The sequence below is a fragment of the Pygocentrus nattereri genome, chromosome 3 (assembly GCF_015220715.1).
Source record: "Pygocentrus nattereri isolate fPygNat1 chromosome 3, fPygNat1.pri, whole genome shotgun sequence".
NCBI classification, from domain to species: Eukaryota; Metazoa; Chordata; class Actinopteri; order Characiformes; family Serrasalmidae; genus Pygocentrus; species Pygocentrus nattereri.
Window position 1 is genome coordinate 22,955,484 of NC_051213.1, and position 144,179 is coordinate 23,099,662.

Below are 144,179 nucleotides of genomic sequence, written 5' to 3' on the forward strand. Positions count from 1 at the left end.
ATCTGTCTGTCTGTCAGTCTAATCACTTTAATCCCTGCCTCACCGCACACCTGTGGAATTGATGTGGAAGTTCTAATTACAGAATCTAATGACACATAGAGTGTCAAAACACTTCCCCTGACACTGATGGTGTAACAAATTTTACTGTGGAAAAGTCAAATACTACCTTTCATTTATTTAACTTCCAGGCAAAACAGTCATTAAGTTATTCTTTTATCAACCTCCATAAAAAGGCAAAAAAACATATTGATGTGATTCCGTGCAACGCCCCATGCAACTAGGGGCCGAAAGCAGCACTTTTTATGGGTATAAAGCAACGATGACAAGGAGTTGTTGTATAGTAAACTGCGCCAACCACAGAGAAGATGGTTGGAGAATGTTTAACATCCTGAAGGGATCACGTCTCTTTGCCCAACACCACAGAAGATTACGGATCCAGGCCCTCAAAAGGGTGGATTGGGGTCGTGATGGTCCCAAAAGGCAGCAAAAGTCTGTTTAGCCCCTACTCTGTAATCGAAAGTGTGTGTTTTTTTTTGATGGGGTGACCAACAAGCAATGCCTCTGAACTGTAGTTTTAATACTGGTAACATTTTCTGAAACAGTGATTTAGTCCAGGGCTGAAGTCAGCTTCCTATTCACCAGTTTCTTGTTCAAATTTTCCCTTTCGGTGGTGCCTAAGAGGACAGAGACCTGAGGTGCCAGAATGTAACTGCTGCACCATTTAAGGTGGAACAGCAAAGTTCTAAGAAGAAGCTGGAGAATAAGCAGCTGACTTTAGTTTTGAACGATTTAGGCCATCAAAATATTCTGCCTACAGTTTTATGTAGGGCTCTACCTATACATGCACTGTGGTGAGACATTTGAACAAGGTCACACAAAAGTTGTAGTGAACACCGGTACATTTCCTTTCACTAACACTAGCTAATTAGGTACCGAGCAAGTTAACACTGTGTGAGTCATATCAATGATGGCTACACTACATTCTATTGGTTTTGTTCAGTAGCTTGTAGCCTAACTAACTGGTCAACTAAACTGTCTGCTTAGCAACACCAACAGTACCACCATTCCTCTGATATTGTCAAAAAGAAGATGCACAGGCTCAAACAACTAAACCAAGTAAGCAGGGCAAGATTCATAGGACATGTCAGCAAGCCATAAAATGTGTGTGATTTGGATAGCTCCTGTCAGCTAAACATTTAGTGAATGGTAAATTTAGAGGACCTGATGACTAACAGATACTGATAGTCAACTATTATCAGTCGATGTCAAAAATCCATTTTATCCAAAATTTTTACAAATGCATATATAGCGTTTTGGAGCTAAACTGTTCATATACTTAACAGAAAATTACCCAGATGTCTCAACAACTAATTAAACATTTTCAGAATTCAGCTTCTCAACAGCCACATACTTTCAGACTCATAGCATCGAGTTGTCTTCTCACAGTGAAAGACAAACAACTGTGTTTTTTCTTCCAGATCGGCAGCAAAAGTGAAGTGTCTCTGTCTCTGATGAAAGCTTCAAGTACCGTTTGTCTGTTGGTGACAGTTTTGGCGGTCTGCCTGCTCTTGCATGTTGTTGTTAGGAGTCTTATTTTTTTCCACATATTTTAATCATTTTTAACTCAGATTTTGCATATTCATGTTTTTTTCATTTTTTTTGTACTTCCCCTTCCATATCTACGTGTACTGTCCTACATCTACTCTCCTACATCTTGAACTTAATTTCCAGTCAAAACAGCCGTTAAGTGAATGATAAAGTAACGAAAGGTCTCGGACTTCAGCACAGCACCGTGCTATCCATTTGGTATTTTTCTGTTCTAAAGCATATGACAATATTAAAACTAAAAGGTGCCTGGGTTTAAAATGTATGGTTCTTTGAGAAACTTTGTGTATAGAACATTTACACTAACACAGCTTTGTTATACAGGTCTTCAGTGTACATTGTATCTCTGATTCTGTGCTCACATCTCTCAAGATCCTTTTAATATGTATAACTAATAATAAGTAATAAGTAATACCTTTTTGATCCCACAACCAGGGAAATTCCACCTCCACATTTAACCCATCCGTGAAGTGAAACACCACATACACACTAGTGAACACACACACTAGGGGCAGTGAGCACACACTTGCCCGGAGCGGTGGGCAGCCCTATCCACGGCACCCAGGGAGCAGTTGGGGGTTAGGTGTCTTGCTCAAGGACACCTCAGTCATGGACTGTTGGCCCTGGGGATCGAACCGGCAACCTTCCGGTCACAGGGCCAGATCCCTAACCTCCAGCCCACGACTGCCCCAAACTAAACTGTAAATTAAAAAGTGATTATGCACATAATTTCAAAAACAACATGGTAAAAGAAATTGTGATTTCATGTCAGTTCAGCACATTGATCCCACATTGATTTGGAGGGTGGGTAAATTCTTGGCAGGATCACAGTGCAAGCTTAATGACATGGCTCAGTTTATTTTAATGTACATATCTGCCCTCAATCGGTGCTAAAGACCCTTTACACCAATCAATGAACAAACAGAATCCATACCTAAAATTATTTAGTATAGCCTCTCTTGAACCCCAAAATAATAATGGGTAACATCCAAAGCATATCTGCAGTGTTTTAAGGCTTTTCCAGAAATATCCACCCCGTGTTCACAGGATATTTATAAGGTGATGAAACTGTAACGTTATAATTGGGTTGGAACATTACAACATGCAAGCAGTGTTCTTAAGTGTGACCCCGAGGCATCTGAGCAGATGCTTCATTAGTCCTCTTGTGCTTTGCCAAGACTCAAACAACAGAGTGGAGAAATAAACAGAAAAAAAGGAACATCACATCAGTGTTTGTCTGTCTGTGTCATGCTGCATTTGTAATAAAACATACTTTGAAGATTTGAAGCATGACTTTTTCATTCCAGCAGTCAAAATATAAATTCCAATATGAATATTTACTTGAAAATTGTCAAACGAGCATTGAGATAAAGAGATCAAAAGCATAGACAGTGTTGATTGTTGTGGCTTGTTTGTGTATAGTCATGTCTTGGACAGAATGACATTTTTAAACTGGCAATTACAAATTATAAATAATTTCTCTGTAAATCTAGCAAATAAATGAACATATTTTCAACATCCATCTTCCATCCACACAAACTTGGAAGATTATCTAGCATAGGTTGTGAAAGATTTCAGAAGTTCTTATACGAAGGCCATAGCAAGAATAGCAAATGTTATGAGCATAGAGCTTCACCAGACATCTGAACATGGCTTCATAATGAAAAAGCCCATTATCAGAACTCAAATCTGAGCCAATAACATGCAATATGATGAACTACCTGTTGTGACGAGCTTAAAATATATCGGTACTTAAACTACAGTTGACAAAAGTCCCATAAAGCACAGAGCTAAGCTCGCTAGCTTGACACTAACATAGCTACTATGGTGACAATACAAGGAACATTAGCAAAACGCTGGTTTGAAAAATGGATATCTATATTAGACACTGCTGTGTAAACACTGCTTAATGTTCCTCCGACTGTAACTGACTCAGTGTAAACACAATCAAGTTTAAATGAATAAGTTTCATTGAAAAAACTTTAGCATGAATATTTGGTGTAGGCCATAAATAGGACCCTCTGACTAAAGTGTTTCTCTCCCACAGGTTCAGGTTTTTCTTGACCTATGAATTAAGCTACAATCATTGATACACAATTAATTGAGCATCCCAATAAGAAAGATTATTGATATTTTTATTTAGTCACATTCCTAACATGTTATGATGTTACACGCATTTAACCCACTGTCTGTTCATGTTTTGCCAGAAGTTCTGTCCATATTCTGTCAAAATAAAGGCATGAAGATGCAGAAACTTACTGCAGTTGAGTACAATTGTGTATTATAATTTTGTTGAGGGGGTTGTGGGAGAGTCCTAAGCAATTAAATAAATAATCAAACAAACAAAATCAGTATCTACAACTTGCCACCACCAACCCCAGCACAAATAATTGACTATGGTTGGACCGAGTGGTGACATACCCTACTATACACTTGAGAAGTAGGTTGGTTCTCTGTGTTAGAGCAATCATTAATTTTACAATAAAAAAAAATAAATAAACAAACTATTGTATATATAGTCTGGAATTCTTGTGGTGAAGTTATACCATGTTTAGATATTAGTTATATTTTGGCATATTTCTAAAAGCTGTTTAAAAGTGTTTGCCATTTATTTCTGAAGGCTGCATATCTCCAGCCTACCAATAAAGATCCCTCAACCCAAAGTTACAACTTTGCACACATTCAAAAACTATAGCTTCTTATTTGTCATTCTTCTGTAATGCTACATTGCATATTTATGTGCTGGCATTAAATACATGGTCTTTATTTGTTGTTCTATGAAGAGAGGATTTTTCCTCCCTGCATCATTGCAGGGTTTGCTCTCTGAACTTCATGTCCACATGGAGCTCAGAAAATTCAGGATGATGCAGAGGGCATTCAGTCAAAGCAGTACAGATCACTAAATCCCCTGGCACAGCAGCAAGCTTCAGAGAGCACAGTTTTATTTTTGAGAAGACTATGATGAATGAGACAGGCTGTGAACAGGTTCAGGGGGGAATGTTATTAATGGGAGTTTAGACAACACCGGGAGGTGCAGGTACAGACTCAGCGGAATGTTTTGATGGTGAATATAGTTCTCTTGTTCCTTCTCTCTTTCTTTCAAAGGCACAGCGTCAGCGGACTTCCAGGTTTATTTTGTTATGATTATGGTTTTCACAGACAGGCCACTGGTCAGTAGAAAATCAAGCTCAACACTGATCCCTGCCTTTCACTGCTATGTGGATAGATCAGTCATCACTAAGCACATCAATGTAATCTGTACTGGTTACCAGTTTTATATAGACCGAGTTGTATGTAATAACTTAAATGCACTTCTACAACAGTTTTGGAGTGAGGTTTAATTACAGGCGAGCATTTTGCTTATCAGCTGATAACCATGGCTGGTCAGCAACCCTTAAAACTCAATATAACAGAACTGTAAAGCAGTGTGGACCTTAGCTTGAGGTCATTTTGAACATTTGACTGATTAAAAGGAATGTGGCCTTGCTGCTCTTTTGGTGAAGATGGACCTCTCTTAGCTTGAACTGAAACACAGAAAACAGAGGAAGAAACCGGAAGCAGACGTACGCGGGTCTGGCTATTGACTCCTGATTATTATTTAAGATGCCCACAGGAACAAATTGATAGCCTTGAAAACATAATAAGCAGTCAACGTGAAAATAGGGTTCGGGGAAGAAATGATCGTCGCTGGGCAGGTCCAGTTTTCAACAGCAGTGTGCAAATTCAATTATTTATTTGTGCATGTTTGCAGCCTGTGGGCTGGTTGCCCAATCTAAATGGTAATAGCAGTGCTTTTTCTAACAGAGGTTTAGCAGCAGTGTTTCCCTGCCTGCGTGTACGCAGCTCCTCCACTGCTACAACTTCATTATCAAGCAGCCGGAACGATTAGTTTAATGATCATATTTAATCCTCCGCAGACCTAGTACACATCAAGTATGCAGTGTACTAAGCAGTTTAATAGGAGCCATAACAGCTTAAACTTAACAGCTTTCACAACCAGGAGGAGGTCCGTTCTACATGGCTGCGTCCGAAATGACACACAAAGAGCATTACAAAGTTTATTACAGGGAGTGGAAATATCAAAAAGGTATTTATACAGCTATCTACCCTGTTATTTTGACCAATTTTACTTGGTGAGGTGTAACTGTGTAGTGAAGTCTTTAAGCTGCTTTAATTACAAGGGCAAGGAGTTCTATAGCTCAAAACGAAGAACAAGGCTTGCCCATCTATTTTAGGAATTTATTTAAATGCCATGTGACATGTTTTTAAACCAATGTTTGGCTCTCCAAAGAAGGGGAGAAAAAAAAAAAAAAAAAAAAACCCAGACCAAACCATTACATCCAGTACTAGGAAAAAACCTGAGGTTAGCCTGCAATCTTCCCTACGCCGGAGTAAATTGCTTTCATCTTGGCTTGGCTCCCCTTTGTTGCAATGTGACAAGGCCACTGATTAAACCAGAGGGAGATCAATAACATGCCAGGCCCAGCTCAAAACCAGCGAGAGCAAATCAACACTGAGACTTCACTGAGCTGTGCAGCGAGAGACAGGAGGCGCAGAGCTGTCCCTCGGCCCACGTTCTCAGAGGTGTGGGGGTGGATCTGTTGATTTGGCACCTTCTGATGACCAGTCAGTTAACCGTAGCTAATGAGGTCTGACAAACAGAGAATGATTCTCATTGACAGGAGAAGTGCTAGGGGAGGGTGCCTGTATATATGAGTACCAGTTAACACGAGTAGAATTGGGTCAGTGGAAAGGGAAAACATGTGCTACACAAACCAACTTCATGAAAAATATGACAACTTCCAGCTTGACTGGCCAAGTGCTTAAGAAGCTGGCAGTGCATTTTCAACCTGTTTTTCTTAAATCCGTGCTCTTGCTGTGACAACACAGTGAGTAGAATTAGCTGTTCATCATTCTAAAGTTTACTCTTCCTAATTTTAAAAGGCCCATATTGTTTTTTAATAAAAGGGTTTGATATTGTATATAAACAATGCTAAAGTTTCAAAACATAACATTCATTCCCCAGTCCATTAAATTCATAGAAACTGAGCTGCATAAATAGCCCTTTTTAAATTTTGTTTGTCATGTCTCCAAAAAAATAAATAAATAAAAAATAAAAACACCACCACCAACACCAGAGTGTTACAGCCTGGGCTAGTTTTTAAATGAGGCACAAAGCAAGGCAGCAAAATTAGAATAGAAGTTATTTACATGTATCAAAGTTGGACAATGGATACCAAAAAAACATTGACATTATTGGTACATAAATTCACACAAATATCATAAGTGGAAATAAAATGACAGCCCCTACAAAATATGTGGTGGAATTTGTGTCTCTAACTTGAATGTGCTTTACACAATGGACAGCTCCTGTGAATAAGGTAAGAGCTGACTTGTCTTGTTTTATAATGTGCCAAGATCCCCGTGCAAGTCTATCATTTAACATGACAACCCCTGAGTGCAGGACAATTGCCTCTGGGAATGCATGATTTGTTGTTGTGGTTGTCATTTCCATCATCATGAGTCAGTTTCTCCAAAGTGATGTTTCTCTTTTCAGAAAAGGGAGCTCTGAATAAAAGTACTCACCCAAATTAATTTATTTTTTACAATTTAAAGTTTAATCAGACAAACCAGACAAGCAAGACTATATTTGTGAGAGCAATGAAAAAGATTTCATGATGAACTTAAGGTCATGGTTGGCTAATACTTCTTTTGCAAGAGGCAGAGTTTAGGGTTGCTAAGAAAAGACTTCTGGTAATACCACATGAATAGCTAGGCTGACATTTTCACCCAAGAAAAAAAACCCTTCTTTTGGTGTGAGATTCAGGCATTGGAGTAGAGCAGACAAAATGATAAATAGCTTCCCCTAATCGCACAATGACACAGTACACCAACACTGCAGGAAGTGCTTTGCCAAGCTGAAGCAGCAGCTTTGTGCATGTTTACTACTAACACCATGTTCATCATCATTGGGAAAGACAGCATGTAACGTCTGGCTGACTAGCACACCCTGGAGTGATGGAATGAGGTGGAGATCTCTGCTGACAGCAACTGTTGGGCTCAGTAAAGGCTTTGCCCAAGCAACTACTGTGGTACTGACCCTTTCAGAAAAATGGCTGTCTTCCAGATAACCCAAAAACTAGCCACTCTTGCACACTGCTCACTCTTTCTAACTTGTTTGTTTACTCTTGAGCTCCAGATGCTTAGCACACTGAGTGTGAAAGTCACAAACAAACTTTAAAACAGAGTTGCAGGGAGCAGCTTGCTGCTTGTCATGTCTCCAGCTTATCCGAGGTGATTTAAGTGTATTTGGCATGGAAGTTATTTTGGAATTGGCCCTGACACTGGAGAGTAAAGCAGACAGAGATGTGTTCTGATAAAAGCACTGAATCTTGCCCTCATCTACTTTTGGCCCATTTAGCAATTACTTACATCTGATGAAAAAGCTCTAAGGCCACATCGCAGAGTGAGAGGAAGGAAAAGAAAGGCAGACACCGAAGCAGAGGGTAAAATACATATAAGTTGTTTTCTGCAACTGAAGCAGCCTCAGCAAAATGCCTTACACAAAAGAATCTCATCTTCCCCACACACAAACACACTAATTTAACTGCACCCCTCAACTGTGCATCTGTATCTCCATGAGGTCTAGGCTCTAAATGGGTCTGCAGTATACTGATGAAGGTTGACCCTAAAGCTGATGAGTTTTATGTCAACTGTCCCATTGACAGCACTACAACCATCATAACATGCTTAATTATTAACATTACATTCTCTCACTGTGTAATGATGTGATAATGGCTGACTAAGGTGGTTTTACTAGATGAAATGTCGCCTCTGTAAATATATTTTAAATTGCTTATCCTATTTTTAGCTGTAACTGGACTGAAAGTGTTCCACATATATGGTATAGCCCAGTAACCAACACAAATTGTCTTTGGCATGGCATTTGTTTTTGGTCTGCTAATGTAAAGAACACAAGTAAATAGACAATGAATGACTTGACAGTCTTGGTAGACTAAAACAAACATAATATTACATTTGGTTTTAAACAAACTGCTGCTGATAACTTCTTGGGCTGCTTTTTGGGACACCCATGTACAATTACTGCATTTTAAGGTTCTCCCCCGGTGGGCTCTCCAGTTTTACCTTATATTTGTACTAGTCTTGTACATGTTTTTGCACTTTACTCAATATATTGCACTGTGCTGTGTTTACAAGGATGGTCTGTGTAAACAAAACACTCTTGTAAATGAGGTTTTGACCTCAGGAGGTGTCCATCTGCCCTGTTCATATCTATTCACCAGACTGCATTTGTTTATGCTCATTATAAACACTAAACTGATCATATAAAGTCTGTATCCACCTTTAAACAGGCTATACTCTGTGCGCCTACTCCACCAGTGCGACAGACAACAGCCCGGGACCAGTGACCGTGAATTCATCATGAATCTTTTATGCTACATGTTTGAACCTGATGTCAATGCATCAAAACATTTCAAGAAGACAGAGCTTCCCACGTTCAAGATCCATTTTCATTCTTATACTCCCCTCTCTGCACTACTGCCTGCTTGTTGACAACCAAAGTAACATCCGTAGTCTCGACAAGGTAAGACAAGGAACTCATTAGCTAAAATGTGGATCACGTAAGTGTGCATGAAGCATAATGCTGTGGGTGTCGAGTGTCGCAGGGTGCCAACCATATTGGTACAGCAAAGGATACACTAATGATGTCTGCTTTTAGAATAATGTGACCTTCAAATGACTCATATTTCCTGACGTGTTTCAGAGCATGTTTCTCCAACATGACAGTTCTCACGAATGAGTGGCGGTACACAGTGGCAATTTCAGGATTTACAATACATGGCAAGCTTGTTTTCTTCAAAGGGTTTTCATCAAAATCTTGAGTGTTGGTGCCTTCTTGTATTATTCTTAGTCTCCGTAAATGTAGATGATCTGCAGTCCTGATTCTGATGCCCTCCATGTACAGCCTTTGTTCAGGTCTTCCATACAACCTCAAAAGTAAACTTTCACCCAGTTCAAGACAAGATGATGAGCAGTGATAACAGAACCTGAGCAGGATTGGAGTGAAATGAGGCATTCAGGTGTGCCGCACAATCTCGCCGTCGCCCATCCTGACTGACAAGCAGTTTAACTCTATTGTGGCTCAAGCCCGGCAGCTCCACAGTGCCATCTACAGGTTCCGAGAGGAAGTGCACAGTCATGGCTCATCAAACCGTGGTGCGTCTCTGGGAACGGTGTGCGCGTATTCTGCAGGTGCTCTGGTGAGCAGCAGGATCAGAAAGTGCTCGGATCCTGACTGCAATGTCTCTTTGATTGCTGATTCTCTGCTCCCCCCTTTTCTTAATCTCCCACTGCTCAACACAGCGAAAATGTGATGCAATCAAGCGCATGCTGTGAGGAACTTCAGTCACCTCAGGGCCAGCCAAGCACTGGAGCAAGAGCAGCACACAAAAGAGAGAAATGTGAATTTAAGACAAATGACATTTCAGTAAGTGCTCTGCTTTTTGTTGGAACCAGCTGATCTTTTTTGTACTTCTTCTTGCTGTAAACAGCATTGAATGTTTACCACTTCAGGCCCTCTCACAGTCTAAAGTCAAAAGTCATCATTTATTGCACTGTGTTGACTTTGTGTGTGTGTGTGTGTGTGTGTGTGTGTGTGTGTGTGTGTGTGTGTGTGTGTGTGAGTGAGTGAGTGAGTGAAAGAGAGAGAGAGAGAGAGAGAGAGAGAGAGAGAGAAAGAAAGAGAGAAAGAGAGAGAGAGAGAGAGAGAGAGAGAGAGAGAGAGAGAGAGAGAGAGAGAGAGAGAGAGAGAGAGAGAGAGAGAGAGAGAGAGAGCATTTGTGTGCATGTGTGGGGGGCATATGGTGTGTAGGAGAGAACACCATGTTAAATCATTATTTACTCAATATCTATGTCTGATGATTTAAAATGTTTTGTTCTTTGCCTGAGCAAAAATCTGAAGAATTGTATCAAAATGAGGCAAAAAAACAAGGTTTTATCATTTAACACATGATATTCATGTCAGTCTTTTGGTCAAATGTGCTACAGATTTTAAACACATCAACAAAAAACCAATGTAATTCTGAATAGAAGTACAAAGATTCCAGGTATTAAAAACAGGTACTTAATATAAGTTTAAATATAAAAGGTTAGATCTTAGATGTTTTCACTGCTGTACTAAATATACAGTACTGTCAAAGACCACCTATCAGGTCATTTAATATCCTATCAAAGCAGTCATTATGTACAAGTTCATCACAAGTGAACAACGGGAGATTTAAAAATCATTAAAAGGCGGCATTGGCAGACCACCGAAAGTTACCATCAGATAAGCAGTAGGTCTTTGAGAGAGAGAAAAGAAAAAATATATATATTAGCCATCCGTCCATCCATCCCTCCACTGTTTCACAGCTATGAGTCTGAAAGGATGTATAGCTGTCAAGAAGCTGGCAAAAGGAAGCAGACCAAAAAAGAAAGCAAAGAAATCTAAATCAAAGAAGCTGCTGGTAAACTTAGAACAATGGATCGACCACCCCATAGCCTAGACCTCAATGTAATTATGCGTGCAACTGACTTCTAAGACTGAACTTTTTAACGGAGGGGGCACATTAAATGCCAAAAAAATTCTATATATTTATTTGCTTAGGCTTTTGTACTTTTCAGCTAAAACAAATGTTTTCTGCTCCACCGCCCCCAATGCTCAAATACTAAAAAGATTTTTGACTGGAAATTAAACTTTTGTACTGTAATATAGTTGTTCGACATTAATGGGTTAATATGGATTAATTGATTATGCAGAAAAAACAAATATTTGGTCATTACTGCAGGAGGAGAAGTTGTATATTATAGATGATAAACTTATTTCTTCCTGTCATTCTGTCTGCTGGTGGAGCAGGCTAGTATATTATCTAGACTCTTCACATAGCACCGTCTGCTAAATGGGTGGATAATTAAAGCTTTCACATCCTACACGTGTATCGCTTTATGTCTTTCAGAGACAATGATCAAACGTCGTGGCACAGCCTGAAGAAGTGTTCTTGTGCACTTTATCTTTATATCACTTGGCATGTACAGCGTCACTCCATGAGCACTAATGTCACAGGCATTTTCCCTCCTAACCTGACTTAATGTGTCAAGCAGGGGTGCAAAACCAGCTTGACACATTGGTTTAAACAGAGGGACTCCTGACCCTTCACTGAGAATGAGAGTGAGAGTGAGAAAGAGAGAGAGAGATGGAGAAACTAGGGCTAGCATTGGTTCCAGATTTATTTGTAATTATGGTTTGGAGTTCTGTAACACTAAAGGTTCATTCCTGCTGTGCCTGTGGCATTTGAGAGAGAGATTTGTTTCCTTTTCCATGAAATGAGTTTAGTCTCGCATGAGCAACGCTGACAAAAAATGCCAGCTAATTACTTCACCGGAGGAATCCACCTTTACAGAGTGCACAGCAAACCACTGGGCTTTCTACAAGTGAAAAATAAGTTTAACACATTCACTTGGTCAGTGTTAGAGTTTGTAATGGTATAACTTGTTGAAAAGGACACATGGAGGAGGTTTCGTGAAGATGTTATGACACTAAACTATATTTCACAGAAGGGGTGGGCGATATGACAGAAACACAATTACAAGACGCATGACGCATTTTCTCAATATACAACACAAATGATATTCCATTTATTTATTTATTTATTTATTTATTTATTTATTTATTTATTTAATGTTTGATAAGTTGGACCAGGCAAAAAAAAAGTGGAAGCCCTGGTGTCAAGTGGGGACATGGGCAGGGTTAGCCTGCTCTGAGAAGATTAAGCCCCGCCCCCTTTTGCATCAATCCTGAACATGAAGGGTTTTCCAAACCAAGTCCCACCATACTTCCAAAGATTCAGATACATGTATTTGGCATATGCTCTCATCCAGGATGACTTACACTTTTAATTGTGTTACAGAGGTGGGTAAATGTAAAGTTAGAAATCCAAGGACTCTTTTTGGTGTAGCATGGTGCAGCAGGCAAACTCTAGCCTGCTGCAAGTTACCCATTACGCTATAACAATTACAAGTCCTTGTCCTCCAATCACTGCTCAGCAACTGCTGCTACCTGATGGCTCAGTCACGTTGCTAGCTCCTCAGCAGCACACCGGTGTTTTCAATAGATATATTTTGAATTTAAAGCTCCAGAAATGGTCAAAATCTTTATGAGGGACCTGCAAAAGTTAGACCTGACAGCCTGACAGAGTAAAGAGTGTTTCCTACCCATTTCCAAAGCCAAAAACAAATAATGTGATTTGTTGTACTTTGTAAGCACCAAATTATCAGATCACTGATGACAATTATTTTTTACTAGAATAGCCTAATAGGCTCTGCCAAAAATGTCAATGCAAATTCCTATTTCTCTGCACAAAGTCATCAAAGTTAAATGGTCCATTAACATTTTTCATGCCCATCATTAGCAACATGCTTTCACCCTTATTTCCATCCAACAAATATGTCCTGACATCTGGGCAGATCGGTACTGCCACATTACAAAAATATCACAAATTGTGAGTAGATTCTGTTCTCACCCAAGAACAAATCCAAGAAAACATTGGTGAATCTCAGAATCTTTATGAAAACTACGTAAAAGGGTTTTAAGAAATTTCTGCTTAGGAACGGTTGGTGAATGAGGCCCATTGATTTTTATTTGACACTAAATCCAAATAAACCAAAATATTTATGCTTTTTTCATAACAAAACATGCAGGTCAGTTTACTTTAACAAAATGCATAATGTGCTCAGAAAAGCATAATGTGGTGTATGAGGTGTGATGTGAATGTAATTTATAAAACAAAATGTCATATTTTACAGTCTGGCTCCTTCTTGTTTCATAAAAGAAAGTGTTTATGGGCAGTCTAGTCTCTTTCAGATTAAAATGACCCTCAATTATAGAAACATTTGTCAAATCCATAACAAAATCTTGTGTCTCTGATAAGGAAAAATGTTCCTTACTTTTAATGGGATTTTATTTCAAAAGTTTGTCAAACAATGTTCACACAATGTAAAGGGTAGCTGGTGTTATCAAAGGGTATGAAAATTGATGGCAACTGGTACTACAAATTTACTTCCTTCTGAAGAGTGAGATTATACATGTTTGGGTATGCATTTTTCATTCATGTACATCCTTAAGACTAGATGACTGTCAGAATTTGAGCCATCGTTAATTTGAAGTTGTCATCACTCGCAGCGATGTTCGCATCACCGCCTTATGATAGTGAGTGTTATATGAGGCAAATCTCTGCGAACCTTCCTCCCAGTGTCAGACGATATTCTGTGTGCAAAGAACACTATGGTACTGGACAAGTGAGGTTGACTTTTCTTCTCTCTCAGCCATGTAATCTAATCACATCTCCAACCTTGTTAGAGGGCAGCAGAGAGACAGCATTAACCAGCCATCGCCCTGAATTAAGGCTGTTATTTGTCACGTGGCATAGACAGCCCCCAATCAATGACTTTGATGAGAAAACAAAAGGTGACATGCGCAATCTTGGCTCCTCCACGCTCATGGTTGTGCAAGTGGAGTCGAGGAGCTAGAGGAGAGCTGGGTCAATACCGTGCTGAGGGCTTGTTTGTGTGTTGGCATGCGGAGTGAGCCTGGATGAATAATGAATGGTGCAGAGGAATGGCTGGAGGTCATTTCTCACCTCTGGCTCCAGCAGGAGCTGCGGCTTGTGCCGAAAGCGGAGCTTCTTCAACTCCATGTGTGCTCTCTCTCCACAGGCGAAGCCTCAGTGATCAAGGAGGAGGGGCTGATAGGATTGCCGCAAAAGGTATCACTTCCATGTCAAGCTGTCAGCATTCTGGTGAGACAGCTCTGGTAGGGACTGTGTTGGTCCCTAATATCCTTATAACCTTCCTATAATCCTTTCCACAGCACATCTTATATGCAGTCATGCAAAATGTGAGGGTGTTGCTCTTGTATTTCAGTCTAGTAAATAACACAGCTTAACTTTGTGTAATCACAAGAATTTCTCAACTCCTCAGAGTAAATGTTCCATCAGTGCAGGAGGCTCAACAAAGCACAGCGCTTGAAAAGCAGTAAAAGTCCGAGACTAGAAAGAGTTGCGGGTGCGGAGAGACCTTGTACACATCGTTCTCTTGCAATGCACACCTCATAAATATAGCATCAATAGTAACCCTGGATGCAGCGCAGGTGGAGAGAATAAAGGTTTCCCCACCTCAGCGCTCTGTCAAGGCTGTCTCAGATCAATAGGATGTCATGCAGACATGCAATAGAGTGACAGGAGGCACACCGGGCCAATTCCACATAGAGCAATGCACCTCTCCACTCTGACTCCTATTTACTGATGTAAACCTCATAGCCACTCATCTCAATACACACAGTGCTTGAGATGGAAGACTCCAGTCCCATCACTTTACAGCCTTGGTCAAAGAAAACAATATTTTAAAACAATATTTAAAAATACAGCACTGCAAATTCACCCTTCACCTTATCTAATTTCCAGTCATTAAGTACAAGCAGTTTAATTCTTAAAAGATATTTCTGAGGAGATAAATGTAGGTATAAGGTAATTCATTTGCATTAGTAAGGGGAAAATCTTATGTGAATAAAACACAAGTTTCCAAAAGTGGAAACAAAAATCCAAAAGATTATTAAAAGATATAGAAAAATTAGACTACTAACAACTGTACAAGAGCTTGTACTTTTGAGAGCTTGTACTCTTCTGTCTTTGAGAGACAGAAGAAAATCTAGCTCCACTGCTTCAGATCTGAAAATACCCACAGGTGTTTCTCCATACTTCCACTGTGAGAAGACAACTCAGTGCTATGGGTCTGAACTGATAAGTAGCTGTGAAGCTGCTACTGAGAAAAAAACATTTGCGAAACAAGCGAAGTACGTATTCTCAGAACAAAGAACTGGACTCTGAGAGCAGAGACTTCAACATCATTGAAAGTGTTTGGTATTACATCGATTATGAGAAGCAGAACTTTTAACCAACCCCTAAGACTGAACTTTGGATGTACGGAAAAATGTCCCTGTGGATTTCTTGGGGGGGAAAGGAAAAAAAAATCTCACAAAGGAATGGCAGCTGTAATAAAGGCAAGAATTGGAAATACTGTATAGGGAAAACTTTGATTTTGAATTTAATTGTGGCCGGCTTCTATGTAATTTTCTGTGAAATATCTGTTTTCTGCTTTTTATTAATGACCGTTAATAAATTGAGGCTGGTCTCTGATTCCTGCACAGTATTATATGCCTCTCTTTATACTGCTCCATAACAGAGCAGAAACAATGGAGGATTCCCTCAGTTGAACCTCTCCTCACACTCACAAATTTGATATAAAATGAGAAAAAGGCTGAATATGATAGATCTGTGTGTGTTCCTGTTAAAGCTAAAAATCCTCCAAATTCCCAACTGCCCTGTGAGGTGGCTCCAATCACAAAGTGTGTGCAGGCAGCTGAAGTGTTCCTGGGAGTCGTATTATGACAATGCACAGGTGGGCCCATCAATCCTCAGCCTGTTTACACGCCTGCCAGATGTTGAAGCCCATGACCAAGAGGACTGTGCTACAAGCCTGCAGATGTTCCTTGCCAACTTCACAAACCCAAACTGTGCTCTCTGGGGCCAAATTATGCTACCTGTGCTTTTTTGTTTGCTTATTTGTTTTGCTCTTTAAGAGCCAGTGGTGGACATTAATGTTGGTAATGACCTTATTTCAGTGGAAATTTTAGAAGATAATTTGCATCAAAATGTTGCCTGCCCATTATAGTGCAATAGGTCTGAATCCTGCTGTTGCTTTTGACGTTTCAGTAGGAAAATCCTGAATGTGGAGCTGGGAAACATCAATTAATCAAAAGTGTTTCATTTCAGAATCTGCTGTTTTGTCCTCTTCAGACTTCAGTTTCATTCCTCTGTTTTATCAGTGTAATAAACCTCTCTCCTCTGACTGGTTATTAATACCTCTGCATTGGCTTATAATAGCTAATGTTTCAAAGAACAGTTTAAGCCATCACTTCTTTTAAGCTGACCTGACATGTAACCCAAGATGCTTCATCACATGAATTTCCAGAACTGAAGAACTGCACTGGGAAGTAGTGGTTTTGATGTGATTTCGCAGGGGATTGCCAAAGCAGACCTAGATACTCTGAACTGCTTGACCAGAAATGTAATTGTAAGAAAAATAAAGTTAACTTAACTTAATTCTTTTAGAGATGTTATTTAGACAAGTTGACAAAAGCCACTTTAAGTAGGACTATTTACAAATGGCAATTTCTTTTAACTGTGGAGAGGCGAGAAGGATATCAAGGCTCTGAAAGATGTGGTCTTAGAGGAACCCATTTTGAGAGTATGAAAGCAAAGACCATGTAATATGATTTTTATACAACAGTTAGCTTCACTGGTTGCTAGTAGTGGTGAGCACTTTAATTTAATTACAGAAGCCCTCAGCGTGGCCAAGCGGCGCCCACACGGTGTGGCACAGCATGCCAGCCGGGCACATCCTGTCTGAGGCGACAGGAACATCAGACACGGCAGATGGCTCATGAATCATGTAGGTGCGCACACAGTGACAATGGAGGCTCTTCCTTTTGAGAGGGAGAGGGGAATAATGCAACGTAGTAAACTGTTAGCTTCCTCTCACACAGTAATGTTATTCCAGTTTTCCATTATTCACACTGTCTATTCCGGTAGGATGTGTGACAGATAAGAGGTATACTGTGAAAGTATTAGGGTAGACTAGGCATGCTCCAAATTGATACCAGCACAGCAATGATCATGCTGTTGTAGCAAAATATGTCTTAATGTTTATGCACTGTCAACATATCATGTCTGTGAGCCAGTTTTCTTCAATAACCCTGACATTCCATTTACAGCAAGTGATCTTTCGTAGCTTTGCTATTAGAATCAGATCAAATTTTTTTTTTGTGACCACACTGATCTGTAACATCACTGATGTAAGAATGAGTGAAGTCTTTATGTCCCAATTTCTGCCACAGACACCTTGTTATAAATAACAATGACTTACATCTCAATGCCATTTTTACTTTATAAAACCATTTCCTGCTAACCAAAACTTTTCTTTGATTTCATTAAAATAATGGCTTTGCCAAATCTTCTTTGCTTACAGCTCTTACAGTTCACAGCTCATCTGCATGTCTAAATCAGACACTTGCTTCAGACACTCAAACCACAGAGTTGTTGAGCACTCTCAAATAGACTTGTGGGTTCTGCTCTTATAGAAAAAGCTCGTGAGTTTCACATGAATGGTTTTTGAACATGTGTTAGAAAGGTGTTACGTGCAAACAAAATGTGTGATCACATATTTACTTAACAGATGTTTTTTGCATACTTCATGTGCAAAACTTGTGATTTCTGTATAGGCAACACCAAAAACAAGCAAAAGCTAAAAACTGAGTGATCCATCTCAAAACCTGAATTTTGTCCATCCTTCTGTCCATCATTATAAATATAGGTCATACAGTGTCAGAAACACAACACACATTAGTAAACTCAATTTAGACTTGCTTAACAGCTCAATGTGGTTGGAGGCAAGCACTTGTGCAATGCTAAAGTGATTACTAACTAGCTACATTAGGGGGGGTTTTACATTCTTGTTAAGACTTTGTCTTTTCTGGAATTCTGTGAAGCTGCTTTGTGACAACATCAGTTGTAAAAAGCACTACAAATAAATTTGACATTTGCCTCATAGCTCCAATGCAAAATTAGATACGTAAACTTCAGACATCCAGTGCCTTGGCTGATCGACTGCATTTAAGAGAATAATTTTATAGATTTGTTTTTTGTCCACACCATTGCTGTAAGGGTCCCTTATGAATGATGGGAAAAAAAAATAAATAAAAAATAATTATGTGTGTGTGTATGTATTTATATTTATATATACATTTATTTCATATTCCTACCAGCCTGTCCTAAAACGTCTGTATTTTTTTTAACTTGTTCAGTTTCTGGGACAATGTTACAGTGCCCCCAAGCATGGCTGCTGCACATCACTGACTTTTAGAAACCACACTAATGTGACTGCTTTAATTAGGATCCATATCTGACTTGGTGTTACAAGAGTTGGTTTCCTTTAAAATTGGATTTTCCTGGCAGAATCCTTAATAAACTTTATTTTAGGCTTAGCCATAGATGGTGCAGATACCCTTCAATGGCTTCATGCTTGTGACGTTATATTAATTATAGGCATATGAGGAGCCTGAGCAGGGGCAGAGTGGGCAGGCTGGATGAGTGCACATTAAGCTGATGAGACGCAGAAAGAGAATTTAATGTGTAGTTAACTGTAATCACTTGTGTGATAGAAAGGCTTCTAGTTTGGCCACAGATAGTGTGCATTCTTCATCAACATGAGCTTGGTTGTTCTAGTGAGCGCCACATACACACAAACACACACACACACACCAAGATGTAGATGCTGGACAAGCCTTTGGATTCCAGTATTGATTCCACACCAGTCTGTGTTCATGTGCCGAACAAGCCAGCACTACAGCTCTCCAACTGGTTACTGGGCATCGAACGAGAGAAGCCCGGTCCACTCAGTAATTGAAATTCACTGCAACATATGGGGAGAGTTCCATGTGAGGGAACAAATCCAAGAAGTTATTGCCACAGATAATATAAATCTTCTGCTGGAAGGCTAAACATGGGGCTGGCTGTTACATATGAAGTGCTGGTTGAGACTGTTTGGTAAATGTTAGTCCTTCATCCAGGAGGTTTTCACACTATAACACTTGAACAGCCCTGTCCTATATGGCTACAATTCTGTACTCAGTGAAAATTACAAGAGCACTTCATGAGCACTTTGGGGAAGTGAAAGCAAAAGATGAATAATGCTGACATGGCACTTCTTAGTGTTTTAGAAAACCACGCTGTCAACAGTTTCACAAGACTTTGGCCTCTTTGTGTGGGAGGGATGCTGGGAAGATGATACTGTTCCATGTTCATCTACAGTTTTCTACATAGACAATAGAATGAATATCTATCGATTGTCCTGGTTGTTGTATTTTCTTAGAAAATAACTTACTACTGGTCTGAAGAAATTTTCTTAGAAAATAACATAGCTGTGTGTTGACTTTCATAGTTTCGTGATCATTAACAAAAACAACCATAACATTGCTCCAACACCAAGGTTAAACCAAGCTTTTAACATTGCTCCACATGAGATCACGCAGCCCAAAATAAGCACACCAACAATGTCCCCATACGGCTAATCATTCTAAATGATGAATGAGCTGGGAAATATTATGCTCCATTAGAGACAGGGGGAAATACAGCCACTATATAAATATACTGCTAAAGTAATCCCCTGGGCTTAAACCCAGGCATAGCAATTGGTTTGATATAACAAATTCATGATCATTTTGTACCCCATGATTACATACAGGCACCATCAACAACTCTAACAGTGACATTCTTCGAAATAGGCTAGTACTTCTTTTTTCAAAGGGTGTTTGAAACAGAATGTTCCGCTATATATATACACACACACACACACACACACACACACACACACACACACACACACACACACACATACATTTTCTAAGCCGCTTCTCTGTCAGGATGAGGTGCTGGAGCCTATCCCAGCTGTCATTGGGTGGAAGGCAGGGGAGGAAACCGGAGAACCTGGAGGAAACCCACGCAGACACAGGGAGAACGTGCAAACTCCACACAGATCCTACTGGTCTGAAGAAATGTTACATACTTGACAACTAATTTCTCAGTGTTGCTCAGAGACTACGAAGAAGAAGAAGAAGAAGAAGAAGAAGAAGAAGAAGAAGAAGAAGAAGAATCCAACACATGCCAGATACTGAAAAAGTGTTGCTTTGAATTTACTTACTATAAATGTGTACAATGTAAGTTCCACATGTCAAACACAATTCTTAAGTAAAGTAAAAAGAACAGTAATTGTGCTGCTGTAGTATATTTCCATGTCAAACTAATGCACACATTTGAATCAAGTAAATTCAAAGCAACTTTTTTTTCCAGCACATGCTCACCCAAAGTCTAAAGAAATTACATAAAAAATAAAGCGGACAAAAGAACCCCCAGAACATTTAAACATAAGACAAATGCTTAGTGATTGGTTACCTTTATTTGACGTAAAATGAGTCCAAAGCCTGCTTTTCATCAGTTTGATATTGTTTTAGCTGTGCCACAGCTCCACTGAAAATGGATGGCAGAATGAAAATGGATGAAGAGAAAATCACAGCATTTGTTCAGCCTGGAACACATCCCTTACAACCAGTCTTTGTGATTCCCATTTAATTGAATCAAACTACAGGTCTGAAACGAGCGCTTCCATTCGCAGTGCTGCTGCTATAAGACAAAAGAAATCAAAACTTACCCCCTCTTCAGTGTGCGGTAATTGTGGATATTTCATAATGGCGGGCTGCAATTGTCGCTCCTATGATTGAGTACTACTTAAATAACTAGTGCTAAGGTGTACTTTCCAGCAATCAAAGTCTGCTTGTGCTGTTTGGGGGCTTCATCATTTTTCCGCAAAGCTCCTGTTTTGCATTTTCATGTAATATTGGCCGTGTAATTAACACGTCTTTAGTACTGCACCATCTGTTAACTACATGCCATCTGCAGGAGAGAGTTTCCTAATATTTTTAAGACAAACATGTCAGTGGTAGCTTTTTGCCTTTTTTTTGGATAAACTGTCATTGTGAAACAATCTAAATGCAGCCTGTACGCTGTGTGTGAATAAGAATTTGTAGGGATATGATGAATGAGGAAGGTTTAATTCTAAGCATATATGCTCATGTCTCTCTTTTGTCCTGTGGTGAATTGCTTTCGTTTCTCATCACACACCTGCACTGAGGATGTAGTGTAAGTGCAGCTTTAATTTAGTGGTTCACTGAGCTCAACTGAAATAGGGTTTTGAAGTCCTGCATCCAAAATGAATGACACAGCAACCATCTTTTAATTCAGCCTCTCTCATTTCTGTCACAATTCAGGCATTAGAAACTAGGGACCCGGCAAATGTTGACTGAGGTTAAAATGGTTATATATTCACTTGCTTTTGTTACTAGGCAATTTGTTTATTTATCTTTATTTTTAAGATGCTGACAAAGTTTTTGGCCTCATTCACCATTTGATAGAGTCTAGGTTTCATTTCAAACTACTCAAATCAAGTGACATCATATGCTTATGTGTGTCAAGTATTAGGCTTAGAGATATGCAATGCTAGGAATGTGTCAGTTATTCACTATAGCTAGGAAAACTCTTACCTGGAAAACGAATTACATTAGTATAAAAATTAGTATTATAAAAAAGTAATATATCTATGGTAAATGTAATGGTATATAGCTGAACATAATACTATACAACTCTATATTTTATAACACCTTTTATAAAACACCTCTTTGCACTCACACTTTGGCTTTGATGATAAATGAAGTTCTAATGTCAGGCTTCTTTAGTTACTGTTTTACAATAGATCACTGTAGCATCCAGGAGACATATACAGGTGTCATGCATATGACACATGACTGCACAAAGGATCCAGAGGTTTTGCTCTAGGGTCAATGAAGCAGTTAGCTACACATTCTAAGTTAGACAAGAAATCTGCTAAGACCTACTAAACTAGCTAGTTAGATATCCTTTACCACTGCATCTATTAACAATTAACACAAAAACATTAATAAAGGCTAACTGTGCCTTTATGGACTTATTCAACTGCAACTGAGATAACTGTGCTCTATCCAGTTTTGTTTTCATAGCTACTGTTAGCTAGAAATGTTCAAACCATTAAAGCCATTCAATTTCAGCAAATCAGATGTCCATCGTCTAGCCCCCCAAAACTTCAGTTGCACAAACAACCAACTAGTATCCTATTTATCTACCCATGATATTTGAATACAAGTTGCATACAAATAAATGCGATCAGAAACTATTAACACACTCTTAACGCATTTTGCTTTTGACTCATTCAGGGGACTCATTTGCTTTTCTCATTCAGGGGACTTTTTTTTTGCCTTTCTGTAATGCTGGTGTAACCTCACAGCACTACATGTGAAAGAACATGGACCCTGACTTGTGGCAATAAGACAGAAACCTCTTATCCATTTGCATTACTTAGGAACCCCAGTTGCAGTTTTATTTATATAGAACACTGTACTGTAGCATGACTCAAATTCACCAGATGAATTCTTATTTTTATAACGCCAGTTTGAAACAAGTAGGCAGGTGTTACGCAAACAGGTGGAGCCAGGTGGGGAGAGAGGCAGAAGGAAATGCTGCTGCTGAAATGACTAAACTCCCTCTGCCCTCAAATTAAAGGACATATGGATCAAAGCACGGCACTTCTCACTGTTCACAGCACATCCTCCCCTGCCATATGACATCTGCCTCAGACAAACAGATACCAGCTCTGGCTCAGACCCCTGCCGGCCAGCAATTCCCACCAAGTCTGATTGACTGTCATCCTCCTCCGTTACTCTTCCCTTCACCTGCTTCACTCCTCCCAAGGACTATCACCATCACATCAGCTCCACCCTGCCGATCAGACCTGCATGGGGTGTCTTTTATTGGTCTCACTGTTTGTTTATGTTTCATCGTAACACTGTCCTGTTGCTTTTGAATAGAGTCATGTGCCAAATAAAAGACAGTGCGCATTTTATCACTGTCAGGCCATCCAGTTCATCACAGCATGGTATGGCCCAGTCAAAGCCTGTGTGTGTTGCATGTGTCTTTGTTCAGCCAATCAATAATCTCGATATGGGGCACCTGGCACCAGCTGTCCACATCTCATTAGCAGAGGAGTAAGCCCACTCTCTGCGGCACCATTAAACACACCCCTGATCAGGGAGTGACAAACGAGGGGGAGAGAGTGAAAGTCAAAGCCTCTGCATGCTATCTATGAACTCATGATCCTTCAAGGCCAGTGAGAATAAAGAGACAAGAGTAATTAAAACAACTAAACAGTTTCCATAAGAAATGGCTTTAACAGACCTAATAAGTTGAGTTAAAGGTAGCTAAATATGCCAAAATAGGTAACCAGATGCATACACTAGGAACGGGGTTGCAGTATCCCAGAGTAAAGCTTGTCTGTGCCCCAGAGGGAGAGTGTATCTGACTGTCTTTTTATTCCGTTATGATGTTTATCAAGTCTTACAACTCACCCTGCAAGATTACATTAAAGCTGTTCTAGACTACAAACAGACTTTTATAGACTCACCAAGGACTTCTATTCATACTTGGACCTGCAAAGATATTTCACATCAATGTATTAATTTTTTTTTTTTTATTGTTTATTTCCTCCACCTAGATGTGTAAACAACTAATAAAACAATACAACAAATATGAGCAAGAAGTTCATTAAAAAGAGATGTAAAAGACACTTCAATGCTAAAAAGTAATTAGTGAATCACATGAAAGAAAATTACCAATAAAAACAAAACAACTAAAACTGCTACAAACAGAGTGAATATTTGTTGAAATTAAACATTGTTATTATAGTTGACTGGCACCAAATTCCTAAAACCTTGTACTTGAAGTTGAGTACAAGCTCGAGGCACACACTTAAAATGAACAGTTTAGTTGCAACCTGTACCCAACATGTTCTTGATGTGAACCACCCTTGGCCATCATCACAGCTTCCATTCTTTGCAGGAGACTTGCTTTTATTTTTACAACAAAACCAGCAGGGATATTTTTCCCCACACATCCAACGTTCTAAAGACTAAAACGTTGGCTGCATTTTCAGCTTCTGTTCTACCCAAATAATACTAAAACACATTCAGTGATGTTGGGGTCTAGACTCTGGGATGGTGAGCCCAGTGTTCTTTTTAATCCATTTTCTATTCACAGTAACGGCCTACAGCTTTCACAGATGTTGAGTTGTACGATCACAGTGGAAAGATGGACAGAAACACTTGTGGATTTGTTCAGATCTGAAGCAACAGTGGAGCTTCATTTACTCCTCTCTCTCTCAACGATGAAAGTTCTAAGTATCCTTTATTAGATGGGGACCTTTTTTGTGGTCTACCACATCACTTTTTTGTGGTCTACTTGTGCGGTTGTTAGTTGCCCCTTCTGCTCAAAACCACTTAATCATTTTTTGATCTCCACTTTTTAAACTCCTGTTTATTCTATTTTCTGTTGCATTCCCCTTCTCTTTTATCCCCTTTCCCTAAAATATGTAATCATCTCAAACTATTTTCTAAAAATACTTATTTTCAAAAAATAACTTTTCCTTACAGGCAGTTTTGACTGAAAAATACATAAATGAAGGGTGGTTCCTGACTTTTGTACAGTACTGTATATCAAGTCAGGTCACAGTTGGAGAGGCCTAACTATATAAGATAGCACCTCTCCAGCTTCATTGGAACTACCAATACTTATTACACCATCTGTCTCACTCTTACCAACATTCTAGCTCAATTGTAACTTTCCAAGACTTTGTATGAATGTGTGAAAGTACATCACTGTAGAGAAACAGATACATGCAGACCCTGTAATTGACTGATTACTATTGCTTGGAAATGATCACCTTTTAATTCAAAAGATGGCTTTCATTCTAATAACACTCAGAAATGCCATCTGCCACAAATTCTGCCTGCTCATTGTAGTGCCTGTATGGTTACAATGGAGCTGGAGTACTAAATCTAAGAGGCCAAGTATAAAAAAGATTATACGAATAGTTTTCACTCTTTTGTTATTTTCATTTTGACATAACAGGAGGGGTAGAGGTTATGAAGTTGCATAAGGGGTGTCAGCACTGTCACTGATATACTGCGACTTGTATACTGCAGGAGAGCCCATTAATGATTTCTGGTGTGTGTCTCTCCCTGTGTTGTTGTCATGCATGTTGAAACCCTTAATGAGAGCTCATTTGGGGCTGTTGCAGCGCTACATGTCTTCAGAATCCACTTTTGAGCTCACTGCTATGACTCTGTGTCTGTTGGAAGTTATTTTCTTCCTTTGAGTTTGGAGCCCATAAAGGAGACGAGACCTGATTAATTAGTCCCCAGACACGAGCTGATGCTCGGGGGGACGCTGGTTTGGTGCCACACAGATGCACCAACTCTCCTCATTCAAATGAGTCCTCACAGGAAACTGCATCTTGAGTCTCACCAAAACAAACTGCCATTCGGGCCGTGTGGGTGTATTAATTTGGGGATATTGTGAGCAAAGTTTGACAAAAGGTTCTCTCACTAATTAGAGCTGAACTTAAAGAAGCTGTCACAATGTCACTGTTAATTATGACACTGTTCTGTCGCCACTGTGCTGCACTCTCTCTCTCCCCCTCTTTCTTTCACCTTGTCTCAATTTGCTGAGATAGTGATAGATGTGTTCCATAGTCTCCCTCAATGGCTTAGTTTAGATAGGCAGTCAAATCAATTTTTTTTTATGCATCTGACTGCTTTGTTTCTAGAAGCATAAACAGCAAACATTTGCATCTAGGTGGATCTTTAACCTTCCTATATGGATCGGATTCATGTACAACTTATGAATCTAAAAAAAAATATTGTGGCTACCAGAACAAACCTCAGTTTCTGGGTTTGTTTTTCTGCATTTTTCTTATTCATATACATTTGAATGGCCAGCTGCCCTTTATATTGTGTTAAAAGGATGAATGGACCTCCCGACTAAAAAAAAACAAGCATATATCAGCATAGCTGGTTCCTAGTGATGAAACGGTTACCAGTGTTATGGTAACCCATGGTGAAATTCCAGATTATTAGTATTACTGTGTCAATTTTAATTACCATTAAAACCTGGGTTTGATTACTGTGCTTTGAAAAAATCCACTTTAAATACCATCCAGCATCAACCAAAGTTGGCAACTTTGGCTCAAAAAGAAAAAGTTGGCCTAGATGAGGGCACGCAGGGACAACATGGGTTTGTTTTGCATCCATGTAAACATGGCCAGTGACCGTGCTCTGCAGATTTTTCAGGCAAGTGGAGTCTGAAGTGTGGTTATATTTTGGTTTTTGTAAGAGTGCAGAAAGAAGCCTGACTGATCTTGGTCACCTTGTCTACAGAACATACAGAAAGAGAAGTGCTGTGATTTTCCTTAATTTATGATAAATGTGTCACGACCTCCTTGCACTTCCTTGTTGGTGTACCAGCGTAGCGCATATTTACAGATAAATACAGATTTGATACCTTAAATCACCTCAGTCAAGAAAGCTTACCAGCATTAAAGCTGCTGTAACAGGTTCTATAAAGCCCAAGGTGCCAGAAAGTAATTGCAGCATCTTTTAAAATGTAACAGAAATTCAAACAAGAAGCTGGCAAACAGAAGCAGCTGACTTCAGCCTTGCATTAAAACGACAGAGTTTGACAACCTAAATGTCCTTACCAGAAAATAGTGTTTAAAGAATAAGTAGGATATTTTGATGGCCTAAATCAGCTTGTCAGGGTGGGGGTAGTTGAGCTGAGTCTGTACTTAATTAACATTAATATAGCAATAATATAGATAACTGATCATTTTACTCACTATAATGGATGATACTGTTTCATCTCTACTGGCTACCAGCAAAGCCAGCATGCTGTCATGTTTAGGAAAAAAAAAGCCTTGTATCTTCATTTTTATCATTTTTTCACATGCATATAAAACACCAGTTGGCCTTTAGATCATGTCAAAATCCCATAAATATATGGACCAAAGGAAATGGTCCAAAATGACCCAAGAATAAAATCTTGTTCCATTAACTTCCTTTCAAAAGATGATGTTTCTCTTTCTCCTGTAATGTTATCCTTTTGAAGGTACAAAGCTTTTTTTTCTCCTGACAGCAGCAAAACATTAGTAACATGTACAAACTCTGTGTCCATTTCCTTAAACTCACTACAGCAATAAAAGATCATTTCAGCTATCCTCTTAACCTTTAGAGAAACTGTTTAAAGCAATATTCAAGCGATTACCTTAAAATTATTTCAGTGCTATAAAGGTCATGAGCTAATTTTTGGCCTTATGTGACAATCTTACTCTTTCATTCAAAGCTCCACAGAATGTTAGCAAAAATGAGGATGGAGTCTGTTGTTATAGCTAATTGAAACTAGTATGGGACTTGATACCATGCACACATTAGCATGCTTACACAAAAAATCCTGCCACATGCCATACAAAAAAAAAAAAGTCAAAAGTTTGAATTGGATTTTTTAAACTTCTGTAAAGCTTATCCAAATACACAATAGTTGCTATAAAAAGAATGATTAGTGGGAAGACCATGGACAGGTCAGTTGCAGCCTACAGAAGGCAGAGCAAAGACACATACCATTCTACAGATGTTGACAACAGGGTTCAATATGGTGGCTGTTTATCAGGTAGCCTCTCAATGTGCCACTGGGATTCAAATTCAAGTACCAACCATGAATAATGCCATCACGGCTATCCAAGACCACAGCTTGAATGAATCATTGAGATTTAATGTTTTCAGGAGTCATTTCATATATAATGCCAGAATAAAGCAGGATGATCACTGCAGTTGAAGGATTTGCTATGACAAGCTTTATAGCTGCGAAGACATGTTCCATTAGGACACCTTACTTCAATTTAAATTTAATACTGTCTCTGTAACGAATACAAAAGAGTGTTAGCTGTTTCATGAAATGATGCGCTTACATATGGTCCAATACTGTTACATACTTTAAGATATGAGTAGCTATACATAGAAAACTGACCATCAACAGCTATGTTAATAAACAGGCTGATGGGTGATAGACCACAGGAAATATCAAAGGAAATAAAGATGTTTACTTGATTAACGCAGAGTTTGGGGGCAGAGGGGCACTTTAAAAAAAGCTGCACTCAGTAATTCAATCTGCACAGTAAACACTTGTAATTGGACTGCACACTTGTGTTTTCATGTGTTCTTTTCTCAAAGGATCCTGTACTGCGGTATTAGAACTAATTGATTATGATGGAGATTTACAGATTGAATCAAATTAGCACCAAAACAAACTGAGATGAGCAAATTAATGACTCCCTTGAAGTCAGGGATTGCTGTAATTGATAGTGTTTTCCATATAACAGTTATAAAGGTTGGCATTAGTTTCTTATGAAAGGAAACTACCACAAGGGGCAGTGATTTCTGTGTATTACATTAATCATTCTATACAGTGTGTAAAAATAGCCTATCAGCCTGTAAATTACAACTAATTCCAATAACGCTGAATAAAGTGGGCTGAACTGTAATTTTCTTAAAGGGCAGGCATGATCCTGACTGCATGACTTTGACTGAACATGAGCAGTGTAGCGTGAGAACGACAAGCACTGCAAAACCAGCGAGTAATCTGTCGAAGCACCTAATCATGCTAATATAAAGCTGTTGGATAAGAATCTCTAAGCTTCACAATTTAAAAATGAATTTATTTTAATCCTGTTCTTTAAACGGATTTTAATTGGGAGCCTCTGGGTTTTCACACAGCATTAACTGTTCATAATTTTAATCAAGCACAAGTAAATGGTCAGGGATAGTGACATGCCTTTTAAGTTTTGTTTACTGGGCTTGGGATATTTGGTTTTGCCTTGTATATTCCAATTACTACAGATTGTGTGAGTTTTAGAGAATCTCACAGATGTAATGAATACTGAGACACTTTTACAGGATGTAATTTATAAAGTAATCCAGTTACCATTTGAGAAGTAAATCATTAGTTTACAATGGACCTTTATTGAGTAACTACTCCTGACCTGATGACTTATTTGTTTCTCAAAACACACAAACAAACTTATAATATCTAGTCTGGTGTATTTTTTTCCAATCTTGTAACTACAAGCTTAAATCTAATACTAGACTAAGGGGGTAAAACTGGCTGTGTAGGAACGATTAGAGTTAAATTACATCTACAATTTTGTTGTATTTCAATAATCAGTTCTTACTCTCAGCACAGAGAACACTTATGCCCACCAGACAGGGTTCTGCTTCTATTTATTCACCTAGAACTCCTAAATCCCCTTTTTCTCTAATCTTGAACCACCAGACTGAGATTGGCGCAGATTCCTGCCTAAACATAGTGCCAACTTTTGGCTTTTCTAAACAGTGTTCCACACTAGCAGCCAGTTACAAATTAGGCCCCACAGCAGTCTCTGAAGGACTTTCTCCTTGTGTTGTAGAATCAATATGCCATGGCTGACTTCTCATGTCCACTGAATCCCATCTGAAATCTCACAGAAAACATACTCTGCTCCACCATGTATTCGCCTTAGGTGATGCTAACATGACAAATGTATAAATCTACAAATTGAAAGTGATCGTTTTACCTTCCCTTTTCAATAGAAGTTTTCTATTTTTTAGCCATAGGGTTTATTATTCTTGTCTATTCCTCCAGGCTGTTCTTATAGGCTGAGTGAAGCTGGCCCTTTATCTGGCACCTCTCTTCACTAGCAAGTCTGAGCCCATTAAAAGGTGAATGGCTCAGCTTGGCTGGCCTGCGCATCCTCAGCTTCACATCACCTTCAATTTGAATTCCATTAGTTGCCATGCCACTTTTCAAAAAATGGAAGGCCCTATTAATTACCAAACTATGGGCCCAGGGGAAAGGTGCGTGTGCAATTACAGAATTAAATCAAGTCACCGTTTAGCTTGTCAGTGCTGACAGAAATAATTTTAGTGAATTATTAAACACCTCCACAGCAATACAGTGAAATGTCCCATTGCCAGCATGAGAACCAGTCTTGTCCTCCTAATCAAATAAAACCATTAAATGCATTTCAACAGGTTTTGGACAGACTATTGGAGAGACATTCTTCCAAAGCATGTGATGTACAAACAGGATTTGTTTACGCTACTAGAAATTGGATTCTGCAGCAAGAGAACTTAATGTCATATGGCTATGTTTAATTATCCATGAATGTGATCATTCAAATCTGGATGAGGAGGTAAAGATAAACTTACAGGAGGAGAACACAAAATCTTAAGGAAACATTTCCTGATATTCCATCATAAAGCAATAAAAGACAGATAAACTCTGTGTGGTGATTAAGATCTGCTTGCTTAAGAGCAGTGGTTAATTTTGTAATACTTCCCTGAAGCATTTTAAAGCTCACCACCCAAACCACCCAAAATGTAATAACTAGGCAAGACCAAAAAAAAAAAAAACACTATATACTGAACCTGCAAGGACTTGTTTTGCACATTTATAGTTTAAAAAAAGTATTTATTCTCACAAAATACAAAACATTAATTGATTTGGACATGAATATAGAATATCTAAATGACAAATTTAAAAGCCTTTTATAATTAAATGTATCCTAATGCAACAACTTGTACTTCAGCATAAAGAGTATACAATAACCATAACAAGCACTTCACATGTCCACAGGTTGTATTGACGAGTCTTTTTTCAGCATGTTTGCAGTTCACAGCCTTACTCATTGCTATTCACTTCTTTTATAAGAAAACTTGGCTTCTCACATATTTTTCAGCTCTGAAGCACCATGATGAACCTCAACTCTATAAAAGTTATGGAGCACACACTCAGATTTGATTCTCACTTGCTCTTTTAGACTTACTAGCCAAAGGGACATGCTCAGACTATAATCAGATCATTACCACGTTAGATGGACAAAAGTTTAGAGACATTAAGAGCCTCTGGTCAAATGACATATTTTGTTCATTTTTTAAGTAAAAGTGTGTTAACACAACCTCTATCAGGAACAAACTTAAACATGGTCTTTTTATCTACACATTTTAACGCATATTTTCATTAAACTCTTGTTAAAATAAAGCTGCAGTGTGTAATTTTTGGGGTTAAAATTAAAGGAAGAAGCATTCTTCCTTCAAGAGAAAAAATAAATACTACATCTACAACGATCAGGCATTATTACCACCTCTATGTTTCTACACTCATTGTCCCTTTTATCAGCTCCACTTATGGTATAGCTGCACTTTGTAGTTCTACAGTTACAGACTGTAGTCCATCTGTTTCTCTGATACTTTGTTAGCCCCCTTTTACCCTGTTCCTTGGTGGTCAGGACCCCCATGGACCCTCACAGAGCAGGTACTATTTGGGTGGTGGATCACTCTCAGCGCTGCAGCAACACTGATATAGTGGTGCTATGTTAGTGTGTGTTGCACTGGTCTGAGTGGATCAGACACAGCAGTGCTGCTAATTTGACCGTTTAAATTTCAAATAAAGTAAAAATAAGCAGTGAGTAGGCATAGCTAATATGACTGTCAGCGCAACATATCACAGTAAATAAAAATCAAAACTTAAACTGCTGTTGTTGCTAAAGATTTTAATATTAAAAATCGACTCCTACAGTATGTATATTTCTGTCTGCTGCCAGCAGTTTTGACACTTGGATCTGTAGCACATTTCAGATCAACAGATTAACATTATTGAACAGTATCAGTTTGCATATAAGCTATTTCATCAGTACTTGAAATGTGTGGTTTTCACATAATTTTGTGTAATCCCCTGTTTTCTAGCGATTATACAAACTAGTAAGGTAAAAAAGGGTTTTTCTTTCTGCTTCAAGCAGAGAAAAAGCTAATTTGCCTATTACAGCCATCCACTGCATTGTAGTTGGCCAGTGCCTTGTCCAGTCCTGGCAATGTGCTGCCTCATTAAACACACTTGATTCAACTTATCAGCTAATTAGCAAGGCCTGCGAACTGAATTCAGAATGCTCAAAAGATATCCAAAATGATCTCATCTAGGAAGTTTTTGGCTATGTGTGGGTAGGAACAAACAGAGTGTGACATTTCCAAATCAATTCAATGCCTTGTGAAAGTGGAACTCAAAGCAGGGGGGTAATGGTGTGCTCATCAACACTGGCTATGTTTATATACAAAGATTTTCACCGATCTGATTGAATTCATTCAGATTAAAGATTAAGACTGAGGTGTTGATACATACACTCTACTCAACAATCTGATAAATCTGTTTACATGCACACTACAAGTAAACAGATCCAAAATTATATGCATGTGCAGAGTAGCAGTTAGAGTAGACGTTACCATGACAATGAGCATCCCATGAGTCCAGTCAGAGTGATATAAGCAGCAGGGTGTTTCCAGAGTTTTCAGTTTGCGCGCTTGTGTTTTTCATTGCTTTAAAAATTACAGCAGATTCAGGAAAACGAACTTTGCATTTATTAAAGAGTCAGCAAGAGGAAGATGTCATGTCCTGTGACGTTCTAATACCACCCATCCAACCTGCAATTTTCAAGTATTTTAAAGTCTGCAGCATAAACTTGGTCTCCTATGCAGTCCAGTTTCTTGCTCCTGCCATGTTAAATATTATAAACTTCCTTTATGATGCACATGCACAGAATGTACTTAAGTTTTCTGATTGATAATGCAATCAGATAAGGGGGTTTACATGGCTATTATTCTTCTGTTAAACAGATTATTTACAGGATTACCACACCCGTTTAATCAGACAGAAACTGTGTACAGAATGGCTTCAATTGGACAAGTGATGTGTATTCCTGGACATTCAATTCCAATTAATTAATGATATTAGTTGGATTATTAAAGGATTATTAGGCTGCAGGTAAACATGGCTAGAGTCAAACAGCCAGCCAACCTGACGTTAACCAGTGGATGTAATGCATGTTATCACAGCTAAAAGGCACCACCCACCCCGTGTGTTTTATTGCTACAAGATCACATCTGGCCTCACAAAACTAATCTCTGCAGTTTGACACAGTACTGAACCAGAAATATATCTACAGAAATTCTATGCATGTAAGAAACATAGAAAATTTACCATAAATATATCACACTTGGAAACGCTGCTCATAGCTCATCACTACGCTTGTCCAACATTTTGCTTCTGAATAGCAGGGAGTCTACAAGGGCATTCACAAATCATTTCTTATTATTACTGTAGACAGGTATTCTATCAGTATTCACTTCAGCAATGTTTCATCTGTCCAACTAACCCAGTGAAAAAGTGTTCCAAACTTCATGCACTAAACATCCATGGCAAATGGTATGTAGTCAGTTATCCCTGTATCTGCATAGTGTGGAGACTGTGTGGAGCACAATAGGTTTTGCTGCTGGTTTGATTAATTAAAGCAGGTCTTTTCCTCTCCTCTCTGTGTATGGACCTCACGTCACTTCTGACTTTCATCTCCACCTGAAAGGGCCTTTCAGAGCTGGAACCGGGGGATAAAAACGGTTACACTGAGCGGTTCATAAATCAATCTCGCTGAAAAGGGAGCTGACTTTAAACACCTCTCACTAGCACAAATGGAACAGTAAGTGACAGAACAAAGTGAGGCAATTAACTATGTTTTCTTAAAAGAGGGAATATGGAAAGGCACAGCCATTCATCATTTGTCGAAACGAGTGCTGTATGGCAGAGCGCTGCAGGAGGGAAGGACGAAATATCAACAAGCACACTGCAGTGGGGAACACTGGAGGGGTCACGTGGCTTTTCTAGGAGGTTACTCTATTTTACAGTTAATGGAAAAGTGAGTGTGTAGTCTTGTCTTCTCTAATAAAGTAAACAGAGCTGAACAGGTCCATTCTTTTAATGCGCAGTTTAGCCTTGTTTGCCTGTTCTTTGCCGATTGAACAATTCTTAAAGATGCCAGGTTCTTGAGTTCTTGAGAGGAAATATCAGTCAAGGATTTTTTTGTTTTGTTTTTCCAGTTTAAGATTAAATCTCATTATCTACACTATTTTAATTGATAGTTCTCATTGGATCAAACATCATTTATGGGTTATTGCTCATCTTCAAAACACAAATGTATACAGATGATAAAATTGTAATAATGAAATCAGTGAAATGGCAAAAACTATAATGTACTGTGATACCAACTGCTTACAGATTACACCTTCAATTATCAGCAATCCCTGATTTGAGCTTAAATAGGTCATTTTTTGGTTCATATTCCAAACAACTAACTAAGCATTAGCACAGAAGTGAATGTCCCTCAGTATTTGTCTTCTAAAAATACAACTTAAATTGGCATATTCTGCTGAACAACATGCTGTCATGCACCTATAATGTAACATTTAATATCATATTAAGCCCTCAAGGCCAATGTCAAAACAATGTCTATCTATACCATAATTAAACAGATTGCAGTGTAATTATATACAAATATGTCAGTTTGCAGTCACCTGCTCCTCCAATTTTGCTGCGAGGATTTGATCAAATTCAGCCACAATAGCATTAGAGAGGTCAGGTACTGATATTGGACGATTAGTTCTGGATGACAAGCACAATTTCAAATCTTCCCAAAGGTATTTGATGGAGCTTAATTACACCAGAGAATGCAGATTCACAGCTCCACAGCCCAGTGCTGGGAGGCTTTATACCCCTCCAGCTGACACTTGGCATTAGGCATTGTGACTTTAGGCTCATGAGTTCAAGAGTGCGCTGTTCTATTAAAAATGCTTTTCCCAATGTGTGTGCGTGCGACAGAACATCTGTGTCAGCAACGGCTACAACTTAAGGTAGCTGAATTCACGAATTAGACAGAGTGTCTGCACATGTCTCAATGCAGCGTTAGCAGGCAGGCCTGGATCATCAAGTTCTAGGCCCTCGTCCAAAAAAGTCTAATGAGTCTCTTAGTGTTCCAGCTAAGCTGGATAGTCTGGGGTTTGTGGTATACAAATATAAAATCTGGTTATGTAGTTAGGTTGTAGAAGGAAACTGTTGAGTACGATAGACTAAAGTTATTTGTTATTTGTTTTCCTCTACAATAAACATGAATGTTGGCCTGCCCTGACCAAATTAATACAACAGCATGTTGCCAAACAATACACTTTTCAAACGCACTATGGCCTGATATGAGCCTTTAGTAAATTGGTAACAGCAGTGCAGCCATCCCAGTCAGCACAATCCAACACACTGCAGTGGTATTAGAAAAAAAAAGCAACAAGAACATCAACAACAACAAGATTATGTACAAACTAACAATAACACAAGTTAACATTAACCCCAAAACCACTGCGACACTTATTAAAGCACTTGTCTGCTCTTGACAAGCACAACATTTATCGTAATGAAGACAACAGAGCCTAAATTAAAGTCAAACAGCTGAGAAGAGCAAAACAGCACCAGCAAACATAAAACAGACCATCTGAGGTCAGCAGGCCAAGTGAAAGTGCGCCGGCAGGAAATGTCTACAAACCACTTATTTCTTAGCTTTGAAGCGATTTCTTTAGTAGACACGGCTCGCAAGTCGTTACCGACAACAACACAGCAGTTTCTTCAACTCGGCCTGACATTTTTATTCGTTCTTGGCTTTGGACGTTAACCTAAGCGTTCATGCTCTGTCGGGTTATCAGGTCTCACTTTCACAGGCCCCCGACACATCGTCTTCATGTCTGAAGCTTCAAACTCAAAGTTTCAAAGTCCACTGAACGCGGTCTCCCTGAAAACATGAACGTTTGAGGTGGACAGCTGAGCAGTCGGTAAGCAGTGACTGGAGGAGAAATGAAGCGGACAATAAAGAAGGACGACCAGAGTCGAAGAGTCAAGGATTACGATCGGCCTTATCACAACGACGGGCTAGAAACGACTTCACTTTTCACTAGAAAGTTCCTGCCACGGCTCGAGGAAGCCATTTAAATTGTGGCTTAATTGCTAACAAGTGCCCCCTAGTGGCAGAGAACATGAAGCTCATTGGATGGTCTGGGCGTGTGAGCAGGTCTGTCATTGGCCAGAGATAACACCACACCCTCCACTAGCCACGAGAGCACCGCTTTAGAGAAGCCCTCCATTCACATTCATTCATTTCGAGCCGATGTCAGTGAAGAGATGAAGGCACTCCTGAGCTGTTTTGGTCACGTTATGGCTTCTACAGAGACTGGACGGTCTGTCATCTGATCCACAGGCTTGACCATCACTTTTAGCTTCAAAATGAATGTTCATTAATATGTAGTAGCTCCTCAATAATGCAAAGAACGGAAGGGGTCAGTGCAGAATAATAATAATAATAATAATAATAATAATAATAATAACAATAAAATAGTCCTACAATAAGCTTCATTATTTCAAATTACTATTTATTTGCTTGTTTGTTTTATAATGATCAGTTTACATGTTTACTTGAAGCTGTTTGTTGTCTTGTTGTCATGTTGTCTTTCTTTTGCTGTCATCCTTAATTTTACACACTCTCTGTAAAAAGGTAGCAAACTGTCACAGGGGTACCCCTCTTGTCACTGGGGTGGTAGCATCAAGGGTACATCTCAGTACCTTTAGTCAAGGAACATAAATCCATTGAAATTATATTTTCTAAGTTGTGTTAACATCATACGCCCCATCTCGTCTCCAGGCTCTTATTTTATTGTTCTGCATCAAAACATTAGGTTATGAGAAGCTACAAATACACATTTTCCCATTAGGAAAAACATATTTAAGGTACACATTTGGACCTTAAAACCACAGTTGGACCTTTGAGGGTATGTTTACGTTGTTTGTTCCTTGATGACCTAAAAATGTACCTGCACAGTATTTTTATTTCTAACAGTGCAGTATATTTTACACAAGCAACTAATGACTTTATTTCTTTATATACACGGTCAATGGATAATATTATCTATATTACAATGTAACCGTATGATGTTCTTAAATATGGGAATAATATTATTCTTAGTAATTCTAATGTATTTTACTATCCATTACACTGGACATTCAGAATTAACCACATGAAACATGCAAGATTTTGAACATTGAAAATATCGAAAGTTAAGGGTTTCATAACTAAATGAACTATAGCTGGTTCATTTCAGAATATACCATAAATTCCAGGCTTTCATGTCAACATGCCCAGAGCACAACAAACTGCATTGCTTTCTATCTGGCCAAAGCTAAAAAGAGCAGAGATGCCTCAGAAAAAAATCCCATGTAAGAGCACTTTACTATGAGATAAGGAAAATACTCAGTACAAAAAGTCTGTGATAAGAGGTTGGTATACCATGGATGCAAGACCTGTTTGACCTGTTTGACCTGTTTAAATCATTTAAAATTTCTGAGTGTCTTTATTCAAGAGCTCTACAGCTCTACAGTTGCCAACCACACAAACAGGTGTGACCTCTGGCTCACCAAAAATTGCCCACAGGGGGTCAGGGACCAATTTAAAATTAAACACTCTTGATAAAGTAGTGAAAATGTCTGCCCAGAATTTATCTAGTTTTTTGCATGACTAGAACATGTGCATTAAGTCAGCCAGATCTGAGTCACACTGCGGACATTCTGCATCGGTACCTGAAAAGATTTTTGCCAGTCTAGCATTAGTATAATAGCATAATATGCCCTATGGACTGACTTCAACTGCATCAGGCCAAGTCTAGCACATGATGAGGAGGAGTTGACCCTTGACAAGGCTCTGAACCACCAATCATCATCCAGCTCCTTCCCTAAATGAGTCTCCTATTTGGCCTTGAGCTTGAAATCAGCCTCAGAAGGAACAATCATAATACAGTCATATATTTTTGATATTAGGCCTTTTGCATCTGGTTTTAATTGCAAACCCCCTCCCAGGATATATCCTCAGGTTTGTAAGGGAAAGAAGAAGCAAAAAGAGTTTGTGCACAGTGGTAAACTTGTAGGTAGCGGAAAAAAAATTGTGGGGTGAAGCGTAAATTTCAAACTTAATTTCTCGAAGCTGGAAAAAATGTCTCTCTCATACAAATCACGAAAGCTAACAATTCCAAGATTGGCCCAATGTAGAAAAGTGGAGTCAGTCTTGGAGGGAGTGAATAAATGATTGTTACAGATGAGAATCAATGTTGAGGCTGCTTGGGATTGAGTCAGCCCTCTAAACTGCGCCCAAATTCTCAGGGTTGACAAGACCACAGGATTGTTCGAATATTGCTCTCGGGGCAGGGGAAGAGTTGAAAAAACTAAAGCAGGCAAGGAGGTAATATTACAGGACAGGGACTTTGCTCCACACCAATCCGTGCCTGGGAAGTGTAACCAAAAGCAAATCTTCTGCACATTAGCAGCCACATAATAATAGAAGTGCTAAACCACCATCAGCTCTAGGTTTCTGCAGAACAGATATCCTGATCTGAGGAACCGTCCCTGACCATATAAAGACCATATAAAGAAATAGTTTTGTCAACTTCTTTAAAAAAGGATTTGGGTAGAAAAACAGGAAGGCATTGAAACAAAAATAAAAATTTAGGTAAGATGTTCATTTTCACACACTGAAGTCTACTGGCCAGTGAAAGTGGAAGAATATTTCATCTTTGAAAATCAGCGTTCATTTCCGCAACCAAAGATGGGAAGTTTGCCTGCACAATGGAGGACATGTTATGGGTAATGTAAATGCCTAAATATCTTAAACCATCAAACATTAGACGAAATGGAATGGCAGCCTGAGTCAGGCAACGGGCTGCCTGATTTACCAGGAAGCATTCACTTTTCAGAAAATTGAACTTGTATCCAGAAAAAGAGCCAAATACTTTCATTGTTTCCAGAGGATCTCGAAGGTACAGCAGCAGATCATCTGCATAAAGAGAGACTTTACTCTCCAAACCTTGTCGCAAAACACCTTTTATGAGCGAAGAGGAAGGAAGGGCAATTGACAAATTTAGACAAGCTCTCCATTCACATTCATTCAAGTGCTAAGGCAAAGAGCAAAGGGGATAGAGAGCCTTGACGTGTTCCAGGAAATAAGAAAAAATATGGAGAGCAAACCAAATTAGTGTGCACACTAGCCAGTGGGGCGGTATACAACAACTTTACCCAAGAGATTAACTTGTTATCAAACCCAAATTTAGCCAAAACAAAGAACATATAATCCCATTCAATGTGATCGAAGGCTTTTTCCACATCTAAGGAGACTACCTCTGGAACATGAGAAAGATTGGGAGTAAAAATTACATTTAATAATTTTCGAATATTAAAAAACAAGTGCCGTCCTTTAATAAAACCTGTTTGTTCCTCTGAAATAATCAATGGTAGAATGTTTTCAATAGCTAAAATCTTATGCTTGCAGCATAAAAGACTTATTGGCCTGTATGAATTACAGAGAGTAGGGTCTTTTTCTTTAACGGGAGTGAAATGGTTGCTTGGGTTGTCGGTGGTAAGCTACCACACTGAAGGGATTCATTAAACATGTCTAATAAAAGGGGAGCAAGCTTATCACCAAATTTCTTGTAGAATTCAATACCAAACCCATCTGGCCCAGGTGACTTATCATTCTTCATAGATCTAATAGCATCTGATATTTCCTGTAAGGAAATTAGTTTATCAAGTTCACCAACTGTTGATGAATCTAAGGAGGAAATTTCAAGATTAATTATAAATGAATGCATTACGTCATCATTACTAGAACTCTCCAACTCATACGGTGTAAAGTAATATTTTTCAAAAACTTTATTAAAGTCCCTTGGGTTGGTGAACAGATTGCCCACGTCATCCACTATCTGGGGGATCAATAGTTGGTGCGCCAAAAGACGACTATTTTTTTCCCCATATTCATAAAAACGCCCCCTTGAACACAAGATAAGGGCTTCAGCCTTTTTAGTGGAAAGCAAATTATATTTGTCTGAAGATTAAGGCTTTTTATATATATAAGCCATTTGCCTATCCAAAACAGATATGGATGTTGACAGGTCTGTTTTAGTCTGGACTTTTTCTCGTACAATATGAAATAATTTCACCCCATAAAACTGCCTTAAGCGACTCCCACAAGATGGAATTAGATATAGAGTCAGATTTATTAGTAACCAAAAAGAAATCGATGGAATTTGAAATTTTTGTGCAAAACTCTTCACTCATCAAAAGTTGAGCATTAAGACGCCATGGATCTCTTTCCTTCTCATATGAATCAAAAGTGAGGACCAATTGTACTGGCCCATGGTCAGATATTACAATAGGTAAATAATCTATGCTTTCTATGGAATCTGAAAAATGTTGATCTATAAAAAAAAATGGTCAATGCGAGAAAAGGAGTAGTCTGGTTGCGAGAAAAAGGAAAAAGATTTGGCTGAAGGGTTCCTAAATCTCCATGGGTCAATACACCCATTCTGAGACAAAGACTGGGCCATCTTAAAGTTGGGAGTGCACCTAGCCACTGACCGATCCAGCATAGGATTCACCACACAATTGAGGTACCCTCCGAAAATAAGTTTGTGTGTGTCCAGGTCAGGAAGTTTAGAGAAAAGCCCATTCATAAAATCCATATCATCCCAGTTTGGAGCGTATATATTAACGAGTAACACGGGAGGCCTGAAACAATAACATATCTGCCGTTTTGGTCAGACACGATTTTTGAAGACTTAAATTTAACCCTTTTATGAAATAAAATAGCGAACCCCCCTGGATCTTGAATTAAAATTGGAATGGAATACTTGACTAATCCACCCCCTACGTAACTTAGTGTGTTCAACTTTGGACAGATGAGTTTCCTGTAGGAAAATAATGTCAGCGTTTAACTGTTTAAGATGGGAAAATATTTTCACAGTTTTTATGGGAGACTGCAGACCCTTTACATTACATGAAATAAACCTAACCCCGAAACCTACGTTTGGATTCATCAAAAAGAAATATCCCAAAGAAAACTGGGTATGCAGTAGATACTAAATAATATGGCTGTATCAGCAGAAGAGAGGGAACCAGAGGGAAGGAGGAAAAAAAAAACCCACACAAACAACAGACACAGAAAAATACAACTCCCCACAACCACCCCCACCCCATGTCCCAAATAACCATCCTGAAAAAACCTTCCAGCAAAAACCAATCTCTATAACTAAGGCCTAGCGTATACCAACGCCCACAACACTGCACATAAACTTGTGTAGCCCAACTGAACAGTTAAGCAATAATTTCATACCAGGCAGATGTATATTTAAGAAAATAACAGAACAAGAGCACAACCCAAAAAGAAACTAGCCCCCAGATACTTTTTTTTGTTCCTCTCTTCCCCAGCAACTCACCACCAGTCAACCTAGGTACAGTCATCACCTGTAATCATGGAAAAAAGCCTGAGCCATTTCTGGCATGTGAAAAGTTATAGGACGGCCTTCAAAGTCGACTCGCAAACGTGCAGGGAAAGTAAGCCTGAAGCGGATTCCCTTACTGTACAGAGCTGCTTTTATGTCGCGAAATGCAGCACGTCTGCGAGAGAGGTCGGCACTGTAATCTGGGAAGAACCTGATTTTGTGACCTTGAAAGGAAAGTTCTCCACGAGCGCTTCAGAGTACAAATTCCTTGTCTTGAAAATTGAGGAGCAGGATAATAAGCACTCTGGGCTTTTTATTTGAACCTTCGTTGGTCGCCATACGACCCAGCCTATGAGTTCTGTCCAGAACAGGTCAAAATTGAAACTTCTCTGCTCCGAACACCTCAAAAAGAAGATCAGTCATGAAATTCACTGGATTGACCCCCTCTAGTTTTTCAGGTATCCCTATTACACGAAGATTCACTCTCCTTGATCGATTTTCCACATCATCCAGCTTATCCAGGAGTTCAGTATTATGGGCTCGGAGAGATTCGCATTTATTCTCCAGAGCAACAACTCTATCGCTACGGTCAGATGCAGCATTCTCTAGACCTTTAATGCTACCTGTATGCGAGTCTACAATTTGTTTGATGGAGTTAAATGAGTCCTGGATTGGCTGCAGGGCCTTGCTCAATGTGCTCGCATGCTCCGATAAAAGCGAGAGCTCCATGCTTTGTAATGCTGGCAAAAACCAAGGTGGACACACAGTATCGTCGATAGCTCATTTTTCCTCTGTTGTGCTCATTGAGCGAGAACACTCCAGACTCCCCAAAGGCAAGGCACGAGGCTCTGTGACCAAGATAGCATCGCCCGATGTAGCCGCTTTAGCAGAGAACATTCGCTCAATGGCGGGAGTGCGGGTTCCAGAAGTAGCTTTCGAAGTCATTTTCTCTCTAAGGTTGTGCGACATCTTATTTTCTAGTGCACTATTGTAACTCATCCAACTTGTCCCTCATCCAATATTAAACGTAAATGAATAAAAGATGCTTATTTATGGTGAAATGTGCACAGTTTGCAGGAGCGGTGGCGTTGCACGTCTACTCTAACTCCGACATCAGCCGGAAGTCCCTTTTTTTTTTTTTTTTTTAATTAAGATTTGTCTATTGTGATAAAATTACTATCAAACTTTTTTTACTGCTGTATCTGAAAAGAATAGGCTTTGCACAATGGGCCTCATTCAGCAATGACTTCCTAAGTTTGTTCTTAAATGTGTTAGAAAAAGCCTGAATATCAGAATCTTTGTAAAAACTGTATAAGTGGGTTTTAAGGAGAAAGAACGGCTGGTGAATGAAGCCCATTGTTAGTACAGCAAAATTGTCATATTTTAGGAATTTATTTTAATTATAGTTGGAATTGCTAAAGAAAGTGGTAGTGTGTGATTTGACTGGATATTTATGAAGTTTATACTTCATTTGTATGCAAGTGACAAAAAATTGAATTGTGTTTTGGTGGACATAAGCCAGTGCAGCCAGTGCGGACTTAAACACTGATCAAAAAGAAGCACAACTGTTTGATCAGACAGATGACTAAAAACACTTCACACATTATTATTTTTAGGAGTGATTTTGAGAAGAAATATTTGACTACTTGATCGTAAATATCAGCAAGTATTCAAAGCCTGCGAAATGCTGTTCAGGCTTAACTATACAAAAAAGTATTAAAACTCTTGTGTGTCTCTGTCTGTGCAGCGAGTATAGACCTTGAAATAACAGTGCTAGAAAAGGCTTCTAACATTCTCTCTCATCTAATTCCATCCCTCTTCACAATGTGTGCACAAGAAGATCCATTTTGATATCACAGCCCTTGATGATGTGTATTTCTCAGGAACTCATACCACAGTGACGATACAGTGTGCACCCTAACATCCACCTGTTTATTTAGTTCTCTCACCACACTCTATAGCTTGTTCACTTCTGTTCCGCTCCTCCATCCTTGCAAGTTCTGGAGGACTGGCGTGGTTAATAAGACTGTAGTTTTCCCTCTGCACCCCCCACCCACCACCCCCCTATGCATGTCCTCCTTCTCACACCCAGTATCCCCCCACATACAGCCCTGCCAGTGCCACTGACCTGTGGTAAGAGGGAAATCAATAGTCAATTCCATTTTGCAGCCTGCCTGTGACAGGTACTAGATAGGAGTGGATTGGATGCTTGTAAGGAGCAGGAGCGTGAGTCTAAGCTTGTCTGCCCCCACACCACCCCCACACCCCCCAGACACACACACACTCAGTCCTGCTATACTGCACTGCTGTCTCAAAGACGACTATAAAGTGCACAGAGCGACTGTGCTATTTCCTACTATAGCTTTCACTCACAGCAGCTCTGCTGCCAATTGACCTTCCTGTGGTCCACTGGTTGGACAAGCTTTACAGAACATTGCCAAAAACCCTATTCAATCATACATTCATCAGCCATACTGTTAAAGACACGCACTCGTTTTTATACTCATTGTCCATTTTACCACATAGATGCACTTTGTAGTTCTACAATTACAGACTGTGGTTCTTCTGTTTCTCTGCATGCTTTGTTAGCCTCATTTTACCCTGTTCTCTAAAGGAAGAACTTCCACAGGACCACCACATAGCAGGTATTATTTGTGTGGTGGGTCATTCTCAGCATTACATTAACACTGATGTGGTGGTGGTGTGTTAGTGTATGTTGTGCTGGTATGAGTGGATCAGACACAGCAGTGCTACTGAAGTTTTTAAATACTGCGTCCATTCACTGTCCACTCTATAAGACATACCTAATTTGTTGGTCCACCTTGCTGATGTAAAGTCAGAGATGAGCTCATCTGTTGCTGCACAGTTTGTGTTGGTCATCCTCTAGTCCTTCATCAGTGGACCCAGGACACTGTTGGCTGGGTATTTTTGGTTGGTTAACTATTCTCAGTCCAGCAGTGACACTGAGGTATTTAAAAACTCCAGCAGCACTGATCCACTCAGACCAGCGCGACACACAGTAACATGCCACAACCATGTCAGTTCTGCAGTTCTGAGAATGATCCACCACCCAAATAATACCTGCTCTGTGGTGGTCCTGTGGGGGGTCCTGACCATTGAAGAACAGAGTAAAAAGGGGAGTAACAACAAGTACAGAAAAACAGATGGACTATAGTATAATAGTAGAATTACAAAGTGCACCTGTGTAGTAAGGTTAACTGATAAAATGTATAATGAGTGTGGAATCAAAGAGTGGTTTTAATGTTATGGCTGATCTTTGTAATTCAAAATGGAATTAGAAGCAAGAAAAACATAATCTCTGTGCTTAATCAGGACAGTGTAAATAGCCCCATGGCAGTAAGTGACAGGCTTCCTTTTCATTTCCTGAGAGAGATTGGACTCTGAATTTCAATTAATCTCAATAGTACACTCTAAACTGAGGGACAAGTTGGAGCAGTGTGTCAAATGCAAATAAAAACAGAAAGCGACGATTTGTACACTTACCTGTTTAAAAAAAAATTAGCATAAAGAGCAGATGTCTAATAATCTTATCAACTTCATTTTTTTTTGTAAGTGTACATTCATTCTTAAACTGATGCCTACAATGTATACCAAAACAAGAATGTGTTGCAGAGGCAATTTGAGGCTGGGAATGTTGTGAAATCCACATTCAAAAACATTTTAAACTGTTATGCAGTCCTGCTTGGAAACATAGGAAGCATCTTGGAAATTCTATTTTGTAGTAATGACAAAAATTATGCAAATAGTGTATGTTTTCTGAGATCTCACTGAGTAGTACAGTTCTGAGGATGATTCTTACAACTTTTTTAATTAAAATCAGCTTTTCTCTTCATTTAAAACCAAAAATCTCAGCTTCTAAAATCCCCATTTCATAAAAATGTAGTTAATTCCTGACTGTGTTCTGAATGATATTAGAGAAGGATTTTATCAATACATGATTTATGCTAGATTTTGCATTAAAAACAAACTGAAAAATGTTTTATAAAATTAGTGCACACACATTAGCAGTTATTAAGTAATAAAAGAAGGAGATTTCAAAAGACAGTAATGATCTCTCTGGAAAATGTTTACACAGTGAAATAATCAATTTACATCACATTTGCATCACATCATCTAATGTTTATCATTAAAAAGGTGTTTTTTGAAAACAATGTTTATTTGGTATACGTGTTGACATTGGTATGGGGATAAATAAAGCTATGCTCATACAGGATTGGGTAATAATTTGTCATGTTGAACAAAATACGTATATAGTGGTAACTTTGAGTAAAAACATATGTAGTACAGTGTTTATTAAAATGCATACAGGAGAAAATGTGCAAAAAAAGGTGACGCAAGTCATTACATCTTATCAAAAACACAAACAATCTCATTTTCAACTTCCACTATGTCACTCTAAAACATAAAAACCAATGCTATGCAAGTTTAATGATTTCTTTTTGTAGCTTATACAAGTTTTAGTAAATATGAAGTGTATTAAAGAACAAATTTACATTTGTTCCTATGCAAAACAATATTTTTATTGGGCAAAAAGCATGTATTTATTTTGGTTTGCTAAGACTAATTTCTGTTTGCTTCCCTTTGATACAGAAACCATGGAACAGTTCAATCAACCTTACTTTTTGTGGTTATAGGACAAGTTTCATTTATGGTCTCCTAGATACGTGCTGTTTCTCAAAACATACACTGACTCAAGCCACGCCACTCTTCTCTGTGCGAGATTAGCTGCAGAAGTTCAAAAAGCATGTAATGTCTCACACCAAGCAATCTATCCATTATTGCCGATTAGCACAGAAATGAAGGGAAATGTGTCGGCTTCACTCTAATTAGATAATGTGTTTTTTATTAGCATGGAGCATCTTTTTCCTCTCTCTTCATAGCACTGCAATTTAGTCCTATTGTCTTGTCTGCTTCCTGATTAGTTTCTGCGGTTTACTACTGAGGGAAGATAAAGCAGTTGGTAACTGAGTGGGTGAGTTTATAATAAGTAAGATAGCTTGCCACAGAATTAGTTTATAATTTGCTGAACTAATAAACCTAATTTAACAAATGGTCTGCCATGCGTAGTGAGGTGAAGGCACAGGTTACACTGATATTTAGGATTCAATTTCACACACCCAAGACTCATGTTCATCCACCCACGTCTACTTTGCTGCTGTGAGATCACCGAGCTTACAACATTTCCTGTTTTTATTGCGTAGCTGTGCTGATTTCTTCGTTTTTCTCGGAAGAAGGGGCCTGATGTTGAAGGACTTTGGTTAAAAACAAACCTACGTGCAAAGTTTGTATTGCAAAAAGAGGGAGATGATTAATGGAATAGACTCCAGTCTGCTCGAATATGTCTGGTCTATTCGTGAAGACATGGCAAACGGCAAACAGATCTGTTTTTGGCTAGTAATTCAGCTCACTACATTGAAATTAGGGGGTGGAACTAGATCATATGCATTGAGTTGCTGTTTTTTCACCTGTATGTGGTAAACTTAGTGTCCTCAATATTATTAGGTACCCCTAACATATAGTTACACAATTGCTCACTGTAGCTCATCACACTCAGCACTGCAGTGACACTATGGCTGTGGCATGTGTATGTTCTGCTAATATGAGCAGCTGGGATTTTTAACACTGTACACTTACTGGCCACTTAAATAGACATAAATATGATTATGGTGCATCTTGTAGGTGGATTTAGAGATAATAGGGCAGATTTAGTAAGAGAAGTGCTAATAACTGACAGTTTGACAGTTTGTGCCTGTGGGGGTATCTAATTTAGTAAGTTAGCTGCTAAGAACTTTCAAGCAAATAACCACAGGTGCAACTTCATAATTAACATATGACCAGCACAAATTTCCCCGTTGTGAGACTAATAAGGGTTAATTAATCTTAAAAGCAAAGGTGATGTAACACAGTGGTAAACATGTTGCAGGCATCAAATTCAAAATGAGTGAATATTTACAAAAAATAAAGTTTATCAGTTTGAACATTAAATATCTTGTCTTTGTAGTGTATTCAATTGAATATAGGTTGAAAAGATTCTGTTTTTATTTATGTTTTACACAACATCCCAACTTTGGAATTGGAAACAATGGAATTGGGGTTGTATTATCTGAATGGCTTATTTTTTCGGCATTGCGACTTAAGTCAAAATAATGACTAATAACCTGGCGGGGTGTATTAAAGGCTTTGTGGTGTAAGTCAACATTACTCAGAAAATGTCTGGAAACTGACTTAATATTTTCAAGTACAGTTCTTCATTAGTTTTAAATTGGTAAAGCTTAATAGAACCCTGCATGTTTTGACAGGAAACCTGAGTATTGCTAACCACTAAAATGTCACAGAAGAAAATTTAAGATTAAGGGACCCTTATTAGTCCCAAAACAGGGAAATTTCACCTCCGTATTTAACCCATCTGGGCAGTGAAACACCACAAACACACTAGGGGCAGTGAGCAGCCTTATCCGCAGCACCCAGGGAGCAATTGGGGGTTAGGTGTCTTGCTCAAGGACAGCTCAGTCACGTACTATTGACTGTTGCTGTCGGCTCTGGGGATCGAACCTGCAACCTTCCCGTCGCCTAACCACCAGCCCACGACTGCCCCATTATAGTTTCATGTTATGTTAAGTGGACAGTAAACAGAAAGTTATCATTCCAAATCTGTTTACATTACTTGGCAAAATAACAAACAAACAGAGAGAATAGTTTGAAGGGAAAAGACTGGAAGGTTATTTATTTGTAACATAAGACAGGTTTTCTTTGAGATTCAAGTTTGCTTTCAGGCTTGTTGGCAAACATGCTTCTCAAAATGTTGTATAAGAACTAGTGTGGAAACTACAAGTGAAAAAAACTTAAAACTTATCCTAATGGAAAAATGCATCCATTCAGTTGGAAGTATTCCATCTTACTTGGAGAACTTTCAAGGGTATTTACACTGTAGCTGTTGTTGAAGCTTCCTGGTGCAGAGAGTGTCACAGAAGTCACAGTGCCTTCAGAAATCAGTGTTAGTGTCCCAGTCATGATGCAGAATACATCCAGAGTTATCACAGTCCTAACAGCATGTAAAGAAAACAACCAGTTCTAGTTTTAGCTCATCTGAAAGCACACTCATCAAATCACTCACTTGTCAAGGCCTCTTTCACAACTCTAGTGCCACTTTAACCCGGAGTGGCTGAAACATTTCACTGCTACGATTGGTGTTAATGTGGTGTCCAAATTCCCCACTTTTTAGACTATACTTTTGTGCTGTGAAGACAGTTTATTTTTGAGCGTGCTTCCAAACATACTCCTCTCTGTGTGTTTCAACCTTTTTTGTGTGTGCTACTGATTTTTTTTTTAGCCTGCTACCCCAAGTGTCACCGGCTAAGTTAGCACACATTTATACATTATATATACATATATTTTATACAAATATATATACATATATTTTAATAAGCATCAAGCAGCAATGTATATGGAGACGATTTCTCTGTTGCTTCTTCCTGCTCATTTGTCCCTCCCACTCACTCAAAGCACATAAGTAGTCAAATAGCTCTGCCCATAGTTATTATTATTATTATTATTATTATTATTATTATTATTATTATTATTTAGACAGAACCTGCTCTTGATACACTTTGAAGAGAGTAAAATATACTCACTGAAATAGAAAATTGCAGTTTAAAGCATTGTTCAACTGGAAGCAATCAGTTTAGGTTTTTTTTATTTCTTCCATCAAATTAATAATGATATATGTTGTGCATACACAATTCTTTTAGTTGAAAATAAATTAATTTGTACTATAAACTTTTTTCTGTCTCTCAGCAACAGCAATGACAGCCATGTTAAAGGTGTATTAATAATGTACAGAGCTATAACATTCTCCTCCTACATGAATATGTATTTATAGGAAACTCCTATGAAGGCATATGCAAAGTGTAAGAGAGCAGCAACCACACCTTTGATGTTCTTATAGGCATTAAAGAGTCCTTGGCCCGTTTCACTAAATCACAATTCTCTTGTAAGCACCCTCCAGCACCTGATCAACTCAGGTGAAGTCACTGAGTGGGAGTTCTCTCGAAGTGGAAATTCTCTGTTGATACTTCACATTAGATCTCTGAGAAAGTCTCATCATATTGTAGTTCACTGGTAGCATCCGAATAAGCGCTTAGTCTGATCCATTTTTGTCTGTGGGCAAAATGAATGTTGTTTTTTTAAATCACCCCATCGTGTTTTTGTTTCCAAAGCCTACATGTTTTGTTTCACAGTAATATCATCATTTGTCACTGTGCCATTTGTTTCACGTGGTTGTCAGAATAGGAATATTTCTACATATATGCAGCATGTAAACCAATGTTAGCCACTTCTGCACATTTAATTCACATCATAAGACCAAAATACACCACACAAAACTATTTTTCTTAAGTGTGGTTGTCAAGTAACTACCACAGTCTAAATGGCTGGTAGTGTAATAGCAGTGTTGATTAGTGGTAGATTGTGGCATATTACTGGTAGTTGTAGTAGCGCATAGTTGCAGAAGCCTTATTTTCAGGTAATATAATGACATCAGTGAAATGCTAACTGAGCATTTAGTTTGCTTGTATATTACTTCACAAAATTGTTAGGCACCTGAGAAAATTATATTTCATACATTTTTGGAGCTGTATTGAAAGTAAGCATTACTTTAATACGGATAGTCTATTACATTAAATATAAATGATTTTAACCATATTAAAGAGTGTTTGATGACTGCTTTACTTCATTTAATTCTACTGCCAGAGGAGTTACAGCACTGTGTGTGTGGAATCAGACCTTTCTGTAATGCTCCTGTGTTTTCTATCACTGCATAAAAGATGCATGGTGTGAACAGAATCGCAGACGCTCGCAGGTAAAAGGGGAAAAGATTACCTAAGAATACCTGAGGTAATCAGGAGAATCCCCAGAGGGAGAAAACATATATCCAAGTCCAAGTTCAATCCAAAGTCATGACACAAAACAGTCCAGGCAGGCAGAGGTACACAAGGGCAAAACAATACACAAAACCAGGTCAGGAATAGCGAGAAGTCGATACACAGGAAATACACTATAGATAAACCGCTCAGTAATTGCATGGGAACAATACCTCACAAAGAGGCCAAGTAAAGTCCCAGCTTATAAAGAGAGAAACAGGAGTCCATCAGGTGCAAGACATTAGAATTCCGGCGACTGTGATCAGGTGTGGGGGTAGATCACATGATCCTCTCGAGCATTCTGGGAAGTGGAGTCCGACTTCCCCGCTGACTGCGTGACAATGGCACAGTGCTTTTCTTACAAATGAGCACAAAACTCATACAAAGTGTGGTTCAGATCAGTAAGAGCTTCTTCTTATTTTTATTTTTATTATTATTATTATTATTATTAATCAATATGTGTGTTACATATTGCTGTTGTCAGAACAAAATGTCATATCTCCAAAATGGTAACTTTACAGGAGAGAGAAGAAACCTACTTTACTTTTAATGAAAGTCAATGGAACCAGACATTTTTCCCAAATCATCTATCCATCTAAAAGATTAATCAGATTTCAAAGCGTTATATTTTTACAACTGTGAGGCACCTAGAAACCAATCACATAACAATTGAAAGAGGGGGACATAGAGTTTCTTCAGAGAGACTTTCACTGGAAGATGGTTTGTGAGGAGATGACCCCTGAGCAGAAAGTGTTTTGCATTCTCCACTTCAATGTGATTTTTGTGGCCAGTGAATCTGCAACAGCTTAGAGCAGTCGCTGGTTCCACAACACTGGATATAATGAACTTTATGCTCACTTAAACCATTTACAATTTACTGCATTGTTCTGTAATGACTTACATTTATGAAGTGAAGTGAATACATTTGAATCTTTTTAAATCACCCTATATAGGGTGGACTTGAGTTATGTAACATTAAACAATCACAGGATTTCTTTGAAGTACTGTATGTCTTTATTCACAGTCCTGTCATCAGGAATAGAGTCTAAACATAAAATTTAGTAAAGCAAATAATGTACTCTTTATTTTAAATAAACATTTCAGGCTCTATTTTTCTTTGAATGTATCTTTCATTATTAGTTTGTCTTGTTTTCAGTCTTTGTTATGAAAGCTAAGTCAATCTCAGGCTTGCTTCTTCTTTTTCTTTCTTTCTTTTACAAATCATGTGATCCCTCTATATAAATGCAGAACCACTGTGCTGGCCTGGCCTAATGCAGATAGTTGCTTCACAAGTGCAATCAGGTTAGTCTGATCTTGTCTTGGTGCTGTCAGAGGTAATAAAAACGCTCTCAAGCCGCAAGACTTTATGTGGTGAGTGCTGGTTCTGTGATTACGTTTCTTTATGGTTTTTTTATCTGTCATTTCAGTTTTCCAGTCGTAAACCGATCTTTAAGCTCCATTCAAATAATGAGAGAAATGGTGTGTGTATGTATCAGGTGTGCCTTATGAGATTTGTAGCCTTAAGGACGGTTTGTTCAATTGTATTTTTCATTATTATATTTTTTTAACCCATAACATATTTTGAGACTTTGAAAAAGTTCATGTGATAAACTCTTCTGTATATCCTTCTAAAAGTCTTTATATAAGCCTTTCTGTGTTTTTTAGGCCAAAATGTGAAGTTTGGATGCTTTAAATATTATTTTATTCTAATACGATGTAACGTTATTGTCCTTTTTAATATCTTAAGTTTTAATAACTAAAAATTAGAGTTTTAACTCTAGGATCTAAAACATGGTGTACATACTGCTCTTTCTTTTTAAAATGAGGATGTGAAAGGGATTTATTTTTCAAGCCCAGTTCTTCTTCTTCTTTGTCTTCAATTATTGAGCAATAGCACAGTGCTAGATGGTACCATGGAGGGGGTGCAGTGAACCAAAAAAGGTTGAACAAGAGAATGAGAGAGAAAGAAACAGAGATGGACTGTTTCTTGTAAGATAATTTCTTAATCAAGTACAGAACGTTCTAAGGCCATTGTTTTGCTGGACAGAAGAGTTCCATACCATCAGAGAAAAATGAAAATCAATACGGATAACAAGTTAGCAAAAGAGAGATAGGTTAAGGATGTATTCCATGGCCATTTATAGAAGAGCTGTTCTTTCTCTTACTAGTACTACTTGCTATTTTAATGAATCCATTTCATGGAAGCAAACAAAGCAATTTGTGGCAGCAGAGACTCTAAAAGGCCTACTACTATGTACAAGTCATTTGTTATGTTCTGCCATATTTGCATTAATGTGATAACTTTTTGGTTAATAAATGCATGGAGGCAAATCGAGAGAAGAGAGAGAAGATAGAGAGAGAGAGAGAGAGAGAGAGAGAGAGAGAACACACATAAGCAATACTGAGGTCCTTTAATGGAAAATGAGAAATTGGCAGTCTCATTTGTGTTCACAAGCACATTAAATCATGGTGCTGGAGCAACATGCCAGGCGGTCACAAAAGAAATCACTACAAATATAATAACTGCACTCTCCCCAGCAGGCTGCAAAGCACATTTAGGAGCCACAGGCAATTAGCCCCTGCAATAGGGAGAAATGCTGAAAGGCGAATGCCGAGAAGTGAAGGCCTTTATGTGAGCCACTGATAAGAAAAGAATAGAATATAACTTCAATACTGCCATCTTACTAACATTCACACACACACACACACACACACACACACACACACACACACACAGACACACACACACACACAGACACACACACAGAAAGAAGGAGGGGTTCTTTACTTACCACAGGGGCTGATTGTGTTGGAATGACCCAATTGTATGTTTTTACTATGAAAAATAAACTGACACTTTTAAATTGAGTTTAGTAACAGAGTTCTTATATGTTACTCTGTCCACTGTCTTGGTACTTCGTCATAATTTTGCCAAAAATAATTACACAGCAATTTAGTTTGTAGTGTATCAAGAGTTTGTAGGCTACACTTACTCAGTTAGTATCTAGAATCTGTTGGGCATTCTGTGTAATTTTGTTAAACTGTCTTGGAACTTCCCATCAGATTACTAAAAAATGTAACACTTTGCAGTTTGTACCTCACACTTACTTGGTTAATAGCTCTTAGGTTAATAGATCTTAGAGGACTGTAAATGACACCCTTTTTAGGTACAAATGCTGTCACTGGGTTGGTACCTTTTAGCTAGGACCATAAACATATGACATTCTGCTCTGTTTCTTTCTTTTTTTTATTACTTTTTAGTCATGTGTTGACTTCAAGCTTTTTATTTTACTTTTCTATTTAAAAGTTTTAAAAAGTTCTGAAATTCTGAACTGGTACAAATATGCCTCTTTCCCCTGGGTAATGGGCCTTCAAGACTAACCTTTAAGGTACATTTGGACCTTTTCAATTGCATAGCGTGTTTGATATTTTGGCTCTTTTCTAGATTATTCTATTTATATTCTCATAAAAGCAGGTTCAGTTTTACACTCCCTGCTTTTCTGTGAGACTTTGAGAATGTGACACCTCTAAGGGTGTCTGGAAATCACACGTAAAGCACAGAAGATACAAGGTAGATATTAAAATGAGTGGGTGGGGTGGTTAGTCCTCTCTGTGTACAAGGCTAAAGGACTGATGGTGAAAGTAAAAAAGACAGCAGAATGTGTGAGATTAGAGGGTCACACAGCAGGTTGTGCAACAGACTGATTTCCTGTTCTTTTTGGCCCCTGTGGTTCAGGATGAAGTTAACGGTACACCGCAGAACAGCCAAAGAGAGCGAAACACACAGAAGAGAACCGAGAGGAATGTCCACTCCTGGAAGCAGCTCGTCAGTATAACATTCTTGAGCTTTTACCTTTCTCTTTTCAGAAGGCTCACATTGTACAACAGGCATGCAGGAATAGGAATCCTACATAAATGTTTTGTTCCTGCCCTGAAAGGACTGCTGCTCCTTACGCTGCGTATGCTCTTTTTTTCATTGTTTGTTTTGTTCTTTTTGGTGACAGTGAACGTTAGGAGGTGTATAAAATTGTGTTGATTTGGCTCCGTTTTTTGTAGTATTCACATCTTAATGCACTGAATATACACTGAGTGTGTGATAACTAACAAACATAAGCAAATTTTGTTTCTTTTCTAGACTGTGACATCATGGCTCTTTGCTGGATCTCCATACATAGTGTGGTGGTGGTGTGGTCAATTATGTGTTCATTCACAGCAAGTAAGAGCACTACATTTTCTTCTTGATACCTTTTTACTTCTAATTGCATCATTCATTTTATTTATGTGAGACCAAGATATTTGCTGATATCCCCTTTTGGATTTGTAGGATAACCACAAATAGCAAAATCACTTTGAAGTCACTTTGAAGAAATGCAAAGGAACTATTTTAACAGCAACACTCTGAAAAACAAAGATGGCAACTAAAGGGTTCTTTGGAGCAATGATCACTTTATAAGTCACTTTTGTTTCCCTGAAGAACTTTTCCATTGATGTTTTAGAGAATCAGTTCTGTCATATGAGTAACTTTTTAAAGGTTAAAGAACCTCCTGATAATGTGGAAGTTCTATGTCAATTAACACTTTATTCTTAAAACCATACATTAAAGCCAGAAACAATTAAAGAACCTCTCATTTTAAACTGCATAGTCTCACTTGAGCAGATCATTGAGGGTTTAACAAAACATCCATGGGTGTAATTGTCAGTCACCCAGCTGGTACAACTAAAGACACGTTTACGGCAGTGCTGTGACACTGTTCACCATATGTGTTGAAATAGCCTAGTTGACGAGAAGATCAACTGCAATGCTGTGTTTCGTAAGGCTTAGGTAGGGAAGGGTAGCTAAATCTCTTGTTATAGCATGGAGTCTGCTTTCATATCCCTGTCTTCATTCTCTTTCATATCTCTTCTTCTCTAAAGATGTAAGATCTTCACCATGTGCTGAGGTCCATGCTCCATCTACAGTGGTACTGGCTGGCTCCCCAGTCACAGTATCCTGTTACATTAAAGAAGACTGTTCACTAACAAAAGGCCAAGATTTTCATGTGGAGTGGCCTTACCAAGCTAATTTAAACTATAGTGATGTAGCCAATCAGAATAAAAGCATTTATGAAATCATCATACACAAGTTCACAGACAGGACAGCAGTGCTGCATTGTGCCATCTGCAAACATGAAGACTGCAGTGTAGTAGCTGGAGTGGAAATCAAAGCAGCAAGTAAGGATTTTTTCTATGGTTTTAAATTAGTTTGCTCAGTGCCTCATCACACATTATAAACTAACTAACTAATCTGACCTACCAGTCATTAATGAGCAGACAGTTATATTTATGTACAGAGAAGTACATGTTAGTAAAATATATGTTATTTAGGTAAAACTGAATTACCTTCTGTTCATACTGACATTTTATCATTCATATTTTTACACTTTTCTTCCATTCCTCTGTTCATATAATCGTTGTATTAAAACCTTGTAGCTTTGTAACTTTCAAGGGCAAAGAAGAAATGTTATTAACTTTAATGTGCATTGATAATAAGCAACAAGAGTAATTTTGGGCCATTTCTGTTAATCAACATGTCATAATAAATTTTCAGACAATGTAAAGGGCAGTGGGCATTTTCAAATAGTGTAAAAGAATAAAAACAAAGAAAAGGAAGTTACAAGATTTTGATATGATAGTGACAATAGAAATCAGTATCTATTCATGACCATGTATTTTACATTAAGGAGCTGCAGTGCAGTCATTGGTTTAAATTGTGGCATAGCAGTTTCAGCTGTTTTCCTCTATGTTCATTTATATTGGTGGAATTTGCCTCATTTGAGTTCACAATCTTCATTATCTTTAAAGATCCTCCTCCAGCCCTTCAGAACCTGACTTGCTTATTAAACTTAACCGTACCATACTCGCTGTTGTGCACGTGGAACCCTGGTGAAGAAACATCAAGCATTCCAACAACCTATACTCTTCACACAGAAATCAGGTATTTATAATAATTATAATATCTAGCACATTTTTCCTTTGACTAGCAGTTCTACATTACAGCAAATGTTATGATAATATGAATACATCAGTCAACATTGTACTATTGTAAACAATGGTGATCAATGGTGTTGTGGATTTTTTATTTTATTCTTTTTTTAAAGAAATCAGGCTTTTAAATATGTTCCGCCACCTGGGAAGCACTTCTACAGGGTCCCACGCAATGGCTTTGCCTTGTTTTATGAGGTACAAGTTCACGTAGAGGCAGTGAATGCCCTGGGCCGATCCACCTCTGAGCACTGGGTGATGGACCCTATGGAAACAGGTTAGAAAGGCACTTCTGTAAACTACTCTAGGAAAAATACATATGAACATGTTCAGGACCTCATGTTCATGTCATCTGTTTCCTTTACAGTTAAGTTGGACACTCCAGAGATTCAGAAGGTTGGAACAGAGAAATACGGATGCCTACGACACAAGTGGAGTCTCTCAGAACGACAGAGGTGGATTGTGAAATATATGTGTATTGAGATCAGACTTACACCTATGCATGGAAAGGTTTCGGACAGACAGCAGGTTAATTTTCTGTTTATTTCCACTCATATTTGTCAGAAATATTACTGGAGAACTGCATCAACCTTTACAAACAATTCTTTTGAATGTAAATTAGGCTAATAGAAAAACTGAAGTATTCCTTAAAATCCATGGGAAAGCTTCCCTCGAGAATAAACTGTACCATGGCCATTCCTCTCTAAATCGTTGTCTCATTATGTTAGCCTAGAACTTAAATTCAAAAGTTTGGATGCCTGTGGTCAAATGACATATTTTTCTAAGCAGCTCTTCACAGCCCACTGCTGGAGAGCTTTAAACCCCTCTAGCTGTTGCTTGACATGGAGCGTGGTGACCTCAGGCTCATGTGTGGCTGCTTCAAAGCATCCCTTTGTATTTACATTGTTTTTTCCATGGATATTATACAAGCTGTTTAGCTGTAAGCACCCTTGTGTCAGTACCTTAAAGTAGCTGAATTCACTAATTAGAAGCGTTATTTACCAACAACATTTGACTACTGAGCAGCTCATAGTAGGCATCCCAAAACACTCAAATGAAAGGAGACAAAAGATTGATAATAATTTGCAAAATATCCAAATCTGTGCCTCGTAATTTAAATCAGCATTTCTTTAGTTGTTTACACTTTATTTCAGCTTATCTAGGTGCTTAAAAAGTAAATAGCCAAACTGGTGAAAAATCAGCTGATTATGAACAGCTTTAAAGTTAGGGTTATGGTTAAGTTTAGTTTAGGAATAAGTTGAGTTTAGGATCATGGAAATATTTTTATGTCAGTTTTTGTTTATTTGTTTGCTTATGTATGTACTTATTATAGGATATTGAGTACTATCTGATTATTTCCCACAGGTTTCATTGCGTAATCATAGTAAACCTGGCACAATTGATGTGTGTGACCTGCTTCATGGAATGATGTACCAGTCTGAGATGAGGGTGAGGTATCGCAGCAGCCCATGGAGCGAGTGGAGTCATCCCACAGTGGCTACTACCCTCATTAAAGGTACTCCCAATTTTTCTGTGTCTGCTGTAGCTTTACTCATCACATCATCTTTTCAACTGAAAGTAGTAAGTCCTGAAGTAAAAGCCTTGGAAGTGAACATTAGATGAGTTGTGTGGGGTTCTAGTCAGAGCAATGTTTAGTCTTTTGACTAGAGCATAAAGCCTGAAACACTCCTGCAGTGGAAATACCTTCTGTGTAGCAAGTGGTGCTTAAATCTGGGAATTATACCAATCAATCACATCCCCCTGGCAGTTGGGTGTAATTTAAAGTCAAAGCCATTCCCATCAATGTGACATAGCAGTACCAGTGCTTGACATATAGAGTAGCCAGTGGAATCTACTCCAGAACTCTGATGGAAAGAATAAGAAAACTCTGAAAAGTGCAGACTATGAGCACAGCCTTGGTCTTCTCTGAAGCCAATTTATTTATCCTTTTCATCTTAGTCCTTAAGGTGTTTGAACTCAAAATATAGATATTTTTGTGCTGTGCATTTGCTTCCCAACTGCTTGCTGTAGGAACTTACCAATAGGTCTCTTTCAATTCACTACAAATCAATGAATATAAGCCATATCTTCTTTCCAGACATTGCCAATATGACTTGTGTATTCATAAACCTTGCTCTTGCTGTGGCCTTATCAAATTCAAATGTATTTCTCGAACTATAATTTATTTAGAGTGCAGTATAAGAGGTGATGAGAACAGTCTATGCTACAGTGTCTCTAAAAGCTGCACTTAATCAACAGCATTGCTTGATAAATGCTAAAAGCCTTGATGTAGTGATGTGTGCTGCATCGACCGGTCTCTTTTCAGCTCCCACTGGCCGACTGGTCACATGGTTGAAGCTGCTGGGGCAGTCAGCAAACAGGCGTCACCGAGCTGAACTGTTTTGGAAGGTGAGAAGCCAACAATTACAACACCTCACAGAGCTGTGTGTCTAAAGGTTTGGACTGGTTAACCACAGAAACCCTAAGGGCTTATATTCACTCTCTTTCCATAACATGGAAAAACAAATTTCCCTCATGTTTTTGTAATAAAAGACTTTGATGCACTGTGTAAACTTTCAAAACGTATCATTCACTACCCAGTCCATATAGGAAAAGTAAGCTGTTGCTGTGATGTTGTGAAAAGCCACATATTTTCATCTGTGCACCTATTCTAGCCTAGCAGCTGCCCATCTATGCTGAAGTTATAAGTAGTGTTGTAGCCTGGACTGCTTTTTGAATGAGAAGTAATACAGGCCCGCCAATCAGGACAGAGCTCATCTACATAGATCTGTCTCAAAGGCATAGGAACGAAAGGGATAAAGGGATGAAGATTCTAATGGAGAAAGAAATGGTCAAGAGAACTGAATTATGACTGGTTTTGGTACATAAAACAAACAAAAGAAATACGAGGAATACTGTAGGATATAGGCCCTTTAAGAATAATATCCTAATAATAAGCCTAGAGTTTAAAGGCCGTTAAAAGAGTGATGTTTATTTCTTCTGAACTAATCGGGTTTTTAGCAACGCGAGGAATTATGACTCACTCTGATGGTGGGATATTGATGCCATGACTGTGCTGTGTAATATACAGTTTACTTTCTGATGTACATAATCAAACAGACAACCTCACACAGTTTAACCAACCTCTGTAATGTAACTAACAGTCACTGTTTGGCAATGCTCTGTCAAATGTTCACTGACGTGTTACGCTCTTTCCCTCTCAGCCATCTTTGCAGTTCCGTGCCAACAGCATGAACGTGTCTTACATCGTTTCACTCGTGAGACCACCCAGCCAGAGGAAGACTGTGTGTAACACTTTCCAGCAACACTGTTCTTTCCAGATCCCTGTAGATGTCAGAAAGATCCATCTGACAGCTGTGAACACAGCAGGAAAATCCAGTCCTACTGAGGTGGCAGTGTACAAACATACAGGTAGCTATAGCACATTTAGATACATAGCTTTTTGTCACTTCTACTAATCATGTAGTTCCTATAAATAAACAAGTATTCACAGCCTAAATAGACAAATACAGTCTGATTTTATTTTAAATTAACCTCTCTTTGTGTTTCTTTGCAGAACAGGACCCTGTAGCTTATCTGAGAGTTTATCCAGAATCTGAAGAGTCTGTGCTGACAGAATGGTCAAGCCCAGTATCCTCAGCCGTTAGCACGTATGTGTTAGAATGGAAGGCACTGCATGAGGAAATCCCTCAAATTTCCTTTGAAATTGTGGACAAAAATCAGTCCAGCTTGGTAGTAGCAGGTACAGTGCAAATTCAAAAAGAAATTCCCATCTACAGTTTTATGTTGATTATAATTTTTTACATAGATCTTTCTATCTTCAATTTTTAGGTCTGGAGCCTTACCAGCCATATAATATTTCAATATACCCAAAGTATAAGGATGGCATTGGCCAGCCTTATACAGTCATGGCATACACAAGACAGAAAGGTTAGTTCTGGCTGAGAAATGTGGCTGAGGCAGTACAGAACCATTGATGTGAAAATGTACAATAGAATGGATAATGATACAACACTTCCCTCTAGTGGATCTAGTGGTGTAGTTCTGCCATAAATGTATATCAATAGCACAATGGCTTGTACTGTTAGAATAATAATAATAATAATAATAATAATGATAATACCTCAACAAAAAGCTGCTATAATGCTGGTTCTCTATTATTCCAGCTCCCTCTAAATCTCCAGAGCCACAGTTTGGAGAGATCAGATCTTCATATGTCGAGCTGTACTGGGACGAAATCCCACTGCAGAATAGGAATGGAATCATTACTAGCTATCGGGTTTTCTACTGGGATGACGAGAACCGTGTAAGAGGTAAATAAAAATGATATTGTCTTTGTCTTCTTATACTTGTTGTACTCTTTCACTAACAGCAGTGCTTATTATAAAGTTACAGACCTTGAGGGGACAGAGAAACGTGTGGTTCTGAAGGATCTTCGACCTTCTTCCATGTACAGCATCATCCTCATGACTAGCACAACTGGTGGGAGCATCAATGGGACAACTGTCACTGTGAAGACCCCTTCTATTGGTAACTGATGATTTCTGAATATTTTCATCATAGTTCATTTCTTTATTATGTATTGTATAGTATGTATTGTACTGTTCAATTTTTTTTCAGATGCCTTTGAAATAGTTCTAGTTGTCATCCCGGCCTGTGTTGGGCTGACACTTCTCTTCCTTGGAGTGTTTACCTGTTTCAGTAATAATAAATGGTAAGCTTCTTAAATGCCTACCGATTGTTTCAGCTCCATGCTTAAAGATCTAGAGTACAATTTTGTTTTTTAACGTTACAGCTTGAAGAAGTGCTTGTGGCCAATGATTCCTGACCCGGCTAACAGCAGTATTAAAAAGTGGACAATAACCAGTTCACTGCAGGTATGTCCACTTTATTTTGATTGTAAATCTTGACAGACATAAAGCCATCAGTCAAATGTGTGTGTCAGTATTAACTCTATACAACAAAAGGACAAACAAGCATGAACATGTTTTTTTCAAAGTAGTTGATGACCTGTGAGCCAATTAGAAGTTTGGGTTCTGGATTTTACTTCGACACTCCCAGCAATCAGATAGATTTGTTCAAATCCAGTACCAGCAAACTTTAATGAACCACTAATTATCCAAACAGGACACTGGATTTCTTAATGATAACAACAAAGTAATGCTAGACTGCCACCAGGAGAGGTTGGAAATGGTAAAGTGAACACATTGTTATTCATATTAATTCTAATATTAGGACTTTCTGAGCAAATAAGGAGGTAAAGTCTCACATAAATAACATTTTAATACTAATTTTTTTCAGGTGCATAAACTGTTTCACATTTTTTTTAACTGTGACTGAATATGGATGTTCCCTAGTAATGAGGTCATGGAAGTGAGGATGACCTTTATTTTTTGCTTTTATCTCAGTTTGTTTTGCCTGCTCTGAAAATGAACCTAACAGTGTAAGGGTGTCCAGTTTTATCTGCAAAAAGGGTCAGTGAGGCTACATTTTTTTTTCCAACAAAGCAGGTGCACAGCTGATCAGTTATTTGAAGACTGAGAGTAACTGATTTAACCAGTAGAATCAAGCAAGCTCTTGCTTGTTTGGAATGAAGACCTGCAGCCACATGGACCCTTTGTGTATAAGACCCCCTGTAATAGTGTAATCATTTGACTAACTACATTAGATCTGTATACTTGCAACCATAACATTTCTAAATTGCACAGACGCTTAAAAATGTTTTTAGGGGTTCTTTAATAAAGAGAATCATTTGATTTAGAACCATGAATGCTATATAGAACCATTTCAGGCTTAAACAATTCTTTGCTTGGTAAAATGGTTATATATATATATAGCAACAAAAGGGCTCTGCTATTGTTATGATATCAAGCTGGTAACAGTAGAAGAACCCTTTTTGCTGCTATATAGAACCATTTTCAAAAAAATGGTATAGAACACATTCTCCATTGATCTAAAGAACCATTTCACCATGCAAAGAAGCATTTATGCATTTAATGGTTCTATATAGCACCCCTGGTTCTAAGAAGAACCATTCTCCTTGCTGAAGGACTCTTGAAAAATCATCTTTTGTAAGAGTTCCACTTTCAAGTGGCTTAGATCATTTTCAGGTTTTTTTTGTTATATATGCTGTCGTGGGTGGGATTTCCACATACAAAAAACATTCATGCTACACTGTGATTAATACTATCTTTATTTTTAAAAAGTGTTTATCATTTTATATCCACTGTTATTCTTTTCAAAATCTTGTTATATCCCAAAGTGTTATGAACGTGTATACAGCATTTTAGAATAAACTCTTCATATCTATAAGATAATTCATTATTTGCCATATTGTCATCCACAGGACATCCCCTCATTTAAAGAGGTCAAGGACCCTGTCCTGGTGTATCTCTCTCACTTCAGTCTTCTGAGCTTGTCTGAGAAAGAGCTGTGGAAGGGAAATCCTTCAACATCTGAGTACCTCCACTCTTGCAAATGGTCATACGATGGTAAAAGTGTTAATGACGACCACTCTGACTCGTCCCGTGATTCAGGAATCTATAACTCAGGGTCTCAGACTGAGTCTGTGCCCTATGCCACTGTTGTGTTTGCCAATTCATATCGCTCTCAGCCTGCAGCTCCACCAGCCTACCTGCGCTCTGAATCCACACAACCCCTCCTGGGTGAAGAGGAACCTTCCAGTCCTCGTCCATATGAGAAAATGTTAACTCAAGCAGAACCCTCTGAAGCAGACCATTTTTCCACATTTCAGGAGGATTTAGGGAGCAAACAAGAAAGGGTTTCACTTTGGGAAGATTTCCCTATGCTCAAATCCTTGGAAGTCAAGGGCAGTAGTCATCAGGCCTGAATTCACTTTGACCTGGCATAACAGAAAGCATATCTGTGACTCTTATTAGTGCTGGCTTTGGAATTGGCAGTGGACCATTTTGCAGTCTAAGACTTTATTGGGAAATGATGTTGTAAACACATATGAATGGTCCTAAATGAATGCAACAAGTTTATCAGCAGCAATCTGTGCCCCATACAGTACTGTTCAAAGGTCAGAAATGACATTTCCTTTATTTCATTTTCAGTCAAAATGGGAAAGTTCTCATTTTTCAGTACATGGAAAAAAATTACAAAACAAATATTTTAAAAAAATGAAATGAAAATTCAGACAGAATTGCTTTCAGGTTCCTAAAGAAATCTGCATGGATATTTCCCCACACCTCCAAAGACATTCTGTCTTAGAAGTTGGTTGTGTTTTCTGCTTCTCGAGTAATCCCAAACACATTCTGTGATGTTGAGGTCAGAACTCTGGGGTGGTCAATCTATTGTTCAGAGAACACCCGTAGCTTCTGTAGAAGATTTGTAAATATTCTCCTTTTTAATCCATTTCCTTTTCTCAGTAAGGGCTTTTTGACATCTACACATCCTTTCAGACCCACATCACTGAGTTGTTCTCTCACAGTGGAAGGGTTGACAGAAACACATGTGGATTTTTTCAGATCTGAAGCAAAAGTGGAGCTTCTTTTCTCTCTTAAAGATGAAGGCTTTAAGTGCTGTTCATCTGATGGGGACAGTTTTGGTGGTCTGCCACACTTACACAGTTGTTAGGACTCCAGTTTTTTCTTTTTCTCTGTTTTCTTTTCAATCATTTATTGAATTCTAGTTTTGAAAACTTTTTAAAATTATTTTCCTTTGACATCCTTTTTCCTTATGTAAGTGATATTATACATATTCTCAGAAATATCACCTGAAAAATAAATAACTTGCTCTTTTAACTGGAAATTAAATAAATGAAGGGTCTCTGTCTTTTGCAAAGTACTGTAATGTCTTGATAATAATATGAGGAAGGATGTCTAAGGCAATTAATTACAAATAGAAATGTATGTGTGCGTGAGGTATTTTTGATTGGACAGAAAGCTGAGGCCACAGCTGTAGACTAGATCTCTGGTTGTTTTCATAGTCACTACTGTTACAATATTAGGACATTCACTACTTATGGTAGCAAGAGGAAATAACAATTCACACTGAAATGCTTAAAATAACTTTTGGTTTGCCAGATTCAAATATTCGCCTTTTTTACTTCACTTTCTCCAGTTGAAATCCCTCCGAAGGACATGCAGTTCTCTGATTGCATTAACATCCCTCAGTGATTGCCACTAGTTTCCTTTCTAATGTTCATTACAAGGGAACAAACTGTATCTGTTCAGGTCCTATGGTAATGAATACATTCAGGACATGTCATGTGTAATTGGTCAGTCACACAATCAGTATATTCACTGACCTATAGAATGGAATGGAATGCTCCAACAATCAAACCCATTTTGAGTGAAGCTATTCTGCCCTCCATGACAAGCTGTGCACTGAAGCCATAATTTAACTTAGCTGGTGTTAATCAACCCACATCACTGAGAGACGCAAGGTATTTCTTTATTCTAGCTCTTACTGGCAGATTGTAATAATAATGAAATACTTTGATACTATTTCTATGGATGCACTGATATAGGAATCATGAGCTGATTCCGATCCTATATTTTTCCTGTACGTCCTATATTTTTTCCTGAAAAAATCTGTCGATACATAAACATTCCAATGTAGATATTTGGACTAAATCCTAGATTAGCATTAAGAGAAATGTAACCTTTGTAACAAATGTAGGTTAGAAATGCAATCGAATTAATAAAATCTAGATAATTCAGTAGCAGCCCAGCATCTCTTCATCATTCTGCATTTCAGGACTACAATAAATATGCTTTGGAATGACGGTTAAATCCAAACATCTGTTCAAGGCTGGCAATGTTTTGAGGAGTTATCTGCTGTTGCTCATATGATTCCAATATTATCCCACATCACTAATTATTACTTCTATGGTAATACCTTTTAAATTGACCTTTCCTTTACAAGCAGATTTAAGTGACTTAGTTGAGCTTTCAGTGGCATAACTAGGATCTCATGCGCCCCAGGGCAAAAAATGAGTGGGCCCGATCATATGAAAATTACTTTTGATATAAAACAACCATATCATTTGCTGGTTTACTTGCTATTGTTATGTCTTAACCACCACCTACCAGCTCTAAAGTTAACTGAAATGTGTGCATTACAAGTCTGTGAAGAATCTGATAAGACATGAATAGATATGAACAGACATCATACCAGATAAACAGACGTCAGCTCAATCTGTGTAGCTAGGTGAGGTGTTTTCATTAAGAAACTAGATCTCTCTGTAAGTCATGAGTGTACAGTTGTGTATGAGTTTTATGAGGGGCCCAATAAAGATTTTAAGGGGCCAGGGCTCTGTAAGATGCCCCTTAGGCTCCAGTGCAATCCCCATCCTCCAGTTTCGTGCAATCTCCCTCCGGAATCAATAAAGTTCTATCTATCTCTATCTCAATAGTTATGCCACTGTGGGCCTGTGTTATCTTATATGATCTGAGTTTTTTCGTGGATGACATTGTATGTGTTGTTTCATTTGTATGTTGTTTGTTTTGTTTTTGTATTGAACGATTTTGCATTAATTAGAGCATCATGGAGCTTCACTGACTGTATGCATGCATGATGGATCTGTTTCTACTGTTAACACTGCATTCTGTAAATACAAGAAGACTGTCTCTATAATTCTTCTACAGTCTAAAACACAATGTGTTAAACAACATCACACTTACTTGTGTTAATTGCTTTTACACTTTTTGTGTCATATTGTTCTCTGATTTAACACATTCTTTGTTAAAAATAACACAAATATGTTAACATTACTGGTCACAGAAATATTTCAACACATTTTGTGTAAAAAGTAATGTAGTTAAGCATTCACTGGCATGTCTAGTTAGAGACAGGTGTTGTTTTTTAACACATCTGTTTTAAGAATGCATGAAGGTTGAAAGAAATAAAATCATGTTTTAGAGATTACACCAGATTGAGTTTATACTTACTTCCTTACATAATGCATTTTGCCCTAAAGTTACTTTATAGCAGGGTTGTCCAAAGTCTGGCCCCAGGGCCAAATGTGGACGGCAGGTAGATTTTTATTGATCCATGGCTTCGGTTTAACATTCGGTACATGGAAGTTTTTCCTTTCACCTGATGGTGACTGCAGCACCGTAAAACTACAGCATCATGAATTGCACTGTGGTAACAAAGGTAGCTGAAGTGTAAGAGCCTTTTTTTTCTCTGACTAGACCTGCAACTTCATTTACTGAATGACATTTAGACAAATCTACAGCCAAAAAGCACAGACCTGTGAGACACTGAGAACTGGACATTTTGGTGAGATTGAAATTTGCATACTTTTTCATTGTGCCATAGCAAATACATGTACCTTAAATATCAAAAGACTATAATCAATTCATTATCAATAGCTATGAAATAAATAATTAACATTACAATAAATACTAAAGCAACTGCAGCCACCAGAGCCTCAGAGCAGAACTTCTTATCAGAGCAGATTCAGTACTTCAGCAAATATTAACCATTTAAGGCCAAACAAAAACTTGGCAATTCATGTTGTTTACTCTGCTCTTCTTGTTTAATAAAGTGATTACTCTTCAACAATTTAATTATCTGTTATAAGCACTTACAGATCCAAACTGCTCTGAGACAACAAAAGAAGTCCTGTGTATCTTTTATACAGTGATGGGTTTTCATAGAGATGTTTCTAGGAGAACAAATCATGCTCCATGAATAGTTATTAGTCCTAGTTTAGCTTATGGATTCATTACAGTACAGTGTTTGTCTCACCCTACCTCAATAAGCTGAAAAATAAACTGTAAGTTTCTAGAAAATTCAAGTAGTGCCTTGAAATAGAGAGCTAACAAAAGTGACTTTTTATCACTGTGTACTCGTATCAGACAGGTGTAAAGCGTTGACCAAAATTTCAAACCAGCATTTGATGACAGATTTACTGTACTGCGAGCGAGCAGAATGGTTGATGCTAAAATATCTGCATTTCATTTATTTTACTGAATTTCTAACCTTCTACAAAACCAGGGAGATTTAGTTGGTACTACGTTTTACTATTTTAGAAACGTTTATGTACCAGCATGGGTAGATATGTACATGAAAAGTATTGGATGCACACATACATACACATCAGCCCACAATTCCCACATCAGTACATCCCTAATCTGTTCGTTTTCACTGCTGCCTGCATCAGTGCAACAGCTTTTCATTGCTCTTGCTGGTTTCTGGTAGGCTAGTGAAGCTCCAGGAAGACCCTCACTGGAATGGAGGTGAGATTTTGCTGAATTGAGCACATGGCGGTGAAGGTTAACGAAGCAGCCAGTCGTCTGACTGAATTAACACTAAAACGAGGAACGGTGATGGATTCACATTTGGGAAAAAACAAAACAAAAAACCACAGCTGAACAGAAAAACCGGGCTGACAGAGTGCAGATGAAACAGAATACATAGTTATGGCACTGGTTCCTCGGGTCATAGGCTACTCTGCTTTATGACTCCTTATTTCGAATAAAACAAAACGAAATAGCTAAAAAAGACATCTCCGGTGTTAAATGAAATGATTAAAGTGCTGCACGGAGTAGCATAGATCATATCCCTGTATGATGTCTATACGGGTCAAAGTCTTTATTATTAATGTTACATTTATTGTATCTTTTATCATTTTTAATAATATTACATTTACAGACCTTGTTATTTTATTGATCTGTATTTTAATTCAGTATAAATCCGCCTTACAGTACAAATAACATACGTGCATTTCCACTCCAGTGCAGTAGGTGGAGGGAACGCTTCTCTCACATGTTCGCAAGTCGCTAAATAAACTCTACAGAAGAAGCTGCGTGATATGGCTGCCTCCGACACTGAGCAGTAGACGATTTCCATCGCTGTTTATTTTCGGCCTGTGTGAGAAAACCGGACCCAGAGGGGAACAACTGCAGAGGCAGAATGGGGTTGACAAACATCCTGAAATCAGCAGCAGTGGTTTTACGAACATGGACTGCATCTTCGGGCTCGCCGTGCGGGAGTGTCACAGCAGGACGGCCGCTCACTCAGCTCGTCACCCGGAGTCTCTCAGTCAGGAGTAGGAGCAGCCTCACTATCACACATACACTCAGCTCCTCACCGGAGTCTCTCAGTCATGAGTAGGAGCAGCCTCACTATCACACATACACTCAGCTCGTCACCCGGAGTCTCTCAGTCAGGAGTAGGAGCAGCCTCACTATCACACATACACTCAGCTCGTCACCCGGAGTCTCTCAGTCAGGAGTAGGAGCAGCCTCACTATCACACATACACTCAGCTCGTCACCCGGAGTCTCTCAGTCAGGAGTAGGAGCAGCCTCACTATCACACATACACTCAGCTCGTCACCCGGAGTCTCTCAGTCAGGAGTAGGAGCAGCCTCACTATCACACATACACTCAGCTCCTCACCGGAGTCTCTCAGTCATGAGTAGGAGCAGCCTCACTATCACATATACACTCAGCTCCTCACCCGGAGTCTCTCAGTCAGGAGTAGGAGCAGCCTCACTATCACACATACACTCAGCTCCTCACCCGGAGTCTCTCAGTCAGGAGTAGGAGCAGCCTCACTATCACACATACACTCAGCTCCTCACCGGAGTCTCTCAGTCATGAGTAGGAGCAGCCTCACTATCACATATACACTCAGCTCCTCACCCGGAGTCTCTCAGTCAGGAGTAGGAGCAGCCTCACTGTTACACATACACTCAGCTCCTCACCGGAGTCTCTCAGTCATGAGTAGGAGCAGCCTCACTATCACATATACACTCAGCTCCTCACCCGGAGTCTCTCAGTCAGGAGTAGGAGCAGCCTCACTATCACACATACACTCAGCTCCTCACCCGGAGTCTCTCAGTCAGGAGTAGGAGCAGCCTCACTATCACACATACACTCAGCTCCTCACCGGAGTCTCTCAGTCATGAGTAGGAGCAGCCTCACTATCACATATACACTCAGCTCCTCACCCGGAGTCTCTCAGTCAGGAGTAGGAGCAGCCTCACTATCACACATACACTCAGCTCCTCACCGGAGTCTCTCAGTCATGAGTAGGAGCAGCCTCACTATCACACATACACTCAGCTCGTCACCCGGAGTCTCTCAGTCAGGAGTAGGAGCAGCCTCACTATCACACATACACTCAGCTCCTCACCCGGAGTCTCTCAGTCATGAGTAGGAGCAGCCTCACTATCACACATACCCTCAGCTCCTCACCCGGAGTCTCTCAGTCAGGAGTAGGAGCAGCCTCACTGTTACACATACCCTCAGCTCCTCACCTGGAGTCTCTCAGTCAGGAGTAGGAGCAGCCTCACTGTCACATATACCCTCAGCTCCTCACCCGGAGTCTCTCAGTCAGGAGTAGGAGCAGCCTCACTGTCACACATACACTCAGCTCCTCACCTGGAGTCTCTCAGTCAGGAGTAGGAGCAGCCTCACTATCACACATACACTCAGCTCGTCACCCGGAGTCTCTCAGTCAGGAGTAGGAGCAGCCTCACTATCACACATACACTCAGCTCGTCACCCGGAGTCTCTCAGTCAGGAGTAGGAGCAGCCTCACTATCACATATACACTCAGCTCCTCACCCGGAGTCTCTCAGTCAGGAGTAGGAGCAGCCTCACTATCACATATACACTCAGCTCCTCACCCGGAGTCTCTCAGTCAGGAGTAGGAGCAGCCTCACTATCACACATACACTCAGCTCGTCACCCGGAATCTCTCAGTCAGGAGTAGGAGCAGCCTCACTGTTACACATACAGGTGCTGGTCAACGAATTAGAATAATTTGAAATAGTGCAATCATGAAATTCTTTGAATGCATTTTTTGTGCAGAAAGCAAATCAGGTGTTCACCGCACCTGTCCTACTCGTTAGACTAATCACAGAACTCGTTACCTGTAGAAAATTTGCTCAGCTGAGCTTTCCAAAAGGCCCATTTAGGCCATTTAACTGTGACACTGTTGTTTTATTGAATTAGAATAATGGAGAAACCGTTTCATTGAATTAGAATAAATGCTCGAATTTTTGTTTTCTGTGAAGAGTGTTCACTGTGCAGTATAAAGTCAGGGTTGAGTAGAATTTCTAAGTTGTAAAATCAATCATGGGTAAGCAGCGCGACCTCTCAACCGGAATAGTGGCTCAAATTCAAGCCCTTCGCCAACAAGGCTTGACCCAAACTAAAATTGCTGAGCAGCTCGGCATCAGCCAGTCTTCCGTCTGCAAAGCTCTCAAGAAAAACTGCAGCAAGCGCACCAACTGTTCCGGCGTCCGAAAAACTTCTGCTCGCGACAACAAGCAGCTGAGAAAGATCGCAGTCAGCAACCGGTTCAAGTCCACTTCCGAGCTCACCGACTTGTGGAACAAGCAGACCGGTGCTGACGTCTCCAGATCAACCACTTACCGTCGTCTGCGCGAACTCGGCTTCAAATCTCGCGTTCCAGCAGTAAAACCGATGCTGAACAAGAAACAAATGGAGAAACGGCTGAAGTGGGCCAAAGAACACAGCGAGTGGACTGCTGAAGACTGGCAGAAAGTGGTCTTCAGTGACGAATCACGCTTCTGCATCTCCTTCGGTGACCAAGGTCCTCGTGTCTGGCGTCGTGGTGGCGAAACCTACAACCACGAGTGCGTGAAAAGATCTGTCAAGTTTCCCCAGAGCGTTATGGTCTGGGGATGCATGTCCGCTCGAGGTGTAGGGAAACTCTGCTTCCTCAAGAAGACTGTCAATGCTGCCGTATATCAAGATATTCTGGAAACGTTCCTGATTCCGACTGTTGAGGAACAGTTCGGCGAAGAAGACTTCATATTTCAACAGGATCTTGCACCGGCTCATGCGGCAAAGTCGACCAAAGATTGGTTCACTAAAAAACAGCTTGAAGTTTTGGCATGGCCGGCCAACTCGCCTGACCTCAATGTCATTGAAAACCTTTGGGCCATCGTCAAGCGGAAAATTCGCGACAGAAAGCCTACTACGCTGGACCAACTGAAGCAGAACATCGCCACTGCCTGGGAAGCTGTGAGTGCGGAAACTTGCGACAAGCTGGTCAAATCGATGCCGCGGATACTTCAGGCAGTCTTACAAGCCAAGGGGGCAGCCACAAAATACTGAGAAAGTGATGATTGTAATTATAATAAAAATTATTCTAATTCAATGAAACGGTTTCTCCATTATTCTAATTCAATAAAACAACAGTGTCACAGTTAAATGGCCTAAATGGGCCTTTTGGAAAGCTCAGCTGAGCAAATTTTCTACAGGTAACGAGTTCTGTGATTAGTCTAACGAGTAGGACAGGTGCGGTGAACACCTGATTTGCTTTCTGCACAAAAAATGCATTCAGAGAATTTCATGATTGCACTATTTCAAATTATTCTAATTCGTTGACCAGCACCTGTACACTCAGCTCCTCACCCGGAGTCTCTCAGTCAGGAGTAGGAGCAGCCTCACTGTTACACATACACTCAGCTCCTCACCCGGAGTCTCTCAATCAGGAGTAGGAGCAGCCTCATTGTTACACATACACTCAGCTCCTCACCCGGAGTCTCTCAGTCAGGAGTAGGAGCAGCCTCACTGTTACACATACACTCAGCTCGTCACCCGGAGTCTCTCAGTCATGAGTAGGAGCAGCCTCACTATCACACATACACTCAGCTCCTCACCGGAGTCTCTCAGTCATGAGTAGGAGCAGCCTCACTATCACATATACCCTCAGCTCCTCACCCGGAGTCTCTCAGTCATGATTAGGAGCAGCCTCACTATCACACATACACTCAGCTCCTCACCCGGAGTCTCTCAGTCATGAGTAGGAGCAGCCTCACTATCACACATACACTCAGCTCCTCACCCGGAGTCTCTCAGTCAGGAGTAGGAGCAGCCTCACTATCACACATACACTCAGCTCCTCACCTGGAGTCTCTCAGTCAGGAGTAGGAGCAGCCTCACTATCACACATACACTCAGCTCGTCACCCGGAGTCTCTCAGTCAGGAGTAGGAGCAGCCTCACTATCACACATACACTCAGCTCCTCACCTGGAGTCTCTCAGTCAGGAGTAGGAGCAGCCTCACTATCACACATACACTCAGCTCCTCACCTGGAGTCTCTCAGTCAGGAGTAGGAGCAGCCTCACTATCACACATACACTCAGCTCGTCACCCGGAGTCTCTCAGTCAGGAGTAGGAGCAGCCTCACCATCACACATACACTCAGCTCCTCACCTGGAGTCTCTCAGTCATGAGTAGGAGCAGCCTCAATATTACATATTCAGATCAGCCACACTGACATTACACCACTCCGGTTATCTAACACAGCACGCAGTTTGGTGGCAAATAGTTTGCAGCAGTGCTTTTTAGTCATACCAGTGCTGACCTAGGAGTGTCTTTCTGTCTTGCCTTGCTGTCTTTTGCATTTAGTCAGAGCCGGCTTTCGTGTTAACTTAACGCTGTTATCAGCTACATTTAGTATGTGTAGTTAGCCACACTAGTCCAGTGTGTCAGTGTTTAGGAGGAAAGGGCAGTAAAGTAGAAACCTCGCCCCCTGCTGTTTGTGTTCACAATGAGTTGCAGGCGATTATGGCTTTGACAACGTAATGTGCACAGTCACCACCATGTTGAGGTAAATTTGACATTGTCAATATTCAAAACGATTAATTGACAGTAAAAGAAGGAAAAAGTTTTTACACGATTTCCATTTCTGGCATTTGGCTGACCCTCTTATCCAGAGCGACTTACAATTTGATCATTTTTTTACACAGGTAGGCCAAGGTGGTGTTAGGAGTCTTGCCCAAGGACTCTTATTGGTATAGTGTAGGGTGTTTACCCAGGTGGGGATTGAACCCCAGTCTACAGTGTAGAAGGCAGAGGTGTTAACCACTACACTATCCCAACCACAAAGTGTATTTGCACCCAACGTGGGGCGCAAACCCACGACCCTGAGATTAAGAGTCTCATGCTCTACCGACTTAGCTAGCCAGGCTATAGCCGGGATTTCCCCAAAACGGACTACAAGTGTCGCATGGATGATGTCACTGATGCACATTCTGCCTAGAGGCGCGTGCATTGAACCATGGGTTTTGTAGTTCAATTTTACTTTGATCTTCACAGATATATTGCTCAGTAAAATATTCTTCTGTTATGTTGTATTTGTAGCTGTTGTGCCTGTTTGGTCAAAAATGGACTATTTCACAGAAGTTCCAGCTTTGCCCCTACGGAGAAATAAATGGTGATTTAAAACACAACCAGCAGATGGTGTAGGTGTGCGCTTCCTCTCCCTGTGGTTTTGGGTGCACGTCATCAGTCTTTGTCTGTAAGAGCAGAGGTTCTCAAACTGGTCCACATTTTCTACACATTTTGCTACATCAAGGGCCCTGGGAACGGGTTTGAAACCACTGCGTTAAAATACGCTGTGATTCATTTCTAACATGATCTTGGCTAAAGAGAAAAAAGTGGGTTACAAAAATGTTTTCATTGTGTGGGTTTGCTGCATATCAATTTGCTGCATAAAACCAACCACTTACGAGAAGCCATAGCTGACTTCATATCTGTTTTAGATGATATTGATGATTCATTACAGTTTTGCTTACACTTGTTTCTGAATCCCAATGTGGAGCATACACATCCAGCACACACAAATCAGTCTCAGGAAGTTTGGTTCAGTTGCTAATCAGGTGTGTTAGAGCAAGGAAGACACTAAACTATGGAGAGAAGAGGAACTCTGTGACTGCCCTAAACAATGTAGTTTAGTATTCACTTATGCAGTCATGTAAATCACTATGCATATAAGATTTGTAGCTCAGAGAGATGTTCCTCATTGAAAACTGGTTAGAAGTTTGGTAGGTCAGAAGTTTAGTTGCCAGACGGAGGGAGTGTGTGAACTCTTAAAGCGGGGGTGTGGAAAGGATGTGGGCTACCAAGTCATTTCCACCAACCCCCCATTTGATCTGTTTTTCCTCAGTATCTTTTCTCAGATGGTTGTGTCAGCTTTGGTTTTACTGAAGATAATTTCTCACTTTTAGCTTACTTTGCTTTAGTGTTGGCCTAGTTTGCTTGGCATTTCGTTGCACATGTCATTTTTTTAAACACAGCCTTCATGTGAAAAATGTAACTACATCATCAGATTTTGTTCACTTGTGAAGTCTGTTGCTTGGTATTCAAGCTATTTGGTGGTTTATTTTAGGTCATGAAAACTTCACAAGCCAATCAGTCAGACAGTATGCCCAAGCAGTACGAAAAAAGCAAGGTAAGCAAAAGGGCATGGGCTTGACCATATCACATGCTGTTCATGAATATATATTTTGAATGAATGGGGGTGCTTTTCTTACTGTTTATTTTTTCTCAAAACAGAATTTCAGAGTCAACTACAAGACTTGTCACCATCAATGCTGAAACCTGAATATGCTTCTGTTCCACTTGCTCACACGTACGCATCCTCTATGTAATTCTCCAGATAAGGGTGGGCAATATGCTGATATTTTAGCATTTCTGTGATAAACTGTCACAATACACTTTACTGAGCATATTGTTAATGTAGTCTGTCTTAAAGAAGCACTAACTACATTACAAAGTGAGCATAATTAGGCCTGTTTATTTGCAGTGCAAAATCACTGTAGTTGTGGGGTTATTACTGCTATTATTAGACTAGGTTTATATGTGGCAATACAAGTTCTATTTTATCTCTTCCAATTTGTTAAATCTCAGAAAAACAAAATACCACGATGCATATTGTTTATCTTCAAAATGTCTTGAAGTATTGGGATATATTTTTTTGCTGTATTGCTCTGCTCCAGATTATTTTTATATTAAGAATTAATTTTGCTGTACACCCTACAGTTGTGAAGTACAGGTTAACCATCAGTACATCTCAATGATTAGGCTAAGGCTGAGCAGCCACATCCTTAAATTTGGTGTTAAAAAAAGGGAAACACAATGTGCTGAAGCATTGTGTTAAAACAAGGAAACCCTATTTTGTGGCTGGCCTAGACTGCAGTTAGACACAATGTGATGTAGGTTAAAGGTGTATTTTGTCCCAGTTATTTATCTCTGAAGCTTATGCTGCCATGTGATGTAAAATATCAGCAACTTTCAGTTCAGTAGGAAGATTAGGCATTAAAAATGGAAGAAAAAAAGGATGGTGAGGCAGTTATGGTAGGATTACTGTAAAGTTTGATAATGTCAGTCAAGCTCCTTCAAGCAGTCAGAGCACTTCAACTAGTGAGGGTTTCCTCTAGTGGCTTAAAGGAAGAAAACAGATGTTTTGGAGTGTCCAAATTAGATTCCTGACATTAATCCCATTCATTATATGTGGCTAGACCTCCAGAACCATTGACCATTGTTGCCACCAGCAAACTTTACACAACATTGTAAGGAGGAATGGGTATATATTGCTCTGTCTCGGTATGCTGAAGTTAATAGATATTTTAACTCCTGTGATGGTTGAAGAAGGCTTGGATATGGCAGAATTAATGTTTGAATTTTAAAGACTTGAATGTTTTTCCTGTGGCAATCTGAAGGAACAACACAACCAAATAAAACTTACATACATCATCTTGGGCTATAAGCCCACCAAATTTGAAAAGGAGGTTCAGTCTCTTTTGCAAATCTGAAATGTTTCACTTCAATGTCTAAATTAAATCCTACTGTGTCACATGTTTGCAGAGTTGAAGATGTGGTCAAGAAGCTTCTCACACTGGAACTCGCAAGCCATGTATGACTCTTTCATTTGAACACCATGTTCTTTTGTCTTTCTCAGAATGCATTTAAACCTGTTACTCTGTTAAATGAAGGATAAGGCAGATTGTGGCTTAGACTATGTACTCCTTTAACATTGGTTTTTGAGCAGGTGGTTCTGATGGCAAAGTCCTTTGAATAAAAAAAGTCTTCACATTTATTGTCACATGTAATTGAATAGTACCAATATCTATGCCCAGAGTGAAAAACTCCACTTGAAGAAGGAACAGCTGGTTGCAAAGGTCCGGAGGGATGAAAATGACCGCAGCTCACCGGAGGTTAAGAGTAGGTTCCTGATTTTTGCCCTTTGAGATAAGAATTGCATCAGCCACAATCACAGAATGTGACTCTTTCTTGCTTTTGTGTAATGGATGTTTTCTAACTTGCTTTGTAGTTGCCATTTTGACGGCACAAATTCGCAACTTTCAGGAGCACTTGCAGAAGCACCCCAAGGTATGTGTCAGAGGATAAGTCATCTTTCTTGTGTATTTGTGTGTTTTGCAGTCATTAAAGGTGTTATAGCACTCTTCACAGTCCATCCCCCTCACACCCTCAAAGAGGCACAGGATTTCCTGTGTGCTCTGATCAGAGAGTAAATGCATTTCACCACATATGAAAAAAATGAAAAAAAAAAAAAATGTATGTATAATGTCTATGTACATTATATAAAGAAGGCAGAACCTGAATGGTAGATGATTCTGCAGCCATATTATTAATAATACTACATACTACATTAAAAGCTACGTTAATATTAATAATTGTGTCTTGGCTCACTTGTATAATTTTGCATATTGCCTTAGGACAAGGCTAACAAAAGGTGGATGCTGATGAGAATTGACCAAAGGAGCAAAATGCTAAAAGTCCTGAGAAGAACTCACTATGATGCATTTGAGAAGGTCTGTCAAGAACTTGGCATCTCATATACGTTCCCTCCAGAGTACTACAGACGGGCTACCCGACGCTGGTTGGCTAAGAAGGCCCTATGCATCAAGGTAGCATATTAAACTGGCCTTTCTTCCTTTAAGTTATGAGTGGGGCTTTTTTTAAGCATTACAAATGCTGTGAAGATTTGATGTATTTAAACTTCAATTCCAAAAAAGGTTTGCACAGTATTTGGATTGTAAATAAAGAACAGAAAGTAGTGATTTGTAAATCCAGTTTGACCTTATTTTAATTAAAACAGTATAAAGACCAGATATGGAAGGTTTTAGCATTGTCAGCTTTGTTGTTTTTTGTAAATATAAGTTCATTTGGAAATTGATGTCTGCAACATGTCAAAAAAGTTGTTAAAGGGAGATTTAAGACTGTGAATGTTGTGAAACCTTAAAAGAAGTCTCCAAAAAAAGATGATGCAGTCATGTTTGAGTATAAAAGGAGCGTCTAGCAAAAGCATAGTCCTTTATAATATCATTAAAGATGAGGGAATCCAGAGTAGTCTTTGTGTGTAAAGAGCAAGGCTAAAAACAACAACTGAATGCTCATGACCTTCGACCACTTTAGACTGCAGCGCTTTAAAAACCGCCCTGCTTTCATGATGGATATCACCAGTTGGACTCATTGGGTTTTCAGTAAACACTGTTCATCATTGCATTCACAAATGCTAGTTAAAACTGTAGCGTGCACAGTGGGAGCCGTGTAACAATAACAACCAGAGGTGCCACCGACTGCTCTGGGCTGGAGTTCATCTGAAATGGACTGATACACAGTGGAAATGTACTGTAGTCTGACAAGTCTACCTTTCAGATAATTTATAGATAGGTTGAAAGAGAAAAGCACCATCCACATTCTTACCAGTGTAAAGTTTAAAAGCATCATCTATCATGCTAGAGGGGTATATCAGTGCCTTTGGCATGGTTAAATTTTTACCAAGGCACATTTGTGAAGGTACCGTTAATCCTGAAAGATATAAACGCTTTTTGGAGCAACATATGCTGCCTTTCAGACAGTGTATTTTTCATGGGTATCCATGCTTGTTTCAACATCAAGCCACATTCTGCATCTGTTACAACAGTGTAGTGGCTGCGGTTTAGTATGGTTGCTGGCCTGCCTGCAGTGTAGACCTGAAGATGTGTAGTGTAAGATATGACAATGACGCTAGTAATGGTTGCAAAAAAAATCTGCTTTTAAAGCTGTATCAATTTGTGTCTTCAATCCCAAATGATTTAAGAAAATGTGATGTAGCACAGTGGTAAACATGCTCCTGTCCCAACTTTTTTGGAATGTGTTGCATGCATCAAAGTTGGAATGAGTGTATATTTTCCAAAAATTTCATAAGTTTCAAAAGTTCACAAGGTAAAACATCAGATGGTTTTGACTGTTTTCAGTTTAATACAAGTCAAGGAGATTTTACGAATCACCACTTTCTGATTTTATTGGCATTTGACGGGCTCAGCAGTTTTGGAAGGCTTATAGTTAGCGCTTAACAAAAATATTTATAGGACACCCTAGTGAGTTATTACTTCTCACATTTGCCATGTATATAATTCAGGTTTTTTAATTATTCACACTTCTCTACTTTGTGTATTTCATCAGATGTTGAAAACGATAAATCACAGCAGTGTACCTTAGTGCTTCATGTTAGTTTCTATGTTGGTATTTAAGTTGTCTTCATCAATGCCTGTGTCTCTGTCCATCTTAGGTCTTCAAAGAGGTCCAGAAGCAAAAAGCAGAGCAGAGAAATAAAATGAAACAGTCACTGTCTCAGGAGAAGACTGAAACCTCAAGCACTAGTCCTCCAGATGCCCAAGGGACTGCAATATAATAACACATAAAAGCTAATCATATACAGTAACTGCAGTTAAACACCTAAACAAAGAATTGGTTACCTGAGCCTCTGACAGCTGGTGTTTTCTGTATATTTTACCTTTATCACGCTACAAAAACCTGATGTTTCTTCAGTATTTGAAGATCCTGTGTCAAAACATTATGTCCGTCAAAATGAGTCAACATTGTCCATCTGTCAACATGACTAAATAAATGGTTTGTGCTGTGTTCAACCTTTTCTCAAAGAGAATTTATTACATCACAGACTTTTTTCTTTTTCTATGCAATCGCTTTTACACACAACTCCAGCAAATGAAGATTTGAGGCAAAGATAAGAGGCGAATGTAGCATGATGCATTTTGTGGTTGTGGTTAGAAGATCTAGCTTGTCTGTGTTCAGCTCCGTTAAGTCTGTTTTATTACTTGTACGTGATGGTCATATAAAAATGGGCCAAAGCGTTAAAACATTAACAAAAATCTCTGTACTTCTATGTATTTTAATTATTCACACAGTCACATGTCCTATGTCATGGAGCAATCCTGGCCTTATTGCATTGAGCAATACTTGAGATCAAATGTGTCTGAGGGTTGTGGGGTGCATCGGAAACATTGCAGGCGTGTTGCACTGTGCGGTAGTGTGTCACAACTTCCTTTTGTGCGAAGCATCCAGATCAAGAGGATCAGAAGAGCAGACAAGGTAAGCGATTTCAGTCAGCTTACATTTGATGTTATTTCTTCATATAAACATTGTGTATCATCTTTAATTCACATTTAACTTTGGTCAGATCATCCTCAATCAGCACTTGCCGTATTTTGTAGCAGAAGGTCACAGGTCCGCTTTTCATTGTGTTGTTTCATGTAAACCAGAGCCAAACCAGTGAGAATGACGCATTCAAATGGCTTTAGACAATGACATATTGTGTGTTTCTAATGCTTATGAAGATGATGGGTTGTTATTATTGTGTTCACATGTTTGATCTTGTATGCCATTGATTTGGTACAATTTTGTAGGCATGTAGTTAATATTGTACATTTTTGAGTCTTTGAACTCTCGAGCTCACCATAGTAGTTTAACACCTTGTTACACTAGTTTAAAAACTGCACGGGACATGTAAAACAGAAAACTCCACATTACTGCTCTTTTACATTTGAGATTTTAGGCAAGAAAATAATGACCTATTAAAATCTATTTAAGCATCTCAAATTTGAGAAGATACAAAATAGTTGTCTTCTTACAAGCTTTTCAATTACATTTGAGTTATTTCTACTGTGATTGAATTTGTGAAGTTTTCTTCCATCACACGATAAACTGTGGAAATGATGGTTGTTCTATCTTTTAATTTTTTTGTAGACAACCCCAAGTTGATTGACATGTCAAACCCTGTGACTCATCAGCCAGCAGCAGGTTCATATGGAACCAACGTGCAGACAGGAGAGTGGAGCACAGGCCTCTGCTCCTGCTGCAGTGATCTGCTCATCTGTGAGTAACGAAAAGACTCCCTAAACCAGTAAAACAGTCTGAGTGCCCAAATCTTCAGCCTGTCATTTTAGCCACTAAATGGATGTTAAAAGAGAATTTCACTGATTTTTCAACATTTATCTGCATAATTCATTTGCTGAAATGTGAACAGTTATTCAGAGTGGATTGATGTAAACAGTCCATTGTAGAAAAGCTTACTGACTTGAATTTCTTTACAGTTTCTTTACATATTGGAACCAGGGGTCGCAATGTAGCCATTTTATTTATTGTTTAATATGACCGGTGAACGTACATGAATGTTTGTGTAATGTTTATAATGGTAAAATAGTGCTACAGCTGGGGGAAAATAAGTTTACTTTGGATATTATTTGCCTTACAATGCCCTGTATGTGTCACACCACTATTCATATATTTTAAAAAAATGTAAACCTAAAAGTCCCTGGTATTAGGCAGAGTATTTGTAGCTTTACAGGGAATTTAAGGCTTTGGTCATCTGTTTCCTATCACCATAACTATGAACAATTCTGACTCTATAAGTTTCTTTATAATGGGGCATCACTTTGAATGACTTTGTTTACGTGTTAACAATTAAATTATGCTTTAGATAAAATTCCCTTTTGTGTTGCAAACTTTTTTTAGCCTATTCTTTGATTTAGTAGTTAAAGTGAGAGTTTAAGATCAGCTCATCCTCTGATCAGACCATAAATATTTAAATGTTGTTTAAGTCTAACATGCATTGCCAAAAGGCGAACTCGCAATGCCTCCTAACATTATAATGACTGTTCACTCATGATCATGTCATCAGGGATCTTATACACACTCCTTGCACCTTCTGTACCATACAGGTGGCCTTGGTTTTCTTTGTCCAATTGCACTGGGATGCTACACAGCTAACAAGTATGGAGAAAATGCATGTCTGGCATGTGTTCCTGGAGGCATGGCTGCTATGAGGACGCACATGAGACTGACCTATGGCATTCAAGTGAGTTACAACTATAACATGACATGATGTTCTGTCTAGAGATTATGAAGGTTCATAAATGAGTAATGATTTCAATTTGTTTTTAACTTGTCACTGTTGTGGTACCAGCTTATTCTCAAGTTGGTAGGCTTGACTAAATCATTCATCTTTCTTACAGGGTACAATATGCAACGATGCCCTGATGACCTGTTGCTGTGGAATATTTGAGACTTGTCGAATGGCCAGAGAAATTCGCATTAGGAATGGAGAGGCATAATCATGTGTTACTGCTGTAACCTTACTTTGTAGCAAAGTATCACAGTCACTTTTTTTTATTATTATTTTTACAGTCAACCAGAGAATAAAATTTCTGAAATTAATAATTAACTTTATATAAAACACAAGCAGTAAAACATAATAAATAATCACACATTGAACAGTTTGAAGAGTTTCATTCCATGTATATTCATTTGTAACAATTTTGGACATAAAGAGAAAAATAAAGAAAAAGAATAACATAAAGAAAAGAATAACAGCTCACATATAATACACTTGATCAGAAAACATTTTTTTTTCTTCTCTCTAATAGAGGTGTTTATTTTCACAAAGCTCTGTCCCAACAATGGGGGGTATCATGGGGGTAAAAAGAAAATGTAGTTGGGAAATTGATTTAAAACAGGTTTAAACTAGTCTAGTTGAAGTAAGTGAGACTGTTTGGAAAGATCTTGTTGCAAGCGCAGTTTTGAGTGAAATGGTGACTAACTCTTCCTGGAAGTTGACCCTTTTGCATTAGATTTCAGATCTGCTTGAACTGAACAGGAAAATAGTGCATCAGGAAGATGGTGACCGCTGTCATCAAGGATGTTATTACATAAATGTTTTATTTATAATTAATGAATAACTTTGGACTATGATGCTTGTAGAATAGGCCTAGATTTCATTTGAGTAATTCTCATTATTTTGAGTTAGGCCAAGCATACATTTCAGGTATGAGAAGATCAGAGTTTTATTTCAAAGTTTACCGTGCACGTGAAAATGATATCGACTTTGTTCTTCTTGACTTCACTAAGCAACTTCGCCAGTACTTTCACATGATGTAAATTTCCTTTTATTTGATCCGTTTTGGCATTTGTACCCTATGCATTTACGCATACTATACCGCAGAGGAATGGCTAATTACAGTGTAGTGCCACATTCTAGAAGACCAGTTGATTTCATGGAAGGTTCCTGAGGCCATTTTGGTGTAATCTTAAAGCATGGTGCTTTGTAAACTGCAGGGGTTTGACACTTGGAGTGGACTGAATCACCAGTCACAGCAGCCAGACAGATATCCTTTCATGTTGTACAAACCCACTTCCTAAAAAAGCTGGAACTCTCCAGTTACACAACCACACTGTTGTATGCAAAATGTTTCTTGGTGTTGTCATGGACAGCCCTGAATTAGATTAATGGTGCCATTATACAACTGCAGGTTATCCATTAATACGCTTCCATACTACAACAGACCTTGCAATCTCTGTGGTCCTTTGCCTCTTTGGCAAAAAGAAAATTATATCCATTAATTCAACAAAATTTCAAATGTCGTCTGGTGAGTTAGCCTTTTTAAAACATGTTTCTATTTTGCATCAGTCCATTTCAGATGAGCTCGAGCCCAGAGAAGTTGGTGGTGTTTCAGGATATTGTTGGCTTCCACTGTGCATGGCACAGTCATAGCTTGCACTTGTGGATATACAGACAAACAGTGTTTACTGTCAACAGTTTGGCAAAGTTTTCCTGAGCCCATGTGGTGATCTCCTTCTCAGAAGCATGCAGTTTTTTAATGCAGTGCTGTCTGTGGGATTGAAGGTCATGGGCATTCTGTTGTAGTTTTTGGCCATGCTCTTTACACACAAAGATTTCTATGTGCTCCCTTATTGTTTTGAAAATATAGTAAAGAGTGAAACACCTAAAACCCTTGCAAGTTCTCCTTGAGAAATGCTTTTAAACTGTTGGACTACTTGCTGAGAATTTTTTGTGACGTGGCAAGCCTTGGCACATCCTTACTCACACAGGACTCTGCTTTTCCTGAATGTTCAACCGTTAAAATGGACTCTAAACCTGCTGTCCTATTTAAATACTGGTCAGAGTGGATTTACAAATCAGTTTTCAAATTTTTATTTGCATTTTATTTACTGTACCAACTTTTTTGGAATTTATTTACTGTACCAACTTTTTTCGGACTGTTGAGCAACTGAAGTTGTACATCAAGCAAGAATGGGAAAGAATTCCACCTTCAAAGCTTCAACAATTAGTGTCCTCAGTTCCCAAACGCTTATTGAGTGTTGTTAAAAGGAAAGGTGATGTAACACAGTGGTAAACATGCCCCTGTCCCAACTTCTTTGGAACGTGTTGCAGGCATCAAATTCAAAATGAGAGAATATTTGCAAAAAAATAATAAAGTTAAATATCTTGTCTTTGTAGTGGATTCAATTGAATATAGGTTGAAAAGTATTTGCAAATCATCGTATTCTGTTTTTATTTGTTTTACAGAATGTCCCAACTTCATTGGAATTGCGGTTGTAAGATACATTTTACATTAGCACTGATAGCCTAATCTTACATATTACTACACTCAGTGCCTAGTCCACGATCAAGAAAGCAGCTATAGAACAAAATGTAAGAATGGCATCAATACTGAAGTACTGAGACTTCAGATCTTGAGAAGTGATCCTCATTTTCTACATATCTATAACATCATGTGCTGTCACCACAATCTGCCAGTCACCAGCAAAAATGTTAAAATCACAAGAATGCTGGTCATCAGCAAGATCGTGCTGGCCTGTGTTGCTTGTTTCCTTCTTCAGCAGCAACAGTTCATTTCATAATATCGCTTGATCAGGTTGACGAAGTACAAAAATCATGTACTTGAGTTAAAGTAGATATCCAAAGTAAAATATTACTCCAGTAAAAGTAGAAGTCCTTACTCTAGACCTCAACTTGAGTAAAAGTACAAGTATTTGGCTTCAAATGTACTTAAGAATCGAAAGTAAAAGTGCTAAAAATTAATTATGACTAATGTCCTGTTATCATTTTTGTAATAAGACTGGCTTCATGAACTCATTTTAGGTGAAAATCCTCCAGCGTCTCTCTTGGTAAACCAGTCTTTTAATAGAACGTCATTAATTAGTGACGCTGACGTCTATTAAAATGATCATAAGCACAAAACACTGAAGGCAGACAGTTTTCATCAGGGAGAACCGAGTGGCTCTGAAATCACTTTTACAAACAGGCAAAGTTTCAGTTTAAGATTACTTTATAAATTAGTTACAAGCTGAATAAAAACTTGCTTTAAACTCAGGATCACAAATAAGTTTTCCTTTACTATATTGATCTGTAGGTCTCTGATCATAAACATAAACTAACCCAAACTAATTTACTATAAAATGAAAGTGTTTGTCTGAATTCAGAAAAAAAGAAACATGACAGTCACGACTGCATATGTACATATTTCTATATTGGGGTCTATTTAGTTAGGTTAGTTCCATCAATGGTGGTCTTGCTTTGCACTTCTTTTGTTTTGACGTTACGTTTTTATACACACAAAAACCAAAAGGAACGACAGATTTCTCAAAATGTAGTGGAGTAAAAAGTAAGACATTTGACTTTGAAATGTAGTTGAGTGAAAGTAAATAGTCGCCCCAAATGGAAACACTTAAGTAAAGTACAGATACAGAACAAAACTACTTAAGTACAGTTATGAACTACATTTATTTATTTATCTGTCCACCACTGCGCTTGATGATCTTCAGCCAGACGCATAATCTCCCTGCCCGAGCTCCTTCTGCGCATGAGCGCAGCGTACATCAGTATGGCTCGTTCTGATTGGTCGTTATTCGTCGTGACCTGGCAACCGAGTGAGAGCTTACCGACGCCTGTCTGTTCTCCCTCGGCTTATTCTATTAGCGATAAATCCTCAAACTGCGGCGTCAAACTGCAATATCTGTAAGTGCTTGTTGCTTTCATTAAACAACAGGGAAGATGTCGACGAGAACACTACCTCTTCTGTTCATCAACCTCGGCGGAGAAATGCTCTACATCCTGGATCAGCGCCTGCGAGCCCAGAATATCCCGAGCGATAAAGCGAAGAAAGGTGAGCTAACATCATAACACCAGTACACGAGCGGCCGGACACGGCCAGCTGTGTCGCCTGAACTGAGTTATCAATGCGTAACATATAGCTAACCAGACAAACGGATAACAGCATGCATGTCCTGTTGACTCGGCTAACCTAAGCTAGTGTTCCAGCGTCTCGTCTTTCCGTTTATTTTGTTTATGAATGAGCGTCCAACTTTAACACAGGCAGGATCAGTTTAGGATACCCTGTAACGTTAAAGGACAGCTCCACCGATCTTTGCAAACAGTTCTGCGTAGTTAAACGGTTTAGCTGGAAACAAAGTCAGCTAGAGTGATTTGGTGTGAAAGGCTCCGTTCTGGGAAACTGCCCAAGTCAGAATTGTTCACGGCGATGGTTATAGGAACCACACGCCCACCTCTAAAATCTCCCTCACAGAAAGTTATTAGCTGCATGAAATGGTTATGAAACACGGCCAGATGTGTAAGACATTGCTTATGATAGTTTTGTGATAAAGTTTTGGCCTAAAATGTATTTTAATTCAGCTATTTAAATCCGTTCATGGCGGAGGAGTACATGCAGGGCCTTGTAAGGCAAAATAGTCCCAAAAATAATAATAATTATTTTTAGATTTATTACTATCTTACTATTGACAACATTGCATATAAAAGCTCAAAAGACACATGTAGATTTAGAGGTGGTTTTGGAAAATATAGTAAATAAAATGGCTATATTTGTGTTATCACCACGATCACCACCACTGTAAAGATATTAGAGCCTGTAAGTTTCTCTACATCAGACCGTTTAACGCCATTCCACTCGGAATGACTCTGTTCATTTCAAGGGATGAATTCTTTTAAGTATTTTGAAAAAATGGAATTCCCCTTTCATGCGCTGTAATTTGTAAACATGATTTTTCTGCTTAAGCAAGACTGCAATTTAATTTACTAACTCTAGAAATCTGAACTCACTTGTGTGAAGATACAAATGTGAAATTGCAGTGACAGGTATGGAGTAGGATGGAATCACTGTGGCCAGCTGGCCCCCTTTTCACCTTTATCATAGCTGTTAGTTTGTCTGTTTTCAATATGTCCTTTTGCAATCTTTGTAGCCACTGTAGCAGGATGGATAGAGGAGGACAGAAGAAGAGGTATTGTTACTCTGCTTGCTTTGCTATTGCCTATAGAGCAAGGTAGCAAGCCTGCGTCTGCAAGAAGCAAAGCTGAGCAAGCAGTCACTTGCTGGGTAGATTCGGGGTTCTTTTAGTGTGGCAAAATACTATTTTGTGTCATGATTGAATACATTTATGAGATCAGATGAGCAACCTGCCATTGCTAAGTTTACTGCATTACTGTGTAATTGTCTCTGAGACAGTGCAGCTTAAAATGTACTTTTTGGCCATGTAGTTTCTAGTTTGCATTCTGCTTGCTTGGGTGCCTGTGTTATAACCAGAAACTGGTTATAGAGTGTGTTCCTGTGTTCTGTGTTGGGACAGTCATGAATGACATCATTACCACTATGTTCAACAAGAAATTCCTGGAGGAGCTGTTCAAGCCTCAAGAACTGTACTCAAAGAAGGCTTTGCGGACGGTCTTTGATCGACTTGCGCACGCCTCAATTATGAGGCTTAATCAAGCGAGTATGGACAAGGTAATAAAAGCTTCATCTTCCATTACAGGAACACTTTTTCTTATAGAGAATTTCAGCACTTTGCTCAGAGCAGAGGAATTCAGAGTGCGTTCCTGCCCTGACTGAAAGACTTTTATGGCTATATTATTAGACATCTTCACCATAAATTATTGACTACTACTCACATTGGTATTTGGCTGCCCTTTGAAGTTGCTTTTTCATTACTGTTGTTTCTCGTTCTTGGAATCTGTTGATTCTTATCATGATATTAAGACTATCATATGTACAGACTAGAGATGGTGTGATACCACTTCCTCTTTTCCGATACCGATATTGAAACCTTGAGTATTGGCCAACACCAATCCAAAAGCTCTGTATAATATACTATTTTCCATTTAAGTATTTCACTTAAAATGAGCATCTAAATGTTGGCTACCATCCTCAAACACTCTACTACTCCAAACATCTAACAACATAACTTCACACACTTTCTGTTTGTGCTCTCTCAGGCAAGAATTATATGCAAGCCAATGTTTTTTTGCTGATGTCGGCCCCATACTGATATCCATCGATGCTGATATGCCATCTCTAGTACAGACAGTGTTGCTATACTACATGCACTGTCTAGCGTTTGGCCTTTTTGAGATGACTGCAGTTGGTTTAGCTAGCTTATCTTTCAGTATGCAATTAATAAAATGAATCATTTTTGCTTAAAGAACTCAATAGGGCTTTATTTGTTAACTAACTGTCAGTCTGACATTTAAAATCTCACATTTGCATGATGTGTATTGTCACACCTTGCATTATGGTTTAATGTGTCAGTGTGTTTTCTCAAGTGTAAAGACCACATCCAAGTTTCAGTGTAACCCTCATTGCTAATTCAGAGCTAGTTTCCTACATATAATTTATTTACATTGTAATCTGACTGTATATTTCTTATCGATTTGCAGCATTTTCATAAACTTGTCAAGATACAGATTGTGGAGGATGTACATCATTAGCTAAAATGACATATGCCAGTTTCTGCAGCAGTAACATTTCTGTCAGAGATGTTACTTAGCTCGAAGAGAGAAATGAATGCAGATGAAAAGCAATAAATGTGTCTAAACTATATGAACGTCTATGCAAGGTGTAAGCTGTAGTGAGACGGTGGTAATGCTTGAAAAAGCCCAAAAGGAAAAATATCCCAGGGTTGTCATGATTGTCTTATGTCTAACATGGGGTCTTGTTGTTGTTTTACACTTCTCTACACTTCTCCAATCTCAAAGCAGAGCCACTTACAGTGGCCTGCACATTGTTTGGTGTGTGTAAATTGTAATAACCACAACTGGGTTTATGTTACTAATTTAATTCTGGTTCATTTTCTAGCGACACAGAGGTGAATGATGGGCCTACATGCTGGCTAAATTCCTCTAAACTGTCTGATCATAAGAAACCACACAGTATTGTTGTGCATCTGTTTCTTTGCCAATGAAGGGAGCTATTGTAAGTTAGGAAACACCCATTGAGCTGGACATCTGCTAGCCATGTGATCTGTCATTGAGGCACTTCTGCAATTTAAAATAAGAGTGAACTAGAATGTACAGATAACTAAATAACTAGAATTAAAGAAAGAAAAAGTTCCGATATTCTTGGAATATTTAATTAACTGTCTCTTCTCATCTATTTTTCTCTACTCTCTCTCTATATACACACACACACACACACACACACACACACACACATACATACATATATCTGTGTGTGTGTGTGTGTGTATGTGTGTGAGAGAGTGTGTGAAAGTATACAGATACCCTTTTTACTTACTGAATTCTGCTACTTTAAGTGCACACACCGTTTGTATCTTCATAAAGAATGGGATGCTTTGGAGCCTAAGCTTACCATGCCATATGCATGGGCTAGATGAGTATAAAGTCCCCCCAGTGTGGGATAAGTGTGATGTTTATGACCCAGAACATATCATCCACTCAAGTTCACTGATGCTATTCACTAGTGTGTATGTGGTGTTTCACTTCACAGATGGGTTAAATGCAGAGGTGGAATTTCCCCATTTGTGGGATTAAAAAAGTATCACTTAACTTAGAGACTGCAGTAAAGGGGGGGGGGGCAAATTCAAAACTAATATGGTTGATTTCAGAAGAAATGTTAAATGAGCAGGTATCTACCAACTTTTGAACACATGGTGTAATTATATACATTGACATGTCATATTACAGACATCTACAGTATTCTGTGTTTGACCAGTAGTGTTACATGCTTCTTCATGTTCTCCTTCAAAAAAGCAATATATTAGTGATTTATCGTTAAACACATCTTACCATTTATGTACAACTTTGCTGAAGAATAATTGGTGAAACGAACTCGAATGCAAGGCCAAAGGAAATTTGCAGTTTGTGCTCATACAGTTAAGAAACAGGAGTTAATATAACTTGCTTTTTTGTGTGGCTATATGCAAGTTTGGCTGAGCCAGGTACTGTCATTTCATTTACTTACAACAAAACTACATCACTGTGCACTATTACTGCTTATGCATGGTGGGCTTAGTTATAATGAATTGAATGTGTTTTTAATATGCATTTTGATAGCATATTGACAGTTCATTGTATTACATTAGTGCAATCTAATCTAACAAACAAACAGTGCTGATAATCTGCACTTTACAGTTATTTATTCATCGTATATCAGGACAATTCTTGAAACAGAAAAGGTTATTTTTCCCCTGCCTGCAGTCCTGTTTCCTAAACTCATTACAGTGCACCTACACCTGTTACCTGCTGTCAGACTGTTGGTAACACAAGGCATGCCCACTTTAGTACTGGGGAACAGGACAGGTGCAGATTGCTAATGAGTAGCTTGAAGGTTCTTATTTTAAAGAAGAAATATAATTAAATAAAATAATTTCCAAGACTTTATACTAATCATGCATTTTAAATGTAATGAACTTTATAGTTGGAAATTTGACTTGAATTAATATTCAGCTCTATGAACATCATGGAACCCCTATGTTTTAGGATAATTAATGTGTTACAGATTAACAAACAATCAAAATAAATAGTGTTCAACTGTATTGAGCAAGAATAACTGGCAAACAACGTCATTAGAGCATGGTTTGTCATCGTGACAGTCATCACTTTTACGTCTACACTTTGCTCATTGAGAAATTGCTTCTCTTTTTCTTGACTCTACTGATTGGTGCAGTGGGGCAAGAATAGAACTTTGTTTTGTAGAAGAGGAACATCACTGCTTGCGTGCATTTGATTTATAGAAGGCTTGAAATATTCACTTTGGTGGGGGGGAATCAATTAAAACTTCAAGAACTTCAAAAAATCAAGAATAAGTATCTCGTCGGTATAATGAATCTTGTTGGTCTCAGAGTGAACTAGTCATGTCTGCATTACTGTGATATACTTAAATATTTTGAACTGACCTATACTTTTTCACTTTGGGTTTATGCGACATAACTGTTCATCTAAAGTACTCAAATAATTATTTGTTCAGTGGCTCCCTCTGGTGTATGGTCATATCTGTGAAGCTCATTTAAGGGTAGCTCTTTGTTAACATATTTGCTTTGTATTTTCCCCTGCCCAGCTTTATGACTTGATGACCATGGCATTCAAGTATCAGGTTCTTTTATGCCCTCGACCTAAAGATATTCTCCTTGTGACTTTCAACCATATGGATGCAATCAAGGACTTTGTGAGGGACACCCCTAGTATTCTCAGCCAAGTGGATGAGACATACAGACAACTCATAGAGGTAGAGCAGCTTTCAGTTATCATTGTGTTGATGTGGTATGAAAACCTTTTTTTAGGTTTTATTCTTTCACATTTTATATATTATTTTTCACTTTCAACAGTGTTGTCACACTAACATAAATGAAAGGGCCCATATAATGAAAAACTTTTTTGAAAGAAAATAATTTGAGGTAAAGTAAATGTAAACATTGCTAGAATTTCAAAGTGTATTTACATTATCCAGTCCATATAGTCCATATATGGAAATTATTCTGCAATAAAAAGAGCACATTTTGAATTCATTGTTTTTGTGATGTCATAAGTACCAACTGCCAATTCACACTGAGGCTCTTGGTCAGGGGCTTGGTCAGGGGTGTCCAGTCTTAGAAGCAAAGGGCCTGTGTGGCTGCAGGTTGTTACTTCAAACAAGCTGAAGTACACATGATTCTACTTGTTTGATCAGTTGGTTTTAGTCTTCAAACGTTTCATCAGGTGACCTCCTGATTTGTTGAAGTGAAAACCTGCAGCCACACCAGCCCTCTGCAGATAAGATTGGACACCCCTGCTCTAGGGTGTGTTTCCGCTCTGAGTGCTTTTTGAATGAGGCACAATACAGGACTGCCAATCAGAAAATAACTTAAAGGCACAGTGCCAACAAACGTCTATTTCATTCTAAGAGATTTTGGAAAATTGTTTTTTTTAAAAAGTTAATTATATATATATAATATGGCCCATTTAAGATTAAGAAATGTTTCCTTTTCTATGTTCCTTTCAGATATATACTCCTTTGTCTGGTGGAGAATTTCAACTAATTAGACAAACGTTGCTAATCTTCTTTCAAGATATGCACATACGAGTAAGTCCATCTAACATCCCCATTAAACATGCATGCAGAATTTAAATGCATTTTCAATTATGCTCAAATGATGAACGTTATTAGTTATCAGTTCTAACATGTGCAACATGTGTTTGTGCTTGGAATGCTAGGAATGTTTTATAATTACACAAAATTTGAACATAACAATTTCTCATAGGTGTCAATATTTCTGAAAGACAAAGTGCAAAACTCAAATGGACGCTTTGTACTCCCTACATCAGGACCTGTACCATATGGGACACACACCCCAGGACTAATCCGGTATTTCATAGATTCTGTTGTGTATTAAAGTTATTTTGTAAGTAGGACTGCAAGTACACCGCTTCTCAAACAGTCGCTGACGAAATCATGACAGACATGCATTTCCTGTGATTGCTCTATTAATCTGAGCCGTCAGTCAGTCTTTTGCTGAAGTTACTTTGGAGAGGAATGTTTTATAAATAATTCCATTAGCCAAGAACTGCTGGACATATTGACCCATGATTTTTAAATTTAACCAAGTGTACTTATAGACTGTCCTGGTTTGTAAAAGGATTGCATACTACCAACCCTGCCAGGAGTCAGACTAACAGATTTAACCACCTTCCTTTGAAAAGAAACAGTTTATTTTCTCTGCAGTTGTTCAAGATTGAGTAGTGGTGAAATTACATTGCTGAAACAGCCACAAAGATCTCATCTCGTGCTAAATTTCAATCAAACTTAAATGTCAAACTAATAGCAATATGGCAGGTGATTCTGATATGACTGTAACATGGTAAGTGCTGATACCTAGATTTTTGCTGATGTCATTGTGCCTCCTTTTGAAGCTGTTAAGCATTTAATGTTGTTTCAAATCTGTACCCTGCAGAATGTTTAGCTGTAATGGTGAGGAAGTGAAGAGGACACAGTTCCGTGATGGAGGAAACTACACCTCTGCCCTTCGCGAGGGTTCTTTTGAGTTATTTGGTGACAGAGTCATTAAACTGGGCACAAACATGTGAGTGTCACTCTATTTATATAATTGCATGTTCTGACGTATTATCCCATAATAACACTAATTGCATGCCATCCAAAGTTTTGTTCTCAGGAACAGGGTGTCTGTAATTCATCTGTAAATAATAGTTTCTATGCAAGAGAGATCCTACAGTTTTGCAGTCGAGTGTAAGCTCTAAATTTGCCCCAACAGGTATAGCGTGAGCCGGCCAGTGGAGACCCACATGTCCGGAACCTCTAAAAATTCTTCACAGCATACCAAGGTAAGGTCAGAGAGTAAATGTTTTGGATGAAAAATAGGCCTAATATTTTAAAACTGTATGTTTATGATGAAGGGGCAGCACGGTGGCGTGGTGGGTAGCACTGTTGCCTCACAGCAAGGAGAGCCTGGGTTTGAGTCCCCGGGCGGGTGACCACAGTCCTCTCTGTGTGGAGTTTGCATGTTCTCCCCATGTCTGCGTGGGTTTCGTCCAGGTTCTCCAGTTTCCTCCCACTGTCCAAACACATGTAGCCATTTCATTATAAATCTAAATATCTGAGTACTAGTCTTACACGACAGACATCTGGCAAAAGGTCAAACACCTTTTATCACTTAGCATAGCCACGAACCAACTGCTTTGACAGGAAGGATGCTGTTTGGCCTAGAGAACAATTATAGACCTTTCTTTTTAAGGTTTTGATATGATGGTACAAGAAAAAACGTTCCAGGTACCATGTATGCTAAGGCTTAGACTATTTAAGCTACTGTTGTCTGCTTAATGGTTTTAACTCATATGTATGCATTTATTGTACCTTAAACCTGTGTTTATGAAGGTCAACACTATACCAAACCCCTTGGCAAAGGAAGAGCTGAATCTGCTTGCTAAACTGATGGGTGGTTTGGAGGTGCAAAAACCAAGCAATACTGACTCTGGTTTCCGTGTCAACCTCTTTGCAACCGATGAGGAGGAAGAGTACGTTTTTTTTTTTTATGACTTCTTCAGTTCTTTACACCAGCACAATGTGTGCAACATGTTAAAAACATGTACTCAAACTGATTCAACACTGTAGGTTTTATCTCATTGAAATAGCAGTGATTCTTTAGCTCACTGGAAAGGTCATTTTCACCCACAGGGAAGCTTTAATATCCAGACCTGAGGAGCTCTCTTATGAAGTTATTAATATCCAAGCAACCAAGGTAAGGTCAGAGCCTGTCTGCCCACACCATATTGTCACATTTATATATACTGTTCTGTTTCCACTAATTGCATGACTTAAAAAAAAAGCCTAAGAGAACCGAGTAATCCCTGATTATAAATGCTCAGACAGATCCACCTAATAGGTCTTCGACTCCCTCTGAAGGATTATTGGTGGCACGTTTACAGTAGGTCAGTTAACATAACAAGATGACTGTTGCATTTTCTCACTACGTCATTGGTCTTCTGCCCTACCTTTCAGGACAAACAAGCCAATGCAGAGTTGGCAAAGATCATGGGAGAGTTCACAGAAGCTGGAGAGCCTTCCCCAAGCTCCAGTAGCAAAGGTGATGACCTGTTGGCAATGATGGACGGTCTGTGACTCGGAGTAAATATACATTTGAGTGCTGTTAAGCAGGCTTGGTCTGACTTGATGTTCTGCAGTGTGTCTCACTTAGTGAGCTGAGAGACCTACCACGTAACACAACAGCAACAACCAGAAGCTAATATGTGTTTGTGCCGGTAGAGTCGATCATAGTCAGACACTGTCCACCTTGTTTTGAGCCTCCTACTGTCTGGGATTCTTTCATTCTGAACAGTTACAGTGCAATCCTGTTCTATAGTTTTATGTCAGATCTAATGTCTTTACTCCAGCCACTTTACAAAACTTTCCATTGTTCAGCAACAAATGCCATTAAATGTCAGGTTTGACACTGCCTACATGAAAATATAACCTGAAATACTGGTAAGGGTTGCTCAAGCAGTAATGTAAGATGTAAATGTAAGAAGACTGTTAAAATGGACACTTTCAACACTAGACATGATACAGCAAGTAACAATTGCTTCATTGTATGTGACATTGACCATCACATCCTGTGGTTAACCTGTTAATGGAATACTACCAGTACTTTTCAACCAAATCTCTATCTGCCACATATCATGTGATCAGTTACCATGGACCGTTATTTTGAAGTGTTTCCCTGAAATTAGTAAAGAAAACAGAAAACAGTTCAATTGAAACACACTTCCAGCATCAGTTGCATCTGCCCTGTTGCTTTTATCTTCAAAGTGTATTTGGATTCAACAGATTGACTGTTCTTTTACTAAGCACAGGGAAATGTAAAATTATTGTCTGTGGTAATAGACTACAGAAAACGTTAGGTTTGAAAACACAGTTCTTTAACTAAAAATGATAAAATACCTAGAGAAAAACACTATTCTGTCTTGGGATGTAAAGTAAGTAGCTTGTTTGCTATTTTACCTGCCCAAAGTAAGTAAATTTTGGCATTGCTTTAATTTGTACTTGTACACACTCCTTGTTGGGAGTATTAATACATTTGTACACTACATTTATTAAGTAGTTGGGCACATCATGGCTCACTGAACATTGAGGGTTCACCTTGATCAAATTATCCTGTGACTGCAGTATGGTGATAGATTATACCCTGCAAGTTGTCTTTGCTTTTATTAGCTTACACTAGTGGAACATGGGATGTAATGGTCAAGCATAGTAATCCATTGCCACAGTATTTCAGTGTGCATCACAGCAATATGGTTGGAGTTTACTTACAAATACTAGCAAAGGCCACAGAAGATCAACGAGGCACAGTTAATGAGCTTAGCTGTAGTGCAGGTCTATATGGTTTCATAAGATATATATGTTCTTGCAAAACCAGAGAGCGTTTGGAGTAAAAGTGTACATTTTTGCACATGGTTGCTCATTGACAAATGTGTATCATGCTTTCTATTTGGTAATAGTTTTGGATTTGTATGTTTATGATTCCAGCTAAGATTTCACAAGATTTTTGAAGGTGTTAATGCTTTGCACACAGCTGTCCAGTTTAGACTAGATCATAGATTGGGTTTCTGTTTCTTTTATTTTTTCCTCCGGAAATGTCACTGATGTCTCTATGGAAGTCCATTGCTGTTGGGTAGAAGAGAAAAATCCTGGTTTTCTTTTTTCCCCTTCTTCTCTGTTTCTGGCAGCAGTAAGTCAGAACTTTGACATAGTATCACAGAATAATGACATACTATGTCAATATAATAACCAATTTTCTCCCATTTGATTTAGCAAAATAATGACTTATTTTCTCTAAATTTTTTAATGAATATATTTTTTAATTGAATGTTATTATTTTGGCTTAAGTCAATAAGTCATTATTTTGAGACATGGTAATCAGTATTGTTTATTAATAATCATTATTGAAATAAGCAAAAATGTTGACATGCTGCTGACGGAAACAGACAAAGAGAGGTTATTTTTTACTCTACCTGGTTGGAATGGGCTTCCATATGTATCAGCAGACAACCCATGAACACAGAATTCACTGAAGTGCAGTAGAGCATCTGAACAGAGCAGGGTATGTGGGAATGCTAGTCTAACAACACATATTTAGAAAAGGGAAACTGAAAGCTGCTGAAGAGTCTGGCAGAAACCTAAGTGCACTTGTCCTGATTCAAACAGATCATTTCATGTTTTGCTTTGTCTGTGTTTAAAAGTACAGTCATTTGAATGAAGGGTTTTCACTCCTTAAGAAATTTCTACCATCCAGAAGAGTTGTTGGGGTCTTAGACTGTAAGTTGTGTGAGATGTGGAGAGTGACTAAGAAACTTTTAAAAACATAGCTTACAAAAGGCAATGCAATATATTTGGTGGAACAAAATGTGTACATTTTTTTCACACATACAAGTTAATTTATTGAAGACTGTAGTATTGCATACTAAGGATTTGGTTGTATTTTTCTGTTGTCTTTTGTTGGTATATCACAATACATTGAAATATGAAATTAAATAGTTTCACTGCAAATAAAAAGATGGAACCAAAATATTGTGTGTACTTTGTACCAAACAAAGATGCTGTTTAGCTTGTGCTTAACACTAGATGGAGCTACTGCATTAAAACGCTTTATGGGCAGCCTTACAATGGAATGTTGATTCTACCAAATTCACTTATTACAGTTGTGACAGCAAACACATTTTTTATGTTTGTTCATGTATGGACAGTAGGACTAGGGGATTACAGTATGATTATGGGAGTATGGGAGTGGTGGATGATTTGGGCCTGAACACTGATGCTGAAATGATGCTCTGTTCTGATGGCATCTGAGCTCAGAGACATCTTTGAAGCATTTAAGGAAACAATTGAATCATTCTGCTTGAGAGAAACTGCTGATATGTGTTATATCACTGGAATAGGTCACAGCTGATTCAAGACTTGCATAACAGGGCTAACCTTAATGTTTCAGTATAATTATTTGGGACAACCAGTTATGACTGTGTTCATATGCACAAGTGCCTCAGCTGTGCTGACTGAACTTAGTTGTACACATCTGTCTCTTAATGAAAGAGATTCTGAGAGTACATTTTAGGCAAACCTTTACCTCAAAACTATCATAAAACAGTGTCGCAGACATCAGGCAGCATGTCCCTAACCATTTATGTAATAGTTCCCTTCACATCAAACCACTCTGAATGACTTTACATCTTAAAGATTTAATTATGGGGAATTTTGAAAAATTGGTGGAATATACCTTTAAAATGGTCAAAGAACAATTCTCCAGCAGTTCAGGCAAACACTTTGTTAACTTACAGGAAGAAATACATTGCAAAACCACAGCTTTTTTCAAAAAGTTAAATTCATCTATTTCTCACACACAAATACCTTATTAATTTATAATAAATAAAAATAAATAAATAAAGAAACTGGAACTGACTTGTTTGATGAGCTCTCTTTTAGTGCTTGCACACATTTTAAAATGGTTTTATTCAGTTTGTATTTTAAGTGAGGAGATTCCACAGAGATTTTTTTTTGTAATTATAGCATTCCGAGCAGCAAACTCCACTTACGATGCTTAGAGGTTTGAGCTGATGATTGGATTATGGCATGGATTATGGATTATGAGGATCTTTCATTTCTTCTTCATAATCCTGTCATCTCATCGTTTGAGTAACAGACAACACAATCTGCTGTTGTTGCAGTGCACACAAATCATTGGCTAACCACACAGGCTAGTCATCATGTCCTACTGCCCACCGTCTCTCATTCACCCACGCTCCTCAGACAGTTGGGCTTTTGATGACTTTTTCTAATAAGCAATTCTGAAAACCCGTCTATTCATTTATATAGCTGTGGGAGAGGTATCCTGCTCCTACACATCAATGAATGAATCCATCTTGCATTCACTCCCCAGTGAGAAAGTGCTCTAACTCATCGCTGACTGTTTGTGCAGAACCAGTGTCATGATGGGTTTGGCTGGTCAGAGTCCAGATTTAAAACCTAGGGAGAATATTTGGTCTCACATTAAACCCAAACTAGCTTGACAATGTTTTTCAACTGTTTGAAGGCTCCAAAACGGACTCTTCTTTCTGTCAAAGGCTGTCTGCAAGTTTACCTAAACAAGTTTAAGAAATCAAATAGAAAATATATCCCATTCTAAGTAACTTTATCAGTTCATTTAATGATTTGTTTTTAATGCAGTTAAAAGCCCGTCATATGTGGCACATTTGTTTTAGTATTCAGTGTGCAACAGCGAGTATCAGAACTATTTTTTACCTGACATGTATTGTGCAATTTTGATGTGCATAAGAAACTTTAAAAGAGTAACTGTGATAAATTTGTATAGGGGGAAAGTTTCTCTCATTGTTTACACTGCGGTACTGCTAACCCTGCTGTATAGAACCTGAACTTTAGCCTGGTTAACTTCACTGTGAGCGCTTCTCTAGTCTCCAGTCTGTTTATACTTCAAAATGGTGCTATATATCAGTCGCCAAGAGGGATTAGGTATGACTTTTTTGACAAATATATACAACTCAGTCGCTGAGAAACACTTAAAAAAAAAGTTACTTTTATGGTAGAAAAACTGTATCCTGCAGCAACATCTATCCAAACTCCATGGATGAATTATAAGAATATAAGAATATGAGAAGGCCAAAAGCCCAAAATATCCATGTTGCATTTTATCCCACATTACTTTATGCCCCCCTGTCCCCTACCTTGTATCTGCATTTACAGCTGTACTTATCATATAGGTGCACTTTGTACTTCTACAATTACAGACTGTTGTCCATCAGCTTCCCTACATACTTTGTTAGCCCCCTTTTACCCTGTTCTTCAAAGGTCACCACCCCCACAGGACCACCACAGAGCAGGTGTTATTTGGGGGGTGGATGATTCTCAGCACTGCAGTGACACTGCCATGGTGGTGGCTTGTTAGAGTGTGTGTTTACTTAGTATGAGTGGATCAGACACAGCGGTGCTGCTGGAGTTTTTGAACACTGTGTCCACTCACTATCCACTCTGTTAGACACCCCTCATTGGTGGTCCACCTTGTAGATGTAAAGTCAGAGATGAGCTCATCTGTTGCTGCACAGTTTGTGTTGAGGATCCTCTAGTCCTCCCATCAGTGGTCAGTTTCTGGCCATAGAATGCTGTAGCAGCATGTGTAGGATACACATTAACATACCAAGTCAATGCCACTGCAGTGCTGAGAATGACCCACCACCCACAAAACACATCTTGTAATTGTAGAAATATAAAGTACACCTGTATGGCAAGTAGACAAAATGTCAAAATGCACAGAGACAATGTTTTTGTTGTTAAAATGACCTTATGTAAACAGTGTTTATGAGTCCTCACCATGGCATGAGCGATGAAGTGATGATGCTGCTTCTGCAGTTCTGTGTTTTTGTTAACTTCAGTTATGCAGTATTCCCATTCAGCTCTTCTGTGTCCACTTTCAGTTGAGTACAGACCAACAATTCAAATCACCATGGTGACTGTAACTAGGTGACATGGGGGCAGCCTGCAATGGCGTCAAAGAGAAGCGAGAACAGTCCGGGCACGTTTCAGACCCCCACACCACGGCTTCCAGTCACGCACTCTCATAATAGCAATGGGGAAAAAAAGCTGTCAAAACATGCTGAGGCAATAGGTGGTACAGCTAGACATACTTACCATCAGCCTGAGTGCTTCTCTTTGCAGTGGTGTAGAGTAATGTTTTCTGTCCAGTATCATAAGAAACACTGGTCTTCAAACTCTGATTCCATTTGTCATTCTTTTAATGTGACATATACCATCTTTAACAAGAAAAAAAAAGTTTATTTGTTTTGCTTGAAGTTTGTAAATAATGAAATCCATGCATAGTCAGAATGTATGCAACAATATAAAGTGTTCCTCTTATGCATTCTTCTTATATATTCTCTCTCTCCTTACATTACCCTTGGGTCGCCCACTCTCAAAGTATGATTCAGTCAGTTTCCACCCTGAAAACTGTGGGCTGGCGAAACATAAGCCACAGGCTGATAAAAATGTTTCATGTGGCTGAAGGCAAAAGCTGTGCTGAGTCAAGACAGGAAAGCAAAAAAGAGTTATGGCCCTTTAAAAAGAACGCCTCGTATTTGACAAGCCTCTCTTCACTAGTCCACTGCTCTGAACTGGGACTTGCGTGGGTTGGGTTCAGAGGTGGGACACTAAAATAGGAGGTCTCAGTGGTCTTGTGTGTAAAAGAAGTGTTGCAGCAATGCTTGACTCAATGGAGTAGGCCTGTTTAATTATAGAAGTGTAATTGTAGTGAAACACAATATTATACAGCACAGATAATTGTGCTGCAATTTAGATTAAATCATTCATTGTGTATCCTGCACAACTGCCTACTGATGTGGATCCATTTATGTTATCAGTTTGGGTCTTTAGTCCCCTTATGCAATGATTTTTTTTTTTTTTTTATTAATAAACATATTGTATGCCAAATGGGCATGTGAAAAAGCTCTCGGGAGGCGCTGCACTCACAATAGGAGAGACTTTAACATTTGTTTTATAGGTTGGTGCTTCTTTATCAAGTGTTTACATGTTGGTTGTGCTGTTCTGTGCTTGGCTATGAGGTAGTTAGGTGGGATAAGGGTCCAACATAAAGGACAGCTGTATGGTTAGAGGTGACCTGTCTACCCAGCATGTAAGCTAGTGCTGACCAGTGGTTCTCTTTTGCTGCCTGTTCAATAAAAGAGCGTTTTCAATTAAAGTGCAAAATGACTTCATCTTTGCTGGTACTACAATGTGTGTTCAGTTACATGTGTTATAAACAGTCTATAACGTAGGTATGCCACTAAACTAATTAAATGCATATATGACAGAGGGTGGGCATTATTTCTTTGCCAATATTGGCCTTGTGGGTAGGAAATGTTTAACCTCTATTCAAATTAAATTATTCACTGTGTATCCTGGACTACTGCTTAAAAGGCACCACTTTACATTACATGCCATTAATTCTGGCCTTCAGTCCAGTTATATTATTATGGAACTTATAATGACCTATTCTAACTCATGTAAGCCCTTTTTCATTTGAAAAGGCAACCGTATTACTATTATGCTTAATAAATGCGTTTATATACCAACATGTTTTTGAGATTTTGTTCATAAATGAACAAATTGTTTGTGTGTTTGGGAAAAGGTGGGGAGTTCTCTTCTTTCCAGTGAAAGACAAAAGGCCTGAACACGAGTTAGACGGAGGCGGGCCTTGGTGTTTTATTGGCTGAACCGCTACAGAAAGACGGGCCTTCGCTTTCACTGGCTTTCCCGGCCGTGGGAGGCGGGCCTTCGTGTCTGATTGGTTGTGTCGGACTGCCATTCACCGTTCGTGCGTCATTTCCGTTGTCAGGTGGTGCTGCTATGGAAAGATGTGATCAGTCCGACGGGACGAGGCTCTTCTGCGCGGCGAAGCTTTGCTTTTCCAACACCCAAACAAACTCGCCTTTTCACCCACACACCGCTTCGTGGCGTGGGAATAGCCGTTTATGCGCCACTCCTGAGAAGAACGCTGGGCAGAGATGTCGGCGGTTTTGTAGACGGCAGAGGAGGATTCCCCCCCGGCGGTTTTAGCTCGAGGTGAGTGAGTTATTAAATGGCCCGTCAGCCCACCGAGAGAGAGAGGCGGCCAGCTGAACGAGCTAACGATAACGACAGAGCCAGTCGTAACTAGATATACATACAGCTACCGCTTCCATATGCTTCACTTTGCATGGGGAACTTCGTGCCTCGATACTGTTGGCTATTCTGAACACTGTTATCAGCTCGATCGACCAACACAAGTTTAGCTCAAAAACTGTCAGCTGAAAACGCCACGGCTAGTTAACCTAGCTAGCGACTAGCCTAGTGCTCAAAACACACAAGCGCAGTTTGTTTTGGAGTCACAGCTTCGTTTATTTCACTGACCTGTCACATTTTACACCCAGCAGTAAGCAAACATTCGGGGTGCTTAATCGTATAACGCTAACCGAGCGAGGCTTTTTCCCTATGATCAACTTACCACCAGCCTAAGCGGTGGCCCAGTCTTCCTGTGACTGATAACTCTACGTTAACGCTTTCCTTACCGCCTACGTTAAGTAACATTGAGTAACATTAGCTCCGTGCCTATAGCTGGAGGCGATAGCTCGCTAGCTAGGTTAGTTAGTTAGTTAGAGAACCCGAGTCAGCAGAAGCTGTCACCCCAGTACCGTGCTGTGCAGGGGGGCGGTGAGTTTTAACGTTAGATACACTTGTCACTGTACACCTAGTGGTGATTTAGCTAGAATGTCTGTCAATGCTTAGTCAGGAAATCTTTAAAGCTTTAAAAATTAACTAGCGTTCGTGTATTAGTACGTTAACTTGTCTTGCAGCGATTCTACTCGTGATTCTGAATTTAGCTCCCTCAATAGTGAGACAGGTATTATGTTCCAAAGCCATTGGGCTCAGATAGCTAAATTAGTTACATCGTTTCACCACAGAAGCAAACTTACCACATGCTAAAAGCAAACCTAAGGAGAAAACGAAAGAACAATTGAAAATTATTTCATGTTTTATTGTCCGTACCGTCCGTACAACCGATCCCTTGTCCTGTTTTGGCCCATTGAGCGCAAAGCTGAAAGCCTTGTGAGGTGGAACACATTGTACCTGAATTTTAGGTCTTATGAATGAACGTTGAAAACAGATATTTAGTGCTTCCCAAACATATAAGGAAAATATCCGGCCCAGGGGCAAATGCTAAACTCTGCACAAAGTCACATCAGAGTGGATTGAAATAAATATTTGAATCCCAACTTTGAATATAAGGTATGGACTGCAGGAAATGATGCAGCCTGTATTCTGCTTTCAATGATAGCCTTTCATATCTCTTTACTACTTCATGTAAATTCTTGGTCTCATTTAGGAGTGACCTACCTTGCTAGATAAATACATGGGCATGGTGTCATTGTGCAAAGCTATCAAGAAAAAAAATCTGTTGATGCATCTCAAAGGGTGATGACCATGTGATCATGTCTGTCACTGATGTCTGTCGCATTGTCAACAGTCTGGAGCTTGAGTAGAAAAAGAATCCCTGTCGAAAGTGAGAATTTATGTACAGTCACAGCCAAATGAACTCCTACTCCCTCCAGACAAGCTGTGTTCAGCTACAGAATGGCATCAAAGGATTTTTTTTATGCTTAATCTTGTGATTTCGGAGGTACAAATCATGAATCCTGACAATGCCCAATGCCCCGATTGCCCCAATTACCTTATTATGCTATTTCTGAATGTTAACTGGTTTAAATTTGAAATGTGGCATGGTGTTACATTGCTTAATCTATTTTTTTTCCATCTCTCTGTGGTGTTTATTTTTAGAATAACTCAGAATGTTGGCTCTTAATTTGATTTTGCTTGTTTTGACCAATCTAGAATTTTTATTTTTACTGCCCAAAGCTCTGCAGGTTTTATCGAATGGACTCTCACTTCCTGCATTATAGGACTATTTCTTGCTGACTGTTATGCTTGTACTGGTATTAAGATATTTCTTGTTTCTGACAAATCATAAGGCAAGTGAGAACCTGAGGGGCTTCTCTGTGAATCACACTGTGTTAGTGTTGGGCATGTACTTCCTTCTTACAGGAACCAGAGTGTTTCATCAAATTAGAGGAACCAATTTCCTGGCAAAATAAACAAGCAATGTTCCCCTGCTAAAACTGGCTGTAGGTGTTTACACTGCAGTTAAGCATGGCTAAGTCCTAAGATACCAATTTGAATGTTGGTTTTATTTTCTATTTATTTATTTTAAGCATTACTGTAATGTTAAATGCTTGAGGGTTTTCTGGGTTTTTGTTTGTAAGTATTAAAAAAAACATCTGTCTTGTACCATTCTGATTTGCAGATAAACGCACAAGATTAAGAGTAGAAGGATTAAGAATGAGGGAGAAAAGGATGAATTAAAACAGCAGAGTTCACCATGGAGCCATGTTCTATTTTTGTATACTTGATCTTCCTTTGGTGTGTGTGTGTGTGTGTGTGTGTGTGTGTGTGTGTGTGTGTGTGTGTGTGTGTGTGTGTGTGTGTGTGTGTGTGTCAAGGCCCATCTGTTGTGCATGCAGACCCTGTGCAGTCCACACATTTGCTGATTTTGAATGGACTGATGCCCACTGTGTCTGTGCATAGCTTATGCGTGTGTGTCCATTTGTGTTGGTGAGATCACATCAGGAGAATTCACACCAGCAGCCATCCTCTGTTGATGCAAATGGACCTGTGATGCCCTGCCATTCATTCAGTGCTAGTGCTTTTGGCAAGTCTTCTGATTGCTGTAAAGAGGTGGGGAGGGGTTATCTCTTACTGACACCAACCCCCATCCCCCACATAAATGCCCCCCCCTCCTTGTGACTCACTCTTGGCTGCCAGTCTACTGGAAGTCATCAGTAGTGGTGGACTGGATGTTTTCTTTCAGATTTGGAATGTGATGAGCCAGTTTGTCAGAAATCTAGTTGCTGCAGTGTTGTGAAGGTGCTCATAGAGCGTTTAGAAGTTCATGTCATTATTTATCCACTCAAGGCATGCTTTATATTTATTACATTTTTTGATGTATAGCTGCTGTTCTTAAGACACCTGCGAGATCTGTGTCCTTTTGGCATTTGATCTAATCTGCTTTTGGCTTTCTTTTACAGATCTACAGAATGTCTAAGCGCTGTTCTTCTGAGAGAGGGGCAGGGGAGTCATCCGGCAGGGCCAGCAAGCTCCTTTGTCCTGGGATATCTGGCAACAATGCTAAGAGAGCTGGCCCCTTTGTCTTAGGTAGGAAACCTGAGAATATTGGGTGCAAAATCAGATTGCCTAATCTGTGTTTATTGGTGCACTCAAAATATATTATATTACTCCGTTAAGGAATGTTTCACATGGTGTTTACAACTTAAGTTGCTTTAGCAAGGTTATACCTTGCACTTGAATTGACTTTGCATTGCACTCAGAGCTGTCAGAAATAGCTCTGTGTTAATTGAGAGCACTCTAATGAGTGTGTTTACATTTGGAGGGAAATTGCATCCCAGTGCGCAAACTGTACCTTTTGGTCCAACAACAGCTGTTCACTTTCACCACCTTCCTCTGTTAACCAGGGCCCCGTCTGGGGAATTCTCCTGTGCAGAGCATAGTGCAGTGTTTGGCCAGGAGAGATGGGACGGATGATTTCTACCAGCTAAAAGTAAGTTAGCCTACCTTTTTTTTCTATCTTAAAAAAAAAAAAAAACATAAATTGGCATGTGATCTTTCCGGCACAGAGATAAAGCAAAAGCCCCAGTGTCTCTTAGTCATTGCGAACCTTTGACCATCCTTAACAGGCCTCTTCCATATTGTTCATTTACGACCTTATACAAGAGATTTGCTTAATCTGGGGACATCTGACCGCTGCGAGCAATTCACTTACTTTATGAGGGGCTATTGGATAATGAGTCTAAGAAACCTCTGTTTGAGTAAGAATTTAATTTAGAGATGCTAACCAAGGATTTGAGGACTGTATCTCTTTTCTGCTGTATAGAGCTCAATGTGTGCCAGTTCTTTGTTCCAGCTGTATCTGTGCTGAATGAGGGGTGGGTGTATCTGCCTTCTTCTGGCTAGAAGCTTTTATCAGGTCATCTGTGTTGTCTCATTATCAAGAATTGGCCTACTTTGTCACCCCTGGAAAGATAAGGAAGCTGAGATGCTTAAGATGCTTTAAAATCTGTTGGGGTCATGCCCTCTGAGCTTTAGTCTCTTCCTTAGATTCTGACCCTAGAGGAGCGAGTGGATGCAGCCGGGGAGACACAAGAGGAGAGGCAAGGCAAAATGCTGCTGCACACAGAGTACTCATTGCTGTCTCTGCTCCATAACCAGGATGGAGTGGTGCACCACCATGGCCTCATTCAGGTAGAAGCAAAGCAGATGTAACAAAAACATGCATTTTAAAGGGTTTACTAGGAAAATATACTTGTACATGCTCCGCTTTCTGAGGTGATAATCTTAGACTTACCTGCCTCATCATGAACTGTGTTCATATTTCTGCCCTATGGTTTCCTTTTTGCAACTGTTCGGATTAGATTTAGCACATTCTGCAAAGTCTTCTTTGACTCCTCCTGTGTAATTTTTTTTAGTGTAAACATTATTTCTACAAGAACATTATGCTGCACAGCTCAAAGTGACTCATCAGTTAGTTTAGTTTATGTTTGATCCAGGCGTTCTTCTCCCGCTCTCTCATCTGCCTCACTGCTGTTGCCACTCCTCTTCCTCTCCTAGCAGAGCAGAGATTCACAATTGCATGGCTGAACTGTGTGCACCATTCATTCAAGCATGCACTATTGATTGGGTTATTATAGCTCCTCTCCAGAGGGGGCTGTAAACTATGGATCACCTCTGTAAGCCTGCAGTGGCACAGTCATCTCTTAGCCCATCTACATGCTAACCGTGCAAGCAGCCAAAGTCTAGCCATATTTGAACCCTAGAGAGACTATCTTTCATGCTGTTATGAATATTCCATAGTCCCAGGAAGAATTGGTAGTGTCTCATTATTTAAATGGTTTGTACCTATCTGTGCCTCTCTACCAGTGCTTTCCCTAATAACCCTTCTCTGGTTCTCAGGATCGCTCCTATGAGATTGTGGAGGACATGGAGTCCAATAAGGTGCGCAAGATGAAAAAGCGTATCTGTCTGGTGCTGGATTGCCTGTGCGCTCATGACTTTAGTGACAAAACAGTTGACCTGATCAACTTGCAACATTACGTCATCAAGGAGAAGAGGCTGAGTGAGCGCGAGGCCATTGTCATCTTCTATGACGTAGTGCGAGTTGTGGAGGCGTTACATAAGGTGAGTACTGGTTTATAGATTCCCAATACAAAGTATGGATGACCTTAAATGGGCCGTGAATGAATGAATGAATGAATGAATGAACAGTTTTGGGTAGAAATCGTCATATGTTTTATCTATTAAATTACAAAAATGCAAAAATGAAGTGCTTCTCCAGACACTGCCTCTCTCTCTCTCTCTCTCTGTGCAGAAGAACATTGTGCACAGAGACTTGAAGCTTGGAAACATGGTGCTTAACAAAAGGTAGGACCTCACCCCACTGATTTCTTTTCCCCTTTTACCTGCTGTGCTAGAGGAGCAGATTGCCTCCGTCTGACTTTCATTTGGCCTTCAGGCAGCACCAAGGCAGGTGCTTATTCACCAAGAAAAGCCTGGCCTTGTTGACCCACCCCAAGCGCTGGAGAATAAGCATATGATTCAGCCCTGTGGTTGGAGTTTGGGAAGCAGGAGAGGGAGCCTCTTCCAGTGAAAATAAGTCAGCACGGAACATGCCCTTGCTTTGTTCTCTGGAAGCGGGAGAGAGTTGGGGGGGGGGGGGGGGGGGGGGGGTGATTGCACATGGAGGCAGGGGTATTTCGGGTCAGTGCAGCAATTTGGATAGTTACTGCAGAATTCCAACCTCTGTCTGTGTATGTTGTGTATGTAAGATGGCCCTTTTTAACTCTGACGGTTTTATTTTTTTCACTTTCAGTTTTATTTACCAAATTCCTCTTTACTAGATTAATTATGCATGGCAGTTTGAGTTGAAAGTTCAGTGAACGGTTTCATTTTTATACAACGCTGGTTGCTGGAAAAGGTTTAAATTAGTGTGCTGTACACTGAATAATGAAAAATCCTTAATTGTAGCTGCTCACATTTGCAAACATGTGTTGCTTGTGTCTGGGTTGGAACCACATGAGGCTCATGCTAATACTCAATCAGTCTAATCTTGGAACTCACCCTGCTGCACCATGTGAGCTTGACAGCATGCTCACATGGTGAAGCAGAATGAGTTTCGACTGTCTCCCAGCAACACAACTTGCTGAACAATTAGAGTTGACTGCAAGCCTTCCATGGCATGAGCATTTGGACTAACCATACACATAGGACACATTTTAAAGGCTTTGCTGTTGATCTGGTGCGTCTTTGTGTGGAGTAAACCTGAAAATACAGCGCAGTTCTTGCAGAATTCTTGACTAGTTTGGCCCATGTATGCAGTTATTTTTTAACAGTGTTGTGGTTGGTGGCTTTTCAGCAAAGGCTGAAATAATCACTCTGAAGCAGCACACGAAAATGAATAAATAAATGGTTGATGTTTAATTCTAATACATACATAAATAAGCTTACATGTAGTCTCCTATAGTGATGAGAAGGAGTGCTCTGGTCTGACTGGCTCAATGGAGCAGGAGAGTAGAACACTCTGTCCCAGCTGGAGACAATACAGTGCGCTGCCAAAGGATCCATAGCTCAGAGCTGAGTCACACACGCACACACGTCACCCTGGCAGGGCTCTCCCTCTGCAGTTTTTCCACATACCTCTCTTACCCTTTCGTCTTTTCAACCTGTTCCTTCTGCTGATTGCAGAGCATTTGCTCACCGGGCGCTAGGAAGGAAACTAAGGATGTACCTCTTTCAGTTCATTTGGATGAAGCTCTGGCTCTAGATGGTGACTGTTCATGCAAGCAGCTCTGTAACAGATTCGTTCAGATGATGTAATCTCCTGATTGTCTACAATATTCAGAGGAAAGAACATTTCACTGAGGAGTGATTTTGTGTTTCAGTAATTAAGTAGTTATTTGAGCATAAATATCCAGCTGAACTGATGTTTGAGAGCCCTGTATAGTGTAAACCAGGGGTCCCAAGTCAGTGGGATTTGCATTCTGCCAGGAGGAGCACAACTGTATGTAGCCATCAGTTGTTTGAAGACTGAGACTGCCTGATTAAACAAGTGGAGTCAAATGTACTTTAAACAGCCTTTAATGGATAAGATTGATGAAGCAATTAAAATTAGAAGGCGTTGCTGGGGAGGTTTGACCTTCCCAAACCTAACAAATGGTTATTCTGTTAAAGCAAATTTAGGTAGTCAAACTATAATTATCTCTTTGCACATGACAGCATGATATTTATGACCAACAATCAATCAACATGAAGTTGAGTTGACATTAAGAAAGTAAAGCATTTACAATGGCAAGAAAGCAATGCTGTCACAACTGCTTCTGTATTGATACTTAGTGGAGTAATAACTGCTTTATATTCTTATTACATGTGTAGGGTGTTTACTTCCTCTGCTAAATACCTGATATTCTTCACATGTGTTATACCATTAAATAGCATGAAGGAAAAAAAATGACTGGAAGGTTTCAGAAATCACAAAGTTAACCTGTGCAGCAAGTTGCCATGGTGATGTAGGATTAAGGATTAAGTGACCCTTATTAGTCCCACAACAGGGAAATTTCACCTCCACATTTAACCCATCCTTGCAGTGAAACACCACATACACACTAGTGAGCACACACACTTGCCCAATCCGCAGCGCCCGAGGAGCATTTGGGGGTTAGCTGTCTTGCTCAAGGACACCTCAGTCATGTACTGTCGGCTCTGGGGATCACACCGGCGACCTTCCAGTCACACGGACAGTTCCTTAACCTCCAGCCCACGACTGCCCCCCAGACTGGTGTGGTGGGACCAGGTGAGGTCATCAGTGAGGTGTACGTCGAGAAACTTCACACTGCTGACTCTCTCCACTTCGGCTCCATTGATGAATAGGAGAGAGTGACCACCCCTCTGCTAACCTCCAGCCCACGACTGCCTCAAATGTAGCCACCATGTAGCCTGGTAAAATGTGATTCACTGTTATGAATCCAGAGCTAGCTAAGCAAGAAATCCTGCTTTGTGAGGCAGGCCACTGGTGTAGATGATCATATTCATGCTTTTTGTGTTTGTCCTAGAGCTGACCTTATTGTTTTCACACTTGCCCCACGTTGCTGTGATGGTGTTGCACAGCTGATGCTGTCTTTGAGGAGCATTCTAATCAAATGTATGCTTTTGTCAAATTTAAAAAATGGCAAATACAGCTGTAGCTCCAGAGTTTGCTTGGACTGGTCAGTTCAACACTTAAACAAAAGGTTAACAAGTAGTGAAGGCGGTCAGTATTGTCCTGTGAGAAGCACAGCTCCCTGATGTACTGGAGATTCACCGACGCCTTTTAAACATCTGCCTCCACCCATTCACACCTTTCACATCCTGCCGAGTACACACACTTTCCCTGTCACCGGGGTTCCTTAGTGCTGCTACAGCAAAGGCAACACAGTAGTCCAGAGTGTGTACATCTGTGCATTCATCACTCACTGGAACTTCAGGTAGCAAAGCAAAGATCAAGACAGGTCATCTTATGCAAGTACATCTATGTTTTATAGTTTTTCAATACAAAATGTACTGACCAGAGAAAAACAAGGCTATCCCACAATGCCAAGACCTCCAAAATGGTCCTTTCTACAGAAGCTGTTTCACTTTTAAAACTGAAAGGTTACTGGTTACTGAGGTTCAGGGTAGTTTTAGGGTTAGTCTTAGAAAATTCTTCGTACAATACTTTGCTAACGTTGCCCTTCATTTGTGTTGCTTCCGGTCAGAACCACCATTAAGTACAAATGATGATTTTTCAGGTTCAAAAAGTCAGATATTTAACAGATAATTACACAGAAGCCTGTAAAACTAAATATTTAATCTTTTTTTCAGTCTGTGTCCACGCTTTGCCTTTTATTACAGCTTCCATTCTTTTCAGGAGACTCACTTTTACTTTTTTCAAAAAAATAAAATAAAGTAAAAGTTCAGTTTTAGAAGTTGGTTGTATTTTCTGCTTCTCGTGATCCATGAAGTAATGCCAAATAGAAGAGTGGAGCGTGATTTTTCTTCTGTCTTGCAAAGATGAAAGCTTTGTGGTCTACCAGGTGTTTCACAGTTATTAGGACTCCATATCTTTTAATAATTCTTTGAACTCCTGTTAATTTGTAGTTAATGGCTGTTTTGCCTGGGAAATGAATAGATGAGTATATGCATGTGTGAGTGTGCCCTCTATGACCCATATCCTGGCACTGTGTAAAAACTTGTGGGTGCGTGAGTGACGAAGAGAGAGAAGTCGTCTTGTAATAAGTGCATACATTCCTCATCATCCCAGAGTGACAGTGAAGTGCTTCTGCTTTCTATTTCTTTAAACATAGTTCCTGTTTTGGTGAGTGTTGCTTAAATGGAGGAACGAACTCCATTTATTGAAATGTTGCATGAAAGTCCTGTGTTGCTGTCAAACGAAGGCAGCTGTGTCAGGATTGCAGCCCTGAGACTTCCCCCTTACATTTAAATCTTTTAGCTTTTCCCAGTAGTAGGGATATTTTTAGCTGCAGGGAGAGGCAAGAATTCTTCCGGTTTCCCTCTTGTGTACGGGAAGTGGAGATGAAGTGCTGTGGGTTAGCATCCTGAGGGACACTTGTGAGGAGAGCAAGCTTTATCAGCTTGGGAGCTGCAGCTGAAACAGAGCTACACCAAGGAGCCCTATGTTGTGTTTAACAAAGAAAGAAATTTGAATAAAGCTGAGTAACTTAAGCCAGATGTCAAGCCATTCCAGTAGGAGATGTTTGTACTGGATGTTCCTCCTTTTGCATTTAAGTTATCTGGCTAACTGAGATCCTGCTTTGGGAAACAGCTTTTAGCTGTGCGATCTAAACACATGTGGCTCTGTTGTGTAGAAATCCAAAGAGATCAGATTGGCACCACACACACACTTCCGTTTACATTCTGTAAACAGCCAGTTTGCAATTAAATTGATAGGAAACTCCCAGGAAAGCTGAAGACTTGTGGAACAGCCCTAATTGTAACCTTGCATGCTTGTGAGTCACTGTCAGAGTGTGAAAGTGAGAGAGATTTGGAGAAGCAGTGGAAAAGAGGATGTGACTGATAGAATGGTTTCATGAGAAAAGCTTCGGTGATGAGCCTCTACAGCTGTGTTTTTGGCAAAGCTGTGCCCATTGGATGTCTCTTCCATAGCAACACTGTCTGCTGAGGAGTTTGGTCTATGCACACTGGCTTTTATGAGCAATGGTTATTGTGCCTCGGAATGTAAAATAGCTCCGATCACTCCTCTTTACTGTGAAAGGTTAGTCATCCGTGTGCTTGCGCTAAGCCACAGGTTGACTCACTTGTTTGTCAAAGTACAGCCTCTGTGTGTACTGTCATGTTTAGTTCTGTTCTCAGCAAAGGCAGGGCATCGCGATTTCTGCTGCACTCCATGGCTCTCTGCCACCCACAACAGTTGTGATGACACAGATGAAAATATCAGACATGTTCATGCATATACCAACAGAGCTCATCTAACAACAGTGGGGAAGTTTCAGGAAGTCATTGTATGTGTGCACCCCCACTCCCTGTCCTCTATTTTTTTAACTTTTTAAATGGTAAACAGAGTTTTAGAAAATGCTTTAGACTCACAGCATCCAGCTAAACACAAGGATTTTGAATGGAAGTTACTAAAATATTGGAGTTTGAGATGGCAGGAGGTAGGAGAGTGAGCCAGCAACCAGAGGTTTTCAGGTCAAATCACAAGACTGACTGGCTGTTCTGGATAGCCCCAGATAACCCAACGCTGTGCTGCTCCAATACTGGACATAGTTCGTCAGCAAAATCACAAAACATCAGCAAAACTATAGGATCAATGAAGTAGAACACAACAACCCAGCTTGGCTTTAATCTACTCCATCCAAAATATAAAACTTTTTGGTACTAACATATTTTTCATCTGGTTGTTAAGCATGTTCACATAAAGCTGTGCATTTCTATGTTGCAGAACTCATCGGATCACGATCACCAACTTCTGTCTGGGTAAACATTTGGTGAGTGAAGAAGATCTACTGAAGGACCAGAGAGGCAGCCCAGCCTATATCAGCCCCGATGTCCTGAGCGGTGAGATGTTGTGGATGCATGTGTGTTTGTGTATGGAAGAGGGAGAGAGAGAGGCTATGACTCACCCTCCATGTCACCACTGTAATCAAAACTCATAAACTCAACCACCCACACTGCACTGATCACGACAGCAGTCAGAAACAGCAGGAATGACTGAGGGTTGGCTTTACTTAGGTAGATTATTACCTGTGTATTGTGCCATAGGTGTTCTGTACATCTATTTGAATAAATTGTGAATATACTGTGATTGGTAATAAGAAGTCATGCTGACAGTAACATTCTGCCCCTGTACTGTCATTCTGTGACTAAAAAGAATCAGGCCTGCTTTTGGATTAACGTGGTTTTAACTTGTGTTTTACATGGAATTTTGCACAAACACCACCTCCTTGGATCTCTGTTAATCATGATGGCACTCATGGTTCTGCTTTTCCAGGTAGATTTAGAGGCCAGTTGTTGTTATTATTTTTTTTGGTATATGTGGTTGGTGAGGACTGTTTGTTTGTTCTCCTCCGTTCTCGTAAAAACAAAGGGAACTCGGACGTAGATCAGCGAAACGTGACAATAGAACAATGAAGCACTGCCTGAATGAGTCATCAGCATGAGTCACCCCGAGGGAAGCTACTCCTCCTTCCTCTCTCTCTCTCTCTCTCTCTCTCTCTCTCTCTCTCTCTCTCTCTCTCTCTCTCTCTCTCTCTCTCTCTCTGTCTGTCTGTCTGTCTGTCTGTCTGTCTGTCTGTCTGTCTGTCTGTCTGTCTTTTTTATTCTTCATCCTTTCTTCTATGTCGTCTTTTTATTCTTCTCTTTTTTGCTTTCTATTTTGGTTTCTGCTTTTAATATTCATGAAGCAGAGAAGTGCAGATGCCTTGTGCATATGCAATTCAGGCAGGCACATTGAAGCTTCAGAACAGTTACGTATCTGCTGTACAGGACATGTAGAAGGTGTCAGTTCTGGAGCTGTCATTTGCAGTGACTCATGAGCTTTTCTGCCAGCTTGTTTTAATTAGCTATTTATGGCCATGAGCAGAAATTCACAGAGTGTTAAGGTTATCTGTCTGCTGGGAAGATATTTTATTACCTGGTTTTCCACAAACAGAACATTATTGCCTTACTTCTTCATTTTGAATGGCTATGGTTATGATATTGAGCAGTGTTTGATTTATTGGATACTAATATGGGAGGTGAAAAGTTGGACTGCACTGCAGTAGTTGTAAATATACATCTCAATATTTTCAGCCTTTTGATAATAATTTCTCCAGGACATGGTTCTACTTTTTTATTGCAGAAGAGCATCAGGTAGTGTGTGTATTGTGTGCACAGAATGTGCTTAATGAGGTGTATTAAGATCCCTCTATTATGCTGTCTAATGTAGTCTTTCCAAAAAAAATTGCAGAACTGAATATTTGATACGTCGCCAAACCTTATGCTAAGATTTATTTTAATTTCTTATCCTTGTAATTCTTGTGAGGTTTTGGTCAGTTAGAATATTACCCACTGGGGCTGATATTTGAAGACACTAGGTTTGTAGTTTTAGGTTCACAGGCTTACAGAGTTTGTTGTTTTGTGCAGGTCGGCCATACCGTGGAAAGCCCAGTGATATGTGGGCTCTTGGTGTGGTACTGTTCACCATGCTCTACGGCCAGTTCCCCTTTTACGACAGCATACCTCAAGAGCTCTTCCGCAAGATCAAAGCTGCAGAGTACTCTATCCCAGAGTGAGTGATGCACATGTCTCTGCTTGCGTTACTTTTCTCTCATGAATAAACTTTATCTCTTAAAATGTCTGTGTTTGTGTTGGAAGCAGGAAAGGCATGCTATATTCTTGCAGTGTTTTTTGTCTTTTTAATTAAGCATTTTGGTGGGAATGATCATGTTTATTCTGGTGTTCTGATGTCCTGTGTGTACACTCTCGTGCAGGGATGGGCGGGTGTCTGAGAACACCGTGTGTTTGATTCGTAAGCTGTTAGTGCTGGATCCCCAGCAGAGGCTGACTGCAGCAGAAGTTCTGGAGTCTCTCAGCGGAATCATCGCCTCCTGGTGAGTCCCAGCTCACTGCTTCCTACCTGCACTTTGCACTGAACTGAAGTTTTGCTCCTTCAGTATTACCTCACTGGGTTGCATAACTGCACTGGGATTTAGAGTAATAGCAGTGCCGCTCCCAGAATACGACTCAGGAAGTTCAGTGTTCAGTAATCTGTTGAAAGTTTGTTTGTATGACCTCAAGAGAGGTGATTCATTGGCATATGGTCATCAGTCTCTGAACTCTGCTTCATAGGCAATCTGTCTCATCAGTGAGCGGCCCCCTGCAGGTGGTGCCAGACATAGATGACCAGCTCAACCAACCTGAGCATCTGCAGGAGGTCAGTACTTGGTTACATGGTTAGAAATGTTCATAATATGAGACAAATCTTGTTGCAGAAATGGTGGGGTTCAGAAATCAGAGACCACAATTGATGAAAATTGAAATGAAAATTCTTCTTCTTGTTCTTCTACTTTTACTACTTCTTCAAACAGTCCTGGTCCTGGAGATCTGCTGCCCTGATGGTTTAGCTCCAACACTAATATAACCCTCCTGATCCAGATCATGAAGGCGTTTATGAGCATATGCATAATAGGTAATCTCCTGGGTGGTAGATCTCCAGGACAAGGATTGGGCACCCCTGTTTCAGAAGTTTGAAGATTAAAAATAAGACAAAAAAAAAGTTTCGACAAGTAAAACAAAGAATAACTATACTATACAGGATTCTATACTTTTCCTGGTCGCTATTCAAATTAACCACATTTGTGACACTGATCATATCTTTGAATAAAAGTTTGTTTGTTTGTTTGTTTATTTGACATACTCATCTGAGCAAAGCATGCCAGCTCAAGATTCTACTTTGTCATTAAAATAATGCGTAATGATATTTTTAAAACAGAAAATTAGAGAAGATTGATGAAAGCAGTAGGGAACTCTGAAAATGTCTGGAATGATAAACATGGGTGTAGATGATTCCATAATAATTGAGCAACCAGTAGATTATCAGACATTATTAAAAGAAAATAAAGATCCAGAATGCCTCATAATTGAAAAGCAGTGATACAATCTAACCTGATAAGAGATATCAACAAATTCTTTGCAGGTTAATTGATAGTTACAGTATTATTGAATATTTGATCAGTTATTTATTAAAGCAACCAAAAATATTTTATTGTTTAGTGTACAATGCTTCAAACTGTTTTAATGCATATTACAACTGGGGGAAAATGTTTTCTGTGTGTGTAGCTGTGTGAGTGAATTTAGCTCTCTTTCGGTGTGCTATTCAGGTGAAGGTGACGGAGGAGTCGTCGCAGTACGAGTTTGAGAACTACATGCGCCAGCAGCTGCTGCTGGCCGAGGAGAAGAACACTATCCATGAGGCCAAGAACTTCCTGACCAAGCGGCCCTTTGGCAACGTGCCGCCAGTGAGGCGCCTGGGCCACGACGCTCAGCCCGTCAGCCCGCTGGACGCCGCTATACTGGCCCAGCGCTTCCTCAGGAAGTAGCACCATGGCAACACCTGCGGCCAGGAGCAGGTCACTGTGAGCGGGATGCCCCATGGAACCGGCCTCGTGTGTGGCTGTGTGTGTTTGTGTGTTTTTGAGAGTGTTTGGGTGGGAAGACGTCAAGCATATAATTTTTATTTTTTATTTTTAATCCCATCTGTTCCTCTTACTGGCCGAGGAAGCGGACTCTGGCTTGAGCAGCACACAGAAACTGTGGGGCATAAAGCCCTAGCGTATGCCCCCTCCCTCTCACTCTGACAGACATTATCAGCAATACCTGAACTGAATCATGTAGCAAATGGGCACACACATCACACACATGCATACATCTCTCATTCTCCTTTTCTATTCTCTCAGCACTTTCCATGGGAACATCTCAGATCACCGGACCTCCATCCCACCCTCTGCCCGTCTCTCCCTTTTCCCCTTAAATCAGACCCGTCTGCATTGGTCCCATCTGCATCCACGACTGCCAATCTACCTCTTACAGTCTCTCTGTTTCTGTCTGTCAGTCCGTTCAGAACTATGCTCTCTCATATATATATATATATATATATATATATATATATATATATATATATATATAAAACATGGTTGTTTTTTTTTGTTTGTTTGTTTTTTTGTTTTGTTTTTTTTTTTGGAAAACAAGTATCCAAATATGGGGATAGTGCCACAACCACAGGCTTAAGAGCATTATTATTTTGGTTTATTTTGGTGTGGAACTCTTTGGCGTGTCAAAACCAGCGATTAGTTTTGCCTCACAATCTGAATAAGCTTTTTTTTCCACTTAGAAAAAGTAGCATTTAGCTAATGTTCTGTTTTTTTTTTTTTTTTTTGTTTTGTTTTTTTCCCATTGAAAATTAATTTGCTCAGTCTTGCCAGCTGTAACCTCAGTTATGAAATTGTACTATAACACAAGGTTTCTGTATTCCTTCCTCTCTCGATTGGGCATTCACAGGCAGCTAGTGTTGTACAGCTCAAAGTCTAGATGCCAAGAATGGGATGGAAAGAGTCACTTAAGTCACCTCTTTACATCCTGCAGCCCAGTGAGGTACGATATGATTTGTTTTTTTTTTTTGTTTTTTTTTGTAATTTGCATCTAATCCCACATGGATGGACATTTCTTTATACACATTTTCCCTCAACCATCAAATAATACATGCCTTCTGGTGCTGTTCTTAGTATAACAGGTTATGGCGCTTATAGTGCGCGTGCTAAGGGTTTGGATCATTTGGGTCAGCGCTGTGAGGAGATCGGGGAGCTGAAGGTGAGCTGAGGCCATCAGGAAGCAGGAAGGCTTAGGCTGCAGTCACGCGGATTTAACTTTGTTAAGCCCTGTAAGCGTCTCCCTTAAGCTCTGCGCCATTCCCGTAGTGACCGAGCCCAGCCTCACAGGCCACTCTGGCTTTGAAGAGCCATCACCTCTTTGAAGTGCATCTCCTGCAACAAGTTCACGGTTGTATTGTGTTTATTAAGCACAGAGATCATGGCTGCCCTTCAGGCCAGGCTACTGGGGAACGATTATTAGGAACTAAATGCAGAATATAAACCCGAAGTAGTCAGCATTGGCTAGGAATGTATAACCAACCCTAATCCTCACCTTCCAATTTTTTAATGCCATTTTCTTTGTGTCATGCATAAAAAATAAGCATAATCCTCTTAAAACAGTGGTCAACCACTGTGTGTATTTTCTCCGTCACTGTTGATGAGAATGTTGCAGGATAGAAGTATTTACAATCTTGTTTGGACTGTTTTCCAATCCCATTTAAGCTACTTTTACGAATCATAGTCACTGAATATCTTGCCTTAGATTGAGAGATTGTCATTTTAGCTGTGAGCAGTGAAAATGTATCCTTGATGCTCCAGTATATCTTAGTAAACAGGTGATGAACGTGACTTAATTTGTGAGGTTCTGGCTGGTTCCACTAATATCTTTTTAAGGAAAAACAAATCCAGTACTGTACTGGTCTCTGAGCTTCTCACCGCAGTTCTAATTGTTATTTCTGTTTTTACCATTTCAAGGCTGAAGCAGTTCTACAGGCAGCATGAATGAAATCTGCTTGGCTTTTCTTCCTGTTGTGTTGTGTTTTTTGTTTAGTTTAGTTTTTTTTTTTTTTTTTTTAATTCCTTTCTATGGGTTTTTATTTATTCGCTGTGTATATGGACTTTCTTTCATCTGTTATTTTGAGCTCCCCTGTCCTCTTAAGGTGTGAAGTATCATGAGATCACATAATCTGACTCTAAAGCGTTGCTGTGATCTTTCTTTTTTTTCCCCCAGTAATCCCCAGTGAAGGTCTTTATTTCCCTTTTCTTTTAAAATCTTGAGTAATTGTTGCCACAATCCTGATGGTTTATTAAGCTAATAATGAGACTGACTTTGCATAGCTCTATTTTTACGCAAACTAAATTATAGCACACATTAGAATGACATTTAGAAACAATGTAGAGTTTATCCTGCAAGTTTGATACAACACCGCACTCTGGCCAGTGTGTAAATACCATCTTGATGGCGAGTTGTGTTCGTAGTACAAAAAAAAAACAAAAACAGTAGGCTGCCATTCTGCAGTTACACCAATGCTTTAACACGAGATGAATACTTGTCAAAGTGATTTGACTGCCACCATTGAAAGCATTAGTCTACTCCCATCTCAATGTGAATATTTTTAGGGTATAAAGCAGTATTGTAGATGGCATGCATGCCAGAGAGAGAGAGAAAGAGAGGGAGTTTGTTTGCGTGAGAGAATTATCTGCAGGGCAAATGTAAGCACCAGATCCCTCTTCTCTCAAATTAAAAAAACATGAGTGCCCAATCATCCATTAGCAGCAGGGCAAAGTAGTGATCCCTCAGCGCCATCTTCTCATCGTAAATCTGTAGGTTTACAATGTAACTGTATAGTTGGTACCCTAACCTAGAGCTACGTTTAGGTCATTATTGCTGTTAAATGAATGCCCACCCCATTTAAATGTCTGAACAGAATTGCTCCCCGCATAGACAGTTTTCTGTAGCGCCCTTGGCATCAGATGGCCAAGCTGTACGTGCAGCATGAGAAGTGTTTGTTGTTGAGCTATGTTGTTTATACATTTAAAAGAAACTAATGCATGACTCAGACTTGCGAGATGTGCCACAAGTTCTCTGCAATTAGCATACCAGATCGTTTGGATGGCTGTGGGTGTTTTCAGAAGTGAAATTCGTAGTCCATTTGCAAATACACTAAAAAAGAAGAGACTCATCTCAGCAGTGATAAATTGGGAGGTTTCGTTTGGAGGTTTCAGAGCAGTTTTTGTTTGGAAGTATGATTTTTTTTTTTTTTTTTTTTTTTTTTTTTTTTTTGTCCTGTCGTATAAGCATTTGCGTATTTTACTAACTGGAAACTTTAAATTGGTGTAGAATGAGATGATGGTAAAATTAGTTCAAAGCCTAAAAGTTTGGTGTTGTAAGCTGCTTGGTTGGATAGATATTAAAGAAGAAACTGGGATAATGTACAGAGATAAAAACAAATTTGTATAAAAGACATATTTTTGTACTTCATAAAATCTCTACATGCATGTCAGCAATAAACTTTGATATGGAAAATCCTGGTTTATGTTTTTATTTACTTGCTTTTGCACATTGGTATGCATTTAATTTTCATTGCTTTTTATTCTCCAAAGAGCTGAAAAAAAAATGAATTTGACAATAGCCATGACGACATTCAAAGGAGTAAAACTGATTCTCTCTCTCTCTCTCTTTTGCTCGGTCTCTCTCTCTCTCTCTCTCTCTCTCTCTCTCTCTCTCTCTCTCTCTCTCTTTTGCTCGGTCTCTCTCTTTTGCTCGGTCTCTCTCTTTTGCTCGGTCTCTCTCTCTCTCTCTCTCTCTCTCTCTCTCTCTCTCTCTCTCTCTCTCTCTTTTGCTCGGTCTCTCTCTCTCTCTCTCTCTCTCTCTCTCTTTTGCTCGGTCTCTCTCTCTCTCTCTCTCTCTCTCTCTCTTTTGCTCGGTCTCTCTCTCTCTCTCTCTCTCTCTCTCTCTCTCTTTTGCTCGGTCTCTCTCTCTCTCTCTCTCTCTCTCTCTTTTGCTCGGTCTCTCTCTCTCTCTCTCTCTCTCTCTCTCTTTTGCTCGGTCTCTCTCTCTCTCTCTCTCTCTCTCTCTCTCTCTCTCTCTTTTGCTCGGTCTCTCTCTCTCTCTCTCTCTCTCTCTTTTGCTCGCTCTCTCTCTCGCTCTCGCTCTCTCTCTTTTGCTCGGTCTCTCTCTCTCTCTCTCTCTCTCTCTCTCTCTCTCTCTCTCTCTCTCTCTCTCTCTCTCTCTCTCTCTCTCTCTCTTTCTTTTGCTTGGTCTCTCTTTTGCTCTCTCGCTTGCTTTCTCTTTCTCGCTCTTGCTCACTCTCTCTCTTTCTCTCTGGCACTGAGAATTCTTCAGTGCTGGTCAGGATCCTTGCTGTTGAATGATCAATGTAATGCAGAGAACATTAAAACCATGCAGTGCTAAACTAAGTTCATAACGTTCTGATGGCAGGGCTTATTTTACTGGTCTTCATCTAACAGGGATTGTCTTTGTGTTACTAATGTATTCTCCATGTAAGCAGTATATTGCTTGTGTGAACGGGTCAAGTTGTGAGGGAAGGGGAAGTATCAGATTATTGGATTTTACTCTTGTGTGCAGTGGATTTTAAAGTGAATTCTGCCCTCTAGTGGAGTAATAATGACAGTGCCTTCTTCAGTATAGACACAATAATGACAATGTTATTGCACTCAAACAATTAATAAATAATATACAAACAGGAGATACAGCACCTTTTTAGTTTGGTTTGCTGCTGAATGCTGATCGGGAAAAAACTTTGCGTGATGTGGAGGTTCTATAAACTTCAAAATGTTTCTTCACAATTGCACATCTTTTACAAAAAATATTCCTTAAAAATCCATAGGTAGGTTACAGAACAAAGTGATTTTTGTATGGCATCACACTCAGGAAAACTTTGTTTCTCATGTACGGATCATGCTTGTCAGTGGTCTATATTATAGCTCACCTCATGGCCCTGTCCTCTTCTACAGAGACTGGACTGCATTGCAGACCTACATGCTACACTATATGACCAGAAGTATGTGGATATCACACTCACATAAACTTGCTGGACATCCTGTGGTTATTGATATGGAGTTACCCCCCCCCCCCCCCCCCCCCCCCCATTGTGGCTATGAAAGTCTCCACTCTTCTGGGAAGGCTTCCCCCAACATTTCCTCTGATAATCAAGATCTCGAATCTTTAATTCTTATTACCTACCTACCTACCAACCTACCATTATCTTACATTACAATCTAAGAACATTTTTATCTTCTCATGTTAAGTTTTTGTTAGGATTCACTTTACAATAGCCAACACCAATAAATTAATTCTGAATTACTACTTCATATTAAGTAAGGTTTGATAGCAATGTTATGTTGATAATCAACTCAAGTAACTACATGTTAATTTTAGAAGCCAGTATTCATTTGTAGAACAGCTCATGTTAACTAACGCAGACATTCAGTAATTTGGTTAACATTAAAAAAAAAATCCGTACAATACAATGCAGTAGAAACACTTACAGTTGACTGGGGCAGACCTAGCAGGACAGAAAATTCACAAAATTCCACTCGTGGTGGAATTTGTCTATGGAAATTGCAAGGCTTTATTTTATCCATCTGTTAGCAATGGATGTGGCTGAGACACCCAAACTCAATATTTCAGAGGAGTGTCCACATTGTTTTGGCAATATATTGTTTTTAGGCTTTGGGAACTCCCAGTATTATACTGCATGCATTATATTTTACATGCAATGGTATTTACACAGATATAGGATCTTAATAAAAGTGAAAAAATAATATGAAAAAAAATGTACTTATTAAAATGGGATAAAAAGAGAAAAAAGAGCTAACAAGAAGATTTAATGATTATGAGTGTCCTGTTATTTTGTATTTTCCTCAAACCTATAATTTTCTGAAAAAACAAATTCAGTTTTCAAAATGTAAAAAGAAATGTAAATTTTGTATTTGTGGGGGAAAGGAATTCCATACTCACTGAGACCGTGTGAAACCAACTGTGCTATCATGGACTTCCGGACACAGATGACTAGGGATCAAACTTGTTAGCTGGTATTCTGACTGCAATAGATTTACCCATGTTTCTGAGAGGAGGAAACCTGAAAGTGATGAAGTACAGAAATGCACAGCATTCAGACAGATCCAGGCAAGATATAAACTAAAACATGGTTTCTTAGTTTATCAAAACTGGGATTGGGAACCACTACCTTAACCCCTTAACACGCCTTTTATTACCCTTCTATAACTTAAGAATAGTGCTGTTAGTTTGCATTGAAGTCCCTGCACTCTCAGAAAAACAGATATGACACTGTCACTGGGGCAGTACCCCTTTTGTCACTGTTGTGGTACCCTCAGGGGTACATCCCAGTACCTTTAGTCAGGGAACATAATTGTGCCATAATCCATTGAAATGATATTTTCTCAGTTGTATTGACTCCACACACCCTGTCTGGTCTCCAGGCTTTTTATTTTATTGTTCTGTTTTAAAACATTAGTTTTTAAAAAGATACAAATGTCTACTTTTGCACTTGGAAAAACATTTAAGGTACACAGTTGGATCTTAAAACCACTGTTGCACCTTTGAGGGTACACTTACATTGTACCTTGATGAATGAATCATGTACCTGCATGGTACCTTAATTTCTAACAGTGTGTAGTTACTGAATAATAAGCCTTAGTATGAAATAAACCTGGATTATTGAGGGGTTAAACACATCTAAGCAACAGCTGATTAAGATCGCAAACAGTACATGCATACATATATGCTGTAATGGCAAAACTGAGATCAGCATCAAATTCCAAAACATTTGTGACTGAAATATTTGGTCCTTTGTTCTTATCTCCAGCATGTTCAGAGAGTTTATGGCATTTCCAAACACTAAAACATTTCTAAAATATATAAATACATTTTGCTCGATGCTGGTGACCGTATCAAGTTCAGTGTAACAAACAAGAACTACAAAATACTGAAGTGCATCTACACAGTAAAATGTAGGCTTATACTTGAATACAGTACTTCAGTAGGCCGCTTAAACATTAAAAGCCCGTTGTGCTACATTCTTTCTGGCTAATTGCTGTTCACTGAAGGAAATAAAGGGTAATGTTTCCCGTAACTAAAACTGCTTACTGTTAACAAAGTGATTCATTGGTTCATTGATTGATGTTTGTTAAATGTTAACTTAATAATGAGTACCTGTAACTAATGTTTATTCCATTCATTCAATTTCTGTGGTCTTTTGTTTTTTATTTTATGACATTTATGACTTTGGCACAGTTGCAACAGTGCTATACAACATTAAATGCCATGTTCACGGCCTAGTTTATTCATTTCTTACTTTATTGATTTAACCGTTGTATTAAAGCAACATTACACTCCAGGCCGTGTGTTATCGCTATAACATCATGGCTGTGATGATCTACTGTAACCAAATCCCAGCCATGATGTTATTTCGTGATTATTGCTTAATTAAGGTGCTTGTGCACATGCACTTGTTTTCACGCACCAAGGCTGATTAATTAATTGTGATCAAATCAAGCACTTGTTTTGTCATCATATGAGTGTTTCCTGAATGTATACACTTCATATATTATTTGGGACAGTCATATGCATGCATCTGATGAATAAGGGCCAGTATCTGTACTCTTTTCACATTCTGATAGAAATTCTATTGGTCATTGATGTAGGATGTAATCACAGTAACACCACATGTTATAAAGCTCTCCTGCTATGCTATATATCTGTATATCTCTGTATGTGTTTGAGAGATTTGTTCATATTTATCCAGAGGAGTTGCTCAATTAATGAGTGCTCAATCTACATTACATATCATCAATATTACTCCATCATTTAACATAATTCAACACAGCAGTTGTCCTTTATATTGTGTCAAAATTTCAGGATGAAAGGACCAATAGAAATGCTTCAAAATCAAGATTTTTCTTTTTTTTCTTCTTTTTTTGGACAGGAACAATATGCAAATGGAAGTAATTAAACACTTACTGGACATGAAGATTCACTTTACAGCAATCAACACCAATACATTAATTCTGAATTATCGCTTCATAACAAGATGTGATATTAATATTATGTTGATAATTCACTGAAATCAGGTCATTGCATGTACATATTAGAACCTAATATTAATTTGAGAAACAGTTCATGTTGACTAATGCAGACACTCAATAATTTGGCTAACAGTTTCAGTTTCAAGTTTCAGTGTCACTTGCGCAACATGTCAGGACATTTATACATATACATATAAAAAAATTAAAATTAAAAATTTAAATATATTAAATATACCCAAAATCTAGAGAAAATATATGCAAAATATAGTGAAATATACACAAAATATAGAGGCAATATACACAAGACATAGAGACAGTATACATTTTAAAGTGACTTGAGTGACTGTGTTGCTGTTCTTTAAAGTGGCTTAGTGTTAAGGTGTTATTGTCCATAGCAGAGATGATATGATAATAATACTGACAGAGTGACTGAATGAAATGGTAGTTGGGGACGGACCCACAGCTTCACAGCTTGTTCAGAAGCCTGACAGCCTGTGGGTAGAAACTGTTTATTAACCAGGTTGTTCTAGCCTGGATGCTGTGGAATCTCCTGCCTGATTGCAGGATGGTGAATAGGACATGTGCTGGGTGGCTTCTGTCTGACCAGATCTTTTTGATCTTCCTGAGGCAGCGGGACTGGTACATGTCCTGTAAGGCTGGTAGTTTGCTGTCTATGATGGCTCCTGCCATCCTCACCACTCCTCTAAGAGCCTTGCGGTCGCCGGTGGTGCAGCTGCTGTACCAGACACAATGCAGCCTGTGAGAATGCTCTCTATGGTGCACCTGCAGAAGTTGGTGAGGATCTGCAGAGGCAGACCAAACTTCCTAAGCCTACGCAAGAAGAAGAGACGCTGATGGGCAGATCTCAAAATAGTGTTGGTAAGTAAGTGGTACTTTTTTAATCCCATAAACAGGGAAATTCCACCTCTGCATTTAACCCATCCATGAAGTGAAAAACCACATACACACAGACTAGGGGGCAGTGAGCACACCTGCCCAGAGCAGTGGACAGCCCTATCCACAGTGCCCCAGGGAGCAATTGGGGGATAGGTGTCTTGGTCAAGGACACCTCAGTCATGGATTGTCGGCACTGGGGATCGAACAGGCAACCTTCCAGTCACAGGGACAGTTCCCTAACCTCCAGCCCACGACTGCCCCCCAGACTGGTGTGGTGGGACCAGGTGAGGTCATCAGTGAGGTGTACGCAGAGAAACTTCACACTGCTGACTCTCTCCAATTCGGCTCCATTGATGAATAGGGGAGAGTGACCACCCCTCTGCTGTTTCCTGTAGTCCACAATCATCTCCTTTGTTTTGCTGATGCTGAGACAAAGATTGTTGTCATGGCACCACTCTGACAGAGCGCTGACCTCGTCTCTGTAGACTGTTTCATCTCCATCAGTGATGAGGCCTAGGCTGGTGGTGTCATCAGCAAACTTGAAGATGATGTTAGATGTGTGTTTGGCTTCACAGTCATGTGTATACAGGGAGTACAGGAGGGGGCTGAGCACACATCCCTGGGGAGCCCCTGTGCTCAGAGTCAGTGTGGAAGACAATCTGTTACCAACTTTCACCACCTGGGGTCTGCTCATCAGGATGTCCAGTATCCAGTTGCACAGATGAGAGTTCAAACCAAGTCCATGAGCTTAGGAATGAGTTTGGCAGGGATGATTGTGTTGAATGCTGAGCTGTAATCTATGAACAGCATTCGTACATATGTGTTCTTTCTGTCCAGGTGTGTGAGAGCAGTGTGTATCGTTGCTTGCAATGGCATTGTCTGCGGATCTGCTGGAGTGGTACGCAAATTGGTGAGGGTCCATGGTGGCTGGAAGCGTTGAACAGATGTGAGCTTTGACCAGCTGCTCGAAGCACTTCATAACTGTAGATGTCAGTGCAACAGGGCAGGTGACAGATGATTTCTTGGCGACTGGAACAATTGTGGTTTCCTTAAAGCACTTGGGAATCACAGACAGTCTTAAGGAGAGGTTAAAGATGTCAGTGAAAGCCTCAGCCAGCTGGTTGGCACATGCTTTAAGTATCCAGCTACGGATGCCGTCAGGACCGGATGCCTTGCGTGGGTTAACTGCCCTGAAGGATCTTACCACCTCAAACAAGGGAATGCCTAGAGTGTGGCTCTCCTCTTCTACTGGGAGTTTCTCAGCAGGTGAGGTGTTAGTTGCCTCAAAACGAGTATAATGAGCATTGAGTTCATCTGCCAGTGAGGAGGAAGAGCCCCTATCACAGATCACATCTACTTTGTAGTCAGTGATGGTGCGCAGGCCACTCCACATACGTCTGAGATCAGAGCCAAGATAGATTCCACTCTGTCCATGTAGCTATTTTGGCTCAGTCCTCTGAAGGTCACATCTGGCCTTCTTGTAGTTAGCCGGGTCACCAGAGTTGTAGGCAGCAGCCCGAGCTCTTAGTTTGGCTTGAACCTCAGCACAGGGTTTCTGGTTGGGAAATGATCTGACATTGATTTTTGGTAAAATGTCTTCATCGCATTTGCTGATGTAGCTTGTGATGGAGACAGTGTATTCGTTGATGTCTGTGCCAGCCACATCACGGAACATCATTGAGTTAACGGATTCAAAGCAGTCTTGAAGTGTGAAGATGGCCTCCTCACTCCGTTGATAGACTGATCTGAGCACTGGTTTTGCCTGTTTAAGTCTTTGTTTGTATGCAGGCAGGAGAAGAATGGAGGTGTGGTCAGCTTTGCCTAAGGCAGGGCAGGGGAGGGGTTTGTAACTGTCCTTGATTGCAGTGTAACAGTGGTCAAGAGTCTGTTCACCTCGGGTGGGAAATTTAATATCCATCCATTCATCTATCCATCCATCCATCCATCCATCCATCCATCCATCCATCCATCCATCCATTTTCTAAGCTGCTTCTCCGTCAGGGGGGGTGCTGGAGCCTATCCCAGCAGTCATCGGGCGGAAGGCAGGATACACCCAGGACAGGTCGCCAGTCCATCGAAGGGCAGGAAATTTAATATGCTGGTAGTATTTGGCCAGAACCTTCTTCAAGTTTGCCCTGTTAAAGTCCCCAACCACAATAAAAGCAGCTTCAGGGTGAACATTCTCTAGTCCATTAATAGTTGTGTACAAAACCTCCAATGCCCGTGACTTATCTGCCTGAGGTGGTATGTAGACGGTAGTGAGGACGACAGAGCTAAAGTCCCTGGGCAAAAAAAAGGGTAGAACTTTGACTGTTATGAGTTCACTGTCTGGAGAGCAGTGACCAGCAAGAACCACTACATCTGTTCCCCATCGAGAGTTCACCATAACACATACCCCACCGCCTCTGCCCTTACCAGAGTCCAGAATCCTGTCCTGGTGGTAGGTGGTGAAGCCGGCCGGTGTGACGCTGTTCTTTGGTGTGCATCTCTGTGAGCGCTAAAACGCAGCAGCTCTCGATGTCACACTGAAACCTGACCAGCGCATTCAGCTCGTCTACTTTGTTCTTCAGTGACTGAACATTTGCGGATGGCTGAAGCTCCTTCTCCTTGTCCTGCAAAGTGTCCCGGTGTGTCTGGAGTCACGAAGGGGCAGCCGCGGGTGAGGGTGACCAGCGGGGCCATTCTAAGGCGCACAGGAACATTTACACAAATCAATAACTTTGTTGACAAATTACTTTGCTAACATTACCTGTGGTGTATTGTTGACATGCATATTTTGTTTTAGTAAAGAATGCCAGATAAGGGATCCAGTAAGTAAAAAGATACCAAATGAAACTATAATTGAACCCTTGCAATGAAAAACAGCATAGGTGACATTTTTGGTGAAAATCCCCAGAGGTGGATGAAGTACACAAATCATGTACTTGAGTTAAAGTTGTGATACCCAAGGTAAAATATTTCTCCAGTAAAAGTAGAAGTCCTTACTCTAGACCTCAACTTGAGTAAAAGTACAAAAGTATTTACCTTGAAATGTACTGTAAAACATGTAAAAGTATCAAAAGTAAAAGTACAAGTACAAAAGTAAAAGATTAATTATGAATAATGTCCTGTTATCATTTTTGTAATAAGACTCGCTTCATGAACTCAGTTTAGGTGAAAATACTCCAGTGTCTCTCTTGGTAAACCAGTCTTCTAATAGAACATCATTAATTAGTGACGCTGACGTCTATTAAAATGATCATAAGCACAAAACACTGAAGGCAGACAGTTTCCATCAGGGAGAACCGAGTGGCTCTGAAATCACTTTTACAAACAAGCAACGTTTCAGTTTAAGATTACTTTGTAAATTAGTTACAAGCTGAGTAAAAACTTGCTTTAAACTCAGGATCACAAATAAATTTTCTTTTACTATATTGATCTGTAGGTCTCTGATCATAAACATAAACTAACCCAAACTAATTTACTATAAAATGAAAGTGTTTGTCTGAATTCAGAAAAAAAGAAACATGACAGTTACGACTGCATATGTAAATATTTCTATATTGGGGTCTATTTAGTTAGGTTAATTCCATCAATGGTGGTCTTGCTTTGCACTTCTTTTGTTTTGACATGTTACGTTTTTATACACACAAAAACCAAAAGAAACGACAGATTTCTCAAAATGTAGTGGAGTAAAAAGTAAGACATTTGACTTTGAAATGTAGTGGAGTGAAAGTAAATAGTTGCCCGAAATGGAAACACTTAAGTAAAGTACAGATACAGAACAAAACTACTTAAGTACAGTTATGAATTGCATTTATTTAGTTACTGTCCACCACTGAAAATCACATGAGTATGGTATAATATTGTTTAATGCACTGTATTTAAAGTAAAGAGGTACTACCATGTAAATAAATAGTTTGACTTTTGAATGTAAAAGGCTGTACCAAAAAGGGTGTAATTGTAATATATCACTGCTATCAGAACAATGCCAGAAAAATGCATAACATTCTCATGTTGGAGATATGAGGTTTTGTTCTGATAGCAGTGATGTGTGTTTTCATTGGAGGGGCTTGATTAGTGCCACTAAAAGCAATTTATTGAATTTTTCTTCAAACTGAACTAAGTAACTGTACAAAATTGATAATACTTTCACTTTATTCTTGAGTTTCAGTTCAGCCCTCACCTGCTTCAGGCCATTTGGTCATACTGTTGCTGGAAGTAGAGTATTAAGCATTTTGAAAGGCTGCTGTGGTTGTTATTGTCTCATTTGTTTTCCATTTCCTGTGCTTGAGATGAGAGACCGGACCCGAGAGAAACAAAATAAAGGCTCAGTAGTTTTGGGATGAATGTATGAGGCTCATGGCAGCATGTGAAACCCCAGAATGAAATGTTCAGCCTGTGCAAGATGACTTTATACACTGTAGATTTCCAGTGACATACAGCTGTAAATGGAAACAGTCAGAAGACAAAATGGAGATCAAAGAATATTACATCCAAATGAGAACTGTATAAGCTTTTAAGAAAAGTAAAGCATGCCTAATGTATTAGTTTCCACCAGCCTGTTTAGAGTTAATGTTCTGTTGTTGCTCCACACCTGGAGGTTGATGTTGCTCCACACCTGGTGGTTGATGTTGCTCCACACCTGGAGGTTGATGTTGCTCCATTCCTGGAGGTCCCAGAACTAATTTCATGCTTCAGAACTATACAAGCCCATTTCCCAAACCACTACCCCTCACTATTGTCTCCACATTAAAGACACAGAGCAGTAATCTGACACACTGCTGTTAAATCTGAGACATTTGTAAAGAAGTGCTTTGTTGTGGGTGGCTAATCTGTTGTTAGCTGCCCAGATGGGACTTTCCAGTCCCCTGGCACAAAGCTCGGTTGGATTGTGGTTGATGCAGTCCACTAATGATGGGCAGGAGAGTTAAGAGCTTTATGAAAAGAGCTATAATAATGCGCAAAAGTCTTTGGATTCTGAGCAAAAATGGTGTAAAGCTGTTTATCTGCTGCATATTTGTTCCAAAGACACTAAACATTAATTCAAAATTCCTGCATAATTCAAGAGGAAGAGAAACTTACCAACATGGATTTTTCTTTTTCAGTGGTGTTGATAGGAAACACAGTTGGGATCACAATGTCTACAACTTTTTGCCATTTCATTTATATTATCAAAAGCCATAAGTTAACCTATATCTTCCAGGTTTTTTATTTATAATATTGATGATGGCAAAATGATGGTGAATCAGCAAAAATAAATTTCTTTGGAAATATTTTTCAATATTTTTCAACACTGTATGTGTACACATTCTATCGTGAATGTGTTCTAAAAGCATGTTTTAAACTAAAAGCTTTACTTCAAAAGTATTGTAAAGCAAAGTCTCAGGCATCAGGCAGCAGATTCTCAACCATTTGGTATAACAGCTTTCTGTGATGTAACTTTTAGAAACATTAAACTCCTCAAACGTCTGGTTCCTATCACCAACCTTGTGAATAATTCTGACTGTATGTTCCTCTAGAACTCTAGAATCAGTGTTTACAGTAGCAAATTGAAGCAGCACAAATCTGTCATTTTGCTTATGTTTTCAGAGCTGTGTGAACTCAAAAACTCAAAGTGTATCTGATCAGTTTTCAACTCTCAACTTTCTAGTCTTTCTCTAATCATGAACAGTTTAGAGTCGGATGTAATCTTCGCGATGAAGCGTGGTGCTGCTAGTTGTTCCATTTTTTTGCTGTTCATGGCATACGTGGATCATTCAAGGGACATTATTGATTAGACTGTACTCACACACTAAAGACAGGCATGAATCCTTTAAAACAACAACTATCAGCCACTTACAAACCACTGAGTCAAATCATTGTCCTTTGGCCCAGTCCTTGTCAAGTGGCATTAAGCTTCTGATTTGTCAAGTTGGAAAAAGTTATCCAGAGCAATTACATAGGTGAGAAAGAATGTGAGGGGATGAAACAGCAGCCTTGACAGAAAGGCCTCTAGTATTATTATGAATCACCTTTCACCTCTGATTATCTGAAACACATTTAGCACTGATGGGTTTCAGCTGCTGTGACTCCGCCTCCTGGATGCCAGCGTATCAAACATTCCTGCATGCTGCACAGGAGAACTGATCCAGGATCATCTTCTATTCTACATTTACCTTTAACCATCACATTAGGAACCATAAAACTGATCTTGAAACAGTTACAAAGATTACCCTCCACCTCGGCTACACACAGTAATGAAACAGAGATGTTAGCCTATTTGGACGTGCTGTGCGTTCTGTTTTTTTAACTGAAGCAAATATCTAATTTTTGGCAGGATGCAGGGATGCCAGAGTGTCTGATCTCTAAATACTGCTCACCCCCTCTCTTTTCCTGTCAGGCAATGTTTGCATTCCGTTATTTACATGGCTATGTTAACTGGGGCATTTATGTCCAGTACACCAAATTCAATTACAAAATTCATGTCATCCAAGTGTTTTATGGTTTATTTTATCAATTAATCACTTTTTTTTTCAACAACAGATTGTTATTTTTGGTCTCACTCCAGTTTCAGCCACTCATGCAGACTGCTTCCAGCCTGAGAAATATTTTCCAGTTTAAATGTAGACACTTGCCTCCGAGTAATTGTGAATGATGTCCGGTTGAACTGACAAACTTGTCAAAGCTTTAACTGAAGACTATTTCTCTCATGTGTTTCTCCAGAGAAGATTCTCTTTGTTGTCCTTTTCATTTCCAGCATCCCATTCTGTGCCATTATCCTCCATTCAACCCTGAAACCTCACTGATTTTATTATCCAGGGGCCCAGATCAAGACTTGGTCAATTAAAGCCTCTTACTTTGAGTCCATGCTGAGTTATCCTCTGTGTCCCTGCCTGTGAGGCTTTTCTTTTTCTGACCTTCTATGTGTAAAATACGACTGTGCTCTCCACTCCGCAGAGCTTTATGTACTGATTTATCTCTCTTTTTATTGGGCAGCTGGAGCCGAACCATCAGAAATACACCATACCATGTGTGTGTGTGTGTGTGTGTGTGTGTGTGTGTGCGCATGTTTATGCCTATGAACAAAGTTTAATTCCAAAAATGTGGACACAGTATGTGAAATGCAAAATGAAAAACAATACAAAAATGCAACATTTGAGTTTTACTTTATATTTTTGATTTTTTATGATTTGCTCATTCCAAATTTGTTTAAAAAATACTGAGACAGGAGCAAGTTTGTCACTGTGTTACATCACTTTTACTTTTTGATTTGATAATTGTTTGGCGACTGAAGACAAATTGACCCAGTTTTGAAAGCAGACTTGTTTGCCATTCTTCTGTTACACAAGTGTTCAGCTGTGCAACTAAACAAGGCACTTGTTGTTGTATTTTGCACTTCATGATGCAGCATATGTTTTCAATGGGAAACAGTTCTGGACTGCAGGCAGCCCAGTCTAATCCCCTAACTCTATGATTATGCCACCATGCTGTTGTAACAAATGCAGAATATTTCTTGATGTTGTCATGTTGAAATAAGCAGGACTTCCATGAGAAAGACATCATCTAGAAGGCAGCATGTGTTGCTCCAAAATACATTTATGTTGTAGTCTCTTGCTATTGGCCGGTGCTGGCACCAAAAGACTCTGGAGGTGTGGCTGTGCAGATGACCACACACAAAGGGTCATGGAATGGTGCACCCTGCTGAAAGGACTGTTGATGTTGTCTGTTAATTTAAGTTATGTGTACATGTTTTTTGCATTATTTGGTGTCAGAGAGTGGGCTAATGAGTTTTGTGTGTATGTGGGGGTCACTGTCAGATTGAAACTGATCCTGAAGCAGTCATGAAGATCATGACTATTTCTGTGTTACTTCTTCTGCCAAAAGTACAATATTTTCAGCCTTGAAGGTGATGTGCAAGTTATTCATCCCATTTATATAGTTTATAATGTCTACTGTTTTCATAAATAAGCTGAAATTTATTCATCAGGACCACAGTTGTGATGAATCAACAGAAACCAGACGCTCGCGGATAAAAAAAGACAATAGCAGCTTAACTTTTAAAATTGCAGTCCAAAAATGTAGTCAAATAACAGGCGTGGGTCAAATCCAGAAAACATAGCAGAGGTATTATGGTGAGCATAACACGAGGCAAACAAACACTAAAGGGCAAGGCAAAAGATGGAGTCGAAGAGGCAGGCAAAAGTGGTCAAAACACGAATCACAACAGTTCAGCAAAAGTACAAAAGGATAAAGCAAGAGTCAAAAAATGAAGTGAATGGTCAAAAAACAGGATACAAACAAGAGTAAATAATGCTCAGTAGTTTAGAGAGAAACAATACCTTGCAATTACACTTAACTAAAGCCCAGGCTTATAAACTAAACTATATGCGTCATATGACTACACACAGGTGATAAGCATTAGAATTCAGGTGACTGTGAGCGCTGATAGGAGTCAGAGAGAGAGTTGGAAGTCATGTGATTCCCTGAAGCTTTATGTTCCGGGTGTGAGAACTTGCTGGGTCCGTGGCAACAATACACGTTTCCACTGTGTCAGTCCACTTCAGTTGGGCTTGCGTATAGAGAAGTCAGAGGCTTTTCTGGACATTGCTGACATATCACTTCCTCTGTGTATTGTACAGTCTTAACTGCCATGTGTTGATGTGATGAATAGTGTTCTAAGCCCGTGTGATGATATTCATTACAGAGGAATGCCCTTTTTTAAGTCAGTGCTGTCTGAGGGATCAAAGGTCATGCATCTATATTTGGGTTTTTTTTATCTTTGCCCTTCATGCACAGAGATTTCTCTGGATTTCCTGAATTTTTTGATCATATTGTGCACCATGGAGGGTGAAATACTTAAAGTCCTTGCAATTGCTGATGCAATTTTTGGCAAGCCTCAACCCATCCTAATCATCAAGCCTGGGTCCTGGGTGCTCCCTTATACCCAAGCATGGATCGCTTGATTAACATGTTTTTTTTAACATTACATTGCATTCCTAGTCTCAATTTGCCTCTGTCACAACTTCTCGGAAAGGAGTATATATTTTCAAAACACAATAAAGTTATTATTTAAAACATTATATATCTTTGTTTTTGTACTACTTTTGTTCAAATACAAAGTGGATTTACAACTCACTGCTTTCTGTTTTTATTTGCATTTCACTCTCCCTACGTTTTCGGAATTAATGTTTTTATTTATCTGTCCATGTAGAATAGATGAAAATGTCAGAAATCCAGCCTTTACTTTTAACCAAAAGATCTATGGGTTTATGCTACAGGCAACAGCACACATGTTGATCAATAAAAAAAAATAAAATAAGAAAAATAAATAAGTAAATAAGTAAGTAAGTAAGTAAATCAATCAATTAATTAAAAGGGGAAAAAAAAACATCAGTTAAATACATTTTCTCCCCCGACCTCCAAGGTGTTTGGCTGGTTTTGAATATCATACATACTTAAATCCAAACTCACAGTAGTCCTCACTGGGGTAATTTAATGCAGTGTTCCTGCATTAGAATGAGCTTCTACAGTTTCTGCCTGAAGCACTTTAGCATGCCTGTACACTATCAACACTTTCCACCTGACCCCACTCTTACTGTGCCAACACTGTTCCCTGTCACTGCTGCAGAGCAGTTACTGAGAGCTGGATCATCTGCAGTTTGTATTTAGTCAAATGTATTTAGACAGTCAGCCAATAGCACTGGCTGTATATCTCCTGAATATTTTCCTTCAGACATGTGGAGCTCTGCGCTGCAGGTATAAAATCCAACATCCTCTGGGCTTTGGACTTTCTCCGGCTCGTACGGTGTCTGTGTATTTGGGAAAGCTAATATGAAGCAGGAGAGGAGCCTTCCTAAAACTGGCTGCTAAATGTGAACATCTGGTGTGGGGGAACAGAGTGACCCTTTCAATAAGAACCGTTGTCTCCACTGTCAGCACTAAGGGGTGGCAGAGCTTTGAGGGGTCTGGAAAGCAAGCATGTCTGCACGTGTGTTCATTTTCAAACAAACGTCTTTTGAAAACAGATACATTTGCAATTGCATTTAACTCTGAAGTCCATATTTGTAATTGAATAAGGATTATCTATCTATCTATCTATCTATCTATCTATCTATCTATCTATCTATCTATCTATCTATCTATCTATCTATCTATCTATCTATCTATCTATCTATCCAGTAATTAATGAAACTTAGCAGCGCCATTTAGTATGATCTCAACTGTCAGGCCCAATAAAACATTATGTTTCAGACTGGGTGTGGGACAATTTTTCACAATATTTCTCCTCTGTGAAGTCTGTCTCTCTCTGGTCTATGTGTACAACAATGACTCCCTAACAGTTCTGCTAACTGCTTACCATGAAGAAAAAGGAAAAAGCTAAAAATGAATGTTTTTTATGTTTGTGTGTGTTAGAATTTTGGGTCAGATGTTGGCATCAAATTAAGTGGTAGGAGGCCTGGACAGATCAGTACTCAAAAGCATGGTATGGGTCATGATTAGTTTGCCTGTGAAGACCAGATTTTTGGCTGCACCACTGCTTTCATCTGTTACTGTGAATGCCAACAAATAACATTAAAAACATACAATTCATTTTGTCACTGTTCAGTCCAACTTCACATGCTTATTGTACAATTAACTAGTTATTGCACAAAATTCATGACAGCTTCATGCTAAAACTATTTTAGCTGTCTATTTAGCTAGCTACATTAATTCACAAAACAATGACACTAGATTCAGATTGATTAAGTCTGACAATCATGGAGCAATTAAGTTATTAACATTACAACAATTCATTTGACTTTTATTATGCTTATACACATACAATCTTTCATTCATTCTCGCATACAGAAACTCGTTATAATCCTGAAGGTTACATGGCAGCCAAAATCAGAGAACCTCAGCAGTACTGGGATCAGAATGTGTGTGTGTATCTGTGTGTGTGTGTGTGTGTGTGTGCGTGCGAGCGTGTGTGTGTGTGAGTGTGTGTGTGCGTGTGTGTGTGTGTGTGTGTGTGTGTGCATGCGAGCGTGTGTGTGTGAGTGTGTGTGTGTGTGTGTGGTGATTACGACTGTAACAGCTGTGCTCCTTCATGCAGGCAGCAGTGTGAAGAGAGAGCCAGAGAAAACACAGCATTCGGCTTCCACAGAGAGCTCTGTGGGGGAAAAAGTCAGGAAATGCTCAGAACTGCGGCTCCACTCAGATCAGTCCTCTCACTAGTGGGAGTCTAAACAAAATAACACTTTGGCAAAGCAAGAAAATGGCATTCTTTCCAAACAGAGCATGAACAGACTACATCTTCTGTATGCGGTTGCCCTCAGCGGTCATCTGTAGTTTTTGAGTGTCTGTCAAAGGTCCAATTCTGAGACCTTAATCTTAAGCTCTTTTAGACTCTGCTTTTTTATGTTGCTGCTATCAGATGAACACTTTGTAACTAATTTGCATCACTATTTACTTTATTATTACTTTTTTGAACATAGTTTTAGAACACAGATGCCCCTGTGTAACCATTTCAAGAGATATAACGAAGACCTAATGTGTCAGAGCAACTACTAATACTAGAAACCGACAGAGGAATCAACCAATCATGCTTTGACTTATAATGAGTGGGACCAGTTTCATGAAAAAAAATAGCATCACTCTCGGTCCTCTGAAAGTCCTTTGATACACCACTGAGTGTAAATACAAGCGGTAGGCTGACCAACGCATCTCAGTCAGATGTTAGAAATGGAAAACAGTGGCGACAGCTCTATACCAGAACTCTTTACTGAAAGAGACACGGCAAGGTAAAATATGTGTTAAGATGTCATTTATAAGCTTCAAATAAAACAAATAATGTGCTTTACAAGCTTGAAATGTCTGTGATTAATATAGAAAGGCAAAAAACATTATACGAATTGTGATTAGCTTACTGCAGTCTATAATCAGATATCAATTTTGGGCAGGTAGCATTTTGGGCCTGTTATTAATTTAAATACACACACACATATATGAGCACAAGAATGCTCAGACAAACTAGAAATGTTAACATCTCACCCAAGTGTATCAGTCATAATTTAGGTGGCCCCCACCTCAAGTAGTACAATCCCGGTTTGCTGATTTTAACTAAGTAACTGAGTATCTGATTTCCTGCTCCACCTTAAATGATTTAGCAGTTACAACAAGCTGTGCTCTACAGAGTTCAAGACATTTTCACAATTTTAATAAAAGAATCATGTGAAGATACAGCAGGACTGCAAACAAGGCGGCGCCAAGAAGACAAGAATGAAAAATCTATTTAAAGAGAATGAGGAGGACATAGCAATGCTGTGTTTGTGTGTGTGTGTGTGTGTGTGTGTGTGTGTGTGTGTGTGTGTGTGTGTGTGTGTATGCGTGTGTGTTTGTGTGTCTGTGTGGGTTTTTGTGTGTGTGTGTGTTTGTATGTGTTTGTGTGTGTGTGTTTGTGTGTATTTGTGTGTGTGTGTGTGTGTGTGTGTGTGTGTGTGTGTGTGTGTGTGTGTGTGTGTGTGTGTGTGCATGTGTGTGTTAGTGTGTGTTTTGTGTATGGCATGTGTGTGTGTGTTTGTGTGTGTGTGTGTGTTCAGCAGGAGAAATACAGAAATACAGTCAGACCTTAAGGTGGATGCAGGTGCTGGATCATACAACTCCTGGTCAAAAAAAAAGTCCACTGGCCCTGGCTGACATACAACTAGAATCTCAGAAGGGCACTAACAGAAAACATCATTATCAAAGAGATCACTATTTTGAGTTTTGACATTTGAGGCCCAAACTGAAGGCTTAGCTCTAACAATCATTGATGCATGCTACCAACAGGGAAGTACAATTTGTTGATGATTTTGTTTACTGTGGTAGATAAGCAGATAAGGAACAGAAACTTGAAAAGCAGTGCACACTGTTTATATACATGTTGATTCATATTAATCCTCATCAAAGTATCTGATTTTTACATTTTATATAATAATTACTGTATTTACTCTATGGCCACCAAACCAACTGTATATGTGAACTGCAAACATTACTGTAAAATTGCTTAGAATTGCAGAACATCTGTTGCTGTAGCTCTCTTTGTACCAATTTCTCTGTCTCTCTCTCTCTCTCTCTCTCTCTCTCTTTCTCCCCTGAGTGATGAAAGTTCCTACTGTTCAAACAGGTTTTGGTCTGGGCAGTTGGAGCATGTCTCACTGTACATGCAGTAAACAGAGTCTTTAATGAAAGAGCCAAATGTTAAAGTGTCTCTTAATCTCTGAAAGCTCATCAGTTTGGTACTCATCAAAGTGCAGGATAAGTGATATGAACTCTCTGTGTGTGTGTGTGTGTGTGTGTGTGTGTGTGTGTGTGTGTGCGCGTGTGTGTGTGTGTGTGTGTGTGTACTTGTTTTCACACACTTTCAGGACACAAAAAAACAAAAATAAAGGGGCGGTTTTACAAAGCAATTTCTAATTTGCTGAAATGCTGAATGTAGCATATTTGAAATAAATTAGCATAAAATGTGCCACAACTTTTGTACAGGCCATATTTTAAGTTTCATTTTTTCCCAATATGTTAAATTTAGTACAGAAACAGTAACTGTACATTAAAAATGTGTTTTCTGTAGAGGATACGTTAACACCACTTGGAAAATTAACAAAACATGTCATTTGCCCAGCAAATGAGATGTTTTGCATGAAAAACCATGTAACTATGTGTAACCCCATGTCCTGACATTGTATAAACAAATCTGTGTCTGTGCTTGAGCACACGCTTGTGTGTCTACACAACTCAATCTACTTTATCAAAAATCCCCCAAGAGTTTCTGAGGAAAGCGTTCTGTAAGCAGTAGATGATGGATATTTCTCTCAATCAAACAAGGCGTTGCTGTTTGCACTGTTTGTTGTCTTTTAGGTCCTGTGACTGTGAAAGTGACTCTCAGTTTCCTGGAACCTAGAGAGAGAGAGAGAGAGAGAGAGAGAGAGAGAGAGAGAGAGAGAGAGAGAGGAATAAAAGCTTAAGAAGCTTTGTGGCAAAAACTGCTATTTTTTACTGATCCCTCTCTGCTGCTGGTTATTCCTTACAGAGAGAAAAGCACTGCTATGCTCTCATTATGGTCTCCTGTGGGTTCTGCTAAATGGTGACGGGCCCTGTGTGGGTTTGGCTGGATGTGGCAGCATGATGGACAGCCTCACTGGGTGTAATTGTGCCTGTCCCAGCTTCACCACAATGAAACCTGGGTGGAGTGCTGGTGGCCTTGTTTGTTGCCTCTTTTGTTGCTGTGTTTTGGATGGAGGTGCCACCATATCCTTAGCAAGCCACCAAAGAGATGCGTGTAGATGGGCTCAGGTCTAAATGGGTCTCTGTGTGCATTCCAGTGGCCTGGCACATGGAGCTGTAACTGTTATGTTGGCTCTGTGGGTCAGACTTGCAGGGCATGGGGTTAAAACAGGCTCACTTTAAAACGGAGAAAGCCACAGGAAAACAATACGCTGATTCACTTTTCTCATCAGATTCACTGCAGTGATTGGTCTGTTTATTCCAAATGATGAATGCATATGGCTGTTTTACTGTGTGGTCAGTGTGACTCCCTTCATAGCTCTCAGTAAAGGTTACAGTTATGCTGTCAATTGATAAATGGAACCCCCCAATAGGGAGTGAAGGTGAAGGGTGTAACTGGGAGGGTTCATTAGTTCAGTATTACATGGATTTAAGATTTACAGAGGAGCTTATAATGCAGAATAGCACATTCAGGGTTGGTTAAGTCCACTTTGTTTAATTTAATTTGTTTAATTAATTTTCTTTCTCTAAGGGACAATTACGTAGATTAACATATTTACAATAATTCACAAAACAATATTGAATATTATGCTTAGATCAATTAACCAGAGGAGTAGGCTATAACAATTTCTGTATGTTCCCATGTTCCTGTCATGTTGGTGTTATTAGCATTTCACATAATGTCTGTGTGTACCTGAAGTTCTGTAGATATTTTGTGCAGGGCATTATGAATCATAATAATGATGCAGATTGACACCAGAGAAGGGGAAACACACAGAGGGGGCCAAACTGCTAAATAAATAAATAAATAGGAGAAACAATATGTAATTTACTGTTAGAGAATCTGTAAATCATTGTCCTCTTGCTATTCGCAGCCCCATCATTACAATTCAGCTGCATTTAATTGCAAGAAATAACATCAATCAGAATATTTTGTTTTTCCTTTGCCAGATATTGCGTGCATCCAGTTCAATTACATCTCATTTTTTTTGGTGCACTAAATAATCTCTGAAAAATTCAGAGAAATTAGACAAAATAGAGTCCGACTGCTGTGATGATGTGTCGGTAACCACAACAAGACAATAAGTCTGTCCCTGTTTAACCTAAGAACAGTAGAGTGTCCCATCATAAAGGCCGTCCCTCTGGGGCCATCTTAATCACAATCTGGCCTGACTCATTGACAACATGCCATTGAGATGATGCTAGGGGCCCAGAGGCACCACAGTGCAGTAAATACTGGGTGGAAACAGTTATTCACATGGACCTAACACGTCTTTTCTCTGCACACTATTTTACCATATCATAACCAAAGTTGAGGTAGTGTCTCAAAAAAGTAATCCATTACAAGTTAGTCATTAAAATCTAAAGGAATTAGATCAGTTATTACTTCCTGGAAAAAGTAATATTATCACTCATTACTTCCACATTGCTCTGTAAAATCTGCCTGTACTAGCTCTAAAAGGAAGTCCAGCAGTCCTTTTTCATTCAGGTTTTCAGATAGAAATGGTCAATTATAATAAAAATAATTTACAAGACATGTCAGTATCCCTGCTTTTTAACAAAAGACAGCCAGTTATGCTGATTAAAATGAATGGCTAACACTGTTCAAGCCAATAAAACAGCTCTAAAACAGCTGCTTGAAATAATATCTTGAAGAATAAAAGGTAAAACTTACAGATCCGTTTCCATATGAAAAGCAATTTTGTGCTGTTTCGTTTGGTCTGTTCTTCATGAGATTTACACACAATGTAAAGCGTAACAGGCATTTTCAAAGTATGTCAAAAACTGAAAAATGACAAATATGCACACACACACATAAATATATATCAGCCTGACATGAACTCTCAGAAGGAAAAGGACTACATTACCCAGACTCCTTTGGGAGGTCAGGTGACTTCTCAACCTCTTTCTGGCTCAGACTCAGATAAAGACTACAATGCCCACAACATAAATGGGGATCACGTGATGGTTGACAATCATGTGCCGACCTATCACCGCTCACAGTCCCCTGATTACTAAGTACTGTCACCTGTGTATGTTTGACACATGTTTTTAAATAGCTTATAAGCCTGGGCTTTAGACTCAGTCAGTACAAGGTATTGTTTCCAAGAGAACTTACTGAGAGGGGTGGGTGCGGGTGCGGGTGCGGGTGTGGGAGTGAGGTTCTTTCTGCATATGATTCTGAAATCTGTGATATTTTTGTCGAATTCACCACTGAGACTGAAATGGGATATGATGATGATACACTGAATAAAGGTTATATTCTGAATACGTAAAATGGCATTGTACTTTTGTGTGTGTGTGTGTGTGTGTGTGCGCATGTATTTTTAAGTCAGGAATATTCTAATGTTTACAAAGGGATGTGGCCGAATCTACAATCCATTTCCTGAGTTATCGCATATATTTGAAATATGCAGAGAGTGTTTCTGGAAGTGTCACAGACTGTTCAAATTAAGAAGTCTGAAATAACATCAGTAAGGGATCTGCTTGAAATCCATAATATTGACTTGATACCATCTCTTCCTGCCTTAATTAAATTCAGCTACCAAAAGCAGAGTATTCTGGGATAGCTTAAAGCTCAGAGTTGTTCTTTTGCAATGTTATATTTGGACGAGTCGGGCAGAGAGCTCTGCGGAGCGGAAGCCGAAACAATCTGTATGAAATATGAAGATTTGAATTATGGATAACCTGGAGTGGATGCACAAACTATTTGTCAGCACATGAAGTAGAAATAGCAGGAGAAGAACTTAGCATAACATTCCTCTGGGGGGAAATGGAAACACTCTACCTCAAAAAGCAGGGCCCCCCTGCTGATGACCAGAACAATAATAATTTAACTGTTCCATCTGTTGAAATGCTTTTGTGCCTTGGCGCATGCCTTGAACTGTATTTTTCTGCTTGGTCTTTGGGACTGGTGAAGAGGTGGGGGGTTTCGGATTCTGTTCTGTAATAAACAGCACATTTAGAGGGTTCTCCTTCTTACCTGACTACACAGATACATTATATGCTGGACCACAGAGCTTAGTAGTGAGGCATTTGAACCAGTCGAGTGAGCCCAGAAAAGCCACAAACCCTGACAGAACCACCTGCAGATGCAAGAAGCTCTGCTTACACATTCTTTTAATCACAGAGAGAAGGCTTTGCATGGAGATATGGAAACTGAGACCAACCATCAACAACACAACTATTTCAAGGAAAGGAAATGGAGCCGATGAAGTGCAGATGAAGTTCTTTTTGGGTACGAAACATAGAATCAGTGCATATGTTCCTAAAACCTACCAGAACATAAAGGAATCTCGCTCTCCTATGTGCATGTGTATTTAAGTGCATGTATTTAAGGTATGTCATTATCTATGAATATATGTTCATGTATTTACTTGTAAACTCTACGATTCTGCATTATCACTTAGCACTTAGCAATGTTTTTCTTTTTTTCATGGTTGGAGCCATGCCAGGGTCAATAAAGCTTTGGCAGGTGGGAGGAAGCTTTCCCTTTATTTCTCTCCATGACAAAGTATCAGCTGTATTTACACTTCCTCTCTTAAGGCAGCCACACACCCAGCCATCCTTTTGATGCTTGAACCATTTCTAATCCTCCAGTTTTTTGCTTCATATGTAGGAGAGGTTTTTTTATTTATATAATAATGCATGTTCCTGAGTTACTGTATACTAGCTCTTTTAACCCCAGAACTGTGTTTAGATGAAAAAAAAAAGTTTAGTCAAAAACGTTCACATTCAGACATCTTTTCATGTCTGAACAGTCTGAAGGCTTTGTGATGATCCTTCACTAGGCTACATTTCCTCATGTGGAGCAAGAGCAGCGAAACGTGTGCATATCCTGGTAGTGAAGAGAACACGGCAGCTCTGGATTGATCTGGGCCAGTGAGTTTGAGGATCAGTGATGCATGAGGGATGCTGTCTGGCTTCCAGCTGGCTGAGCGTTCCTTTTTGCCTTGCTACCAGTCTTACTGCTAGGAGAAGTGCTCTAAAAGTGCTCAGCATTTTATATCTGTTTGACCCTTACACCTTCCTTAAAATAAAACTCTCTAAAGTGTTCCTGATTTAAACATACAGTTCTAGGAAATCTAAGTAATTGGTTTAGAATACTATGTGGAGCTTATTTAAAGTATTAAGCATTTTTACTGTTACTGGTTCATCACTGCTTATCACAACAAGACCCCCCCCCCAGTTTTCTCCCCACTTTAGCCATGGCCAATTCTACCTGCATTAGATCAACAATACATGCAGAATGTGAAGAAAAAATAAAAGTTTCTAAAAGGTTCTTGACCTGGATGTATGGTTCTAAGAAAAAAAACATGGTTGAATGATCCTAGGAGCTATGTTGTCTGGAGCAAAAGCTCCTTGTAGGGTCTCCCATGGCAAACTGGTCCTAGGTGACAGGTCAGACAAAGTGTGTTCCATAATAACCCCTTTGAAAAGACGAAAACAGGACTTGTGTACCCTGCCCGGAACAGGGTTACCGGGGCCCCACCCTGGAGCCAGGCCTGGGGGAGGGGCTCGTCAGCGAGCGTCTGGTGGCCGGGCATTTACTCATGGGGGCCCATGGACTACTCATGGACACTCGGGTAAAGAGA

The 144,179-nt window shown here is 39.4% G+C and overlaps 5 protein-coding genes and 1 non-coding gene across 8 annotated transcripts; 5 read left to right on the top strand and 1 right to left on the bottom strand.

Annotated features, from left to right (window-relative positions):
* Nucleotides 1-51,669: 51,669 nt before the first annotated feature.
* csf3r (colony stimulating factor 3 receptor (granulocyte)) lies at nucleotides 51,670-63,922 on the top strand. Of its 2 annotated transcripts, none has more exons than XM_017708254.2 (17): nucleotides 51,670-51,762; nucleotides 54,128-54,350; nucleotides 54,527-54,607; nucleotides 55,306-55,602; nucleotides 56,233-56,365; nucleotides 56,529-56,689; nucleotides 56,780-56,940; nucleotides 57,778-57,928; nucleotides 58,739-58,821; nucleotides 59,637-59,844; nucleotides 59,990-60,175; nucleotides 60,265-60,363; nucleotides 60,600-60,746; nucleotides 60,823-60,963; nucleotides 61,054-61,147; nucleotides 61,229-61,310; nucleotides 62,780-63,922. In XM_017708254.2, exons 3-17 carry the CDS (start codon nucleotides 54,538-54,540, stop codon nucleotides 63,281-63,283), a joined length of 2,517 nt encoding a protein of 838 aa, XP_017563743.1. In that variant the 5' UTR covers nucleotides 51,670-51,762; nucleotides 54,128-54,350; nucleotides 54,527-54,537; the 3' UTR covers nucleotides 63,284-63,922. The 2 variants fall into 2 exon arrangements, with proteins under 2 accessions (XP_017563743.1, XP_017563745.1); XM_017708256.2 differs by having other exon boundaries at nucleotides 54,128-54,217.
* A 4,244-nt stretch (nucleotides 63,923-68,166) lies between these two features.
* Nucleotides 68,167-79,111, top strand: mrps15 (mitochondrial ribosomal protein S15). Its single transcript, XM_017708257.2, has 8 exons — nucleotides 68,167-68,458; nucleotides 74,566-74,628; nucleotides 74,733-74,808; nucleotides 76,044-76,092; nucleotides 76,316-76,400; nucleotides 76,510-76,568; nucleotides 76,916-77,107; nucleotides 78,754-79,111. The coding sequence occupies exons 1-8, from the start codon at nucleotides 68,323-68,325 to the stop codon at nucleotides 78,874-78,876; spliced, it is 783 nt and encodes a 260-aa protein (XP_017563746.1). The 5' UTR covers nucleotides 68,167-68,322; the 3' UTR covers nucleotides 78,877-79,111.
* On the bottom strand, nucleotides 73,293-73,365 carry trnak-cuu. The gene has a single exon. It is a non-coding gene; the product is annotated as a tRNA-Lys (tRNA).
* A 357-nt stretch (nucleotides 79,112-79,468) lies between the features above and the next one.
* Nucleotides 79,469-81,759, top strand: LOC108433590 (cornifelin-like). The gene is made up of 4 exons (XM_017708258.2): nucleotides 79,469-79,574; nucleotides 80,229-80,357; nucleotides 81,203-81,339; nucleotides 81,497-81,759. Exons 2-4 carry the CDS (start codon nucleotides 80,249-80,251, stop codon nucleotides 81,593-81,595), a joined length of 345 nt encoding a protein of 114 aa, XP_017563747.1. The 5' UTR covers nucleotides 79,469-79,574; nucleotides 80,229-80,248; the 3' UTR covers nucleotides 81,596-81,759.
* Nucleotides 81,760-85,136: 3,377 nt separating this feature from the next.
* On the top strand, nucleotides 85,137-96,866 carry oscp1b (organic solute carrier partner 1b). 2 transcript variants are annotated; one of them, XM_017708259.2, is made up of 11 exons: nucleotides 85,137-85,447; nucleotides 86,541-86,579; nucleotides 86,925-87,079; nucleotides 90,647-90,814; nucleotides 91,568-91,648; nucleotides 91,827-91,930; nucleotides 92,517-92,645; nucleotides 92,835-92,904; nucleotides 93,455-93,594; nucleotides 93,755-93,818; nucleotides 94,079-96,866. In XM_017708259.2, exons 1-11 carry the CDS (start codon nucleotides 85,336-85,338, stop codon nucleotides 94,196-94,198), a joined length of 1,182 nt encoding a protein of 393 aa, XP_017563748.1. In that variant the 5' UTR covers nucleotides 85,137-85,335; the 3' UTR covers nucleotides 94,199-96,866. The 2 variants fall into 2 exon arrangements, with proteins under 2 accessions (XP_017563748.1, XP_017563749.1); XM_017708260.2 differs by lacking the exon at nucleotides 86,541-86,579 and having other exon boundaries at nucleotides 85,143-85,447; nucleotides 94,079-96,864.
* A 4,607-nt stretch (nucleotides 96,867-101,473) lies between these two features.
* On the top strand, nucleotides 101,474-116,891 carry stk40 (serine/threonine kinase 40). Its single transcript, XM_017708216.2, has 11 exons — nucleotides 101,474-101,695; nucleotides 104,752-104,878; nucleotides 105,196-105,281; nucleotides 105,839-105,982; nucleotides 106,691-106,915; nucleotides 107,106-107,158; nucleotides 112,728-112,843; nucleotides 114,410-114,554; nucleotides 114,757-114,876; nucleotides 115,115-115,199; nucleotides 116,146-116,891. Exons 2-11 carry the CDS (start codon nucleotides 104,761-104,763, stop codon nucleotides 116,362-116,364), a joined length of 1,311 nt encoding a protein of 436 aa, XP_017563705.1. The 5' UTR covers nucleotides 101,474-101,695; nucleotides 104,752-104,760; the 3' UTR covers nucleotides 116,365-116,891.
* Nucleotides 116,892-144,179: the final 27,288 nt, after the last annotated feature.

Bases quoted from the DNA above. Each gene is read 5' to 3' on its own strand.
- csf3r (XM_017708254.2), top strand. From the start codon at position 54,538: ATGGCTCTTTGCTGGATCTCCATACATAGTGTGGTGGTGGTGTGGTCA. The intron at 56,690-56,779 runs GTTAGAAAGGCA...TTTCCTTTACAG, and splicing joins GATGGACCCTATGGAAACAG to TTAAGTTGGACACTCCAGAG. The intron at 61,311-62,779 runs GTATGTCCACTT...TGTCATCCACAG, and splicing joins CAATAACCAGTTCACTGCAG to GACATCCCCTCATTTAAAGA.
- mrps15 (XM_017708257.2), top strand. From the start codon at position 68,323: ATGGGGTTGACAAACATCCTGAAATCAGCAGCAGTGGTTTTACGAACA. The intron at 68,459-74,565 runs GTAGGAGCAGCC...GGTTTATTTTAG, and splicing joins CCGGAGTCTCTCAGTCAGGA to GTCATGAAAACTTCACAAGC. The intron at 74,629-74,732 runs GTAAGCAAAAGG...TTCTCAAAACAG, and splicing joins AGCAGTACGAAAAAAGCAAG to AATTTCAGAGTCAACTACAA.
- LOC108433590 (XM_017708258.2), top strand. From the start codon at position 80,249: ATGTCAAACCCTGTGACTCATCAGCCAGCAGCAGGTTCATATGGAACC. The intron at 80,358-81,202 runs GTGAGTAACGAA...TGTACCATACAG, and splicing joins CTGCAGTGATCTGCTCATCT to GTGGCCTTGGTTTTCTTTGT. The intron at 81,340-81,496 runs GTGAGTTACAAC...TCTTTCTTACAG, and splicing joins GACTGACCTATGGCATTCAA to GGTACAATATGCAACGATGC.
- oscp1b (XM_017708259.2), top strand. From the start codon at position 85,336: ATGTCGACGAGAACACTACCTCTTCTGTTCATCAACCTCGGCGGAGAA. The intron at 87,080-90,646 runs GTAATAAAAGCT...TCCCCTGCCCAG, and splicing joins ATCAAGCGAGTATGGACAAG to CTTTATGACTTGATGACCAT. The intron at 91,649-91,826 runs GTAAGTCCATCT...AATTTCTCATAG, and splicing joins TTCAAGATATGCACATACGA to GTGTCAATATTTCTGAAAGA.
- stk40 (XM_017708216.2), top strand. From the start codon at position 104,761: ATGTCTAAGCGCTGTTCTTCTGAGAGAGGGGCAGGGGAGTCATCCGGC. The intron at 114,555-114,756 runs GTGAGTGATGCA...ACTCTCGTGCAG, and splicing joins GCAGAGTACTCTATCCCAGA to GGATGGGCGGGTGTCTGAGA. The intron at 114,877-115,114 runs GTGAGTCCCAGC...TCTGCTTCATAG, and splicing joins AGCGGAATCATCGCCTCCTG to GCAATCTGTCTCATCAGTGA.